General features: G+C 38.5%; 2 protein-coding genes across 2 annotated transcripts in view; both read left to right on the top strand.

Annotated features, from left to right (window-relative positions):
• Window positions 1-6,445: 6,445 nt before the first annotated feature.
• Window positions 6,446-89,049, top strand: LOC130075785 (1-phosphatidylinositol 4,5-bisphosphate phosphodiesterase beta-1). Its single transcript, XM_056240552.1, has 32 exons — window positions 6,446-6,857; window positions 9,545-9,622; window positions 23,443-23,511; window positions 41,780-41,920; window positions 42,852-42,931; window positions 44,072-44,125; window positions 44,206-44,281; window positions 45,047-45,147; window positions 46,090-46,256; window positions 55,443-55,589; window positions 58,376-58,533; window positions 59,776-59,858; window positions 60,195-60,279; window positions 60,357-60,543; window positions 66,084-66,160; window positions 67,316-67,412; window positions 67,485-67,569; window positions 69,257-69,381; window positions 70,237-70,391; window positions 72,701-72,865; window positions 72,942-73,041; window positions 74,706-74,810; window positions 75,871-75,986; window positions 77,087-77,222; window positions 77,336-77,389; window positions 78,649-78,868; window positions 78,961-79,141; window positions 81,606-81,682; window positions 81,770-81,859; window positions 84,815-84,872; window positions 84,953-85,039; window positions 88,816-89,049. The coding sequence occupies exons 1-32, from the start codon at window positions 6,759-6,761 to the stop codon at window positions 89,017-89,019; spliced, it is 3,657 nt and encodes a 1,218-aa protein (XP_056096527.1). The 5' UTR covers window positions 6,446-6,758; the 3' UTR covers window positions 89,020-89,049.
• A 7,134-nt stretch (window positions 89,050-96,183) lies between these two features.
• LOC130075784 (1-phosphatidylinositol 4,5-bisphosphate phosphodiesterase beta-4) overlaps window positions 96,184-140,781 on the top strand; it is an 82,384-nt gene continuing 37,786 nt past the window's right edge. Inside the window, exons 1-20 of the mRNA XM_056240551.1 lie at window positions 96,184-96,208; window positions 98,538-98,626; window positions 100,815-100,895; window positions 103,855-103,914; window positions 104,193-104,336; window positions 114,028-114,107; window positions 115,436-115,489; window positions 119,186-119,267; window positions 122,866-122,966; window positions 125,019-125,076; window positions 125,338-125,446; window positions 126,206-126,416; window positions 127,594-127,687; window positions 127,798-127,877; window positions 127,989-128,073; window positions 128,169-128,259; window positions 129,571-129,666; window positions 132,243-132,340; window positions 137,162-137,306; window positions 139,583-139,667. Of these exons, the coding sequence (XP_056096526.1) occupies window positions 98,543-98,626; window positions 100,815-100,895; window positions 103,855-103,914; window positions 104,193-104,336; window positions 114,028-114,107; window positions 115,436-115,489; window positions 119,186-119,267; window positions 122,866-122,966; window positions 125,019-125,076; window positions 125,338-125,446; window positions 126,206-126,416; window positions 127,594-127,687; window positions 127,798-127,877; window positions 127,989-128,073; window positions 128,169-128,259; window positions 129,571-129,666; window positions 132,243-132,340; window positions 137,162-137,306; window positions 139,583-139,667 (1,838 nt within the window). The 5' untranslated portion in view covers window positions 96,184-96,208; window positions 98,538-98,542. The remainder of the gene's footprint in view (window positions 96,209-98,537; window positions 98,627-100,814; window positions 100,896-103,854; window positions 103,915-104,192; window positions 104,337-114,027; window positions 114,108-115,435; window positions 115,490-119,185; window positions 119,268-122,865; window positions 122,967-125,018; window positions 125,077-125,337; window positions 125,447-126,205; window positions 126,417-127,593; window positions 127,688-127,797; window positions 127,878-127,988; window positions 128,074-128,168; window positions 128,260-129,570; window positions 129,667-132,242; window positions 132,341-137,161; window positions 137,307-139,582; window positions 139,668-140,781) is intronic.

Raw genomic sequence — 140,781 nt, forward strand, 5'->3', positions numbered from 1 at the left:
ATAGGATTTTATAAAACTATGTTGGGTGGAACTCTATCCCTCTAGGGGGGTTCGGGGGCATGCTCCCCCGCAAGAAAATTTTGTACATTTTAAGGTTAAATGCATCAATCTGGTGCACTTTGAGAGCTCACAATTAAGAGCTTCAACCGGCTTTAACCCATGAACTGTGCACATTGAACAAAGAAAAAGCATTGACTTGTACCTGGACATTAAAGAGGGCTCAAACATCTTTTTAGTTATGATATAGAGTCTCAGTCTGCATTACATTATCACTGGTGTTTTAAGATGCCAAACAATTATTATAATAATGATTTATATAATTATTCCTATGACGTAAAATCATATACCTCCAATGTAGCCTAAAAGTATTTTGCATTACATTACACAGTATAGGAAAAGTACAATACTTTTGTCCTAATTTCTTTAATTGCCAGAAATAAACCCTTGAGCTTTCATTTTGGAGAAAACTCCAGATCACCATGCTGATCGCGTGAGCAAAGTGCGCACTTCTATTTAAATCACGCAGCACAAACAGAATGCCTATAGGCTACTTAAAGTCTTTTGCTGTTTTATAACGGCACGAAGCAATATCACAGTTTCAATTTGACTTCGTTGCCAAAATATAACGCTAAACAGTCGAGACCTTTATGTTAGGCAACCGTAGGCAACTGCTTCTCCATCACTTCAAATTTCAGAGCGTCAAGTCACGCGACGTGAATTGACATGACAGCTCGCTCTCGCTCACTGCGCAGGAATACAGACGCTGTTTTTGACGCAATTTAACATTATATTTTGATCGAATGGGTTGCAAAAATATGCATATAATTAGGAAAGTGAGGACTGCGTTTATAACGTGATTTAACATAATATTTGACGGTGCGCAGGGCCCCTTAGATGTCATGTGCCCCTGGGCAAGTGACCAGTTGCCCTAATGGTTAATCCGGCCCTGCCGAGAGCTAGTGTCCGCGACAAACTTCGACTTGACAGAGACGCCGCTCTTGCATGTACTTTATTAGACAGGTGAGAAAATGTTCATAAAACTAATCAATGTTATATTTATCTCAACATGATGAAATGTTAGAATATGATCAGTAGCCTATGTTATTCTGAAGTTGATCTCGCGTGTGGCGCTGATATCTGTCTCTCATTATCTGCTTCATATCACAGTCATGTTAAAAACATGAATGTTTACACTCATCCATAAACATTATTAGATCCATCAGCATGACAGCAAATCCCATCATTCCGCTTATCACTGCGTCATCAGCCTACGCCTTTGTTATTGTAAGAGGTTAGCGACCCCTAGCGGCGACAAAAAATACATATTGTAGCTTTAATATATATATAAACAAATAGATAGCCTATATACATATATATATATATTTATATATATATATATATATATAGCCTATATGACAATTATTATTTTTATTCATGTAATATAATATAAAAAAAATACTCTCTGTTAACCAGGAGCTCTTAAAGGTTTTAATTTGATGGCTGATACATTTTGGTGATTTATTTGAGTGTTTGTTAATGTGGCAAGAAACCATTCTGTGTCTACAGTATATATAACTATGGGCTATATACAGTAGTGTCCTCAAAGAAACCTATTTCCAGGTGTGTTATCTAATCTAACCCACACACTAATTAGGGGTGGACTTTACGAAGTTACGTTATTTCCTGTGAGCAGTGTTCAGGAACTGCCTTACATAACACACACAACGCGGTATGTAACTTGCAAAAACCTGTTTGCTTAAGAAATGATAAAAAACAAAAATGCTAAGATGCCGTTTTGGCCTAATAATTGTCATATATTTTGCTCCAGTGAGAATTTTAAACTACTCTGTTAAATCATATAGCATATACACTCAAGGATTATTAGGAACACCATACTAATACTGTGTTTGACCCCCTTTCGCCTTCAGAACTGCCTTAATTCTACGTGGCATTGATTCAACAAGGTGCTGAAAGCATTCTTTAGAAATGTTGGCCCATATTGATAGGATAGCATCTTGCAGTTGATGGAGATTTGTGGGATGCACATCCAGGGCACGAAGCTCCTGTTCCACCACATCCCAAAGATGCTCTATTGGGTTGAGATCTGGTGACTGTGGGGGCCATTTTAGTACAGTGAACTCATTGTCATGTTCAAGAAACCAATTTGAAATGATTCGAGCTTTGTGACATGGTCCATTATCCTGCTGGAAGTAGCCATCAGAGGATGGGTACATGGTGGCCATAAAGGGATGGACATGGTCAGAAACAATGCTCAGGTCGGCCGTGGCATTTAAACGATGGCCAATTGGCACTAAGGGGCCTAAAGTGTGCCAAGAAAACATCCCCCACACCATTACACCACCACCACCAGCCTGCACAGTGGTAACAAGGCATGATGGATCCATGTTCTCATTCTGTTTACGCCAAATTCTGACTCTACCATCTGAATGTCTCAACAGAAATCGAGACTCATCAGACCAGGCAACATTTTTCCAGTCTTCAACTGTCCAATTTTGGTGAGCTCTTGCAAATTGTAGCCTCTTTTTCCTATTTGTAGTGGAGATGAGTGGTACCCGGTGGGGTCTTCTGCTGTTGTAGCCCATCCGCCTCAAGGTTGTGCGTGTTGTGGCTTCACAAATGCTTTGCTGCATACCTCGGTTGTAACGAGTGGTTATTTCAGTCAAAGTTGCTCTTCTATCAGCTTGAATCAGTCGGCCCATTCTCCTCTGACCTCTAGCATCAACAAGGCATTTTCGCCCACAGGACTGCCGCATACTGGATGTTTTTCCCTTTTCACACCATTCTTTGTAAACCCTAGAAATGGTTGTGCGTGAAAATCCCAGTAACTGAGCAGATTGTGAAATACTCAGACCGGCCCGTCTGGCACCAACAACCATGCCACGCTCAAAATTGCTTAAAGGGGTCATATAATGGTACATGCACTTTTTCAAGTTGATTGTACTGAAATGTGTGTTGGCAGTGCCTGTACACAACCATCATATAATGATAAAAATCCATCCAGTGTTTTTGTTTTAATCTCCTTATATGTTTTCCCCTGCCTCAAATCGAGCCGTTCGACCGTGTGACGTCACACGCTCGCACGCCCCTCCCGCGATTGTTGATTGATAGGCGCGTTTCAACACAGACCCGCCCTCGCTCGTGAGGGAGCTGTCAATCATAGTCCACGCGGACCGGCGCGGTCATTGTTGATATGCTGGAGCACTGTCTATGAGCAGAATGGCGTCTAAGCGATTGTGGTGTTCTGTTCTTGGGTGTAATAACGAACACAGTCATTTTAATGTTCCTAAATCCGAACCGCTGAAGACGCAGTGGCTGAGTTTGTTTTCGAAGGGAATATTCCCCACGAGCAATGTCAATGCTTTCATGTTTGCGCGAATCATTTCTCACCAGACTGCTTTATAAACGAGGATAAGTATAAAGCTGGGTTTGCTAAGCAGCTGCTCCTGAATAAAGAATCGGTACCAGATATTCGTGTTCCTGCTGAACCTCTAGAACAACTGAAGTGAGTGTAACGTTTTATTAAACTTTATATTAATATTTATATCTTTGCAAATCGCTTCACAATGAATGCGTCTAAGGTTTACACTCAGGGTACATTACGGCATGTTTTCTATGTACGACGTTCTCAATATAATTCATAATCCCACATCTATAATGAACAACGCGTTATGGTATTGTGTTACAAACGTGTACGCACAGAACAGAGGGGCGGAGTCAGCAAAGCTCATGATCATTTAAAGTCATATGCACTGAAACGGCGTGCTGAAAACAGAGCTGTTTTTGACCAGGTAAAATAAGTGTTTCTTACAATACTAATGAGAATTTTTAATTAAAGTATATTACAAACTTTTAATTTAGACCCTAAAGAATCATATTAGCTTGTACAAAAATGGCATTATATGACCCTTTTAAATCACCTTTCTTTCCCATTCTGACATTCAGTTTGGAGTTCAGGAGATTCAGGACCACACCCCTAAATGCATTGAAGCAACTGCCATGTGATTGGTTGATTAGATAATTGCATTAATGAGAAATTGAACAGGTGTTCCTAATAATCCTTTAGGTGAGTGTATATCATTATATAACAGCTAAATTCATCTTTATGTACTTTAGTCAATGCAAGCTGATATAAAACAATAACATAATTGCTGTTTTTCTTCCCAGACGTGGACCTGAAACAAGAAGCTTGAATGTGGCTTGTATAATTATAAACAGTAATGGTGTATCTGACAATATTAGTATATCATAGGCCTAATTATTATTGTTGGTCTGAATTAATATTGGTGCAGCCTAATTGTAACATTCATTAACTGAACATGAAGGACAAGGTAATTTTCTAGAAATTAATCCTGTTGTTTTGCATTAGATACATAAGCTTAGATTTGCTTATAAGTGATAAAAGAAGAGGAGATATTAATATACTGTATTCAGTGTTGAATTGTATAGATGTGGAGCAGGAAAAAAAAGACTTTGGGACAAATTTATGATTTAAATGTAATCACATTACAAGAGAAATGTATAATGTTGTCCATAACAAATAATTATTTGTTATTGCCCTAAATATGCTTATCGCATTAATGAGAATTATATTTCCAGGACACATGTATTTTTTCACAGCAAAAAATAAAACAAAAAAACAAATGCAATTCAGTAAAACAAATACCATGATGTACTGTATAAATACTTTACATTTTTATTACAATAGATTCTGAAAGTAAGTGTGTACAAGTGCTTAAATGTCATGAAAAATTGTCCCAAAAAAAGCCACAAAAAAAGTAACTGTTTGGATTTAAATATGCAAATACTTAAGAGTCTGTGATTGGATCAGTATTGCTCTGATTATTTTGTTTCTAGCATGTTATATGTTTGTGCTGGAGGAGACTGTACAGCGTGCTACTCTTGCATTGTCTAAGATCTTGATGGAAATAACATCACAACATTTATTTCGAGGTGCATCAATCTTGCTCAAGATCTTGTATTGCCAATGCAAGTGTCCAGCACTCTGTAAAGTCTCCTCCAGCACATCCCAAACACTTGCATTTAAGATCTGGACTCAGAGGAGCCGATTCATGTGTGAAAATGACTCTTCATGCTCCTCACAACCATTCTTACACAATCTGAGCCTGAAGAATCCTGACATTGTCATCTGGAATATGGCCATGATGTGTCTTTCATGGTTGTTTAAAGGTGCAAATCGCAAGTCTCTGAGTTTTTGCAGAACTACGCCCCCTCTGGTGACAAGCGAAACTGCAACCAGAGTTGTGTACGCTCATGGACCACACGCACCTTTTATTGGATACGTTTTATGTTTCATGTTGTACTATTCTTCCGAACACAATTCCTAGTTTATGAAACTGTCAATGGTAGTAAAACCAATTCTGATTGTACATGTATCTAGCTTACGCTAAAGCATTACACATTTTATGCATCGTCATTTGTTGTCATACATAGATTGGCCGTATCAAACATTAGAGACTGGGCTATATCTTACCGTTTTATCAAGAAAAACGCCAACTGAGGATCCCGCTTGAGACCAAGCGCAGACCGGAGATCTCTCTATTTGTTGAATGCCTTCCCGAGGTTGACTCCTGTCTTATTCCGACGCCTGTCTGACTCCAATTTGGCCCTTTTGGTGGCACTAGACAAAATGTTTCTTTTCTTTACTTTACGTGGAGTTTGCGTTGGGGTTAGGAATGGACTACAAGCCGGTCTCTTTGAATCCATCTTCTACCTTTGACGCACGAGTTGTCTTCGCTGATGCTAAGAATGGCGGCGCCGGCGAATACACAAACCTGCGAGACATAGCCTGGTGAGCGTGAACGCGCATGACGTCACGCCCAGTCTCAAATTCGAGCCCGAATCCCTCTTATATATTTTACTGTACAGGATTATAGAGGCAATCTCAGTGCGCAGAGAAGCGCTCATTCAGCCCATCAGGCAGTTCTTTAAGCATGTATAGGATAGAAAAACAGGTATTTTTAACATGAAAAGTTGCGCAATGCACCTTTAAGAACACACTCTATCAATTAGGGTGAGGAGAACTGTTGCCAAACATAACATGCTAGAAACAAAATAATCACTGCAATAATGATTCAATCGGAGACTCTTAAGTACCGTATCTGCCTATTTAAATCCAAACAGCGAGGCAGATTATACTATTCCTTCTATTACTGCAGCATGCTGTATTGTGCTTTCATTAATAAACTTTGATTTTTTTGCAATTGTTGTAATAAATAAACCTATGTCTTCCGTGCTGAATTATATAGGGCTAAAATAGCTAGAAAAAAAATCCCCCAATGTCCTGCCTGCATTCTCTTTGCAGAGGTGTTATGAAATGTTTAATTGTGAGGGTTTGTTGAGCAGGGGAGGGACGCGCTGCGCACTAGGAGGCGCTGGATCTCAGCGCGCGCATGAGTCAGTGTGCGGAGGACTCACACACACACACACACACACAATCGAGTCTCTCTCTCTCTCTCCATCATTTATGATCGCTGGTTCTCTCTGCTGCTCATTTGCTCCTTCCGTTCTGAAGCACAAATCTGCGGCGTTCAGTGAGGGAGACCGCAGGCATGTAATGTGTCCATATGCCAAGGGCATCCGCGTGCGTAAAGCGCTTCCATTCACCACTACTGTTCCGCTGTCCTCCTGTGCGCTCCGGTTTGGCTTCTTCCCGGAGAAGAAAAGAAGAGTGACTTGATTTTCCCCACGCTGTTTTGGGTGTAAATGTTGAAGCTTGAATGGCTGGAGCTCAACCTGGCGTTCATGCGCTTCAACTCAAGCCGGTGCGCGTGTCCGAGAGTCTGAAGCGAGGCAGTAGGTTTATGAAATGGGATGAGGTAAGTCACTATTAGCCTGTGTGTCTGCGGCTGTCAGAGGATGAATGCACATGATGATGATGATGATGATGATGATGCTTCTGCGGTGAACGCGCGTGGCGTTTGGTTGGTTTGTTTGTTTGTTTGTTTGATCGCTCGCGCGGATGTTGCATTGTATGTATACATGAACATGTCCAACATTAAACGCCGCAGACTCACTCAGTCAGCTCCTGATCGACCTTTATTGGCGTTAGAGGGGAGAGAAATGAGCCACTAAGATCAGTATCCAGTTCTCAAGTCCATCAGCATGTTTCACAGACTCCATCTGTCCGAGTCTCTGCAGAGGTTCATGAGAATGACATCAGGTTACTTTATGTGCAGTCATGTATCGCTGCATCTCAGCCCTGCTGTCACTTTACAGAAACCTAATGCACTAATGCAACAAGCTCAGATGATTCCTCACTGTGTATTGTAATATGAAAACCTTTACAAAGAAGCATGCATTTGGAGACTGAATGTCGCATTTTGTGAGAGTGCTGCATGAGCATTGATTGAGGATCAGCACTGGATGTTCACATTCACCTGTTGGATGAGAGTTTGTCAGCAGGAAAAACTCACTGCACTCTGAGAATTGAGACACGTTCATATAAGACAATTGCCAAATAATTGTTTTAAAGCATGCATTGACAAGATTTCAGTTTTTGCACACACTTTATTTTTTTTTACATGTTTTAAGAATGTCCTCCTCAATATTGCATTTCATGGTTGATCAAATATGTTTTTAATGACCAATTCTTGGACTTTTAACAGAGCTTGAACATTTGGTTCTACCGTCTTTTTAATCAAACATCACCTGTAACTCAATGTGGTTCGGCAAAATTATCCAAAACATTTGTTGATGTTGGTAACATCAGTACTTTTTTCTATTATGTAATGCTTTAAAGCGAAATATAAAAGTCATTCTTGGTTATTTTAATCATACAGGCAACATTCCTGTATTTGGTCCAAAAAAGCTAGTGCAACTCTTAGTGCATTTAAATCTGATACCATTTTCACCATTAAAACATTTTTTTTCATTGCAAATTGTCAGCAGACAAGAAACATTAGGAAGCATCTGTGAATGTGTTGTGTGTTTCTCTTCAGCACTGGAGATGCATGAACAAAACCTGAAGATCATGTTCTCCAGAGAATCTGACCGAGAGTCAATATCTCCACTTTAATTATTGACTAGAAATAGTGCAGGATCTGAAATATGTCTTACTATTCTTGGTTTTACTTTTTCCAGGTTTAAAAGTAGGCCTAACTAAAAAAAAAAATGTTTTTCAATGAGGTCTGATTTATGTTGTGGTCCTTTAGAAGCTTAAATCACTTTAAATGAATGCAGTATTCTGGAGGAGTCTGACTGCTATCAGCACAATAATGCCATACAGCTTTACATGAGCTTATGCTGAAAATGTTGACGTTTAAAAGCTTTTCACTGCAAATAAAACTGGAAATGTTGGCCTGTTGCTATGGCAACTTTCATGCTTTATATTCCCGTCTTCCTGGCCTGCCTTACATTAGCTAAGACATGCTGCGCCGCAGATGTGCAGTTAGAATGTGTGCAGACCCACGCAAGATCTAAAATAACACAATCAATTCCAGATCTCTTTCTGAAGGGACGCCTGACGTCTGCTCCTCGTTCCTCACAGCACAGCTGCGTGTCTGTTCAAATGATCCGCTTAAAAACGTCTCAAACAGGACCGACGTCTCGTTTCCTGCTTCTTGAAATTCTGTGACTTCCACCAGTGGGAAATTATCGCAAGCCAGCATGAATCATAGAGCACTTATGCAATGTCTGAGTCAAACCTCGAACCTCGAGAAACATGTTTTCAAGTGGATTGCCACAGAAATCCCATGTGTTTTTCTTGCGCGAGGCGAGATTAGTCTTTACCTCCCACAGAAACATGACGTCGGTTCACTGAAGACTTTGATTTTGCTGCGCTTTTTGTTCAGTGTGCTTAAAATAACTCCTCCTGCAGTCGACTTTACAGACCCTTGATATCGAAATCCTGGGTTATACTCCCATCTGTTAGCTCTTCTATATGCTGGAGTCAAAGGAAACTTTTAGCATTTGAAATGATATCTTTCTCCTCCAGCTGTACATCATTTTGCTTTCAGATCCATATATGCATGATGTGGATTGTCCAAATTTGTGCAAGCATGGTTCATGTAAACTAAAGGTTTAGAGTTCAACAGTGCCTGTCCACTTTTTCAGCATATTTTTTCCTTTTATTTGGGATTTCAAAAAAGTCTTGGTTAAAGCGTTATAAGCCAAAAACAACCAGCTACGAGGAGAATCACAACACTACAAACTTTGATTTGAAGTAAAAAAGTGTTTGAATAAAGACTGCATAACAGCTTTAATGAGGGAAAGAACTACAATCCCATGAAGCATTGAAAAAAATAGAGAAATATAAAACATTTAAAGATGCATATATTTAACGATTTTGAGAACGTAGGGAGATTACGTCATTTTTTTATATTTCGTCATGTCTTCCAGCGTCTTGAATTTCAACCCTGTTCCAATAGGAAATATGTCAATGCAGGGAAAAAAATGTGATCTTTTCGCGGGACCTTTAATGCATGCTCTGAATATCTTGTCCATAACCATGTTTATATTATATCTGCTGTGTATTTAGACTTAAAAATGTCATTTCTCTGCTCAGGATTCTTCTACTGTGACCCCAGTGACGTTGCGCGTCGATCCGCAGGGATACTTCCTGTACTGGACAGATCAGAATAAGGTAAGATTTCTCAAATCAGAAACCAGTGCATGTGATTGAAGCATGTGTGAGTATTACTATTATTATTTGTTTATTTACACAAGTGCTTCCCAGTTTTGTGTGCAATATTTGTTGATCAGGGGCCGTATTCACAAAGAATTTTATCTTACCACTAGGAGTACTAGTACTCCTAAATTGCACTAAAATATTTTAGCTAGGAGTTTTCTCTTAAAAGTTATTCACAACGCCTTTCAGACCTACTCTTAGTAAGGAAAAATGACGACTCCTAAACTAAGAGTGAGTCTTCGTTGCTGTAGATGACGTCACTTCTCATGCACAAGCTTCCTCGCAATGATCACGGTGATCGGTTGTTAGATTACAGGGCCATCATGCGGGACATAACACAGACGCAACAAATCATGGAATTACCACATCTAAATATGTCTGTGTCCTACACAAAATAATAATAGTAATGTCATTGAAATGCATATATAATGACATGTTTGTGCAGGCCCCAGTGAAGTGTAATTCTAAAAAGGCGAGAGAGAGAAAAGTCGTGAATCCAATTAAATAAAATCAAGGTAATACCCGAATGAAAACCGCCACTTGCCTAATAATGAAACGACACTTGCATTAACACTTGCTTGGTTAGTTGACATCCTATTAGCCTAAATAGACTAGGCCTACTTAAAGCAAGGAAATGTTGCTCCTATTGAAGTAATGTAATAGTTGAATGACGGTGGATGATGAACTCGCCAAAACGGAAAAGAAAGCCCAACTGGACGCAGGATCAGTTACTGCTGCTGGCCCAGCTGGTGCTGGAAAAAAAAAACATAATAAAAAGGAAATTTGGCACTGGGATATCAAGCAAAACTAAGCGTGAGAATGGGAGAGGATTTGTTTGCAGATCAATGCAGCATTCCCGCTTGTGTCGCGGACCCCGGACGACTGCAAGAGGCGGTGGTATGCGCTACGATCCTTTGTTAAAAGCTGGGTTTCAGTCACGTGATTATGATGACGCGCGAAATTCAGATGGAGGGCAGGAAGTGAAGAGCGCAATGGACGAGATGGAGGAAAGTCCATACTGTACTACTTTACACGCTATTACAAGAGAAAGATATAAACAAAAAATCAAACATATGTTGGACGTGATCCTTACGTTATGAAGAGATGAAGAGGAGCGATTTTTCAACTGAATTGAAAGATTTTCCTGCCATCGAGGCGGTAGATATCAGCATCTACCTCGTCATACATACTTTGACTTTACAAAGTTCGGAAACGTTACACGTTACACAAACACAGCCACTTAAGTTGTATTAACTCACCTTTGACGAAGTGATCACTGCACACACGGGCATTTTCCCATTCGGCTCCTCCCGACCGCAGACGTAGGCTTGCAAGCCCTTTTTCGGTCAATTTCTTGCATTTCCCCCCCTTATGAACAACAACTTTTGGTACTAGATAAAAACTCCTCGTGGTTTGATCGATTTAAGTAACCATAAACGACGCAAAACATAGGCATTTTGAGTTTGTTATAGAGCTTTCTAAATACAGCAAATCACTTCCTGCCCTCCATTTGCATTTCGCGCCATGGCAACGCAGTGGCGTGACGTCATATGAAAACAAGCTATAGGTCTTAGTGAGTTAGGAGTCCTCTCGACTTCTTTTAAGCTGTCCCAGACTTAGGTGCTACTTTTAAGGCTAAAATGCTTCGTGAATTACTCTTAGTGAACAAAATTAGGAGTCCTAAAGTCAGGAGTGACATGCCCATTATTTTTAGGCGTTGCTCCTAAATTCGCCAGTTAGGAGCTACTTTTAGCCTTAAAATTCTTTGTGAATACGGCCCCAGGTTGTCAGAGTTATTTTAGTATCATTACTATTATCTTATTATTTGTTAGTTTTAGATTCTTTAGTAATTTTGTTGTTTTGATTATTTTTTAATATGCCTATTTTATTTTTTTTAAAGTTTAGTTTTAGTAAAAAGAAATTGGCAAATTTTGTCTTTAGAACTAACTGAAAGTATTTTAATATTCCTATGTTATGTAATTTATTTAAATTAACATTTATTGATTGATTGATTTATTTCAGTTAACATTACATTTATTTATTTTTATTTATTTAACATTTTATTTCAATTAACATTACATTATTTATTTATTCATTTATTTAACATATTTATTTTAATTAACATTACATTTATTTATTTATATTTATTTAACATTTTATTTCAATTAAAGGGATCGTGAACTGCTTTTTTTTTTTTTTATAATGTTTCCTGGGGTGCACTTATAATGTTAGTATGATTTTTACATCAAAAATGGTCATAATTTAGAAATAAAAGGCATTTTCCTAGCCTGATTTTATCCTCTGATTTGAATGCTCTGTTTGAAGGGGCGTGTCTGTGTGAGACTTCAGTGTATACGCCCACTGCTGGGATTGGCTAACAGCTTTGCATATAAAATAGCTGAGTATTACATGTGGAACTCTCTCAAACACTTTTAGCACGTTTTTACTAATACAGGTCTCAAGGTTAACTAATCGTGGAAAGTGTGGTTATAGGATTATATATTACCATATTTACATTGTGGCATGAAAGGTTGCAGTGATGAGCATTGTAGCCGATCACAGATATGTTGGGCGCATGAATGCTGTGATCTCGTCTCTGCAACTCGATTTCTGCACACTGACGAATGCTTTCATCTAGGGCTGTCAGTTTAACGCGTTATTAACGGCGTCAATTTTTTTATCGCCGTTTTTAATTTTTATATTTTTTAACTTTTTGGCCTAGCAAACTTTGTAGTTTTTTTCACATGCTTTTGCAATGCGCTATGAAACCCATTCATTTCAATGGCTTGCGCCGCGCGAGGACGTTTTGTTGCTTCGTCGACCAAAGCGCAAGCGGATCTAGCTAGACCGGAAACAAAACAACAGGCACGCCGCACACACTCGTTTGGGCTTGCGAGCCGGCCAAATAGTAGGTTAACGTTACGTTTTGAGTGGATGACGAGCGAGAGACGCCGAAATGGATGCCAATAAGATTCTGAATGGAAAGTTTACTTTTAAAAAGTTGCCAAATGGTTCCATTGACGAGACCAAAGTGATCTGTGTGTTTTGTCATTGTGAACTGAGCTATCATCATCGCAGCGCGTCCAGTCTGAAACACCACTTGATGATGGCCAAGCACACACACACACACACACACACACACACACACAGCTGATGCGAATTCTCCGCCCCCTCGTCAATATCAGGACCTCGTCAGTATTTCTTTCACCCTTTTATTGATGGACAGTGTTACATTGTGTGAGAGATTATTTGCTCCAAGTGAGAATGTTAGTGTGAAATTGAACACAGTTTATGCCAATGTTGTTTTCAATAAAAACCATTTGCACAAATCAAGCCGATCCACTTTTCCATGTTGATAAGAGCATTAAAATGAGAAAAAATAATGGGACAAAAGTCACTGATGAAGTCGCGCTGTTTGATTGACAGCTCCGGCGATTGCAAAGGTAGCGTTATTTGGTCGCTTTTTATATGTAATTTAATCACAGTTTAAAAAACAGATTATTTTCATACTAAGTGAAACAATGTGAAGTTGACCATTTAGTCACTGGTTTGATTTACTGACACATAGACAAAGAACATCTGACTGTACATGAATCATTACATATCAGAAATCACTGGTCACAGATCAGGCATTACACGGTAACTTACATGTTGTCGCATTACCGTCGAGTCCATATCCAGTGAAATGTACAGAATACAAATAAATAATGCTCAACTGAGACATTCACATTGTTGAAAATAAATAACCACATTCCTAGCATTAGGATTTAGTAATGTTATTTGTAGTCCAGTGATCCTGTATTGCTCTTCTCTCCTCCTCATCCCACTAACACGCCAGTGGGCGGGGCTAAAGTTGCGATGATGAAGTATGATGAGGCGGACTTTCACATTCCACAACGAGTCGTTCTCTGGGCTTGGTTACAATAAAAGCTGTTTTTGGACTAACAAGGAAGTTTTCAGTTCTGAAACTTACAGGATATTCTTATAGTATGATGATCTCTTATATGTCAAAAGCTCAAGGACAATTTGGTTTCTCAGTTCACGACCCCTTTAACATTGCATTTATTTATTTATTCATTTAACATCTAATTTATTTACATTATATTTATTTATTTTAATTGATTTAAAGCTGCAGTTCGTAGCTTTTTTTGGGTTAAAAATGATCCAAAATACATATTTGAGAAAATGCATAACCAGCCAGTGTTCAGCACTCTCTGCTTGCCGTAGTTCGATTCAAAGCGGTAAGCTTGTAATAATGTTTGTAATTCCAGTGGTACTGGTGCATTTCAGCGGGAGATTCGAGCATGTCTTTGCGTCATTACGTCACATCTGCACACACACATCTGTACACACACATCTGTACACACACATCTGTACACACACATCTGTACACACACATCTGTACACACACATCTGCACACACACATCTGTACACACACATCTGCACACACACATCTGTACACACACATCTGTACACACACATCTGTACACATAAAGAAGAGTCTCGGCTAGTAGGCTGTGAGTGTGAGGATGTTGGAGGTGGAGATTTATAGCCTTTTCTCACAGCACTTGAAATAATTAAACTTATCAATTTGATGGCGGATCCAGAAAGGTTTAAACGACGATCACCAGTGAAAACTAGAGACTCACCCGCTGTAAAATGCAAAAGACTTCGTTCGGACTTCGGAGCGGCTACAGAAAAAAAAAGAGACTGCAACCGGCCCATGCGAAAACAAGGATAATATCGGAAGGACATTACATGTAGTCACGCAATGCCGACGTTGACATTAACAATTTGAGAACAAAGTATAATTTGCACGGTTTTGCGTGATGATAACCGATTTTTAGATTTAATCAGTGCGATTTACTGCAGTGTCAGAACCAGAACAAAAGTGGATGTTACTTAGTTGTTCAGACATTTTCCGGTGAAAATGATTATGTTGGTCATACTTCCAAAAAGAATAATCTGTGATTCTGAATGCCAGTATCCACACCGGCGGTGACTGACAGCCGCACACTCTCCTCAAACACTGTGTTCATCCGCGCTGTGCCGTGTCGAGGCACAACTCACGTAAACTTTATACACTCATTGGTTGGCCCTCATCACATCCGACGACAAAGACACTGGTTTTATTTTATTTATAAAATTATCTTAGGCAAAGGTCCTACCTACTTGAGAAACCTCATTTCGGTAGCTTCTTCCTCTCGTAATCTGCGATCAAGCAGGTTTATTTTATTAACTATTACCAATGTCCGCACTTCCTTTGGCCGTCTTTCCTTTCAGTTTTCTTCTGCCAATGACTGGAACGAACTCCAAAAATCCTTAAGGCTTGAAACACTTGTACCATTATCTGCTTTCAAACGACTGATATCTAATCTATTGGCACACCATTGCTTATGTTAGCATTACCATTTTCTCCTCTGTGCAAATTAGTGTAATTACTTATTGTCTTTTTTTCTGCATTGTCATTCGTCAATAACGTATATTGCACTTTACCTTTCACACAGTTCAATTACTTACAATGTTTTTATTATTGTCCCATTAGGAAAACTGTCTAGCTATTGTACTTCGACCTACTTTTGTACGATGCTCCATTTGACTGAATAACTGTTTGTGTAACCTGCATTACACTGTCTTGTCCTTTCTGTGTAACTTTATGTGTCTGCATCTTGACGCTTTATCTTGGCCAGGTCGCCGTTTTTAATGAGAATGAGTCCTCTATGTGCCAACCTGGTTAAATAAAGAAAAAAAGAAAAAAAAAGTTGATAATTCCGCGAATGACTGCAATTGCAGATTCCGAACAGAGATGGCGACAAAGAGGAAAAACTACGGACTGCAGCTTTAACATTTAATTTATTTCAATTAACATTACATTTATTAATTTATTCACTTTATCGTGTAATTTATGTTATCTAGCATTTAGTATTTTTAGTTTTAGTTAATGATAACAACACTGGTCTGTGGGTTGAGACCAGGGATGGAAATTAACTTTTTTGTCCACCGGCCACTGTGGCTGGTGGATTTCAAAATCTACCAGCCACTCAATGTTTTTACCAGCCACTTTCTTGTTTTTAACCGACAATGTGTAACTGCATGTGAAAATTAATACTACAAGAATACTTAAAGCAGTTTATTTAATCTCAAGTCTCAATGAAATACTGACATTTTCTCTTTCTCTCACCCTCGGCCTCATCCACCTAATCTGTCATTTATTTTTGTTTTGATGATAATTTGAGCCAGCCTCCAAAAGTAATTAACCTGTCCTGTGATTTTTTTTTTCTCTCACACAACACTCTCCAGACACGGATTTATGAGCTATAGTATGTTGGTTGCCTTTACATTAGAATAATATTTAATATAATCTAGATATGAAATGGAATAAATAGCATTCAATACAAAATGAATATGTCTCATATATTGAAATCAAGTTTTATGTGATAAAATATTTGCTTTGTTGTGCATTAGAACCACATCAGGCATTTAGTACAAAAATAATTTATTGAAGCATCCAGATACTTCACCACGTGACAGCAGCTAGGCTCCTGATTGGTTTACGCGGCGCGAATTGACGCCAAAGTTCAGATTTTTCAACTCGGGCGGCAGACGCGAATTCGCGTCAAACGCGTGAATGCACAAAAGCACTCAATAAAATCATGCGCGCAGAACGCGTCAGACGCTCGAACTTGCCGCGCGAATGAGGCGTATTCGCATCTACCACGGCGCGCTCTACACCTCTTTCGCGCCGTAGGAATTTTTTACGCGCGTAAGGCGTCTTTGCATTGACTTAACAATGAAATCACTCGCGCCAGACGCTCTATTCTCGTCTGGTGTGAACGCACCATGATGTTTTCTCTGCAGACCTCTACGCCTGCGATGTAACGCCACATTTTTGTTTGAAGGTGTGCCTCCTCTAAAAGTGTCCGTCGTCCGGGTGAAACAGTATGCTATATTTATTTACCCGCCACGGTGGCCGGTAGGTGAAGCGAGTTTACCCGCCACAACACAAAATCACCCGCATTTGGCTGGTGGCGGGTGCTAATTTCCATCCCTGGTTGAGACCCTTAAGTGTCCTGAGCAATAAAATAAGACATTATATGAATCAAAGGCACAATGCACATCTCATCAGAGCAAAACTGTTCATTTTATCTGGTGTGGTGTCACTTTCCAATGTCTGTCTGTAGGGAATGAGGTTGAGTCTATTGTCCAGATGGAGCACTGACAGCCAAATGCTCACATAGCCTCAGAGTTTGGCTAATAGAGGCGTCCCACTTTCAATGAAAGCTTTTCATCGAAGTATGGATGAATTTTTAATTTGAAGTGTTTCAGTCCGTCCGTCGCTTTCTGCCATTGTAAAAACACTATACACATTCATCCTTGATTTATGTACCCGGAGCTGCAGATTTGATAAACAGCATCTAATAGATTGTGCTCAATAGTAATTGCTCTGAAATGATCTGAATAGAGTTGCGTGTGGGTGAGGAGCAGAACGGGAAGTCACATTGTATTAAAAGGCAGAACTGCACAATGGGACGTCATACAATAACAACTCGAAATCACAAGCACGTTTGGAAAGATAACATCAGTACAGCAGCGTTGAAAGCGTCAGAAAACACAATCTTATCTTATAGTAAATTAAGAGCTGTTTAAATGTTTTCAGAAAATGAAGTGCTCACCCGCCACAACATTGATTTTGAACTGTAAAAGTACGGTATGTTAATTCACCTCTTTTGATGAGCCTAAACTGTCTTTTATGTTTTTTTTTTATTGTGTTCAAAACTGACCCTATCCACTTTCATAATGCATATTTCTGGTCTTGCATGTTATTTCAAGGGGAAAAAGTCTTGAGACCGAAAAGATGCATTATAATTACAGTGTAAATATATGCATAAGTTGATCTACAGCGGGACCTGAGGTCATGTAAGTTGAGCGTGGATTTGGCAGCATATTCTCTTTTTCTCCTCTTGCCCTTTTATATAAGAGAATCGATTATGATTCAGTCGAGTGTAAGTGTATTTCAGCAAACTCCATCATATCATTTGTCATGTGAGTCAAGTGCAGAATGTGTGAAAGCAGCAGTGAGTAATATCAGAATAATGTTCATATGAGTGACTCAATCTTCTGATACCAGATGGTATTGAATAAAACATCGCAAATTGTGACGGACTCTGAAGGACTCACAGGACACCAGCATTGTGTTCAATTATTGCCTGAAGCACAGTATCTGTGCTTATAGATATTGATGAAAACATAAAGTAGGGCCTTATGAACACAGAACCGCAGAATCCAGTAAAAAGCAGGTCCATAAATGCATGAACTTCATCCCCAGAGCTGCTTTGAGAGTCACTTCATTAACATATTTGCTGTTCGTTTGAGAAAAAACTATCATATCATACACACAGAAACTCAAGGTCTTCACGGCAACCCGTCAAAGTAAAAGTTCGGTTTAACTTGGAGAAATTATGACAGAAACATATTTGTTACGAAACTGCTCCGAGACACGAAGGTTGAGGATCCAAATGCAGTTTATTTAAGAGGGACAATCCAAACACATAATCCAAATACAGGCAATGTCAAACACACGCAGGCAGTCCAATCAAACGGGCAAGGAACAGGCAAAAGGGTAATCCAGAGACCAAAGAGAAATCCAAAACCAAGAGACATAAGACCAGGAAAACGCTCAGAGATGCAGTGTAAACTACTAACAAGACTTCGCAGAGACTAACAGAATGAACCAGGGCTTTAAAGTGTGAGCTAAACAGGATAATGAGACACAGGTGAATGTGATAATGGATGATGGTCTGGGCAAAGGATTATGGGGAATGGAGTATGTGGATGTGTGGTGATTGTCCGGGTTGGAGTTATCCCGGACACTCTCAATGGTGATCGTTACATAGCCGCCCACAAATTTTCTTACGCTGTTGCATAACAGTAAAGCTCAGTTGTGCAAAAACTAGTTTGTTTAATTTCATATTATTAAAAGATAAATTAAATGAATGTTTTTAGGCCTTTATTTGATTGATTGATTGACAGAAAAATAAAAATACACAACAAAAAAGAATAATAATAAAAATAATAAATTGTTGTTTTTATGAATTTAGTTAATTTGACATGCTTTTTGATTATTAACATTAACATAAACAGAAAAACTAAATTTAGTTAAAAAAAATTGAGGGGAAAAAATATTTACATTTCCTAAACATTTCATTTTTGTTAAACTTTTAATAAATTGTTGTTAAATTGTATACGTTTTCTTGATTTAAATGAATTAGACATGCTTTTTGATTACTAAAATTTAATTTAACCATTAAATCCAGAAACATTCAAACTGAAAAACGGAATTTGGAAAAAATAAATCAAACAGAATTTGCTAAAAAATAAATTGTTTGTCTAGGTCACACTTAAATTTAAATAAATATGAACTCATTCTTATTGTTCACCCTGATATCATGTGTATAATATACATGCACATGGACAGAGAAACCAGAGGTCACAGTTGTTTTTTTAGATAGCAATCTACTTGCAAATCAATGAAAGCAATGAAAACAAACCGACAGTTTTTCCTGTCCATAAAATACGTGAGGAATTCCAGAACAGCCGCCTCTGGCCAATAGTAATGTAAAAGCATCCAGGATTGTTATGCAAAGCAAGCTATTGAATCAATACATGCTTCTCTATATTTAGATGCACTGCAGGCCGGATTGTCGCCAGCGAGAGACGAGGAAATCATTATAGTCACTTACAACCGGCTTCATTATTGAACATTGTAGCACGTTTGTGAGTTTTCTGCGGATAGAGAGTCAATAGACTGCGGTTTGCTCTGCTGAACTATCAGATATTTGATCATGTAGTCTCAAAGGATTGTCAGCGAGCACAGAAGTGTCTGAGTTTGCTGGCGACGTCTTCTGCAAGCTGATTTCACGGTGCATGGTGCCTGTCTTCAGATTGCTTTAGCCCAACTCCCCGTCATAGACCACCTCCATCCCCTGTTGCCATGGCGCTGGTGAAGCGCTCGCCACCATACTCCAATTTTCATAGTTGAACCGGTTGACTGCAGAGATGCTTTCATTATTCAGATAGCCTTGGCAGTTACTTGCAATTATCATAAATATTATATAGTCATATTATGGGGAGCATTGCATGGCATTATAGTTGCATGTTTTACAGGCACCTTCACATGATCTGAAAATATAAAACTGTATAAAAATATCCTACAGGCATTGTTCGATTTCTCCTCAGTGTCGTTTGTGCATCATGTTTTCATTTCGAAGTTATCTGACGGTCTGAAATAAATGTGAGTTGAGTTGGGGATGACCCCGTGGCCTAGGGAATATTAAAGGAGACGTGTTTCTTGTGTAAGTGTTTTAGGTCAAAGCGCTGAACAAATGACATCCAGGTTGTCTTTATATAATCTCCTGGAGTCTGCTTGTCCTCAACCCTCGACTGTCACACACACAAAAGTGTGTCAGCGAGGGGTGGGGATTGCAGCCCATGCAAAATGCGTTTCAGGAATGAACAGAAATATAATGTAGAAATAAGGATAATGGACTGACTTTGAAATCATAATTGATTATTATGTCAGTTTATCTTTAGGAAAAGTTTCAATCAACTTTATGGATATTTTAAAAGGTGCATATAGGTCTATATTATGTGTAAAACATTTGTTATATCTGTGTTTTCTTCCAGACAGACTGTTTGTCAGTGTATTAGAGGTGGGGATTGCTCAGTGCGTGCAGTTGAGTTCTGATGACAACTATGCGTAGCTCAACATACGTCACTTACTGCTTTGCTCTGATTGGTTGTAGGTCTATCCAATTGAGTGCAGAGGTTTTTTTTTTCCTGGTTCGGTTAAGACACGCCTCATAATCAAAGCCCAATGGAGGAGTATCAGACTCATTCTGACTAGAATATGAGTATGACTAAGTCAGGCTACAGAGGCGCGCTTTCACCGGCTTTTTATGTACATATTGCGGAATACATAATTAGGCCCTCCCATCTCTTTATGTGACACTCCCACTTTCCCCTTGACCATCTCATGAATGCATATGGATGACACGGAAAGCGCATTTTGCCATTTTCAGTTCCCGCGACAGGCAGTCTGCGCTTTCATCTCGGTGCGTCCCGTTCGTACACACCTCGCCATGCTTTTATGCGCACTTTGCGAAACAAATACGCCTGAAGTGGGCGCAAAAGCGTCAGTACATCTGGCCCTCAGTCTTCCTATCAAGGACGCATATCGACTGCAGAGCACCCTTCTGAAAGCTAAAATTACAAATGGGACACCCTTTGGTCTCGTTGACTTCACGATCAGGCGGCGGCCATTGTAAGACCGTTAGTGCATATTAAGTGAGCCATTTGGTGCAGGGCCTTTTAGACATACTACAACTTCCTTGGGGGAATCTGCACCGCTGTTTTGAAGTGCGTTCAACTTCGTCAAGTGGGCAAAGAAAGTTTATTTAAACTTTGATTTTGACCGAGGGAGCGAGTCTACTCATAGACTACATAGACTACAATGCAACACGATTATGATGTCAGCAACCCGCAGTGCGCACACATAATTTACCCACAAGTGATCAAGGGATGTTTAATTTACTGTAAAACCCATAGCAAGAATGCCACCAGTAGTAGGCACTTGTGTATTTAAGCAATGGCGTTCATTCGAGTGAACGAGGCGGAGGGAAGTTAGCGAGATAGGTGTGAGAAATAACCGACTAAAACACTGGCTGAAATCGCATACTCTCTTGAATAGGTAATTATTTCAAATAAGCAATTACTTTGCGGCCGCTAAAAAAAGTATGTTCTATATAGTATGAATGTGTATGAAATTCATGGAAGTCTGGATTACATTCGTACTGTGAATGTAATCCACATGATCTACATCCGCCATGTTGTCATTGTCATGTGACCTTCCAGCATCAGTCATTCACAAGGCCTCATGGGATAGTAAAGTGTCCATCAGATGCACACTTCAGAATCTCACCGGAAGTAGCTGATCATCCGGGTACTTTTTGCCTACACTTTTATGAGTACTGTACATTCGAAAATACTTCTTTTGTCACATACTGTTTTTTGCTTAGTATATAGTAGAGAAGTATGCGATTTTGGATGCAAACGCAGCCTTAAACGCAACCCGATTCGTTAAAAAATACTGATTCATTCAGGAACGAAGTTCAACTGTGTTGAGTCATTGAATCTTTCACTCAATCGACTCGTCGGATCATCCCAGAACAAAACACCACAACACTGTGTTTGTTTGGAACAATTTTCGATATTGGAGGTAAAACAGATTGTATTTGGTGATATTGTGTCTAAAATGTAGGTGTCTCAATATTAACTTCTTGTTTAATGAAATGAGGCATATTGCAATCACAATATTTTTTATATTCATATTCGGAAACCGCACTCCCTGTGCTTAAATCATAGACTGTAAAAAAGATGGACGACACCCCTTCGCTCTCCTCCATTGGTCAGAAGTGAAGCCGCCAGTGTCCCGATATGGCGCTGACATCTTGGAACTTGAGTCTGCGCAGAAGCGATCTCGGGACCAGACGTGCGCAGTCGTGAGCCGGAAGTAAAGCCGCGAAATCGAGGCCCCGCCCTCACTCTCGCAGAATCAATCGCAAACACACGCTCCTGCACTTTTTTTTAAAATTAATTATAGAAATGTAGATATTACATTTAAAGCTCCAATCTCCTCAGTCCTCCGAAGATCCCGAAAAAAAGTCAGTTGGTGCTTCAGTGACTCAGAGAACCTGTCAATCACAGCTGTCAATCATGACGTCACTACCACCGAATCAAATAACTAACTCAAAACAAACTTATTTTAAAAACAAACACTTGAAATTACATCAGCGTGATAAAAACTACAGTAAATGACAGAAACCATCTTTGGAAAGAAGATATTTGAAGTGTAATTTAATTGTTTAGTTGGTCTCACATCCCGTTGAATAACACAGGGAGGCGGGGTTTATGACCTATACTAGGACCGGCCACCAGGGGGCGATCGAGACGCTTCGGCTTCACTTTTCAGGGCTTGTGCGGCACGCTTGGCTTAAATGCTTAAATATGGTTTGGCTGATTTAAGTATCTCTGTGGTGTGACATTATTTTTTTTTAAAGTAGACCTCGTTTACTATGAGATCATAAAAAGCATGCATAATTAAAATAAAGGAATTATAAAAATGCTTAGTTTTTGAAGTAGGGTGTCACTACAGGGCACGGTTACATTCAAATGTTGTTCCCAGGAGCATATGAGGACATTCAGGTTTTACCATCACACAAATGATGATGTTCTATTTTTATCCTCATTCATTGCTGTGTTGCATAAAGGAGTATAGAGAGCAAATGCCTCTTTGTTTTGTTCCTGCTCAGTTGTAGCTCAGCCATGCCAGCAGAATGCCGTCAGCCTTCGGTTCTGCTGCAGCTGTCAGAAAGCATATCTGTCAGCGTGCGCATTACACACTGCAGACGCAAATAATGCGGCGCTCTGGCCCTGCATCATTTCCTTAGGAATGTATTTTTAAGAGAGCCATTCGATTATTTCTTTGATCTGGATCTACGTGCGTAAATTAAACACTGTGTTTTACATTTGCTTAATTATTAATCCTTGATTTTCCATCAGTGTTTTCTCTGTCAACACTTTCCATGCTGTTGCCTTGTGTGACATTTGAATGGCTTTTGTAATATTTAACATAATATTGATTTGCTCCAACAGCATGAAATTGTTTTTGTGAGCTGTGACATAAAATCTGCCCTCCCTCCCTCCCTCCCTCTCTCAGGAAACAGACCTATTGGACATCAACTACATCAAAGATGCAAGAACAGGGAAATGCACCAAAACGCCAAAGGTAAGACCATATTCAATGCATCCTGCTATTATTAAACAAACAAACTATGTCAAACAACATTGCAATGATATTTCCAACGTGTAAGTGTCACCGGCCCACCGGTGGGCCCAAATCCATTACCTTTTTAAAACAGTAATATCCTATACTAAACCTAAACTAATCTTGACAAACTATATATCATTTGAAAGTTTATAATCTCTAGTTTCCATATTTGGTGATTGATTTTCAAAATAAATTACAGAGGAGCCGTAATTTATCAATTTGCAACAAGAATATTTTCAAACTCCTAAGGCGTGTTTAGACCTTTATTTTGAAATAGTGATGAACATGAAAAATCATGAAAGAAGGATAGAAACCTCAGTTTGTTTTCATGCCAAGAGTTCAAAAGATAGCATCCATTCAATTATTTTAGAAAAAAAGGTCTGACATTCTTTTAAATATAAAGAAAAAAATTATAGATTCACCATTTGTGAGGTGTAGACTGGCACATACTTGTTCTTTTTATGTTTTCTTTGAGGTTGAATTCATATCAAAATCTGCCAAACGTCTCATATTACTTCTGAATAGGATGTCTACTTCATAAATTGTATGAAAATTGTGGAAATAATGGTTCAGATCACTCAAAACACATATGGAAATGGAGGCACCCTTATAAAATGGAGTCTGGTTGTTCCCTAGTGGAAGCGTTCGGTACTGCGCCCAAACAAAATCTCACTGAAAGCTCATTTTTTGAGATATCAAGCTAAATTTTGAAACACAACTTGTTTAGATTTTTGGCTTTGATTTTTTCCTTTTCTGTTAATTTATTTCACTTCTACAAAAATCTGCCAAATGTCTTCTTTAAAACGAGACCAATCTTACGTCGATATTCCAAAGCATTCTTGAATTATAACCATTTAAGTTCGAAATGTGCATTTTCATGTCTATTCAAAAAAAGGGGGGTGACACTTAACAGGTTAAAACTAAAAAAGGAAAGTTCAGCAGTGACACATCAAGCAAATTCTAATTCAAGTCAACTTCTTATCCACCTTATATTAAAGTCAACATGAAATCAAAATGGACAGTTCTTGTTTTGTTTTTCTGATGACTTGTTTACTGTCGTGAGGGCGGGGCAACCTGTCAGTCACATGACATCGACCAATAGCAAACCACAACCATTCAATCAACTCCCAAATGGACAAAATCAAGACCCAACCTATACATTTGTTCTTGTTGGAGAAGCCGTTTCACTCAGATATACGTCACAACAAGGAAGAAGAAACTATTGCAACTTCTTTTTTATGCCAACTTTAAACGCAAGGGGAGCGGCCATTTGTAACTTGAATGTGCGACACTTTTAGTTATTTGTAGGTGTACAAAACAGCGTTATCCTGCTTGATACAACAAACTGGTATTTCTTATCATAATTTTAAATTATTATAAACACAGTGGTTTGTAGTGCAAATAGTCTTACAAGTTTCTGCACTTTGTTATGCTTCTAGTTATTTAATGGCTAATGAAACGTGTCGCACACTCACAGAAAATAGTAAAATATGGCGGATGTTTATTTTGATAATGTTGCGATGAACTTTAATTATATATATATTATAAATATAGTATTTATACATCAATCAATGTTTTATTTTGTGTGATTAGTTCATTCACTGTGCTTGAGCAGTGTTGTTCAACAAGAAAAGAAATGCACAGTCAAAACTAAACTATTTGAATGTTTTAATTCATCTCGGCACTGGATGGTTTGGCTTATAACTCATTGAACAGATTTTTGAGATGCCTGTGGAGTAAATAAATGAGAAAAATACTTGTGGGATGCTGGAAAAGATGGGTGTCACTGTTAGAGATGCAGGACTAGTAACTATCCATTCTCCTTCGTTCGCTTGCATCCGTTTATATGTCCTTGTAATGGAGGTTTAGCTGTTACTACGGCAGTGTGCTCTGTTTCCCAGGCCCTATATAGGTTAATAGCTCTTGTGGGTGATAAGCATCTCTCTATGAGGGTAATGGTCTGTGCAATCTGGTGTGGAATGGCCACAGGCAGACAGACATCTGCACCCACGCTATATCTGGATCTAAATATGGAGCCCGTGGGCCGCGGGTCTCCCAGGTGAACTCTTTCCTGACGCTCATGGACGTTATTTGTGTGTGTGTGTGTGTGTGTGTGTGTAAGATGAGAGAACAGGCACTGGTGCCAAACGAAACGCACAAATGCTATGAAGAGTCATTTCATGCGTAACGTCAACAGAAGGCCTGCTTTGGCTTGAGTTGATTCATTGATTTTGATGTGGATGGTCCATCAAAAGGATGTTGAGGAAATATGCAAGCGTTTGTGAAAGTGGTTGATCACGCAGCCAAAACCTACGAATATTTTAACGCTTGCAGAAAGAAGCTCTGGTGTAAGCTTTCCAGTTTCTCATATTTTAAAGGAGAATATCTCTTGTTTGTGTTTGGCATGGTAATTCAATTCAATTCACATTTATTTGTATAGCGCTTTTTACAATACACATCATTTCAAAGCAGCTTTGCAGAAAATGCACGAGTCCACATTACAATTTAGAGTGATCTGTTATCTGTCGAAGTTATGTATTTCAGAAATGTCCATATGCAAAATCACAGTTAGTTTAAACAATGTAATCATTTAATGCACAAACAATGAGCTCATTGAAGTAATGAATACTTGTTTGTTCACAGATGATTAACAAATGATTGGTATGAGTTGGGACGATACACACGATCTATACAGGTGGAGGCTTTCTGAAAGCACGCTGCAAAATGATACAGAAAATGCAGATTTGAAAGTTGAGCTGCAAGCTCATTGGCTACTGATACAGCAGGAACTCTATATTATTATTATTATTATTATTAATCATTTTATTTTTATAAAGAAAATAGAACCGGTTTGTCTCATTTCTTTAGAATTTTAACATTTATTTTCATGGTTTACTTTACCTGTTGTTTTCTTTTCAACACACAGTTTAGGTAGAAAAACTGAAATATCTGTAAAAAAATAAATAAATATATATATATTGGTTTGTTTGATTATCTGTCTACACTACCAATCAAAAATTAGGAATAATTAAATTTTCAAAACAGTTTGAAATAAGTATCTTATGCTCATCAAGGCTGCATTTATACAGTACAAGAAATACAGTAAAAACAGTAATTTTGTAAAATATTATTACCATTGCAAATAACTGTTTTTGCTACTTAGCATTTTTGTGGAAACCATAATACCTTTTTTCAAGATACTTTGACGGATAGAAAGTTCATTTATTTCAGATAGAAATCTTTTGTGACATTATAAATGTCAAATGTCTTAACTGTCAAATGTTTTCATCAATTTAATGCATCCTTGCTGAATAAAATAATTGATTCATTTATTTTTTCTTTCTTTTCTTTTTTAGCCCAAACTTCCGAATAGTCGTTTCCACAAAAATATGAAAAATAACTGTTTTCAACATCGATAATGTTCAGAAATGTTTCTTGAGCATCAGATCATCATATTAGAGTGATTTCTGAAGGATCATGTGACACTGAAGAGAAGACTGGAGTAATGATGCTGAAAATTCAGCTTAAATGGTAATAATATTTCACAATATAATGGTTTTACTACAGTAAAAAAATATTTACTTATTCCAACTTTTGACCAGTCGCGTATATGGGTTATTATTGGTTAATTTCTCTAAGTCTGCTTGTACTGAGGTGGAGATTAGCCCGGTCTCTCTCTCTCTCTCTCTCTCTCTCTCTCTCTCTCTCTCTCTCTCTCTCTCTCTCTCTCTCTCTCTCTCTCTCTCTCTCTCTCTCTCTCTCTCTCTCTCTCTCTCTCTCACTCACACACACACACACACACTCTCTCTCTCTCTCTCTCTCTCTCTCTCTCTCTCTCTCTCTCTCTCTCTCTCTCTCTCTCTCTCTCTCGATATAAAGCATCTTCTGCGAGCGAGTGCGACTGCATCTTCATGACTCGAGTGTCATGACTGAGAGTGATTCTGGGAAACGCAGTGTGCTGGTGTCAAAGCCAGATGAATAAATCTTGTAGCGGAGCGTTTATATGAAGGCGTTCACGAGCCACAACAGACCGTCCATCCACCCCTGGACGTAGAGGTCGAAGCCATTTACTCAGACTGAAAATGAGACGCTGTATCATCCTGAGAGACTGAGATGCTGTCTGAAGGAGCGATGCTCGAATGATCGATTGAGCCACTCAGCACCCAATAAGACATAATGCATGCTGGAGAAATGCTATTACAAACTAAACTTTAATTCTTTAACACTTCTTCAGGAATACAAGAAGCAAAATGCGGGAAATAGAACAACCACATTACTATAGACGAGATCTGAAAATGAGTTCTGTGTTCGAAATCGCCCCCCTATACCCTCACTCACTCTTCCCTACATTACTCCACCAATATAGTCCACTTGAGTCCTGAAAAATATGAAAATATCACAGAAATGTTTCTTGAGCATCAGATCATATTAGAGTGATTTCTGAAGGATCATGTGACACTGAAGACTGGAGTAATGATGCTGAAAATTCAGCTTTGATCACAGGAATAAATTACATTTTACTATATATATACTACAGAAAACTGTCATTTTAATTTGTAATAATATTTCACAATTTTTACCTTGTTTTTGATCAAATAAATGCAGCTTTGGTGAGCAGAAGACTACGGAGCCCCCCTAGTCCCACTTTGTCAAAAAAATGTATTATAACTATCTCGTGGCCTCAAGATAAGTATCTCGTGGCCTCAAGATACTATCTCGTGGCCTCAAGATAGAGATAGTATCTTGAGGCTACGAGATAGTATCTTGAGGCCACGAGATAGTATCTTGAGGCCACGAGATAGTATCTTGAGGCTACGAGATAGTATCTTGAGGCTACGAGATAGTATCTTGAGGCTACGAGATAGTATCTTGAGGCTACGAGATAGTATCTTGAGGCCACGAGATAGTATCTTGAGGCTACGAGATAGTATCTTGAGGCCACGAGATAGTATCTTGAGGCTACGAGATAGTATCTTGAGGCCACGAGATAGTATCTTGAGGCTACGAGATAGTATCTTGAGGCTACGAGATAGTATCTTGAGGCCACGAGATAGTATCATACAATATAGTATCTTGAGGCCACGATATAGTATCTTGAGGCCACGATATAGTATCTTGAGGCCACGAGATAGTTATAATAATTTTTTTTGACAAAGTGAGACTAGGGGGGCTCCGTAGTACACTTCTTTTAAAAACATTAAAAATCTTACCAACCTCAAACCTTTGAATTGAGGTGTATATATATATATATATTTTTTTTTTAAGCTTTCCCTCCTTTTCAAGTTTATTGTTACTCCTAAGTTCAAGCTGTTCACCTTTACTGCTTTATTGAGAAAGGGATTTGAATGAGATTTTAATCACTAGTACGCTGAGACCATGAAAAATATCCTGCTGCTTTTGTTTGGAATTGCTTGTTTATGTAAGTCATTAAAGATGTGTTGTTAATTGAAAAGAAGAAGGGTCGTATGGAGTTGCTGTGCGCTTGTGAAGCCGACAGCATGAATACAGAATAGACCGGAAGAACTGTTCATCTTTCCCTCGTTCACCAGATCTTTAGCGTCCGGGGTTCTTGGCTGCTTGTTAAAGCACACAGCGAGAACAATATCATCCTGATAATTATTCCATTGAAAAATGGAGAAGATAACGAGACGTTTATGTCATAAATGTATACGATACATCTTAAAACCAATCAGATCGTCTCAATAAGTAGTGGTTGTTTACATGCATCCGTCTGTTGAAAAGCAACCAGAGCTTTGCTAATGGCACTGCTGTTGTTAATGACCATATGTTTCATGGAAAGCGTTCTGCCATAAGAGTCTCACAAGTGCTCGAGTTTGTCCAAGTCTGCATATTATTGCCATATTTATCTCCAAATTTACCTCCAAAAGGGCAAATTAACTATATATATATATAGCCTATATATATTACTTTATATTTGTTGCGCCCCTTATGTGTGTGCGTTTGTGTATTTGTATATATATGTCAAGTCAAGTCAAGTCACCTTTATTTATATAGCGCTTTTTACAATACAGATTGTATCAAAGCGCTTCACAGTGATAACATGAAAACAATACAACAAAGTTTGTTTCTAAAAGAAAATTGCATCAACGTCCACCTTAAGTAAGGCAGATCAGGAACAATGTTATATATATATGAATATTTTATGTCATATACCGTACATTCGTGCTCAAATGTTTACATACACATTGTAGAATCTGCAAAATGTTAATTATTGTAACAAAATAAGAGGGATCATACAAAATGCATGTTATTTTTGATTTAGTACTGTCCTGAATAAGATATTTTACAGAAAAGAGGGTTACATATAGTCCACAAGACAAAAAAAAAAGCAGAATTTATCAAAATGACCGTTCAAAAGTCTATTCTTAATACTGTGTCGTTACCTGGATGATCCACGGCTGTTTCCATGTTTCCTGATGGTTATTCTTGAGTCCTATTTTGTCTTGATGTCCTTTTTTGTTCTCCTTTGTCTTCAATAACAAATGTACATTATTAGACAAAATAAAACTTAGCTATACTTTGTACAAAATATTATTGTATGCTATAATGTATTTTAAAAGTATACTTTCAATGCATTGTTACAGTGATCATTTCCAGTACACAGTTAAAATATACCTAAAATATATATATTTTTAAAAAATAAACTGAATTTTCACTTCAAGTATATTTTTTGAAAAAATATTTATAAAAAATATAGGCTACTAAAGTACAATTATTTTAAAGTGTGTTAAAAGTTGTATTGTGAAAATAGGAAAAAGCATGATGCTAATATACTTGTAATATATTTAAAGATAGTCAAATTTTTGCAATGTGGGAATATATTTCAAATACAATAAAGTATACTTTTTTCACTTGGGTATACTTATAATACTATATAATACTTGATATAAATATGAAATATTTGACATGTTTTAATATGAAATATTTAGTTCATTAACACAATCATGGTTGTTAAAGACGGATCTGTTGCTTCCTCCACAACCGGACGGGTGAGCTTGTGTTCAGTTGTGTTCAGCACTCATGTGTGTGAATGTGTGTGTGTGATGTGTTTCTCATGTGTGTTGGATTATATCGTCTGCATTGCAAATAACTGCGCTATCAGCCGGTGCAATTTGCTCTTATCCATGCAACTGCATATATTTTTAGTTCAAATAAAGGTACCACCCCTTTTTTTCTTTGGGTAATGAGCCGTTCAAGCATGAAGCAGACAGAGGGACTTCAGCCAGAACCAAGAGGATAGCCTTCGATTCTCGACCCGAAGAAGTGCCTGGAGGAGGATCAGCTCCACAACACAGAGCCATGAAACCAGACACACTTCTGATCTCAGCACAGCTTCAGGTCCAACACTTACACCCACTCGCTGGTTTACTTTACAATCCCTGCACACGGTGTGTGTGAAACTCAGGTGATAATGTGCTGTAATTAGTGCATTTCTGAGAAAAGTATCACTGTTGCTCATTCTTACACTCTTAAAAATGAAGTTTGGGGTTTTCACAGTGATGCCATAGAAGAACATCTTTTGGTACCCTGATGAACCTTTCAGTGAACAGTTTTAAAGAGCCCTTTTACAAAGTCTTAAAGGGTTAGTTCACCCAAAAATGAAAATGATGTCATTAATGACTCACCCTCATGTCGTCCCAAGCCCGTCAGACCTCCGTTCATCTTCAGAACACAGTTTAAGATATTTTAGATTTAGTCCGAGAGCTTTCTGTCCCTCCATTGAAAATGTATGTACGGTATACTGTCCTTGTCCAGAAAGGAAATAAAGACATCATCAAAGTAGTCCATGTGACATCAGTGGGTTAGTTAGAGTGTGTTGAAGCATCAAAAATACATTTTGGTCCAAAAATAACAAAAACTAGGACTTTATTCAGCATTGTATTGTCTTCCGGTTCTGTTGTGGATCTGCGTTCAGTGCCGCTGCTGACGTAAGACGCTGCTGACGTGTGTCTGGTGTACCAGATCTTTAATCTAGTTTCAGGCTCTACTAGAACAGGTTTTCCTGCTTGAATGTTGATTATTCTCCTCATATTCTCCATTGTTGCAGCTCCTCTCTTCCCAGTCTGTCAGTAACGCTCTGTTTAGTTCCTGTCTCTATGAAGCCCCTCCTTCTGAAAAGCACACTGTGCTCTGATTGGTCGGCTGGATCAGTGTGTTGTGATTGGTCGAGCGCAACGAGTGTGTTTGTGAAATGTCCCGCCCCTTACCATTACCGCCAGTTTAACACACTACTAACTAACTCAACCAGGCCCCGCCCCTTTATTCTGCGTATGAATTATTATAATGAGGAATATTGTGACGTGTTCGTTCCCGGAAGAAACTCAAGACTACAATGGAGGCGTTTCAGGAGTTCAGAAACACTGACACTGATATAGAGAAGAACTGGAGCGTTTTCATGCTCAAACAGCAACATTACACACTAAAGAGAGAGGAACATGTATTTTACTGTTTTTATTTATTCATGATTTATTTATAGTCACACTGACATAAATGACTTTCTGTGAAGCGCCATACAAATACATTTAACGTGACGTGATTAATAAAATGAATGAGATTTATTTACAAATACATAAATAACATCAATGTTCTTCAGAATGTAAAATCTAGTTCTTAGTTTGTGGTCAAATCTCTGTTTCCAGGAGGCTGTTCGTCTGTGTAATTATAAGGTGTCAAAACGGTACAATATTTGCCAACTGGTTTAATATGACACGTGATTATTTCTTGCTCATTTTACGGCAACTTTTGTTGCATTTTGGTACATTTTATATCCATTCAACATTTTCATTAGTTTGTAGGTTCACAAAATAACTCGTTTGAACTAACACATCACGCTTGGTTAAATTGCTTCTCCCAGCATGAAAGGGCTTGACTCGACGTCACGGTGAATCTCATTGTCCGTGAGGTCATTCCCGTGTCTCTGGGGGCTGAAAGAGATCCAGCGAGCTCAAAGCGGATGATTGTGGTCGGAGCAGATGCACCGTGGCTCTTTACTTTGATACGACGTGGTTTGGTTAAATCCGGCTCCCAAAGGCAGCGAGGCCTTGATGCATGTTGCCATAGAAACTCTTGTGGAAAGGCTCGCTGTATGTGACCAAAGCCAAAGGCAGCGGAGCTAATGAGGTTGAGAAAGGGCATCCAACATGGCGAGGAGCCTGGCGGAGGACAAGGTGACAGCAATGACACGGCTCTGGAGCGCAGATCAGCAACCAGCTCGCCTGCGGGCTCATCCGCGCTGACTCATCTCATTTACAACCTCCTCCTTCACAGCTCCGCCATCATTATAATGAATATGCATTTTTTTTTCAGAGCATTCTGTCCAGGTCTAAAGGTAGAAAGACTACAGGGGCGTCCTTGATCATCACAGGTGTAGGTGGACTGTGTGTTAATGGTGTTTGCTTGGGAAAAGCATCAATGTTACTATTCAGAACAAACCCACTAACCTTCAGTTGGGCAGATTTATGGGCTAATTATGATTTTTCCTGATAAATATTGTGATTTAAAATGCTTTTTGCCCCTAAAATTAAAGTAATAGTAGGTATTATTATATATTTTTTAAGTCCATCTTACATTTTTCTTTTATATGAGCATTTTTATGTTATTAATTTTACTCTTGTCTTGAGATTTTTGAAAATAAGGCATTATTAGTGAGTTACAGAAATGCCTTATTTTCAAAAATCTCAAGACAAGAGTAAAATTAATAACATAAAAATGCTCATATAAAAGAAAAATGTAAGATGGACTTAAAAATATATATAATAATTATCTACTATTATTTTAATTTTAGAGGCGAAAAGCACAATATTTATCAGGAAAATCATAATTAGCCCATAAATCTGCCCCATAAAGCTATATAGCCTTTATATAGCCCATAAAGCTCATTTTTTTGCATCTGAAGTCTTCAAATATTACTATTGTAAAATGTAACTGTAAAACAAGGATCATGCTGCTTACATGTAAATAAATTACTTTCCTGATAAAATTTTGTGATTTAAAATGCTTTTTTTGTTTTGTTATTGTAAACATTTGGCCCAAAATTTTGTGATAATAAATCAATATGACTAAATTAAAATAATAGTAATTATTATTATTATATTATTGTTATTAAATCAAGTTGTATATTATATACAATATTATACAATACAGATTGTTCAAAGCAACTTGACAATAATAAACAGGAAAATAACAGTATTAACTTTTTTGATAATTTTCACAATAATTTCATGGCCCCCAGAATATTTTGTTGTATGAATATCTGAACACGCAATATCAAAAGAAAGAACAGAGCCTCTGCTTTAATGAATTGTTAATTTTAATCATTTTATTCTAGCTTTTATCAACATTTAAATGTGGGTAAGTTTCATAAAAAGCAACATTTTAAACAAAAAGCTGAGAAAATCATGTTTATGTCAGACTAAATTTTGCATAAGCAATGCTTATATCGCTTGTTTCTGCTTCTTCGCCTGTGTTTTGATCAGGAGATTCTCTACTCTTTCAGAAGATGCGTAATAGCGCCCCCTACCAGAGAACAGTGAAAACTCAATTTTGAAAACTCAATCAATTGCAGGGAAAGAGTTAATGTTGTAAAGTTCACTGTTTCACGAGTTGCACATGTGTAAAAGGACACAATGCTGCGCTTCACTCTGAAAAACACAGCGCATATATTCATTTATTATATCCCAGCTTTTGTGATTTGGTAATGGTACTAAGCCATATCGCAATTTCAGTTTAATTGTGATTAATCATGCAGCCCTAATTAGCAGACAATAAAATCCCACTTGCACTGAACAGATGGGAAAACACTCTTTCGGATTTGGCTGGTAGTAAGTAACCACCTAACAACCACCCAGATCATCATAACAACACCTTAGCAACCATCCAAAAACTACTTAGCAACCATAACATCATGATAATGAGCTTAGCAGGGCCAAGCACCACTTATTTTCATATTATTCTTTTAAAGAGCATGTTTAAATGATCAAGGGTTGAGATTGTCAGTGGTTTTATGATTATGCTGCAGAAAACAATTACCTCGCTCTTGATTTTTCACTGCGATGATCAACGATGAATTGTTTTATTTCAGGCAGTGCTGGATTCCATCAGACAAATAGAAAATGTAGAGGTCTCTCATTACAAAAGAGCGTCTGTATCTGTCAGTGTGCTGGAGTGCTGTAATATATGCAGGTGTGCAGATAAATCTAAATCCAATTTATTTTCCTCTCAACAGGACCTTTCATTCTGCCCAGGCATCCTGCAGAGAATATAAAACGCAGATTTGCATGAAACATGCACACGTGAGAGAGTTCACAGAGATAATAATGCCTGTGTTCATGAGCTTGACGTGTTGAAATGCATGACAAGAACATGGCAGTGATGAGAATATTTTTGCGCATGCATGCACTAAACCAAAAATGTTCAAAATACTACACGCAAAATGCAAAAGAATACAGAAAAATAAAATGCAATGGAAATAATCATGCAACAAGTAGGCTACTTACAGGCTTGATCTTTTTTTAGAGCCAATCTCTCACACATCTGTCCAGTTCATACAAAACTCCCCTTTTAAAGAGTCAATTTAATATTCAATAACTGCATGTATTATTCATGTGCTATTCAGAGCCCATGTCTGCAGTACACACACAGAGTCTTTCACTAATGAACCTGTGTCGTCTGTCATGCTGTCGGAGGAAACTGCTTTAAATAAAAGTGTAACCGTAGTCTGGCTGTAAGGGCCCCGGGGCCCGAACCCAATCATGAGTCACGAGGGTTACAGGAAGATCCTGTCTGAAACAAAGCCAAGAGGTGTCTCTTCCCATAGACTGTAATAATGATGGACTTTTCCACTTCCTTCTGTTGTTGAAAAATGATGCCAAAATATCCTAGAAACGGTCATTGCCGATAAAATCATCAGTCTTTTATAGCATTCAATAATGTACTAAAACCAAACTTATTGGAAAAACGTCCTAAAGTGACAGAAACCATCTTTGTAAAAAGTGTAATTCGATTCGTTTAGTTTCTGGATGTGACGGACAGGGCGGGGTTTATGAGCTATACTGCTGCCAGCCACCAGGGGGCGATCCAAATGTTTTGGCTTCACTTTTCAGGATGTGTGTGGCACACTTGTTCTCCTCAAGGGGGTAATCCATCGACCGGAAGTTGAAGCCGGCCGGGTGCCGCCATGTTGTAGCAGAACTTCACTTGCGTTAGCATTTCCATTGACTCCCATTCATTTTGGCGTCACTTTGACAGCGAATAACTTTACGTCTGAGGCGTTTAAAGACTCTATTTGTCCATTATTTAATTCTAAAGAAACACGACAATGTATAAAGGGCTCCATTACCTTCTATGTTACATTATGGCCCCGCAGAAACAGATTTAGTAAAAATAGGCTAACGATTGCGTCATAACCACTCGACTCTCTGTCGCGCTGTACAGAAATGACCGTACAGACAGGAGGAGAAGCTCGCAGGCCATCGGGGGGGCGTCCCGTCAAGGGAGAAGCCCGTAGATAATGAGTCCATAAAAGCAACGGGATACTTACTCCTGCTCACTCACGCCAAAGAACTCTTTGCTCAAGTTCCCCGTCTCTGCAAGATTAACGTTGGCAATTTTCACGCACAGCTACTAGAAGATTAACGTCTGTCAGACAGGTTGCTCACGTCATCAAGCTTAGTTTGAGTCGGTTTGAGTCTGCGCATCAGGAACGGAAGTGCTCAAAAAATGCTACAAATGGGCTTCAACTGTCTCAACTGAGTTCCAATGAGATGGCTCTGTCCACTTCTTATACTGTCTATGGTTCTCCTCACTGCAGGCACATATGTGAAAGCTTTATTGGAACATGTAACATGCAAGGAACATGTACAGAAAAGTATTGTTTTAAAATTGTGCTATTATTAAAAAATATTGCTATTTTTTTCATGCGCAAAAGTCGGCACTACAATGATAGGTTGGTGTGGATGTTGCCAGTAGGGCTGCACGACTCATTGAAATAAAACTGTAACTGACCGTTCGCAGGCCCCTCCCACAAAACGGCCAATGTCCGATCACACATCATAGCAACCGTTACTATGTGAGCAGGTCCGTCAAACATTGACTCCAAGCAAGATGGTGAAGCGGTGCGCCCACGGCGTTTGTAAATCGGACACTAGATACCCCGAGAGATTAGAAATAACCTTAAATAATGTATGGTTATCTGCATCTTTCTGTCTCTTAAGTATAGTTAGCCTACTTTTTAAACACGAAAATCGCATTCAGCATTGACGCAAGCGGTTGCCGTGGTAATGAACAACCTGCTTGTTAAAGCGAACGTGTTAATCCTGTATCTGAGGCAAAATTACTAAATATGCAGCGCGAGTTATATATTTCTAACTCCAAACAATTAGCCACTGAACCAGCTTATAAAATCTTCTTCAAGGCTGTGCTGGTTGCATTTGAGGTACAGGTCATGGGGTTTCTCAGATTTAGCTTGAGACCGGTATAAGCTTTCGCCTCGATAGTAGTCGTGTTTCCTTCATTGCGTATTTTTATGTTTTGAATATATCCCTCCACTGCATACTGTAACCCCTTTTGCCTCGATCTGGAGGATATCGCTGAGGTATTGCTCCAAAAAAGGTCACTGACACGCACGGGTAACGTTAACTTATACCTCTTCCCGTCATGGGAATCTGTCGCGCTGGTCGTGTTTGACCATTTGTTTGACGGGCGTAGCAACAATAACTAGGGGGCGTGGCTTTTGCGAACGGTCAATTGCTTTATGGCTTAGTGTGATTATCGAATCGTATAGGCTGTGATAAAGAAATAAATGTGCGCTGCGTGTTTCAGCTTGAAGCGGGACTGTGTTCATTTACACGTAGACAGTTCATGAGCGTCTCAGAGCGGCTCGATTCAGTAAACGCTTCTCATTATGAGCTTCACCTGTTATTATTACCTTAAAGAGCTGTTTCTACTGATTGAACCCATAAAGATTTGGGTAGCACTTTACTGTATAATAATGCATTAACTAATGTTAATTAACTTATAGACTGGTTTATATAGGTTTGCTCAGGGATGTTAAATAATATTCTTGACTTGAATAAAATCAGTTATTATAGATGTTACTTTTGTGTGTTCTTGTAATAAGCAGCTCTAATCAACTAGAGAAGCTTTAAGAATAATAAATCAATTTAAAAATAAAAGTTTGATGGTTTAACCTTTGAAAATGAAGAAATTAAGACAGCCATACATTTCAGTATTGTAACTTTACAGTTAAATTAGTATTGTATTATTTTTCTTAAATACTTGATGGTTTTATTTTACTGTGACATTTTTATTTAATAATATTAATAATAATTGTATAGTCATATTGATATATAATCACAAAGGTCTGGCCAAATTGTACATCCCTACAAACAAGCTGAGCAAACCTGGATTTTTCTTTTAAAAACACATTCACAGTTTGTATCAGAAAAATCGCAATTACAGATTTCTTCCACAGATTGTGCAGCCCTGGGTGGGCTGCCTAAGTGTTGCCGAGAAAGTTGCTAGGTTGGTCTCATGAATTGATCTTCTGGCCCAGATATGACTCAATGTGTATCTGTGGGATTTTGTCCCACCTGTTTTATGGTCCAGCAGGTGAAAGTCATGTATTTCATAGTAAAGTACCTCTCTCCCACACTCTGAAGTTCAAGACTTAAATGGATTGTTCACCCAAAAATGAAAATATTGTCATCATTTACTCACCCTTATGTTGTTTCAAACCTGCATGAATTTCTTTCTTCCGTTGAACACAAAAGAAGATGTTTTGAAGAATGTTGGTAACCAGACAATTGTTGGACCCCATTGACTTCCATACAGGTGAAACTCGAAAAATTACAATATGGTGCAAAAGTTCATTTATTTCAGTAATTCAACTTAAAAGGTGAAACTAATATATTAGACTCATTACATGCAAAGTGAGATATTTCAAACCTTTGTTTGTTAAAATTTTGATGATTATGGCTTACAGCTTATGAAAACCCCAAATTCAAAATTAGAATATTGTGAAAAGGTTTTCATATCTGTAACCTATAATCATCAAAATTATAACAAATAAAGGCTTGAAATATCTCACTTTGCATGTAATGAGTCTATTAGTTTCAAGAGTAAGTCAATGTGTGCCGTCATCTGTCATTCTTCAGAATATCTTCTTTTGTGTTCAACAGAAGAAAGAAACTCTTACAGGTTTGAAACAACTTGAGAGTGTGTAAATTATGACAGAATTTCCATTTTTGGGGCGAACTATCCCTTTAAGTCCGATTCTTTGATATACTCTGTGTTGAGTGTGAAAGTCTATTCAGTGTTTGCACATCGTTTCGATTGAATGCGACTGACTAAAATGTTTACGAGGATCATTTAGCAATGCATCTAAATGCTAGTTTGGAGCGAGAGATTGGTGGCGCCATTCAATCATTCGCTCCCTCAAGTGGCAAGAAGACAATTCAAAATGTAATATTACTCATTGAACCATCTTTGAAATTACCAAAGCCCTCCGTGAGCACTGATGGGTTTAGACTCTTTAATGGCTTGGCTTTCCTCTGGGGTGTGTTATTGTAGGTTTATTGTTTTGTGTGAGTCACAGACGAAATTGATATAACATTAGGTTTTTCTTGATGGAAAACCGTTGGGTGTCTTTTTCCATTTGTTCTCGGGGAAGTGCTCCTGTGCTCATGGGATTTGCTGCCTGTGCACAGTTCCTCATCCTCGTCCTCGTTCAAACATCCACACACGTTTGGCAGTGAGTGTCTTTTATGCTGGATTATACTTGTTGAAGCATTGGTTCTGCTGTGGCACGGATGGCACTCGCTCATCAGCGCTTGATTGGAGAGTCACTGCTTTGGCTTGTAATTACTGACAGCTGAGAGGACACACACACACACACACACACACACACACCTGTTGCACAGCTGCATGTGCGCGCGCAGACACACACTTGTTGGACGGCGCTTCGGATGAGAGATCTGCTCTGAACTAGAGACAGGCTCCCTACCTGAGCAACACTCAAGGCATCAGAGCTACAGACGCAAAGGCTTTTCTGGCATAACATCAGGTCCACATTGCAGCTCGCTCTTGCCAACAAACGCCCACTTCGACAGGAACAGAGCATCTGATCTGCGTGCAAAGCCACCAGCCAGAGACGGCTTTATTTGTACATTTCAGATTTATAGGAAATAATTCCTGTGTGAGCATATGCATTTCATCACGTTTATTTGCATAACTCTTTCCACTATAGCCTACATATTGTTCCAATGCAGTTTACAGAGAATGCTTGTTTTTCAGTGGTACAATTTAGGAAGTATTCTGTGCACTTTTGCTTTCGCCACGGAATAAAAAAATAAAAAAAGGTAATTGCTAGCCTGGTTAAAACCAGAGCATTCTCAGTTGTAAAGTTATGGTCTGGCAAAGCGTCATAGACAAATCATTTCCAGAGGGGCGTCACCAACGGGCGTCGCGGATAGACCTAAACCCAATCAGAGCGATGAAGGAGATGACGTATGCAGAGCGGCGGAGAAACATCTCCGAGTGTTGTTCTTTGCTCGGTTTTTAACAAAAAGGAAACGTTCAAATGGCTTAAAACAGACGCGATAGCTGATTGGAACGAGTGATGTTGGACGGCGGCATCCATCTTTGTAATGTAGGCTACAAAATCTGCTTCAAAATCCCAGCGCTGTCGTCATCGTGTAAAGCCGCCCCAACGCTTCTGATTGGTGCCTCGATTTCGGCGGATTGGAAATGGGCTTGAATGAGCTCTTTGACTAACTTTCAGAGCAAATCTAAATTTGCCGGAAGTTGTCTGGGTTTTCCCAGGCTAGGTAATTGCACCTTTTTAGCTCGCAATTCTGACGTTTTTCTCTCAAAGCAGATTTTTTTCCTCACAATATCTTAGAAAAAAATTATTGCGAGAGATACAAGTCAGATTTATTTATAAAGCGCTTTTTACAATACAGATTGTTTCAAATCAGCTTTACAGTGATAACAGGGAAATAATGCAACAAAGTTTGTTTCGGCTGTAAGATCTAGAAGAAAAATGCGATATATAATGTTTTTTGCGAGTGTATATCTCGCAATTTTTTACTTTCCCAGAATTGCGAGTAAAAAAAGTACGATTTTGTGAGATTTAAACGAATAATTGTGAGTAAAATAAAATTCAGAGTTTATACTGTACCTCTCAATTTTGAGTTTATAACTCGCAATTTTGACTTTTGAGAATTGTGAGATAAAAAGTCACAATTACTTTTAAAATATATATATATATATTGCATGGCAACAAATAAAACCCCAAGAATTGTGAGATATAAAAGCAGAATAGCAAGAAAAAAAAAGAAAAAAATCTAAATTGTGAGATTAAAAGACTTAATTACATTTTACATTTTTTTTATTCCCTGGCAGAAACAAGCTTTCATAGTATTCTGTTATCAGCCAGAGATAAGTGTGTAAATGTAATGTCCAAATGGCAGTAATATACAGCTATAATACATATGTGGAAAGTTAAAGTCATGTATTCAGTTAAGCAGACACAATGTTCAAACCAAGAACGATAACTATAACTATATTAGTGTCCACACCAACAGATGATATGGTTCTGTTTATTATAAGTGTATGTCATCCGCCACTTTAAATGCTCGAGTTCTTTAAAGCAGGATGGATTCTGATTGGCTGTCAATATTTTTATCATTCATCAGCTGGAAAAAATCATTCTGAAAGTGATTCCAACGATACTCTGTGCTTTTATCTTTATAGTTGTGGTATGAACTCTGTTTTAATATCTTGAACTATAGTATAGTTATCGTCCTTGGTGTGAACAGGCCTTAAGTGCTCATAATGATTACAATATAAACATAATATTACAATATAAGGATAATTTTTCTATGTAGAGCCAGAGTTGGGATCGAAGTCTGTGCAGTTTTCGGCATCGCCTGAATTCATCACAAAGTCTAGATCCAAACTGAATAAAGCTTTAACTTATAAATGTCATTTTTCGGTTCCGGTTTTTAAATGTTAACGTGTTTGTATCCTGAAGTAAAACCAGCGGATATGTTGAGTGTCTTTCCCTCATCAGCTGGTGTTCAGCAGTTTTTATCGTAGGATAAAGCGCTCGTGGGAAACGGTTGTGGGCGAGATCAGCCGTAAAGAGGCTTACTGGCTTATTTGAGATGCTTTATGGCAGCGAGGCTTCATTATTGTTTTCCCTCAGGAAGCAAAGCTCCGGGAGCTCCTGGATGTGGGGAATCTGGTGGGACGGATAGAGAACCGGATGCTAACGGTGGTGACGGGACCCGACATGGTCAATATCCAGTACCTGAACTTCATGGCCTTCCAAGAAGACGTCGCCAAGGTGTTTGCATCAGCATCAGAACATTTGATCCAAAAAGTAGTGCAAGGGCTTGACATTAACACACGCAACGCCAATGTTTCAGCAGTGCTAACAGTGTGTCATACTAGACACTTTGGCGGGTTAAACGTTATGTAAAATACATATACATTTTTCAATTGCAGTCTTTTAAAAAAGCATCGGAAATGATAAACTAAGTGCAATGTAGTGTTGTCAAAATATAAATTTTTCTATACTTTTCGATGCTGAAACACTTCTGTTCTGCAGAACACACACACAATGCCAGCTGCTCTCTCTCTCTCATCTCTCCGATAGCGAGTCACACACACACACAAACCCGCCTCTTCTCACTCACTCGCTTCATTTGCTCCGGATAAATATTGTTGCTGTTACAGGGCGTACATTTCAGTATTGCACATCATTTGACTCATTCCTGCAGATTTTGTGCTCAAAACACCCAAAGTGCGGCACATAAAGCTGCTTCTCAGTAGCCTACTAAATTAAGTTATTTTTCTCTGCTCATTGCACTTAAACAGTCAAATACACACAACAAACACCAGTCTTGGCGAGTATTCAGGTAAACACAGTTATGTTTTAAGTGAAAAAAAAAAAACCGTTGAGAAAGTAAATGCATGTGTAACAGTGTAATGGATCGGTGTGTCAGGTCTTAAAGTGACAGCAGCCTCTAATAAACCTGCTGCCAAATTATGAGATAATATAAAAAATATCTATATGGCAGTTTCCCCCATTGTATCATTATCAAATTTGTGGCCACAGTGACTGCTGAGCAAAAAAGTTAATGTCAAGCCCTGATAGCATGATATATATTTCTGTCAGTGAGATATTTGTGCAGCATTTATTTCAGTCAGGATACTTGACCTGAATAGATTTTAATGAAAAGCCGTGTTTTGTTTCTGCTTTGTCATTGATAAAGGAGTGGGCAGATGAGCTGTTCAGTCTGGCGTCTAACCTCCTGGCCCAGAACATGGGCAGAGAGTCCTGTCTGGAGAAAGCGTGAGTACCTGCAGATCTTTCGTCATCGTGGACCTTCACCTGAAGAACATCATGTCTCTTTTAAACCCATCCCCTCCCTTCATCCATCCATCCATCCCCTCCCATCATCCATCTATCCATCCCCTCCCTTCATCCATCCATCCATCCCCTCCCTTCATCCATCCCCTTCCTTCATCCATCCCTCCCTCCATCCATCCATCTCCTCCCTTCATCCATCCCCTTCCTTCATCCATCCCTCCCTCCATCCATCCATCCCCTCCCTTCATCCATCCCCTTCCTTCATCCATCCCTCCCTCCATCCATCCATCCCCTCCCTTCATCCATCCCCTTCCTTCATCCATCCCCTTCCTTCATCCATCCCTCCCTCCATCCATCCATCCCCTCCCTTCATCCATCCATCCATCCCCTCCCTTCATCCATCCCCTCCCTTCATCCATCCCCTTCCTTCATCCATCCCTCCCTCCATCCATCCATCCCCTCCCTTCATCCATCCCCTTCCTTCATCCATCCCTCCCTCCATCCATCCACTCCCTCCCTTAATCCATCCATCCATCCCCTCCCTTCATCCATACATCCATCCCCTCCCTTCATCCATCCCTTCATCCATCCATCCATCCATCCCTCCCTCTATCCATCCATCTCTCCATCCATCCATCCCCTCCCTTCATCCATCCATCCATCCATCCATCCCCTCCCTTCATCCATCCATCCATCTATCCCTCTATCTATCCATCCATCTCTCCATCCCCTCCCTTCATCCATCCATCTATCCCTCCCTCTATCTATCCATCCATCTCTCCATTCATCCATCCATCCATCCCTCCCTCCATCCATCTCTCCATCCCCTCCCTTCATCCATCCATCTATCCCTCCCTCTATCTATCCATCCATCTCTCCATTCATCCATCCATCCATTCATCCCCTCCCTTCATCCATCCCTCCATCCATCCAATGAAAATGTACAAGTGATGAATGGGATCTTTAAATTATCTGACATTCTGGTGAAAAAAGTTTACATTGCATGAGTTAAGTACCCTGTTCATCAGTAGTAAGTTATGGAGACACAAGTCCAAACAATGGCGTCGTTCCCACAGAATGACTGATGTAACTTTTCTATGAAACTGTTTTGTTTATCACCAGCTTCACGAGACTCAAGCTGCAGCCCAATCAAGAGGGTCGTGTCCCAGTGAAGAAGTAAGACACCACCCGTTTCACCTGATAAACCAGAGCATGAACAGATCGAATGATCCTAACGTTTCCCTCTCGTTCTGCAGCATATTCCGCATCTTCTCCGCTGACCGGAAGCGTGTGGAAACAGCACTGGAGAGCTGTAATCTTCCGTCCGGCCGGGTGAGCATATGTTGGGTTAATCGCTCCAGAAACCCACTGGCAGAGAGGAAGCCTGTGAGGGCTTTACCAAAAACCCTGCGCTTTCAGCTTGAAGCACGTCGCCTTTCTAAACGCCTGACAAATGACATCTTACCTTTTCATTCCCTGCAACAAGAGGAGTCTATTTGTTTGCCTTATCGTTTTACGGCAAATATAAAGGTTGAGCGGCGGACACAGGGAGATTTTCAAAATCCATAATGTTGAAAGGCCTCGGGAGACTCGCGAGGGGAAAAGTGTACAGCTAATGAGAAATCACCATGGGTTTACTCTCGCTGCCCTCCTCCTCTGACTCACTCGCATTCGCATCCTTTCATGGCTTTCTCTTTTTTGTTTGCTGCTTTATATTTTGACCAACAAAGCATTCATCAGCCTCGGGCGCTGGCGTGGCCTTCCAGACTCAGTGTTTCCAATGTTTCCTGCGGGAGATGAATGTCTAACAGCGCGTGGATGACATTGACTGATGTCCGTTATTGGGTTTGTCGTAACAACCAATTGATTCGGACTTGATGCTTCTCTTAGGATGGAATGAACTAATTAATATGGAGGCCAGCTTAAGTAGGCTATATTTGTTTTTATTAATATGAGAGCACGTTATTAAAAGCAGGTTTGGCTCCTCTATTTTTGGTGATTAAATGTTCCGACTCATGGTTAAAGACTGTCGGGACTAAATGGATGTTGTGTAATGAATATATGAATATGTATTTCATTGTTTGATTGTCTCTGCAGAATGACTCCATCCCGTTGGAGGATTTGACCCCTGACATTTACAAAGTGTTCATCAATCATCTCTGCCCGCGATCTGAGATCAACCAGATATTTGCTGATCTGTAAGTCTTTATGAAGCTGATTTCAGCTGAAGCTTTAGCCAATATGCCTTCAATAAAATACAAAAATATTTATTTGTTTATTCATTCATACATTTGTTTTTATTTGTCGTCTTTTCTGTTTTTATCTATTTAATCTATGTTTCTTATTTATTTATTTGTTTATTTATCTGTTTTTCTAATTAATTTTATTTATTTGTTTATGCGTTTATTTTTATGCATTGTTTTTATTTAGCCATTTTATCAATTTATCTGTCTTTCCATTTTTATCAGTTTATTTATTTATTATTATGTTTTATCTTTTCATTTATTTATTAAACTGTTTTTATTTATTTATACATTTATTTTATATACATTGTTTTTATTTACCGTTTTTTGTTTTTATCTATTAATTTGATTTACCTTTTTTCTATTTGTTTATTTATTTTTATTTATTTGTTTAGTTATTTTTATACACTGTTTTTATGTATTATTTTTCGGTTTTTAACAATTTATTTATTTGTTTGTTTGTTTATTTATTTTTGTTTTATCGATCTTTTTCTAATTTTATCTATATTTCTTACGTTTAAGTCTTTTTTGCATGTATTTTATCAGTTTTTTATATACATTTATTTTTTATACATTCTTTTTATTTATCATTTTTATCTTTATTTTTTATTTATTATGTATGTCTAATGATGCCTTCAAGTCATGTTGGAATGATTTGAGACGAGCGCATGAGCGCATGAGTGCATGTTACAATTAAAAAAAATCATAATGAAAGATAATTGGCATTGATCATAACTGAGACGTTAATAACAAAAACAACCTTCCTGAAAGTCATTGTGTAATTTACACACTGGGATGTTTCTGCTCATCTTATTGTTATGATTATCACTGTAAACCATACACTCTTTTTCTGTGTCTCACGCTCTCTCACACACATCTCTCACCGTCTCTGTCCAGTGGTGCGAAGAGCAGAAACTTCCTCACCATGGATGAGCTGACTGAATTCATAAACAACAAACAGCGAGACCCTCGTCTGAACGAGATCTTGTACCCGCCGCTGAAGCCGGAGCAAACCCAGATGCTCATGGAGAAGTTTGAGCCCAACCCAGGAATGATTCAAAAAGGTCTGTGTGAGACGAATGCCATCCTGCAATCGCCGTCACCTCGTTCCAAACTCTAACGGAGAACACTGATGAAGTTTTTACATTATGGCTGAACGATTTGGGGAAAAAAACACTTTATTTTAAGGTGATGTAGTTACACATTATTACATGTACTTACTATAGTAATAACAGTAAATGATGCATAATTACAAGCAACTAACCCTAACCGTAACTCTATAGTAAGTACATGTCGTCAATTAATATATTCTACAGTAGTACAATGTAACGAACCTTAAAATAAAGTGTCACCAAAAAAATTAATTGTTATCTATAAATCTAATCAAATTGTCTTTTCTGATATTTTCTATTTTGATTTAAAATGTGATTATATATAAAGAGCTCCACGTAAGTTTGCAAAGCTTGTATGTAGGGATGCACAATTTGGCCTGCTCCTAATCTTTTTTTTTATTAAATAAAATATTTGTAATTGTGCATTCTATTATTAAATAAAAAATAATAATAAGGAAAATATTACTATTGTTATAATTTATCATTTCAGTGTAAAATAAAAAACAAGAATTTAATAATTATTATTATTTTACAAAGCAACTGTAAAATTACAAAATTAAAAAAATTATTTATAAAAAATACATATATAAAGTGCTCCAAGTTTGCTGTAATTGTATGTTGGGTTGCACAATTTGGAAAATAAATATATAAATACATAAATCATATTGTGATTATATATCAATATGACTAAAACCAACAACAAAAATAATAATAATAATAATAATTATTACTATTAATAATAACAAAATAAGGAATAAATTAATATTGTTCTAATAATATTTCACTGTAAAACAAAAGTTTTTATAGTAATAACAATTTTATTTTAAAATTCACATTTCACCTAGCGCTTTTCATAATACATATTGTTGCAGCAGAAAAAAAAAAATACAACTGTAAAATTACAATACTAATATTTCTGTCTTCATATTTTCTCCTTTGTTGGCTACAGGTATCAACACATTCTCATTACAAATGTAGTAAATGTTCCATCATCCATCCAAAAAAACAAAAAAACAAAAAAAACACAGTGCCGCTCCACTCCAAACCCGATATATTTATTCAATTAAATCGCACTAAGGCGCATCTCTGTATTGATTTCATTTAGATGCATCGTTTATAGTGACTATAATAAGAAGTTCATATGACTCATTCACTATATCCCAAATCTCCTGAAGTCACATGATGCTTTGTGTGAGAAAAAGACCCAAATGTAGTCATTATTCACTGAAAATCTTCAGCTCTTAAATGAAATATGGCTCTGATGTTGAACTTTTCTGTCAGTAAATGTTTTAATCCAGCAGCTCAGACCATTGCTTGTCTTGTCAGGATCAGGTTTTCTCCGTATCCCATCATCCCCGGCGATCAGTGTAACCGCAGACGAGAATTAGCTGAGTTTGCAGCTGTTTATTTATCGATCGCCGATAGACAGCTGGAGTGTAATTGATTATCTCTGATAACTCTGTGGGTGGTTTTGGCCCTGCGTTCCCATGAGGTTTGATGAGGTCTTTTTAACAGAACGCCGTCAGTTCCTGTCATCATATACTAATATGAAATATAATCCCTCATTAGTTTTTCCACCCAACTTCTGATTGACAGCCGCATTAAAACTGTCTGTCGCTTCAAACAGCAAATACGTCGGGATTTAACCTGGAGCGCATGTCCCGAAAAGAGACACATTATAAATCCCATCAGTTTTAAATGCCTGGATGGATACACTCATATCAGAAACCGTTGGGAGGCTTAAAAAATGTAACTTTGCAGAAACACGTTTGAGAATTTTTGTCATTAAAATGTTTAAATCAGGCCTGAAACATTATAGCAACAACCAAATATAAAAATATTCTCAGTCATTCATCTCTTGTTTACGTCTTTTCCCTCCTCTGGAGATTTGCTTTTTGTCAGCGAATCAGCTCACAGGCTCATGAATATTAATTAAAAAATCTCTCATTTTTAATGATCTGTTTCAGTCGAGTTATTGCCTGTATAAGGCAACTGTAAATTCACTGATTTAATATGCTAATTATTTAATGAGTGTATTATCGGTTTTAGTATATTATGTATGTAATTAGTATATAAATATACTAATTAATATACTTAAACTAATGTACTAATTCATGCTAAACTCAAAAGAATAGCTAGTTATTAAAAATTTTGTATTTTTTGTATGCTTTTATGTTGTAAATCTCTCATATATAAGGATCTGTTTCAGTTGGGATGTTGCCTTAGAAGTAAATTCACTAATTTAATATGCTAATCAATATGTATATTATTTGCACATTTCATTATATTATTTATATTACAGTTTTTTACAGTCGCTAGGACACATTTCTCAATACTTAGGTCCCTTTTTCAAAACTCTTCACACAGTTCTCCTAACCAGCTATCAGCTCGGCACAGCAGTTCATTTCACTTTCAAAATGCACTGAAACTACAAAATCAATGTCTCAAATCAACACATTCTTCCATAACACTAGCAAAGGTTGACAGCCAACAACACACTTTGTCACCCACAAAACAATGACCTAAAACACACTAACAACAGGTAGCATTGTACAATGTTTTCTTCTGTAAAACAAGAACACCTCTCTACTGTTTAGATTCACTGGAGTGATGTTACTGAAATGAATCAGACATGATAGTCTTTTTTTTTTTTTTTTGCACTGAGTAATTCCAAAATACAAGAATTTGTATACACACCATCCACCGATACAGAAACAATAGGAATGCTAATCTACTCGGTCTTCTGCATTTGGCCACAGATTCTCATCCACATCAGATCTTATGTCATCTAGGGCAATACACCTAGGAAAGAATCTTCTGGCATGCCGGATCCATCCCTGGCAATCTTCTGCTGATATGTCCAGGCATCCAGCATTCATTGCGTCCAGGAGGGACATTTGATCATGTGGATGGTGGTCATAAACCTTCCACCTCCATGAGGAAAATAATTCCTCTATGGGGTTGAGGAATGGAGAGTAAGGTGGGAGGAAAAGTGACACCATTCTGGGATGGGCTGCAAACCACTCGGTGACTGCACAGGAGTGGTGAAATACAATTATAAATGTTGGCTGATTTCTTGTCTCTGCATCCCTTTCCTCACCTAGCACAACCCTTCCATATATATCATGCAGGAACGCAAGGATACGCTCAGTGTTGTATGACCCAATTAGTGGTTTGTGTAACAGCAGTCCATCAGTGGATATTGCTGCGCACATTGTGATGTGGGACATCCACTGTGGCTCTCTTCCCAATCACATTCCTTCCTCGTTGCCCGCCTCATCCACAAAGATGAAAATGTGGGCTGTTTGCCTGCCTTCAATCTCCATGACTCTCTAAAATAAATCCACAAGGTAACATATGAGTTAGGCTATTACAGTAGTATACATTACCTAAAAAATTGTCTTTGTGTGTGTTTGGTTTTGTTCAAAAACAGTTCTGTATTTTATTGTGGTCTTACCTGGACATATTGGTTCCGGAGTTGCTTGACATGTCTCAAAAGGCACAGTGTACAGTTGCTTCATTCTGACCTGATGTATTTTCAGGGCTCTAAAAATAGTTGCTTACACTGTGAATATTTGCAATAGTAACGCTGTCTGCCAAGACTCTGTCTCGAATCTCAGTGAGTTTTATGCTATTGTTTCTGATGACCAATCAATCAGCCAAATCTGCAATGCTCAACAGTCAACGCTCAACAGTTTCCTGCACATCAGTGAACATCCTACCTCTCCCACCTGTGTGAGGTAACCGTTGAGTCCTAAGCAGAAATGCAAAAGCAATTACACACAAGTGGGTTTGCTCTATTTACTTCTGTAATATGCAGCTCAGTCAGATGCCCTTGCAGAAAACAAGTTACCTGTTGGTTTGCCGGAAAACTCTAACAATAGATGCCACTGTTGAGCGTTGCAGATTTGGCTGGCCGTGGAGCGTGGGCGGGCCTGGCAGTGCAGGAAGCCTGGGCGGAGCCAGCCGGCCTCCATGGCCTTAATCAGGTACCTACTCTCGGGAAGAGACTCTGCCGTGGCGGCCCTCTCGGGACGAGACTCTGCCGTGGCGGCCCTCTCGGGACGAGACTCTGCCGTGGCGGCCCTCTCGGGACGAGACTCTGGCGTGGCGGCCCTCTCGGGACGAGACTCTGGCGTGGCGGCCCTCTCGGGACGAGACTCTGGCGTGGCGGCCCTCTCGGGACGAGAATCTGACGTGGCGGCCCTCTCGGGACGAGACTCTGGCGTGGCGGCCCTCTCGGGACGAGACTCTGACGTGGCGGCCCTTTCGGGACGAGACTCTGCCGTGGCGGCCCTCTCGGGACGAGACTCTGCCGTGGCGGCCCTCTCGGGACGAGACTCTGGCGTGGCGGCCCTCTCGGGACGAGACTCTGGCGTGGCGGCCCTCTCGGGACGAGACTCTGGCGTGGCGGCCCTCTCGGGACGAGACTCTGCCGTGGCGGCCCTCTCGGGACGAGACTCTGCCGTGGCGGCCCTCTTCGGGACGAGACTCTGGCGTGGCGGCCCTCTCGGGACGAGACTCTGCCGTGGCGGCCCTCTCGGGACGAGACTCTGGCGTGGCGGCCCTCTCGGGACGAGACTCTGGCGTGGCGGCCCTCTCGGGACGAGACTCTGCCGTGGCGGCCCTTTCAGGACGAGAATCTGACGTGGCGGCCCTCTCGGGACGAGACTCTGCCGTGGCGGCCCTCTCGGGACGAGACTCTGCCGTGGCGGCCCTCTCGGGACGAGACTCTGGCGTGGCGGCCCTCTCGGGACGAGACTCTGGCGTGGCGGCCCTCTCGGGACGAGACTCTGCCGTGGCGGCCCTCTCGGGACGAGACTCTGGCGTGGCGGCCCTCTCGGGACGAGACTCTGCCGTGGCGGCCCTTTCGGGACGAGAATCTGACGTGGCGGCCCTCTCGGGACGAGACTCTGCCGTGGCGGCCCTCTCGGGACGAGACTCTGGCGTGGCGGCCCTCTCGGGACGAGACTCTGGCGTGGCGGCCCTCTCGGGACGAGACTCTGGCGTGGCGGCCCTCTCGGGACGAGACTCTGCCGTGGCAGCCCTCTCGGGACGAGACTCTGCCGTGGCGGCCCTCTCGGGACGAGACTCTGGCGTGGCGGCCCTCTCGGGACGAGACTCTGACGTGGCGGCCCTCTCGGGACGAGACTCTGGCGTGGCGGCCCTCTCGGGACAAAACTCTGACGTGGCGGCCCTCTCGGGACGAGACTCTGGCGTGGCGGCCCTCTCGGGACAGAGGATTTTAATGGCCAGAGTCTCGTCCCGAGAGGGCCGCCACGCCAGAGTCTCATCCCGAGATGGCCGCCACGCCAGAGTCTCGTCTCTGGCGTGACCTTTCGGGACGAGACTCTGGCGTGGCGGCCATCTCGGGATGAGACTCTGGCGTGGCGGCCCTCTCGGGACGAGACTCTGGCGTGGCGGCCCTCTCGGGATGAGACTCTGGCGTGGCGGCCCTCTCGGGACGAGACTCTGCCGTGGCGGCCCTCTTCTGCCGTGGCGGCCCTCTCGGGATGAGACTCTGGTGTGGCGGCCATCTCGGGATGAGACTCTGGCGTGGCGGCCATCATGGGCGAGGGCTCACGGGCTGGAGCCGATGTGTGTGCTGCCCACACACAAAATAGCTGTCGACTATCATAAGTGCTGAATCATCCGGAGCTGACTCAGGCGCAGCGGCCATCTTGTCCGAAGACACAGGCACGGCTGGCATGATGTGAACAGTCTCAGGCTTGGCAGGCAGGACGTGAGCTGGCTCTGGCTGAGAGGATACTGTGGGCTTGTGGGCTCCTCATCCGCAAATCCCACAGTAAATGATGAGCCGCTCAACAAAAGGGCAAAGTCAATATATTCAGCCAAAGTTATTCAGTGGGACATTGCTCTCAGGCATTAAGTAATTCCAATGGTAATTAAGTCCATTGCGAACGATGCCCTTGAGGACAGCATCATTAAAATCCAGTTTTAATGGAATAAAACTGGAAAACATAGTCCTGAATGGACTGGTCACCTTGACGCAGATTTAGGAGGTCAACTGCTGGGTTCATGGTAGGTCAAGTTTTCTGTAATGAAGTCCACTGGAGGCAAGACAGGGGACACCTTTGAACAATGAACCAATGACAACATGACACATCAGACAAGGGAACACATGGCAGGATCACATGACTTGAACAGAGGAACACATGACAGACATGAAACAGGAACATGAAACATATCCAAATCGTGACAATATTATATATATAATATACATTATATTACATAAACACAAACTTTTATTTTAGATGTGATTAATCGCGATTAATTGATTTGACAGCCCCAATAAGTATATTAATACACTAATTAATTTACTGATAAAAATAATTAATACTGAAAAGTATAATTAATACAATTACCAAACTTTTTTGTGCAGTATGTATTTATGTAATTCATAAGGATCTGTATGTCAGTCTGGATGTTGCCTAAGAAGGCCGTTGCCAATGTAGGTGTTTTTTGAGCAGAGCCTTTGAGTTTTCTTATATTTATTCTATGGAAAGAAAACAAAACCTCCATACCGTTCTCTACTTTTCATTACCATAGCAACAATAACTCCCGAGATGCAGTCGCGCCGGTTTATTTATATCTGTGCGAGCACAAGGCTCCACGGGCGAACTGGAGATCAGGGCAGTGTATGACAGGAGATTGATCAGCCAGGGACGGCGATAGATGAGGATGATCATGAGGCTCTTTAGCTCGCGGTTCTGGCACGACACACCGCTGTCATACAGATTACGACTCTATGTTCTCTGTGTAATCTCAAAGACAGGCGGTGGACAGTCGAACGCCCACGCCAGACACACGAGACGCTGATATTTGCATAGTATTGATTGTAGATTTGGAAGAACAACTGGGTTGTAAAGGCGGGAATGGTCTGCGGTGGCAGGATTACATTGTGTCCGAGAGACATTCGTTGTTCGATTGCCAGTAAACGCTGGAGACATTGTTCTTATTTTTATATTTGAAAAAAAGTTTCTTTTCAAGGTTTGCTGGTATTAGTTGTTTTATCTGGGACCAGTGGCATAAACTATTATCTATACATATGAAATAATGATCAGATAAATATAGTGTTTTTAAATGGAGCAGTTTAAAAGACAAAAAGAAAATCTTTAAAAAAGTTTGCATATGTGTTTTTTGTTGAGTATCATATTTGATACATCATGCTTTTATGGCTCATATAGTATAATATAGTGAGAATATGGAGGGGAAAACAGCTCAAATTTAGACTCAAACAGAGCAAAAATATGAATGCTGATCTTTATATTACCAAAAGTGAGATGAAATTCTGATGCTTGTAATGTAAATCGATGAGATCTTTATTACAGTGTAACATATACTAACATAAAATGTATATAAATATCAGTAATCACTCTATATCTTCCAATAATGTCTAAGTAAGATGATATTTAAATGCTTAGTTTTATAATCAAAGCTCTGTAGTTTATAATGCAATGCAATACAATGATGATTGAGAGATGAACAAATAAACCTTCCTCACATTTGAACATGATTTTACTATAAAATGATGTATGAATAATCATGCAAACCGAAATTTCTTCAGTCCAGTAAGTGTTGATCTTAAAATATTACTAATGATATAAAAGTTAATCTTATATTTACTTAATAAAAATCAGATTTTTTTTTTTCACAATAAAAAGACTTGGTAGCATGCACTAGCTGAAGGGATTTGTACAATTACACTAAAAGATTTTTACTTTGCTAAAAAAGCATAATCTCGAGTCAGTCAACCAGACAGTTGCATAAAATCTTCTTTTGGCCAAATTGGAGAATGAAAAGTTTGACTGATTTTCCACTAGCTGACTGATTTTTGCTCAACTCTTAACATAATAGCTAGTCTAGCCTGAGCAATCCAGTGTAAAAACCCTCTAAAATCGTGCAACTATCCTGTCTGAACATCTCGGTGACCAGAAAAGCACCTTAGGATGCAGGACTGTGACAACAGATGCAATCTACATTCTTATCTCGTTCCTGTTCTTTCATTCTCCGTTTAACTCGACAAGACAATTGCAGAATTTCAGCAGTGTGCGGTAATTGTAGTCTTTAAAAACCGTTCGACTCCCCTTTGGAGACAGCGAGGTGGTTTGTGTTATTTCGGTGTGCAAATCAAAGGCTGTTTGCTCCGGAGTGACAGAGACGTGGCGATCCCGATCCCGAGCAGTGTCTTCCAGCCGGAACAAGGGCCACGGTTAATTACCTTTGGAGCTCTGCAAAGAATGAGCTTAATGAATGTAAACCGCTGATGAGAATTAGTCTCGGAGGACGCTCGTCCCCCGGTGTCTTCTCTTCAAGCGCGAGTGCCGTTCAGGGAACACTGATCTTCCAGCTCCAGTTTAATTTGAAGTCTGTTTGCAGTTGCAGTGCTAATTTACTCGACGAGACAAGTTGTTAGTTTAGGTGAGAACGAGAGAGATAATTTTCTGAGGTGAAAGAACCTCTGTTGCTCGCAGATGAAGGTGAATTGAACACAATGCCGTCTTTATTTTGTCACTTTGGTGCCGTAGTGATCCTGCCGTAAAACTACTCTAGCCTACCGTTCAGAAGCTCTTTTCTTTATTTAATTGTTTAAAAGTGACAGAAAGAAATTGTGTCCATAAGAATTCCGTCATATAAATGTTATTTTTAATGTTTTATCCATCAAAGAATGGATAATGTTTTCAAAATTGATAATAATCTTAGATGTTTCTTGAACATCATATTAGAGTGATTTCTGAAGGATCATGTGATGCTAAAGACGGGAGTAATGATGCTGAAAATTCATCTTTGATTACAAGAATAAATTACAGAAAACACGTATTTTAAATTGCATATCACAAATAGGTTACACTTTATTTTAAGGTGTCATTGTCACAGTGTAATTATATATTTAAGTACTGAGTAATATTAATAGAGAACATGTACTTACTATAGAGTTAGGGTTTGGTTTAAGGGTTAGTTGCATGTAATTATGCATAATTTACTGTTATTGCTATGGTGAGTACATGTAACATGTGTAAGGACACTGTCAAATATAGTGTTATCCACAAATATGATTTAAATTGCATGCAAGCAATGCTCCTCTTGTTGTGATGTGTTGTGATATTTGTGTAACAGGGCAGATCTCAGTGGAGGGCTTCTCCAGATATCTGATCAGTCAAGAGAACAGTGTCATTCCTGCCGAAAAACTGGACCAGAGTGAAGACATGACCTTCCCACTCTCTCAGTACTTCATCAACTCCTCCCACAACACTTACCTCACAGGTACCGCAATACTCATATCAAACATATCACATGCATGCGCAATATGCAAATAGATCCAAAAAATGATACCGAACTCAATTCATTAAAGGGTTAGTTCACCCAAAAATGAAAATGATGTCATTAATGACTCTCCCTCATGTCGTCCCAAGCCCGTCAGACCTCCGTTCATCTTCAGAACACAGTTTAAGATATTTTAGATTTAGTCCGAGAGCTTTCTGTCCCTCCATTGTAAATGTGTGTACGGTATACTGTCCTTGTCCAGAAAGGAAATAAAACACACGTCAGCGGCGGCACTGAACACGGATCCACAACAGAACCCGTATACACACACACACACACACCAGACACACGTCAGCAGCGTCTTACGTCAGCAGCGGCACTGAACGCGGATCCACAACAGAACCAGAATACACACACACACACACACCAGACACACGTCAGCAGCGTCTTACGTCAGCAGCGGCACTGAACGCGGATCCACAACAGAACCAGAATACACACACACACACACACACACACACCAGACACACGTCAGCAGCGTCTTACGTCAGCGGCGGCACTGAACGCGGATCCACAACAGAACCAGAATACACACACACACACACACACACACACACACACACGTCAGCAGCGTCTTACCTCAGCGGCGTCACTGAACGCAGATCCACAACAGAACCAGAATACACACACACACACACACACACACACACACCAGACACACGTCAGCAGCGTCTTACGTCAGCGGCGGCACTGAACGCGGATCCACAACAGAACCGGAATACACACACACACACACACACACACACACACCAGACACACGTCAGCAGCGTCTTACGTCAGCGGCGGCACTGAACGCGGATCCACAACAGAACCAGAATACACACACACACACACACACACACACACACAAGACACACGTCAGCAGCGTCTTACCTCAGCGGCGGCACTGAACGCGGATCCACAACAGAACCAGAATACACACACACACACACACACACACCAGACACACGTCAGCAGCGTCTTACCTCAGCGGCGGCACTGAACGCGGATCCACAACAGAACCGGAAGACAATACAATGCTGAATAAAGTCCTAGTTTTTGTTATTTTTGGACCAAAATGTATTTTCGATGCTTCAACACACTCTAACTAACCCACTGATGTCACATGGACTACTTTGATGATGTCTTTATCTCCTTTCTGGACAAGGACAGTATACCGTACACACATTTACAATGGAGGGACAGAAAGCTCTCGGACTAAATCTAAAATATCTTAAACTGTGTTCCGAAGATGAACGGAGGTCTTACGGGCGACGACATGAGGGAGAGTCATTAATGACATCATTTTCATTTTTGGGTGAACTAACTCTTTAATGCATAAAGTTGCAAAATTTCATAATAGACTGCACACTTAAGACTGACTGATCGAAACATTCTATGAATAATATAAATTGCACAGAAGCAGAGCTGCCTTGAAAACTCCATAATAATATTTCCTCATTTGGCACTGTTTTAGATGAATTAGTACATTTACATTTAAGCCTACTTACGGTAAAGTGCATTACATCACGTAAGAGCCAATTATCAGGAGGGAGTTGAGAATACAGCGCATGCTCAGCTAGACCTCAAAAACCAAGCAGAAATGAATTATAAATGCAATTACAGTGAATGTCCTGCTAATGTATCAATCTAAACCTCAGCCGGAGCAGGAGTGCAGATCTCCGGAAGAACACACTCAACTACAGGACAACCGCTGGTCTTAAAGGAACAGCTCTTTATGTTGTTCCAAGCTGATATAGCTGATATACTGTTTTTTTATTCCATCAAAAGCATGAGGAGTCAAGTTCAAAAAAGACCAAAAAAAGCCCATGAAAATATCATAACGCAGTTCATACGAGAGTGAGAGTGTGTGTGTGTGTGTGTGTGTGTGTGAGAGAGAGAGATGGGCAGGTTTAGTGGTAGGGTTAGTGTTAGTGTTAGTGAGTGAGTGAGTGAGTGAGTGAGTGAGTGAGTGAGTGAGTGAGTGAGTGAGTGAGTGAGTGAGTGAGTGAGTGAGTGAGTGAGTGAGTGAGTGAGTGAGTGAGTGAGTGAGTGAGTGAGTGAGTGAGTGAGTGAGTGAGGGAGGTGGGGTTAGTGTGTGTGTGTGTGTGTGACATGTAGGTTTAGGGGTCGGGTTGGTGTGTGTGTATGTGACATGCAGGTTTAGGGGTCGGGTTGGTGTGTGTGTGTGTGTGTGTGAGAGAGAGAGATGGGTAGGTTTAGTGGTAGGGTTAGTGTTAGGTGAGAGGATATACAGTTTGACAGTTTGTACAGAATAAAAACCATTATGTCTATGGAAAGTCTACGTAAAGATATAAAAACAAGTGTGTGTGTGTATGTGATGGGTAGGTTTAGTGTGTGTGTGTGTGTGTGTGTGTGTGTGTGCGTGTGTGCGTGAGTGTGTGTGTGTGTGTGTGTGACATGTAGGTTTAGGGGTCAGGTTGGTGTGTGTGTGTGTGTGTGTGTGTGAGAGAGAGATGGGCAGGTTTAGGGGATGGGTTGGTGTGTGTGTGTGTGTGTGTGTGTGAGAGAGAGAGAGATGGGCAGGTTTAGGGGATGGGTTGGTGTGTGTGTGTGTGTGTGTGTGTGTGTGTGTGTGTGTGTGTGTGAGAGAGAGAGATGGGCAGGTTTAGGGGTAGGGTTAGTGTTAGGGGAGAGAATATACAGTTTGTTCAGTATAAAACCATTATGTCTATGGAAAGTCTACGTAAAGATATAAAAACAAGTGTGTGTGTGTGTGTGGTCAGCGGGTCAGCTCGCTGGGAACTCCTCAGTGGAGATGTATCGTCAGACTCTTCTGTCTGGTTGTCGGTGTGTGGAGCTCGACTGCTGGAAGGGCCGAACAGCGGAGGAGGAGCCCGTCATCACACACGGATTCACCATGACCTCAGAAATCTGCTTCAAGGTGACCGCAGCCCAACACGCGCACACACACACACACACACACACGAGAGCCTGGGGTCAGTCTTGAGTTTTCACACTGCTTTTCATCAGGGCCTGCAGTTAAGTGGTGCTTACCTTGGTTTCTGTAAAAAATAACCAATAATTCAAAAGGTGTACTGAGTAATTTTTTCACTGACTGATACGCAATCAAATGCAAAGTCTGTCTGCAGAAGTTAGTGCTTGTTTAATTTTATTAAAGCTAATTGATTTAAATAATTAATAATACATTATTTATTTAGTTTTTATTTAAATGTATTACTCTATATTTTATATATATATATTTTTTCTTCTATATTTTATATGAATTAATTTTATATAGTAATTGATTAATTGAATAATTTTAATATGTATTATTTATTTATTTAAGCTTTATTATTTACTTAATTTTAGTTTTCTTTTTAATCGTTTATATTTTATTCTACATTTCATTTTATATATACACTACCGTTCAAAAGTTTGGGGTCAGTGAGAATTTTTTTTTTTTTTTTTGGAGGAAAGAAATCAATACTTAATTTGATCGAAAGTGACAGTAAAGACATTTATAATGTTACAAAAGATTCTATTTCAAACAAATGCTGTTCTTTTGAACTTCCTATTCATCAAAGAAACTGACAGACCAACAACTGTTTCAACATTGATAATAATAATAAATGTTTCTTGAGCATCAAATCCTCATATTATACTGATTTGTGAAGGATCATTTGACACTGAAGACACTGACACTGGTGATGCTGAAAATTCAGCTTTGATCACAGGAATAAATTACACTTTACTATATATTCACACAGAAAACAGCTGATTTACACTGGAATAATATTTAATACTATAACTGATTTTTGTTGTATTTTTAATCAAATAAGCGCAGCCATGGTTAGCAGAAGAGAATCTTTTAAAAGTATTTAAAATCGTACCGACCCCAAACTTTTGAACGGTAGTGTAAATCATTTTATTATTTTATTTTCTATAGCTAAGAGTGAAGTACATTTTATTAATTGCCTAATTTAAATTATTTTGTTCAGCAGAATTCCACAAAATGTATAATAACAAGTGATATAGAAAGTACAATAATAAAAAGTCAGTTTGCATAGCATTCACTGTTATAACTGCAATAAAATATTAGAAATAATCACTATAAATAAAGCTATTGCACTACATCTAAATATTTACACATTTAAATCCAGTTCAATCTGTTGTTGTTTTGCAGGAAGTGATCGAAGCCATAGCGGAGTGCGCTTTTAAAACGTCTCCTTTCCCTGTCATCCTGTCCTTTGAGAATCATGTGGACTCGTAAGTGAAGACACACACACACACACACACACACACGTTCCTCTGATACTCTCGTCCCGTAGCGCCTGAAACTATGGCAACACGGAGGACAGCGATTATAACCGTCTCTGAAACGCATAATTTGTTTTCTGTCATCATTGTTCTCTTGTGAGATGTGGCGGCTTTATTTTCTGCATGAAATCAAAGATGACATGATGTGTTTCTCGGTCTGGGAATTTCATATCAGTCGCAGGAGGACTCGTAGTTTCCCAGGAATGAGGAATGAGAAACCAATTTAGTTCGGTGTTGTGATAGTTGTTTTATGACAGCTCTAATTTTGTTGATATTGAATCGCAGCCCCAAACAGCAAGCCAAAATGGCAGAATATTGCAGATCGATATTCGGGGACGCTCTTTTGACCGAGCCGCTTGAGAAATATCCTGTAAGTTTGTCACTCCCACATCCACTGGTGCTCTTTCTGCAGTCGAGGCGATGTTCTCATGAGAAGTTCTGTTTCAGCTGGAATCAGGAGTTCCTCTGCCAAGCCCTCACGAGCTCATGGGAAAGATCCTCATCAAGAACAAGAAATCTCACCTGAAACCGTCCGACGGGAGCACGAAGAAGAAGCTGTCCGAGCAAGTGTCCAACACCAACAGCGACTCGTCCAGCGTCTTTGAGCCGTCGTCACCCAGTGCTGGACCTGCAGGTATTGCTCATGTTACACACCGTTTCACCTTCAAATCTGCATGTCCATAAAACTCAATGGGCCCTATTTAAGGATCTAAGCTGATCCTTTTGGTTTTGGTTCAATATGTCAGGTTTTGGTTCAAAATATGTGCCAAACATATATTTTTATTCAAAGATCAACAGTCTGTCATTAGTCTTTAGTCTGCCACAAAAAAAAAAAAAAAAAAAAAAACATTAAAATCATGAACTCAAATGTCATTGTGGAAAAAAAAATGTGTTACTGTTGTAACAGTGCACAGGCTAAATCAGACCTTTCAGGCTATAGCCTAACGCTAATAAGCCTTATGCCAAAATTATTATTACAACTAAATTGTGGTCATTAAATAGGAAAACTAAATAATTGTGTAGATGATTTGCTTCAAGTGTAACCCGACATCAGACATTAAGGCCCGGCCGAAGTATTTTTTTGCACACAGTGACGCGACCAATCAATCACTCCTTCAATGCTGCGTTCACACCAGACGCGAATAGCGTGTCAAATTCGCGCCTACCGCGTATAGTTATACGAATCCATTCGCGCGTCAAGAGCGTTTAGACTGGCTGCCTGCACATTCACTGTCCTCGCGGCTGCTGCAATTGGAAGGGGCTGCTGCAGGACGACTCAACTTCCACGGACAGTTTTTAATGTTTTATCAAGATTTTGCTTTAGTAGCCTATAATTTTCGGGACAATTAATGCCGGTTTCGGGATTCGGGACAACAGCTTAGATTTCGGGACTGTCCCGAATTTTTCGGAACTTCTGGTCACCCTAGTCTAACTAGACGCGATAGACGCGTATTTGACGCTCTATTCGCGTTCGGTGTGAACACACCATAAAGCTCACGGCGCACGTGTGCACTTGGGTCGTGTCCGAATCCACTTTTGCTAGTTTAACGACGGGAAAAATGGTCGGCGCTCCCGGCGCTGGTCTAAAAGGGTTGTCCCTATTCTCTTAATGAGTCATGGGTGTGTTTTGGGGCGTAACGTGAAATAAACCAATCAGGATCTCATCTCTCATTTAATTTCCTTTATAGAGCTGGTAAGTCCCGCCCCTTCCGCTTACCCCGCTGGACCTCTAGGTTGAAAAATCGTCAATGCAAGTGAATGAGAGAAAATAATTATTTTCTAATCCCGTTTGAATTTTGCAATGAATGTGAACATATGTTGTCTATGAATTTTTTATATAATTTTTCGAGTAAAGAATGCTACAATTTAGCGGGTAGAATTTTCATACGGTTAAGGTGATGATACACAGGCAGGGCCGGATTATCCATAGACGGGATTGGGCGAGTGCCCTGGGGCACCAGCCAATAGGGGGGCACCAAATGATTAAGAGAATGACTAAACCTTTAAAATAGTTTTCATGTTTTGTATATATATTATTTTGCTGGAAGAGATGCAGATATAAAAGGAACAGTTAATGATAACATGTATACAGAGAGACTATAAAATATGCAAATAAAGAATCGCGATTGGGTCAGGTCACAGTGTAGCCTATTTCTTCGAAATGAAGAAAAGACAGAGACATCGATCGGCATCACCAGCAGAAGCCACTAGCAGCGAAAAATGCCTCAACCGATACCCAAGCAGCAGCTAATGTTGTGAGCAAAGGCGGTAGCCTAACACAAAGTCTAGAAAAAGTTGTTCTGCTAAAGGTAAGGCTTATTTACCATTATTTCTGGGCAAATAGGCTACTGTATGTGACGCTGTTGTCGATTTGAAATTTGGAACGGTTTTCTCTTTTAGCTGGTTGCTTAGTTAACGTTAGAGATGCTTATTAGATGCATAACTTTTGTTTCAATCGGACTGAATTCATTCCGATCGATGAATCTGAATGTTATGTTTACATGAACGCTAAACGTGATCGGGTTGATGTGCGCGTTAATACGCAAGCTTAAAATCGGAAGAGGTAACGTTAGTAGGCTATACTGTGCATATACCCATCTCCTACATTGGTTCTTTATTTGTTTTAAACAGCAGGCTTAATATTTATCCATATCTGGTCATAATTTGTGGACAATGAGCACATGAACCGTTGTTGTACCGTGTTGCTTATATTTATCAGTAAAATGCCCCTCCCTTCTCGCGCCCAAAACCAGTCGTCTCTGGGTGATAATCCGAAAAATGACTGGTGGGACATTGTCCTGCTCCACTTCACAGACGCTGAGTGAAAGGAGAATTTTAAAATGACGGGACACTTGATTATATGACACTTTATTCAACAGGAAGAACATTTCGAGCGTCATACGTCATTACGCTATTTCAAAGTCATTGCACATACGCAGTCCTTTCAGTTTCGCTTTTTAATCCGAATAAAAAAAAGGAATAACCCACCCCTTTCAATCCGATCGAAATTTGATTCCGATCGAGCTCAATCGGATCAATAAAGGTTGAATAAAAGCTTTTCAGTTCGATTGAGCCGTCAATCCGATTACTAATGGATTTGGTTGCATTGTTTTGCTGCTGTGCGTCTCTGTGGTGCTGAATTTATCTGATTCTTGGGCTTGCTTATTTGGTATATGTTTTTTTTAGACATAAGGTTTTGCAAGTAGTCCTCATACATGCCATTTATGATGGAAATGAAGATATTTAGTATGACATGTTCATGTTGCACTAACATGTGAGTTGTATGGGGTGGGGGGCACTTAAAATGTGGTCACCCTAGGGCACTACACTGTGTTAATCCGGGCCTGTACACAGTGCAACTTTTTGAGCAATTTTGCTAGGCAATCTTGCCGAGCGATTGTTGCTTGGGCACTTTCCCATTGAAAATGGGCAATACATTTCTATCTGGATAATTTAGATCGGCCGTGGGCCCTGTGTCTCATCTGGTTACCCATTGACAGCAACATTGCCCAGCAACGTTGCTCAAAACGTTGCCCTGTGTATCATCACCTTTAGACTTTGTGTGAGAGCACTTTGTGGACTACAACTCTTCACTGCTTTCGACGCGTTTGATATACGTCACCACCACTAGCACACGGATCCCGCTAAACATGCCTTTGTTTGAATGGTGACATTTGGGTACAAAACACACAGGCATCTCGATCTAATTCCTTAGATTATCGCACCGTGATTTGTGGAGGGGAAATGTGTTATGCGGTGACGTCACATATGCGACGTGTAGTCTTTCTCGTTATGTCTATTCCACAACTGCGAGCCAAAGAATCATACAATATACTGTCAAACTCGTTACATGAGAAGTTATATAAAAAATTCACGGACAACATATGTTCACATTCATGGCACAATTCAAACGGGATTAGAAAATAATTATTTTCTCTCATTCACTTGCATTGACGCTTTTTCAACCTAGAGGTCCACTTGGAGTTTTACGGATGGGCGGGACTTACCAGCTCTATAAGCCAGTTGCGCTCGTGCCATGGCGGATTCGCTATTTACATGGAGGAATTTGCAAGTGGAAAAACTGAACGCTTCTCTAGCGAGGAAACAGATCTGCTCGTGCACGAGCTGTGTGTGTGTGTGTGAGGTTAAAGACCATCCATGTGACAAGCCGGATTCCACCATATCTTTACGTACACAATAAAATCTTTTACATTGTAATCCTTTTATTTTGAATATTTGGCTTGTTTGTGTGCTGCTGCACGTCCCTGTGTGTGTAATAAGCAGAGTGTGTGTGTGCGTAATAAGCAGAGTGTACGCGTGTTGTGGACCCACTTATAGGCACATACTATAGACCAGGTGTCAGTTGGTCAACGGCTCAGTCTATTTCAGTTCCTCAAAATATCAACGCGCCAACAATGCTCCTGAACACACACCTGGTTGTCAGACCAGCAGCCCATGGGCGCACAGATGGGCGCAAATGCATTTGCTATTTACAGCACGTGAAGATGAAAACACTCGCGTCGCGCCTGCGCATTGGGCCGGGTGTGTGATAGGACCCAATACCTGTGTTATTGATATGGAATAAGGCGAGAAGCGTTGATGTTGACTGGTACTATACTTTATTATATATGTACTATAGTACTATATTACTATATGTCCCTGGTCTATTCAACCTTCTTATTTGAAACTTCTCTTAAGTGAAATGAAAACCCTTGATATGTCACATCTATCTTGAGTGAAAAGAAAGAAAGCCCAGTAAACACCAGTAACTCGTCATCAGCTCGATTAGCTCCACCGTGAGCCGGTCTCTGTGTTCAGCCTCATGTGGAGAGTCAAGCGTCTGACATTTCAGACTCTCCGCAGGTCCGAGACGTGTGTGTTCATGTCTGACAGACCCTCTGCAGGTCCGAGACGTGTGTGTTCATGTCTGACAGAGAGCCGCTGATGGATGCCAGAGGTTTGTAAAGGTTGAATCCGGACAGCATTGATGCAGAAAGCAGATGTTGAACAGCTGGGTGTGTATTCCTCCAGACCTCCACCTGCAGAAGCACAGAGACCTGAACCTGAGCATGCTGAGCTCGACTCCTTCATCACACACTGCCTTTCAGAACCAAATAAAGCTTAGAAACTCCTCTGTAGAGGAGCACACCTGTCAAAAGACAGTTCTTTAAAAAGAAGTCTCTTCTGCTCACCACAGCTGCATTTATTTAATCACAAATACAGTAAAACTGTCATATAGTAAAATATTTTTTTAATTCAAATTTGCTGTTTTCTATGTGAATATATAGTAAACTATAATTTATTCCTGTGATCAAAGCTGAATTTTCAGCATCATTACTCCAGTCTTCAGTGTCACATGATCCTTCAGAAATCACTCTAATATGATGATTTGCTGCTCAATTATTAATAATGGTTCTAAAATGTTTTTTTTTTAAATGCTTACATTGTTGTGGAAACTGTGATGCATTTTTCTTTCAGGATTCTTTAATGAATTGAAAGTTCAAAAGAACAGCATTTATTTAAAAAATAATCTTTTGTAACATTATAAATGTCTTTACTGTCACTTTTGATCAATTGAATGCATCTTTGCTGAATAAAAGTGTTCATTTCTGTTTTTATTTTTATATTAATTTTAATATGGTAGTGTATCACATTTTGGAAACCAATATGAAGCAGCTCAACTGTTTTCAACATTGATAATAATAATAAATGTTTCTTGAGCATCAAATCATCATATTAGAGTGATTTCTGAAGGATCATGTGACACTGAAGACTGGAGTAATGATGCTGAAAATTCAGCTTTGATCACAGGAATAAATTATAGTTTAATATATATTTACATAGAAAATTGCTATTTTGAATTCTAAAAATATTTGAATGATGAGTGCATTTTGACTTGAGCATGAACTATCCCTTTAAAGCAGCAGGTCGTGAAGGTCTGGTGTGTCTCAGACCCACATCTGAACGCCACACACACACACACACACACACACCTGCCGTCTTCATCATGAGCTGAACAGGTCTTCCTGTCTCTGAGCTCGATCTGATCTCAGACCAGCTCTGCTTATATTGAGCGGATCGAGACGAGGACAGAACTGACTCCGCCGTCCGCTTTAGATGCGCATGTTTGCTTTGGGATTTGATTTGAAGTATAATGTTATGTTTGTCGTTTAGCGCCGGCAGAGGTGGAGGCTGAGGATGACGAGGATGAAGATGATGACGATGACGACTGTAAGAAGTCCATGGACGAGGTCAGTAAGAGTTTGTTTCTATTATCAGTTGTGTATCCATAAATAAGTGTTATTTATCTACAATGATAGGATTTATTTATGATATAATTGCTTTTGTTTTTATATTTTCTGTTTTCATTTTAGTTTAGAAGTTTTAGCTTTAATTTGTTTTTATTGCAGTTTTAGTAATTGTAGGACTTCAACCTAAACTTATTTCAGTTAGTTGGAAAGGCAACATTTCTCATTTCTATTTTTTGTTGGTTTCTTTTAATATATTTTTATATAGCTTCAATGCATTTTTATTAATTTAATAAAAACATGGCATTTTAGTAATTAAGTAGAGAAATAAACGAGTACTTAAACTTATTTCAATTAGTTGCCATGGCAATGCTTCTAATTTCTATTATTTATTTATTTATTTTAGTTTGTTGCAAAGGCAACATTTCTATTTTTTGTTGGTTTCTTTTAAAATATTTTTACATAGCTTCTTTTATATATATTTTTAAATTTTATAGCAATTAAACTTTTTTCAGTTAGTTGCCATGGCAATGTTTCTAATTTCTATTTTTTATTTATTTTTTATTTTATTTCAGTTTGTTGCAAAGGCAATATATCTCATTTCTATTTTTTTTTTTTTTTGTTGGTTTCTTTTAAAATATTTATATAAAGCTTCAATGTATTTATTGATTTGAGAATCTTTTTATTTTGGTAATTTTGGTATTTAGACTTATTTCAAATAGTTGCCAAGGCAATGTTTTCAATTTCTATTTTTAATATTCCATTTTTATATTGATTTTCCCTCTATGTTTCTGTATGGCTTTATTTTTATTTCACTTTTAGTTTTTAGTTTAAGTTTGAGGAATTTATTATGTGCTTTTGTCGTCTTCTTATTATTTTAGTATTTCTATGTAGCTTTCATTTCTGCATGGTTTTCTTATTTAAATTAATTAATTAAAATAAAATTTAATTTATTTATTTATTTATTTTATTTTATTTCAGTCAGTTTCCAAGGCAAAATTTTCAATTCATTTCTAATTTAAGTTTGTCCTCTTATATTTACATTTTATTTCAGCTTTATTAAAAAGTACAAATGTTCTCAGCAGATTGTCAAATGATGAGCTTAACCTTGATAAAAGTATGAGGCGTGTGTGTGTGTGTGTGTGTGTGTTTTCTCAGGGTACAGCAGGATCTGAAGCCTTCGCCACTGAAGAAATGTCCACTCTGGTCAATTACATCCAGCCCACAAAGTTCCACTCGTTCGAGGTTTCCAAGAGTGAGTACGACTGCATGCGATAACACGCGCTGATTTGAAGATCTCGCTCAAACTCGACGTGTCTGCTTTCAGAAACCAAACGCAGTTATCAGATGTCATCGTTTGTGGAGACCAAAGCCCTGGAGCAGCTGACCAAGACCCCGGTGGAGTTCGTGGAGCATCCTTTACCCCGTAACCTCCAGGAGGAGTGTGTTTGACTTCTGTAGCGACGTCACACACAACCCACATAACACATCAGACACATGACAGGAAACCAGGACAAGTGCATCTATTATTTATGCCATAACTTATGACCCAAATAATCACATCTGTCATATTTCAGAACTCTAGTCCATACGACTCTTCTGAAGCTGTTTAATAGGTTTGTGTGAAGATTGCTCACATATTCAGACTTTACAATATCAGATCATCAACGACACGGTGCTTCGTTACGGATCACGAGTCACGACAGGTTTGAATTTGTGGAAGAGTGAATTAGATTTCTTTTATGAAAGGATATTGTTTTCATTTCATGCCATTTTTTCGGGGTGCGTCTCACAAAACCTGCCAATACATGTCTGGGTCACATTTCACCACAAATACAAATTAAAGAAATGAATAAGAAATTTACATTTGGATTAAACAAAACAAAGCCTATTTTTAGGGCCTTTTATTGACAATTAAGTACATTTTCACCCTCACTATATTGTGAAAAACAATGATATGTTATTTAAATTGCAAAGTATTTATATATATATATATAATATTTAATATTATAATATTTTTATATATATATTATTCCACATTTATTGTTTTACTTTTTCATTTATTTTATTTAGAACGTTTTTTTATTTGAAATAGAAACCTTTTTTTGATTTTTAAAATTATTTTTAATTATATTGTTTTATATTTCTACAAAGCTTTAATTTATTTCAGTTTCAGTTTTTCGTAATTTCAGGACTTCAACCTAAACTTATTCCAGTTTGTTGCAAAGTCAACATTTGAAAAAGAAATTTGGGGTTGCTTTTTTATATATTTCTATATAGTTCAATGTATTTTTTATTCATTTTATTTTTATGTCAGTGATTTTAGAACTTAAACTTAGTTCAGTTAGTTGCCAAAGCAATGTTGCTAATTTATATTTTTTAGTTGTTTTTTACTTGCTGACTAAAAGTGTTAATTTATATATATATATATATATATATATATATATATTATATATCCCAAACTAAATATGTAATATAATTTTGGGTCAGTAAATGTATCTTTATATGTATATATGTACTGTATATGTATACAGGTGAAACTTGAAAAATTTGAATATCGTGATTATGCCATAATCATCAATATCATTGATGATTATGGCTTACAGCTTATGAAAACCCCAAATTCAAAATTAGAATATTGTGAAAAGGTTTTCATAGCTGTAATTCATAATCATCACAATTATAACAAATAAAGGCTTGAAATATCTCACTTTGCATGTAATGAGTCTATATAATATATTAGTTTCACCTTTTAAGGTGAATTACTGAAATAAATGAACTTTTGCACGATATTTAAATTTTTCGAGTTTCACCTGTATGTATATGTAAATATGTATGTACATTTACTTACCCAAACTTTCTCTATATATACACACATCCAGAAGAATATGATTATTTCTCATGCCAATAGAAAAATGTCACATAGCAAAAAAGTCTTTATGACAAATATCATTTCTTTAATATTTCACATTTTTTTATAATATTACACAGACATGTTTAGTCAGATTCGGGGATGTATGTGCTAGTTGTGATGATGGTCAATGATTTCTTGATTTCAATGCCATTCATTACGTCAGTCCCTTAACTGTGGTCATGTAGATATAACAAATTTCAGCTGAGCAGAATCTATCCTAAAGGGACTCGAGTGGATTCCTCCAACTACATGCCTCAGGTGTTCTGGAACGCCGGCTGTCAGCTCGTCGCATTGAACTTCCAGACCATCGGTGAGCAGATCCATAACAACACTTATTCAGATAGGACTTAAAGGGATAGTTCACCCCACAATGAAAACTCTGTCAGTAATTACTCTCCCTCGTGTTGTTCAACCCCGTAAGACTTTCGTTCATCTACAGAACACAAATTAAGATATTTTTGATTAAATCTGAGAGCTGGATCACTCCTCCATAGGCTTCTTAAGGGATCGAAACTGGCCGGCCCAGAAAAGTTATGAAAGACATCGTTAAAATAGTCCGAATGACTACAGTGGCTCAACCTTAAGTTTATCAAGCGACGAGAATACTTTTTGTGCGCAAAAACAAACAAAAATAACGACTTTATTCAACTATTCATTTCCTTCTCTGTGGGCCTCGAGATTTCACGTACTGAAATTACGCAAAGCTTCTGGGTTGTACGTCACACGCAGGCTCACTATTGGCCGTGCAACATAGAAGCTTTGCGTAATTTCAGTGCGTGAAATCTCGAGGCCCACAGAGAAGGAAATGAATAGTTGAATAAAGTCGTTATTTTTGTTTGTTTTTGCGCACAAAAAGTATTCTCTTCGCTTGATAAACTTAAGGTTGAGCCACTGTAGTCACTCGGACTATTTTAACGATGTCTTTCATTACTTTTCTGGGCCGGACAGTTTCGATCCCTTAGAAGCCTATGGAGGAGTGATCCAGCTCTCAGATTTAATCAAAAATATCTTAATTTGTGTTCCGAAGATGAACGAAAGTCTAACGGGGTTGAACAACATGAGGGAGAGTAATACTGACAGAGTTTTCCTTTTTGGGGGTGAACTATCCCTTTAACTGTGATATGAAATGTCAAGTGTAATGGTGTGTCTTACTCTGCTCTCTCAGATCTGTCCATGCAGCTGAACCTCGGCATGTACGAGTACAACGGGAAAAGTGGCTACCGACTCAAGCCAGAGTTCATGAGGCGACCGGACAAGCATTTTGACCCCTTCACAGAAAGCACAGTGGATGGGATCGTAGCCAACACCTTATCAGTGAAGGTCAGGTTTATTACACTTACTAGATTTATGACTATAAAGCTGCAGTCCGTAGCTTTTTTTGGGTTAAAAATGATCCAAAATACATATTTGAGAAAATGCATAACCAGCCAGTGTTCAAAACTCTCTGCTTGCCGTAGCTCGATTCAAAGCGGTAAGCTTGTAATAATGTTTGTAATTCCAGTGGTACTGGTGCATTTCAGCGGGAGATTTGAGCATGTCTTTGCGTCATTACGTCACATCTGCACACACACATCTGTACACACACATCTGTACACACAGGGCCGGCCCTAGCCCTTTGGTTGCCCTAGGCGAGATTGATTTTTGCGCCCCCCCCCCCCACCCCCCCCCCCCTCCTACCCCCCCCCCCTCCTTTAAAAATAATGAGTATTTATTTAACTAAACAAAAATGCTCTTATAGTCACTCCAAAACTTTAACAAGCAAATTATGACTTGAACTGTAATAAATTGTTTATACAAATGCTAAAAAAGAAAGTTCAAGGATATTTCAATCATCCTACATAGTTGCATTGTTTAAATACATATTATCTGACCATGTAACTTGTAGTAGATAAATTACAATTACTACCACCACTAATATTATTACTAATCCATTAGGCTGCTACAAGGCTAGGGGGGTACGGGGGCATGATCCCCCGTAAGAAAATTTTGTGCATTTTAATGTTAAATTCATCAATCTGGTGCACTTTGAGAGTTCAAAATTAAAAGCTCCAACCCATATTCAGTGTTCAAATTACCGTAAACAAAGAAAAATTCAAACCTCTTTTAGTTAGTGTCTGTCTACATTACATTACATAATAATAGTTATAATATTAATCCCATGATAATACTCATTGTAAAACAATGCACTGAAAAATAAAGGAAACTTTCATAAGTTTTGTACTAATTTCTATACTAATAGAAAGAGTATTTTTCTGTACTTCACATTAAAGATGTGATTGGGCCAGCCCAGTGTCAATCAAGAAAACAACCAATGGGCCGCTGATCTACGCGTTTCATGTGGTGTCAGAATAAAGCTTTTTTTTTTACCAATGCATTACACCAGCACTAACCCAGCGCCGCCGATTAAGCAAAACAAAACGAATGGGCTATTTCTATTTTAGCCCCCGGCCGCTTTTTTGCTTTATTTATCTTTTTCGACGACAACTCACTACTCGTGCCTGTTCGCTCAGCGCTCACGGCGCCCGCTCGCGATATTATTGGAGGGGGGTCCCCTGTCAAAATTCTATGATGAAATCTTATGAGGGCGCCTACTCCGCTACACATACCGGTATACCCACTTTTTGCGCCACTGGCAGGCTTATGTAATTGCTCCACTCGTTGCAGTGTTAATGAAGTACAATAAAAGCGGAAAGTTCCTTATGCGGCTCTGGCGCCCCCCTAGGGTTTAAGGCGCTTGCGCCCTTAGCATTTTATGCCACGGGCCGGCCCTGTGTACACACACATCTGTACACACACATCTGTACACATAAAGAAGAGTCTCGGCTAGTAGGCTATGAGTGTGAGGATGCTGGAGGTGGAGATTTATAGCCTTTTCTCACTGCACTTGATATAATTAAACTTATTAATTTGATGGCGGATCCAGAAAGGTTCAAACGACAATCACCAGAGACAACTAGAGACTCACAACTCACCCGCTGTAAAATACAAAAGACTTCGTTCGGAGCGGCTACAGAAAAAAGAGACTGCAACCGGCCCATGCAAAAACAAGGATAATATCGGAAGGACATTACATGTAGTCACGCAATGCTGATGTTGACATTAACAATTTGAGAATAAAGTATAATTTGCACAGTTTTGCGTGATAAGCGTTCGTTAGATTTAATCAGCGCGATTTACTGCAGTGTCAGAACCAGAACAAAAGTGGATGTTACTCACTTGTTCAGACATTTTCCGGTGAAAATTATTATGTTGGTCATACTTCCAAAAAGAATAATCTGTGATTGTGAATGCCAGTATCCACACCGGCGGCGACTGACAGCCGCACACTCTCCTCAAACATTGTGTTCATCCGCGCTGTGCCGTGCCGAGGCACAACCCACGTAAAGTTGATAATTCCGCGAATGACTGCAATTGCAGGTTTCGAACAGAGATGGCGACAAAGAGGAAAAACTGCGGACTGCAGCTTTAAGCTGGAACATGAGACTGTTGCCAAAACTCATTTGCAATGCACTTCGATGCAATTTATAATTTGACTTGCATGTTTTTTTAATTTGATGCATTAAGTGTTTATATATATGTTGCATTTTGATGTTTTTGTGCAAGAAAAATGTCATCGCCTCTTCCATTAGATCATATCAGGACAGTTCCTGACTGACAAGAAGGTGGGCGTTTATGTGGAGATTGACATGTTTGGACTTCCAGTTGACACAAGACGAAAAGCTTTCAAGACAAAGACGTCCCAAAGCAACGCCATCAACCCTGTGTGGGACGAGGAGCCCATCGTCTTCAAAAAAGTATGATGTTTTTGCTGTTCTAATCAACAGATGGCTGGAGAGCATGAGATATAGACTTGTGTTGTTTGTTGGTCAGGTTGTGTTGCCCACCCTCGCTTCCCTGAGGATAGCCGTGTTTGAGGAGGGAGGAAAGTTCATTGGTCATCGGATCATTCCCGTCTCAGCCATTCGTCCCGGTGAGAGTCTCTGTCATGTTTATTAAAGTGCTCCTATTATTCTATTTTAAAAGTCCCTATTGTTTTGGAGTCTCCTGCGATAGTTTTACATGCATTTCTCTCAGTGTCTGAAACGGTTCGTTTAAGGATTCAGTCTCTCTAAGCTCCGCCTCTCTGAGAGCTGCTCTGCTCTGATTGGTTAGATGACCCAGTCTGGTGTGATTGGTCAGAAACCAAATGCTCATTATCATATCTGAATCTGACCTCTTGACACACAGTGATACGAACAGTAACGATGGCGTGTGTTTTACCGTATCGATCTCATCACAGTGGATTTGCTTCTCGACATGAACAACACGAATCAAACTCGTCCAGTCTCAGATAAACTTGTGTTTGAGGGCGGGGCAAAGAGACGCTGTTCAGCCGGCAGCCAATGGGGTGACATTATGCAAATTAGTTACAAACCTACGTAGGTTCAGCCATAGATATCCATAATAAAGGCTAGATGTCTCGTCCGCGCTGCTGGCCAATGGAGGTCGACGACTGCACCTGGCGGCCATCTTGTCACAGGCTCACTCGTAACATTGTGTTTTAATGGTGCATGTACTTTTTAAATAACCATAACTTGCTCAATTTTCTACCGATTTTCAAACGGTTTGGTTTGTTATAAACGTCAGAGATGTAGTTATGACACTGCACACTTATGAATAATAAGTGTATCAATAAATAATCATCCAGAATTATAGCAACGTTAATAACGTTTGTAAGAAACCAAACCATTTGTAAATCCATCAAGATTTCAAGGAGATAAGAGTATTTGTGTTCGTGCTGATCACTCATCTTACATCAGGCACCACAGAGACCGCCAGAAAGCTTGCCTGTGACAAGATGGCCGCCGGTGATGACGATAGAGACTCCGCCGTAAGAAATCTAGCCTTTATTATGGATATCTATGGGTTCAGCAGGAAGTGAGACTGAATTACTGACGACTCGTTTTAGGCGGTTCAGAATCACTTCTTTCTTTTAGGACACAAAAACTCCATTTATCTTTGCAGAGGTTTTACATTCACAAACAGCTCTATTACACACCACATGAAAGGAAATATTTTAAAAAGCATAATAGGGCACATTAAATTAGCCTGAACACTTTACTTCTAGACTAATTCCAGTTTGAGATGTTCTGTCATTTTTGTTCTTTATAAACCGTGATCTCATCATAGTATTTACATACTGATATGTGATTGGTCTGTTTTTCTTGCATTTATTTAGTCGCCTTTACATTGCAAAATGGTGTTGCGTTGTGTCATCACGACATCAAATGGCATTTATGATGTGACATTTCCTTTATACAGATTAAACTAGCGGTTCTCAACTTTTTTGACTTGAAGGTCAAACACAATATTCAATATATAGGCTATATTTAACCCATGCTGAGTTTTGATTTAATTAACTACAATTCATTTTGTGATTACAGACATTATAAGAACTGTATGTTTTTCATTAAATAATAGTTGTTAAAGGAAAAATAGAAATATGATTTCATCTTATTTTTTTGTTTTAAAAAAACAAATTTATTTGAATTTACGAAGAGTTACAATATTGTAATATAGATACATTTAAGGCTGCAACATGGAAATGCAGAGGGGTTTATTGTATTAAACGATAATTTTCTCATATTCTCACAGGTTATCGCTACATCGGTTTGAGAAATGAAAAGAATCAAGCTCTAACTCTTCCTGCTATATTCGTGTATATCGAGGTCAAAGACTACGTACCGGATACATTCGCTGGTAAGAAGTTCATTACTATAATCTCCGCCATCTTTAGCATCTGATAAAAGTACCATAGTACTACTGTGGTGTCCATATGAATACCATGGTAAATATGAGTGAATCTCACAAGCTGGATCATAATCAAGAAATGATATTTTGCATCAAGCTGCTTTGCATTATTTGCAACATATGCGACAGAAATATTCAGTGTGAATTATGACTCACCAGTACCGTGGTATAAATCAGAGTACCGTGGTATTCGTCACTGTACAGCCACTGTGAGGAGCTTTTCAATCTTCATCCCAGCGGTGGTTTAATGCTCATTTGCATATAACTATGAGATGGGGGATTTTGGGACAGATTCACGTCTCGAGTACCCAGAATGCTCCTGTTTGTGTTAAAAAGTGTTACAGCGGCGAGGAACAACAACACTGACCTTCTCAGCAGCGTTTCACACGTGTGTGTCTACTCGTCTGTTCTCCTGTCAGACGCAAATACTGATGGGACGATCTTAAGAGACGACTTTTTTTTCCCTTTGTTTAATTTAAATAGAAGCTTTGCCTTATTAAAGCCACATACAAACAAAGTGACCTCATCTATTTAAAGCTAAAATGGGGCATCACTTGTAAATATGCAAATATACAAAGTGATATAGACACCACAGAAGATGTCACAACTTTAATTTCATGTTAACTAATGCCAACTAATTATCAGAGACTTTTTTTTTTTTTAGAAAATATTGAATCTAACACTCTGTTATTGTAAATGAAGGCCTTTTAAAAAGATGAAATGACCCATAAAATGCCAAGGAAAAAAACATTTTCAAAAATGTCTTTTAATTAAGAGTTTCTAGCTGTAATTAAAGTTCAGAAATATGAGTGAAATGTCACTGCAAGAAGAAGATCAATTCTAATTTCTTTGGATATTATTTTGGATATATTTAAAAGGTTTTATTGTGAAAGCATTACAGTTGTTAACTAACTAAAGTGCCTTCAGCTCATAGTCTCTAAAGCAGAGACTGGTTTGAAGGCAGATGTGTGTGTTTGACGTGACTGACGTGTGTTTCTGTGTTGAACAGATGTCATTGAAGCGCTGTCCAACCCCATCAGATACGTCAACTTAATGGAGCAGAGATCCAAACAGCTGGCGGCGCTCACTTTAGAGGAAGGAGAAGAGGAGAAGGACACTAAAGAGGTTCGGTTCTGTCTCGCTTCAAATCTTCAGACCTGGAAGTTGGAGAGGGAAATATAAACCATCAAAATATGAAGAAAATTCATTATATATATATATTTTTTTTTTTTTAAATGAGGGAAGATTTAAAAACTAAACTTGGGTAAGGTATTTATCTGACAAAATTATTTAGCAAAAAACAAAAAAATTGCATAGAAAAACAAAAAGCTCACTGGAAAAAGCATACATTGACTACAACATAATCTGTTATTAATATTTCATTGATTCTCTTTTGTTTTTGCATTTGTTCATAATTTTTTTTTAATGAAAGCCTGACCAAAGATTATGTCGGCTCAATTTGGCATGTTATCATAAATAAAAAATGATCAACTCCAAGCTCAAGGTCAAGGTCAAAGTTTATTTCTATAGCACCTTTTAACAACACGAATGTTGACCAAAGTGCTTCACAGATACACATACAGTTAAGTAGAGCATATAAAAACTTAAACTAAAAACTAAATAAATAGAATCTTTTTAATAAGCACAAATTTTAAACCTAGCGACCTCACAAGAACTGCAACCCCGTAGTATTTCATAGATGCAAAAAGCATTTTTAAGCGAATTTTTCAATTTAATAACCTTGAGAAAAAGGTAGGTTTTAATTGATGCTTAAAAAACATTTAAAGTAGGAGAAGCTCTGATCAATAAACTACGCAATATGTTTGAAAACCCTTAGCAGTTTTTTTAATAATATTTGAATAAAGGCCAGACATGTCCTAGGCCAGACATCTGTGTGTGTGTGTGTGCGCGCGTGTGTGTGTATTTATTTATTCAATTGAAAAGAGCCTTAAAAATGTATAAGAAAAAGCCCTTTAAAAGGGGCAAACCAATGCTAATGTCATATATTAAAATGAATTTCTCTGATGCGATATACATGAGCATCAGTTAGTGCTAGATTTATAATGGGATCACTTCACTAATTACTCTGTCTAAACTCTAATCACATTCCCGTTCGTTTACTTATGAATTAGGCCATTTCTCCTTCATTTCAGAAAGCGCTCTGTTGCTGTTGAACTGTGTGTGTTTGACAGAGAATGGTATTTGCTGGTGTTCTTGTTGTTCAGGCGGATCCAGGTGTTGAAAACCCCTCGGAGGTTAAAAGCGAACCCAAACCCGCCCCGGTAGAGAACGGATTGAGTCACGCTCCCAGTGCGGCTCCTAAACCAGCGTCCCAGATCAGCACACAGCCACAGTCCTCAGGTCAGACCTTCACACACCTTCTCTTCTGCTACACATCATTACTGTCGTCAAACAAGACCGGATAGAAGAATGATGAATGTTATTAGATATGCATAAATCTTGATATGTTTCAGGCTCAACGAAACCAGCGGCAAAGACTGAAGATCTCATTCATAGCGTCCTCACTGGTCAGTGCTAAACACATCTAATGGCTTTTATCACCTGTGTAAAAGATTTGAAAGAGACCCGATTCAGTGAAATAAAAATCTGAATAACTGCATGGTTTAAATGAATATATTATCATATATAATATAATTTTATATGATGAACTTATGTTTTTTTCATATTACACTTATAGTGTAATAATAGTAGAATAAACAGAATAAACAATCCATGGAAATACTATGTAAATAATATTCCATACACACACACACACACACAATATTTAAATGTATTAAATATATATTAAACAAATATGTAACAAAGTTAAAGGATCACAGTTATATCATTATCAATTGCCACGGCTCTCGGCAAGTGTGTGTGTGTGTGTGTGTGTGTGTGTGTGTGTGTGTGTGTGTGTGTGTGTGTGTGTGTGTGTGTGTGTGTGTGTGTGTGTGTGTGTGTGTGTGTGTGTGTGTGTGTGTGTTTTGTAAACATAAATTATAGAATAAACAATATTTAAAAAATAATTAAAATATATGAACATAAAATAATATAAGAAATGTAATACATATGATTTTGTTTTTGTAAACATAAATAATAGAATAAACAATAGGAGGTTATTTAAAAAATAATTAAAATATATTAACAAAATAATACACAAAATGTAATATATATATATATATATATATATATATATATATAATTTTGTGTTACATATATGTCAATTTACATATATATATATATATATATATAACATGAAAGAATAAACAATAGCAGGTTATTTAATATATATATATATATATATATATATATATATATATATTAACATGTAAAATAATACACGAAAATAAATAATACAAATAATTCAGTCAAGTGTGCAATATACATGTTCATGTGTTACATATATGTCAATTTACATATAATGTTTATATATATAAAACATGAAAGAATAAACAATAGCAGGTTATTCAATATATATATATATATATATAAACATGTAAAATAATACACAAACATAAATAATACAAATAACTGTGCAATACATGTTTCTCTATCTAAAAAGAAGCCATATTTTGCTTATGTTATATGAGACATCAAATAAAATTCTGTTTTATTAGGTAGCTGTTGAGTCTAAATCATTTCGAAGGTTCTCTATAACTTATTTAAACACTGTTCAGATTTAGAAAATCCAATGACACGAGCTTCAGAAAAGGATAATAAAATATGGAGGAATATAAAGGAGTAATTTCCCAGTCCATGAAACCTCTGACTGTTTCTGCCTCAGAGATGGAGGCGCAGGCCGTGGAGGAGCTCAAGCAGCAGAAGGGCTTCGTTCGAGAGCAGAGGCGACACTATAAAGAGATGAAGGACCTGGTGAAGAAACACCACAAGAAAACCACTGAGATGATCAAGGAGCACACGGCCAAATACAACGAGATCCAGCACGACTACCTCCGCAAGCGGGCCGTCCTGCTGAAATCTGCAAAACGAGACGGTAAGAAGAGGTAGGTAGACGTCCTCTGATCGATCGCTGTGGGAGTGTGTGTCCAAACATCCGCTGAACACACTGGGTCTCACACACTGGGTCTGCCGTCAGGTGCCTGTCCTCCAGTCCTGAACACGGACCCTCGTTCTTCGAGCAGGAACTGAACACTCTGGACCAGGACAGCGGACAGAAACTGTCGGACCTCAAAGAGCAGCAGCAACAACAGCTTCTGAATCTCCGGCAGGAACAGTATTACAGCGAGAAATACCTGAAGAAAGAACACATTAAACAGGTGAGGCGGGAATCCACAACTGAAACTAAATTACATGCAAATGACTCTTTTCTCAAGTGTCACCGGCCCACCGGTGGGCCCAAATCCATTACATGTTTAAAACAGTAATATCCTATACTAAACCTAAACTAATCTTGACAAGCTTACAATCTCTAGTTTCCATATTTGGTGACTGATTTTCAAAATAAATTACAGAGGAGCCGTAATTTTTCAATTTGCAACAAGAATATTTTCAAACTCCTAAGGCGTGTTTAGACCTTTATTTTGAAATAGTGATGAACATGAAAAATCATGAAAGAAGGATAGAAACCTCAGTTTGTTTTCATGCCAAGAGTTCAAAAGATAGGTTCCATTCAATTATTTTAGAAAAAAAGGTCTGACATTTTTTTTAAATATAAAGAAAAAAATGATAGATTCACCATTTGTGAGGTGTATACTTGCACATACTTGTTCTTTTTATGTTTTCTTAGAGGTTGAATTCATATCAAAATCTGCCAAACTTCTCATATTACTTCTGAATAGGATGTCTACTTCATAAATTGTATTAAAATTGTGGAAATAATGGTTCAGATCACTCAAAACACATATGGAAATGGAGGCACCCTTATATGGGCAGTAATGGAGTCTGGTTGTGTCCTAGTGGAAGCGTTCGGTACTGCGCCCAAACAAAATCTCACTGAAAGCTCATTTTTTGAGATATCAACCTAAAATTTGAAACACAACTTGTTCAGATTTTTGGCTTTGATTTTTTTTAATTTTTTTTTAGTTTTAGAGTCACCCAGGTTTTGAAAATATATATTTTATATAAAATATGAATAATTAATTTTTTTAAATTGTACATTTTCATAAACTCAAACTTCTATAACTTTTTTTTCTGTTTCTGTTAATTTATTTCACTTCTACAAAAATCTGCCAGATGTCTTCTTTAAAACGAGACCAATCTTACGTCGATATTCCAAAGCATTCTTGAATTACAACCATTTAAGTTCGAAATGTGCATTTTCATGTTTATTCAAAAAAAGGGTGGTGACAGTTAACAGGTTAAAACCGAAAAGTCTCTTTAAAGACTCTCAAGTAAGTCATTGCAACTTATGTTTTTAAATTTGCAACTTTTAAGTAATTTTAACCTTTTTTTTTTAAATAAATTATACAAGATTCAACACAATTTTTTTTAAGTCAGTTTAGTATAATTTAAGTTGAAACGAATTTGATTTGATTGTACTTAAAATTTTAAAGCAAACTTACATTTTACATCAGAAATATTACATATATACTAAAAATAATTGCCAATAAGGCCCAAACATTAAGAAATTATTTCAAATAAATTTGAAACAAAAACAAGTGTTAATTAACTTGCAAATTACACTTTTATTGATTTTTTTATTGATTATTGACTCTTTTATTCATTTGCAAATTACTCTTTTATGACTTTCATATATATATATATATATATATATATATATATATATATATATATATATATATATATATATATATAATTTTTATATAAATATATATATATATATATAAAAGTGTATTATTTTATGTTAATAAATTGTAATTATTTTTTAATTAACATGCTATTGTTTATTCTATTATTTATGTTTACAAAATCATATGAATTTAAATATAATATATTTGAATTATTTTTGAAATATTGTTTATTCTATCATTTATGTTGTACAAAACACACACACACACACACACATGAGACATAGAGCCGTGAGAGAACGTTGATAATGAGCGTCACCTGTGCGCCGCACCGATCCTTTAACTTTGTTACATAATAATGATAATAATATAAATTAATAATGCAAAATATATAAATATATCCCGGTATACCCCTATATATATAAATATGTCCCTGAGCAAGACACTTAAAGGAGAACTCCGGGCAATTTTTAAGTGAATCTTGATCGTTAGACCTTTGTGAGTACTGACTATAGGAAAAAAAACGAACCGGATTGGTGCTTGCTACGCGGAGCTGCGACCGCGAATGCCCAGAGCTCCCACCCAGCTAAAACGGCAGCTATGGGGGCATCGACATAAAGAGCGTTTTTAAGCCTCTTAACAGACACAAAATGCAATTAAAATGTCTGTCCAACATGAACAGGGACCCTACATGTGAACAAGATGCGTTTAGCAACTTAGCCATTGTTTCAACTCACCTAAATAGTCTTTTAGACGGCAAGCTGTAGTCTCGCGCTGCAGTCCCGTGCTGTAGCCGGAAAAGGTAAACAATGTCCAGGTGGGAGGAGCGTTGATCATGTGCGACGAGTTATGATCAGAGTTGCTTACAAGTGAAGAAGAAATGGCTCCTCCCACCTGGACATTGTTTTTTGCTTACTTTGTGTGAGAAATCAAGAATAAACGATTTAAACATTTCTGATGTACAACTTTAGAAAACCTCTTCTTCTTAATGAATGGGTCAGGAAGACTGATGGTGTGTTCTCTGTGTTCGCAGGTTATCGAGAAGCTGACCGGCATCGCTGAGGAAAGCCAAAGCAACCAAATGAAGAAAATCAAGGACCTGTGTGAGAAGTGAGTCCATTACCAATATCACAAGCGTCTTTTAATAATTCATAAGGTCATGTAGCGTCAACCTCGCTGTTCCGTCTGTGTTTACAGAGAAAAGAAAGAACTGAAAAAGAAGATGGACAAGAAGAGACAAGAGAAGATTAATGAAGCCAAATCAAAGGAGAAGCACTTGACAGAAGAGTAAGAGTTCATCTGTTCATCATTTCCTGGATAAAATGTGTTTTGGTTGAAATAATTCTTCGAGCATCCACACTAATCCAGATACATGTGAAAACAGATATTTTTCGCCACGGTTTGGCCTTCTGTCCGCACTTGAGGCGGCGTTTTGTCTTTCGAAAACTGAGATTTTTTAAGAATATATATCGATTTGAAAACATCGTTTCCTCACTGTAGTGTAGACTGTGAAAACAGAGGTTTTGAAAACATTGACGCGTGTTTAGTCATGTGACACACATTGTACCAATAGATATATATTTAGGGCCTAAAACTAACTTTTTGCCACACCTGCCAATGGCCGGTTACTTAAGAAAATGTACCGGTCATAAATATTTTTAGGCCATTAAACTGTTTTTGCAAAAACAGCCAGTTATGACACTAGAATTTTAGATAGCAGTAAAGATTCACAGTTCTCTATTTCAATTTCAATACCACAGATAAAATTACTAGCCTGGATGCCAGCCGAGCTTAGCCCCGCCCACAACATGTGAGGTCGGGAGGTTCGGTCTGGACTCTGGACTCGATCCGTTGTGAAGCAAGTATGCCCGAACCAAAGCTGTTCGGACCAATCAAATTGTGAGGGCGGGCTTTATAGAGCGCTTGGGTTGAATTCGTTTACAACAAAGATGGCCGCCGCTGGAGAACTGAGATGTGTGGATTCAGCCGCCGCGTCTGTTATAGAAGATGTAGACAGCGCATTCATTTTAAAGGAGGAACAGAGAACCCCGATCAAGGCATTTGTCGATCGGAAAGATGAATGAAGAACATGCGTCACTTACTCCGTTGCTCTGATTGGTTGTAGGTCTATCCAATTGAATGCAGAGGCATTTTTTTTTCCTGGTTGGGTTGAAACACGGCCCATAATCACAGCCCAATGGAGCCGTATCAGACTCACATTCTGACTAGAGTCTGAGTATGACGACGTCAGGCTAAAAATTACTAGCTTTAACATTATTAAAGACGAGTTACAGTAGTTTTCAGGTAGAGACATTAAATAAATTGATTGATTGATTGATTGATTGATTGATTGATTGATATTAATCCTGATAGGGAAACTGGTTTGCCACCAACCATACAGCCATCAAACACAATACACAACTAACAGACAGATAAATAAACAATTCTGCATTAGGAGACTAATAAACCCTGATTAGGAGACACAATTTGAAAAAAGATTCAATTTCAGAGTTCAAAAATATAAAAAATAAACACTATAGTATTTAAACACAAGAATAATATTCAACAATTAACTGTTCATTGAAATATCTGACCGCTGCGGGAACAAAAGACCTTCTCATGCGCTCACTAGAGGTGGCCTTCAAAAAGCAGGACAATTTTTAATTTCGAACTTATCCTCTTCTCCACAGTAACCTCCAATACATCTGGGTTAAGACCAATAACTGAACCAGCTCTCTTGATCAGCTTATTTATCCTATTTTTGTCCTCAACAGATATACTGCCCCCCCAGCAACATTTACATTTGATTAAATAATCAAATGTAAAATTACACTGGATATAGTCTTCACTGTATAAATTAAACAGATTATTCCTTATTAACATTTCAAAAGTTATTCAGTCAAGAGCTGTGAGTGATTTTTTCTTTGTCCTTTTGTTGTTTGATTAACATTAAAAACACAGACAGCTGCAGGAATATTAGGCTCTGTCACTTTAAGAGTGAATGCACTGATCCAATATACTGATGCACACGTGTTGTCTTTCTCAACTGTTACGTTCACTCAAGCCATAACTAGTTGTGCTTACTAGGATACTAGCCGAGACAGGCATTTTTTGACAATTTTGTGTCTGTTCAAGTGGGAAAAGATGTGAAACAGCTCAATTCAGCATCCGAATCTGCGACGCGGCTCACACACAACTTCCCACACAGAGCGAGAGTTCACTTTTGTGTATTCTTGCGCTTGAATATATAAATTACCAAGGCTTAAACTCTTGCGATGTCAGGAGTGTCGTTGATGTTTGATTACGTTCATGTTCTCACAACATTGCATTGTTAAAATTCATAAAAATGTTACCTGCCAACTGGTGATTAATACTATTTCATATACTCACCAACACCGATTTGTTTTTCTCGCATTTGGAGCTTGACGAGTGATAACTTTAGGCCCTGTATATTATATCCTATATTTATACTGGTGTGTGCCTGCTATGTGTTATTCACGTTTAACAAACGTAGACGCAGCCGAAACATGTTGAACAGTGTGTTCAGATGCAGTGAAAGATTTTACACAGAAATACACACTTCAGCACATCAGAGAGATTTAAAATTGGTGTGTTTTACAAAATAAGAAATGCAATGCAAGTCACTCTAGATAAAAGCATCTGCCAAATGCATTCATGAAAATGCACAAATTTGACACAAAAATATCTGGATTCATATCAGTAGAGAGATGAACTTATAAGAAATAATGCAGTCTCAAAAGTGAAGTGCTTATATAAAATCTGTGTCAAATGAGTAAAGTGGGCAACTGACGTTTCATTCAGGCGATTCTGTGAGGGGAATTGTAAGCATAATTGATATTAAAATACTTTAAGCTACAAAGATGCTTACATCATAAACTCTTGAGATATTCACTTACTCCAAACTAATCATTAATCGATTTGGAGACAAAAAAAAGAAGATTAATTTCAGGTTATTTTCATTAATGTTCTGGGAGGCAATTAAAGGAATGGAAAGAATTTTATTATTCTTTATAAAACTGGCCTCTAGATGGCAATAAAACAAAATAAATGCATCACTTGAACCATAACACACTCTCTCTCTCTCTCTCTCTCTCTCTCTCTCTCTCTCTCTCTCTCTCTCTCTCTCTCTCTCTCTCTCTCTCTCTCTCTCTCTCCCTCTCCCTCTCCCTCCCTCTCTCTCTCTCCCTCTCCCTCTCCCTCCCTCTCTCTCTCTGATTTTAGGGAGAAACTGGAAATCAACCGGTCTTATGTGAACGACGTGGTCCAGCACATTAAGAGGGTAAAGAGTTTCCCCATCTCTCAAGATCATAAATGAGAATAAAAATGATTCTTTACACTTTTTGTCTTTTTCGTCTCTAGCTGGAAGACGCTCAGACTAAAAGACACGAGAAGCTTGTTGAAACCCATAAAAGCATTCTGCAACAGATATTAGATGAGAAACCCAAGGTAAGAGTTAACAAATGATATGGTACCAGAGTAATACCTTGTTTTGGATACATACCATACCACGCTTTTATCTCTCATCTCATTTGGAGATTAACGTCACATAAATGAACACTGCAGAATTAAAGATATTATTATTACTAGCGCTGTTACTGTTATTGCTATGAAAGTGAGTGCTGTTGCATTCTGGGAAGTTTGACAGATGAGTGTTGGATGAAACATTACAGTAGTTGCATCAATACATATTTCACAAACGTCATTGATTTTCTATGTCATTCACTATCAGGCCTTTATGCTCAACAATACTTTTTCGTCAGCATCATTAACCCTGTAGTGTAAAGCCTGGCAAGCCTTTTTTTTTCTTCTTTTTTTAATGGAACAGTTTATTAAACCTTCAGACAAAAAAAAAACGTACATAAAGGTTTTTATGTGTTTTGGTTGAGTATCATATTTACTCCATCAGGTTTTTATGTCTCATATAGTGAGAATATGAAGGAAATAAAACACCTCAGTTTTATTCAGAGACTCAAAATGAGCAAAAATATGCAATTTGATGCAGATTCTGATATTTATATGGACAAAAAGTCCTGTTGAAATGAAATTCTGATGATTGTAATGTAAATCAATGAGATCTTAATAACAGTATGGTGGAGACTAACATAAAATACACATTAATATCAGTCATCACTATATCTGCCAATAATGTCTAAGTAAGATGATATTTAATGCTTAGTTTTATAAATCTCTGCAGTTTTAAAACATATAATGCAATGCAATACAATGATGATTGAGAGATGAACAAATAAACCTTCCTCAAAATCTGATGATCATTTTTGAGACTCGCATTTGAATATGATTTTACTCAAATATGATGCATAGATAATCATGTAAACCGAAGATGCTCCAGTCCAGTAAGTGTTGATCTTGAAATATTACTAATGACTAAAAATCAGTGCAGATTTTATGAGGTGGACGTTTGTACAATTGCACTTAAAAGGCTTTTTCTTGCTAATAAAGTAAAGCTGTCAATCAGGCGACAGAAGGCAGATTGTGTAAAAGGTTTTTCAGATCATGCTGATCATTTAGAGGCCTTAAAAAGGTGCATATCAAATATGATAACAGTAGGCTTAATGAAGTTGAGAAATTGTTCTCTCAAATGAAAATTCACTCATCTTTGAGAGTCCATTAAGTCCTGTTAAGACTTTCTGCAGGTTTGTACTGCGATGAGGGCGAGCAAATGATGCCAGTTTCAATTCAGCCCTTTAAATATTTCATGAACTGTCAGGATTATATGATTTGGAGAATTGCAGTGTGATCCGGCACATTTTTAGATGCAGAAACAGAACAAATGTGCCTTTTAATGCTCAACATAGAGATCCGACCGGATTCAGATGTGTGGAAACTGCCTGGATTGCAGCTCTTTGATTGGCTCATGAACTGTCACTCACTTCAGACCTGACCAATCATTTTACATGGAGTCAAGACTCCCTCCCCCAAGCATATCACTCTCCAAATTCAGTGTTTACAGTTTTTTACAATCACTTTTCTTCTATTTTCAGAACCTTGATGTACACAAAACTTAAAGCGGTTATCACTTGTTGTAACACAGGCTGTCTAATGTTCAAAACATTGCATTGTGCATTCAAATCTTTAAAGAAATCTTGCACTTGCACAATCATTGGTTCAAAAAACAAATTTACTGTGAAATACCATTGAAACATAACTATAGATCGCCCACACACAAGCAACCGATAGCTTCACTGTGTCATTGTTCGTACAATCATTAAATATTGTAGAACAAAATAGGTGATCCAGGTTTCATTATGGTACTACATGTACAGTAAACACATCTCTGTGAAAGCACTGCAGTCGTAGAGAGAATACACACATAGTGGAATCACTGAACAAAGTTTGTAATTTATTGATGCAAAACACTACAATAGGTTTATTGGAATCAAAGCAAAAATATAAAATATTAGGCTACATCCATGGATATTGTAGTCTAATTGGTGACAATGAATCTCGTTATCTTGAAACTGTCATGATTTACTGTAAACATGGAAGATTGTGTGTGTTTCCATACAACTATGCATTAAGAGTAACGCAACAGTTACTTATCATTTTGAGCGGTTGTCTCAATTGATAGTTAGATCATTGTGAGGAAATGAATAGACACTCATTTGAAATGTAATTGCTTTTGAAATAGTAGTACTGTGATGTGTCATATTGAACAGGTGATTTTTGTTGAATGAACAAATGGTCTAAGTTTTATGTGTATGTATCCAAGCAATTGAGAAAAGGGTTAGAGTTTTGAAAAATGTGCATTTTGATCATTGGTTGTGAGTTTTGTGTCTAGAGTTGTGAAAAATGACATCAAGGCTCTGAAAATAGTAACAAAGTGACTGTAAAAAAACTGTAATGTGTATAACGAAATTGCTATGAGTGCATTCTTATCTATAAAGGAATCTGGTGAAATATCTCCATGCATCTGTTGATTTGGCCCGGATCTGCTGCAGCATTAGTGAATATTGATCCGGATCTGTCAATACCGTCACATGTCACATTACTGACCCGTTCATGCCACGACTCCTGCGCTCACAGCACACACACCTTCACTCACTGAACCGCGGCACGTTTGCAGTTTAGGATATTAGTATTGCTGCATGACCATATTATTATTGCATGTTTACAGGGATATCCTTATTTTTTGCTCTTTCAATTTAATTTTTAGTCCTCTAATAATGTTTATTTTTTTGCACCAAATGTATTTTACATTTATCGTTACATTTATTTTAAATTTAAAATACATTTAAGATTATTATTAAATGATATTTAAATATGTTAAAATATTTTTTCAGGATCATTTTCCACTCTCTCTCTCTGACTCTTACAGTTAAACATGCGGTTATTTGCTTTTTTATTGGACTTTTCCCACATTTTATTGTTTTTAATAATAAATAATTTATTTTAAATTTATCATTAGATTTATTTCAAATTTAAAATAAATTACCATTTAAGTTATATTTAAATTTATCTGATTTATTTTTTTCAGGTTCATTTTCCGCACCCTTTCTCTGACTCTTACGATTAAACATGCTATTGCTTATATATATATATATACACTCTTTATTATGTATTTGTTTCTTTTTCCCCCTTGGATTCCTATTATAATGTTATTCAATGTTTGTTTGTTTTTTGCAACAAAAACAGGCAAATTAATTTTTTTTCATATTAATTTTTCTCTCTCTCTCTCTCTGACTCTTGCAATTAAAAATGCTGCTATTTGATTCTTTCATAGACATTTCCACATTTTGATTATTTATTTGTGTCTTATTGTTGGTTAACCAGTTTGGTTTTTGAGAACCAAATAATAACGTTCCAAGAACATTCTTTATGGTTTTTTTTTTTTTTTTTGCAACCATAAAATAACGTTACCAGAACTTTGCAGGAAGGTTATTTGTAAATAACTCGTACAGAACGTTCCCTAATGGTTATTTTTAGTTTTAAAACCATGTGAACTAACCTTCCAATTACAACGTTGCAGATGTTTTTGTATGAGCTTGTATACAGAGCTCTGAAATGAGTTTAATAGAGCGTTTAATAAAATGTAGAAATTAGATCAATCAAAATGCATACAATTTCCGTTAAGAAGTCTTTCCTGACTAACCAAAAACAAACCATAAAGAACGTTCTGGGAACCAAAAACTAACATTTTGGGAGCGTTCTGGGAACGTTTTTTTTTTTTTTCTGTAGACTAATATTTTGACCCGTGTTCACAGCTTCAGAACGACCTGGATCAGGAATACCAGGATAAATTCCGGCGGCTTCCATTGGAGATCCAGGAGTTTGTGCAGGAAAGCACCAAGAGAAAGACTGAGGATGTAGAGCAAGAAGTTCTTCCTTCTTCCTCTTCCACGCTGGAGAAACTCATGCAGAAGAGCGCACAGTCTGAAGACGACACAGAAGAGGAGAAGAAAGACTGATCCGACCCTGTCAGAAACCTTCCGGATCTCTTCCCACTTTACCGTTCTTTCCGTTTCGCTCCGAGAGATTTGGACAGCTGATGGAGGAGGCTTGATGTCACGCTGGGAGGTTTTTTATTTCAGTTGGTGTATTCTACTTGGCTGGCTACACACTAAAGTTTCAATATGAATTATTTCTAATGTTCTGTTGATGTGCTTCTCATAATAATGAGTGAAAACAAAATGGAAGAGAATGCAGGTCATGATACTGTATAGAGATACTGTAGCGACCAATTATCTTTAATAGATGAATCTCACAAAAACATCATGATCAAAACAATCCGAGTCATATTTTGTGTTCGTGTTCGAAATCGCTCCCTGTTCAATATTCCCTGCATGAATCCACTGATATAGCCCTCTTGAAGGAGTGAATGAAAACGAGTGAGTGAATTCGGACACTACTGCTGTTTAATAATCATTTGAAACTTAACAAACTTGCAGTTTCAGTAGTAATGAAAAGATTTATCTTGAACTCTGTCATGTATAAACCTTGATTAAACTATTTAATAATCAATTAACAGCCTGTGTGATATTACGCTGTAGCCACATTGGACCAGCGGTTTGGAAAATGGATGGATGGATGATTGATTAATTCAGCGCGCGACTCTCACAGTGCATTATGGGTATTCTCTAGCCTTTGAGTGCGGCTGAATGTTGTATACTCGTTAAAGGATTAGTTCACTTTAAAAAAAACTTTTGCTGATAATTTACTCACCCCCATGTCATCCAAGATGTCCATGTCTTTCTTTCTTCAGTCGAAAAGAAATTAATGTTTTTGATGAAAACATTCCAGGATTTTTCTCCATATAATGCACTTTGCTGGGCACCAAACGGTTCAAGGTCTAAATGACCGTTTCAGTTCAGCTTCAAAGGGCTTTAAACGATACCAGACGATGAATAAGGGTCTTATCTAGCGAAACGATCGGTCATTTCAAAAATAAATAAAAAAGTTAAAGTGTTATAGGCACAAATGCTCGCCTTGCGAACTCTCCTGTTCGAACTCGTTCATCAAAATGAACAAATCTTTTTTTCGAGTCAATGACTCGAAAAAAGATTCGTTCATTTTGATGAACGAGTCAATGACTCGAAAAAAGATTCGTTCATTTTGATGAACGAGTCAATGACTCGAAAAAAGATTAGTTCATTTTGATGAACGAGTCAATGACTCGAAAAAAGATTCGTTCATTTTGATGAACGAGTTCGAACAGGAGAGTTCGCAAGGCGAGCATTTGTGCCTATAAAACTAACTTTTTTATTTATTTTTGAAATGACAGATCGTTTCTCTAGATAAGACCCTTATTCATCGTCTGGTATCGTTTAAAGCCATTTGAAGCTGCACTGAAACGGTCATTTAGACCTTGAACCGTTTGGCTACCATTGAAGTCCATTATATGGAGAAAAATCCTGGAATGTTTTCATCAAAAACATTTATTTCTTTTCGACTGAAGAAAGAAAGACATGGACATCTTGGATGACATGGGGGTGAGTAAATTATCAGCAAAAGTTTTTTAAAAAGTGAACTAATCCTTTAATGCGGTGCATTGTGGGATTGATTGAGTGCACTCGATAACGTCCACTATGGTTTCAGACACAAATAATGCCCTATTAAGGGGAATAAGGGGCGATTTCAGACACAGCCTTGGAGTTTTTGGGATGAACTATGACCCGGATGTGTTCTCGACAGGCTTTGTGAGATTCACTCTTAAGGCCCGTTCACATCAAGGACGATAGCTGTAACGATAAAGATATAAGATGTGTCCCAATGCACTATAAACTATGTACTTTACTGTTTTGAATGAACTTTAAAAGGTTATTTTGTCATTCAACATTTGAGTCTGAAGCCCCTCCCCCTCCTCTACTACATTCGCCATGATGTCATTATCATGTGACCATCCGGCATCAGTTGCGTCGCTCATGGGATAGAAAAAGTGTCCAGCGTATGCACTAGGGATGCACCGATATGAACATTTTGGCCGATAACCGATAATTCATTATATTTGAAAGCCGATAACCGATATATTGGCCGATAAATCTAAATCCAAATTTTTATATAATTTTGGAGAGCCTGATTACAAAAATAGTAGTCTCACCATTAAAAGCCATGTCCCAAACACACAATTATAATGTTCTCGTTATAATGTAGCCGTGCTGTAAAACTGTATTTTCCTTTTTGAAATTATTCCCATCATATTTCAAGCAAATCAAAACCATCATGTTGAACAGTGCGCATCTGAAGTGTCTCAGCTGAAGGAAATAATACATTATTTATCGGCTTTAAAATTTCAGCCAAATTTTTCTTATCGGGCCGATAACGATAACATTAAAAATGGTGTCTGATATATCGTGCATCCCTAGTATGCACACTTCAGAATCTCGTCATCTGATTACTTTTCGCCTACTCTTTTATGAGTACTGTGAATTCAGACATACTTATTTTGTCACATACTGTTATACTATACTATACTATACTAAACTATACTATACTATACTACACTCACCTAAAGGATTATTAGGAACACCATACTAATACTGTGTTTGACCCCCTTTCGCCTTCAGAACTGCCTTAATTCTACGTGGCATTGATTCAACAAGGTGCTGAAAGCATTCTTTAGAAATGTTGGCCCATATTGATAGGACAGCATCTTGCAGTTGATGGAGATTTGTGGGATGCACATCCAGGGCACGAAGCTCCCGTTCCACCACATCCCAAAGATGCTCTATTGGGTTGAGATCTGGTGACTGTGGGGGCCATTTTAGTACAGTGAACTCATTGTCATGTTCAAGTAACCAATTTGAAATGATTCGAGCTTTGTGACATGGTGCATTATCCTGCTGGAAGTAGCCATCAGAGGATGGGTACATGGTGGCCATAAAGGGATGGACATGGTCAGAAACAATGCTCAGGTAGGCCGTGGCATTTAAACGATGCCCAATTGGCACTAAGGGGCCTAAAGTGTGCCAAGAAAACATCCCCCACACCATTACACCACCACCACCAGCCTGCACAGTGGTAACAAGGCATGATGGATCCATGTTCTCATTCTGTTTACGCCAAATTCTGACTCTACCATCTGAATGTCTCAACAGAAATCGAGACTCATCAGACCAGGCAACATTTTTCCAGTCTTCAACTGTCCAATTTTGGTGAGCTCTGGCAAATTGTAGCCTCTTTTTCCTATTTGTAGTGGAGATGAGTGGTACCCGGTGGGGTCTTCTGCTGTTGTAGCCCATCCGCCTCAAGGTTGTGCGTGTTGTGGCTTCACAGATGCTTTGCTGCATACCTTGCAGATTGAGAAATTGAACAGGTGTTCCTAATAATCCTTTAGGTGAGTGTATAGTAGTGAAGTACGTGATTCCAGATGCAGCCATTGTATTTTCGGTTAATTAAGTGCATCATACGGGTATTTAAAGTGCACTTTTTCCTTTTGGAATTTTCCGTGTTATCTCAATACACTATTTATCCTACGAAATGGCTTTGGGATATTGCATTTGTATGTGAATCGGGACGCATCTTTAGTTCTAAAAATCATCCTAAATATAAAAGAATAGCAGAGTTCACACCACAACGATAACGCCTCACAGAAACAACATCGCTGGAGTCACTTTCAGAATGATTTTTCCCAGCTGATGAAGGATAAACATATTTACAGTCAATCATAATCCATCTGTCTTTCAGAGCTAGAGCACTTAAAGCTGTAGACGACAAAACTGCTTAGAATAAACAGAACGTGCGTGTGTGTGTGTGTGTGTGGACGATATCGCCATCTTTATAGTTCTCGTTCTTGGTTTGAACGGGCCTTTAACAGACATGAGAGTTTCTGAAAGCTTCATGGTTTATTTGCACTGAAACGGATGATGATTATTCGATTGCTGCTGTTGGTTTGGTTTGACTGTGCTTGCTGTATATATCACAGGATTGATTTTCCACCTGTACTAATGAAACACACTGGTCTGAGGTGCTGAGAGCCTGTCCAACACTGACCTGGAACAGTTTCAGGGATGCATGCTTACAGTCAGCCCAGCGCTCGTGCTTCTACACATTTGTAAATGTCAGCAATATAGCTTGTGTTGTAATGTGATGAACTATTATCAATTTGTGAAGATGTGTTTCAAGTTATAAGCTCTCTTTCTTTTCGAACCCATAGGTCGTTTTAAAAATATATAAATGCATAGAGTGTTTTATTTGCTGTATTAAGGGACCATTTCATTTCTTCCAGTTTCTACAGGAAACTGTTTTAATTCTCTCTTTTGTTATTACAGTTTGTCGTACGGGCAGAATTTCCCGGTTAGCATCAATATCACTTTAATCACTGCGTGAATTTCTTTGAAACATGACACTTTTCACCCCAAAATCAGTGACAGATTGAAATGACCAGAATAGGCATTGCACTTGTCTCTTTTTTCAGCATAAAAGGCACTATAATTATATATTCAAAAATGATGCATACATTATTTTTATGGTTATTTTTTTGCATTACAGTAATGATATTCCTGGCAGGGGACGATGTGCTTTAATGTCATGAAAATGTTACAAAATATTTTTATAGTCATTATTTATTACTGGTTTTGGGGTAAAATGTGACCTGGATTTCTTGAGATTCACCTTAATTATAAATAAAATTAGTAATGCAGATGAAGGCAAAAAAATAAATAAATGGATATGCACTTTGGATGTCCCGAGGTATTATGCAATCTTTCTACATAAGTCAGAAAGCATGTAATATTTCCTTTTTATTATATTCAGTTTTGGATGTATGTTTAAGTGATATTTGATTGTTAATTTTTTTCTACTTTATGCCATTCATCTATAATTAGTTATTTCATTAAGCACTTTGATTATCTGTTATTTCTACTTGCTACTTCTAGATTTTCATTTAACTAAGAATTTTTACTTTTTTTTTAATTATATCTTTTTAATCTGATCCAATTGGGTTAGTTATGTATTTCAAGTTTATTGACACCAATTAAGTAATGGGTTTAAGTTTGACATTTCGTTTTCTGTATATTTGCAAGGTTTCGATATTTATTATGCTCAATCGGGTCTATGTGAAATACTTAAAAAGGGCCAAAATGTGTTTCCTTTCACTTTCTTTTCAGAGCCGGTGACAGATTGCTTTGAGGAAACCTTCTTCACACACAAATGTTGAAGCCTTGCATAATATCAATTTGCTTTGAAAAGAGGATGATTTCAGTGAGGTCATTGAAGCAGCTTTATCGTTTACTCAATGACTTAATTTCCCCATAATCACAGTTTACATGTAACATGAATCTTGTATATTCACTTCCAGTAGTGTTATTGAATTTTTACTACACGATTCTGTGCCATCGGTTCCTTTCCACCAAAATCTTTTTTGCAATGTAAGATTACTTGAATTACTTTTATGACTCAAGAATATTTTCGATCGTTTTGAAGTGAAGTCCCGTGCCTTTGAATGTTGAATCTATGTTAGATGTGGAATGTAAAAAGTGTTGATGAATAGAGCTCATTTTTTGTATAAACCTTACCGTAAGCGCACTTTTAAGATATTTATACCACTACAGACTTAGATAGGCTAGATATGACGTGTCAGACTATTGGTCATGGATGCAACTGAATGCCACTTTATTATTTCCAACGTCTGTTGACAGAAAAAAATCCCTATTTAACATTGAATGACATTTGATTTTGTCCACTTCTGTTATTAGTTTGACAAATATCAAGATCTTTGGAAGACAAATATTGTTGAATGTAAGTTGTGCTCGTGTTGTGCATTGGTTTTAATAAAATTGTTCTTGTGAACTTTGGGCTTTGAACAATATTGCTCATTTTGGTCGCAACTTTAATGTGTTATGGGTGTGAAATAAAGGTTTTATGACCTTTCAGACCTATTTAACAGACTATCACTCGTCTCACTGATGATAATATTAAAGCTTTAATGTGCATACTCGAATGTTTTAAACACTTTAAAAATGTTTTATGATTAATAAGTTATGACAAAATGTTATTACATTGCTTTAACAAAATGTTATAAGTTATAGAATTAACTTATTTTTAAGTCAGTTTAATGTAGCTTAAAAATGTAAGTTGATTTGATGTACTTACAAGCAATTTTTTTTACAGTATAAGCCTACTAAATTTAATTATTTAAATGTTCTGTTGAGATTTCCTTTGATACTTATTTCCTATAATTTTCCCTTTATAACCATGGTTTCTTGGAGCTTATTGCTTTTATAAAATAGTCCATAAAATATATGTATTTTAATATGTATTGCAGTGGCCAAAGTTCACTCCTGTAGTCCTATTACTAATGAGAAACTGTAACGCGCAATATGGCGGAATAAAAGAGCCAATCGCTGATTTGTAAAGTAATTGCGTCACTGACTCGCGCTAACGACTGCACATGTGCTTTGGCTAGTCTAGCCTGAAAAATAGCTTCTTTTTTTTTGCATAAGAAACATGTATGGGACAGTTCATGTCAGATTTTGTTGCTGATTTGAAATGTGAAAGGTACTTTGGTAATACTGATGTAATGAGGTCACAGAGTAGCCTAATTTACAATGGCTTCGAACACGTCTGGTCTCAACAGACAGATATTATTGAAGGTCAACCCCTATTATATAAAAACCATCGGGTAAGCATCAGAAATAGATGATTTTAACATTGCTTCTGTTTGCGGTTAATTTGACCCAGAAAAAAAGAACAAAAAAAAAAAAATGACAACAGGCTATATGGATGGATGTTCTGCTACGGTGTGTATCAGAGCATGAGAAATGTAATTAATCACATATTTAATATCTGATACAGTAAATCAAGTAAGCAATTTTATGGAGGACAAGCGAAGAATCAAACTGCATTCTTGTTAAGGATCATTTCTCATAAGATTAGGAAAAGTCAGCAGTCTGATGCAGTTTGTTTTGACCTTTTAAGACACTTATATGATGGTTCATGTTTTTTAACCATAATTGGTTATTATAAAGTGTTATTAATGATATTTAATGAACATAAAAGCCTGGTTTGACAGACAGGGCTTAGATGAAACCAGGATTATGATTTGTACAGTGTGTGTGTGTGTGTGATGCAGAATGCGGCCTGTGGGTGTCGCTGTTCAGTCACATGAACGGGTTTAACATCATTCCATCAAAATCAATCACTGGAGCAGCAGTACAGCGGGTGAGTGAACTCAAACTCAACTTTAAACAAATACAATTATGTAAACTCTAACAATGACACATCATCTGTTAAATATCCGATGAATTACCCGATTAGTTCGGATTATTGAGATTAAATCAACTCGACAACAATCATCTGAATTGAGACAAACTGATTCAGTCAGTGTGTTTGGTTCACGCGTTTCTTGTGTATCTGTCGTTTGTTTGTTTTATGTTGTAAAGCGATTTAATTCAGAACATTATGAGTTATAGTAAATGTATCAGTAATTGTTTAAAGTCTTGCATGTTTACATACATGTAAACATCAGATCACACACTGTAGGGTAAACCGGGGCTAGTTGTCACACTTTTACTTTAGTGAGAGTTTACTTTTTTTAAAGCCATTTTTGTATATGCACACAGAAAACCCCCCCCATTTTTTTACATTTCCATTTATATTGCCCTTTAATTAATTAATAAATAAATAAAAATATGTAACCGAACAGTGTAACTAGTTGTATCAAGGAATCTAACTTTAAACAGTGTAGCCTATTATAGGATTTTCAGCTAAATTTAGGAAGAAAAGCAAATATGTAACAACAAGTGTAAAAAGTAACATCTGTGAACAAATATTGTCATTAACAAAATGTATAACTTAAGTGTACAACATTTAAAATGCTGAGTTCAAAGTTCAGCATTTCAATTGACTCTGCGTTCCTTAATGACTCTTGTCTGAATGTGCGAGTGTGGATTGATTTATTTATTCAGTTCACTGTCATTTAAAGAGCTCAATAATACTCCATGTGTATTATACTAAAGCATACAAATGTTTGAGATTATAATAGTTTTAGAACTGAATGAATTATTCCATGTGATCTACCCAAATACAGATAATTTTATCAACATAACATTTTACTGCCAAACTTACAAATCTTGTGCTTTAATACAGATCTGAACAAGAGTAAAGATACTCGTGTAAGTTTGTCCATGTGTTTTCTGAAGTTATGACATATTTTGGTATTTGGTTTTTCATTCTCTCTCTCTCTCTCTCTCTCTCTCTCTCTCTCTCTCTCTCTCTCTCTCTCTCTCTCTCTCTCTCTCTCTCTCTCTCTCTCTCTCTCTCTCTCTCTCTCTCTCTCTCTCTCTCTCTCTCTCTCTCTCTCTCTCTCTCTCTCATTCCTCTAATCTCTATCTCTACTAATTTGTTACTTTTATGAGAATTTATGAGTTTTTGAGTGGGTATATGTGTAGCTACTTATGTACATTTGAGAAAATAGATGTTTATGAGGAATGTCTAAACAGTGTGTAATTATAAATAAAGGTGTGTTAAAGGTCTCTCTCTCTCTCTCTCTCTCTCTCTCTCTCTCTCTCTCTCTCTCTCTCTCTCTCTCTCTCTCTCTCTCTCTCTCTCTCTCTCTCTCTCTCTTGTGTTGTTTGTGATGTAGAGGTTGTTTTATGAACTGTTATGAACACTGCATTTATATATAGAGCTACAGTGAACATGTTTTATATCAGTATGATCTGGATTTCCTATATGCATTTATGAAATCACCTTGCTTTCCCAGATTTCATTAACCATGAGAACCAACCTGAGTGTCAGAGTGTTTTCAGGAGAACAGTGTTATTTTTCTTCTTTAAAAAAACAAAACAAAACAAAAAAATATTAAACCTGAGAATTTTGCATAACCTGAGAAATATGCATAATTCCCTTAAAATGATATTGTTTTTGCGGATCCGTGTGAACGGATGACAACGTTGTCGTCTGTACGCAAAACTTTTCAAAAACGCAAAGGAAAAACGTTTCCATTCTAGTACATCATTTTTATGTAAATGTACCCTAGACCATTAAATATCATAATGAATTTTAACAATATTGTTTGCATTTTTAGGGCCCGATGGTGTGAAGACCCCATTGGAATTGCTCTGTTAATTTTATATTGTATTTAGGAGAATATTATATCATTTTTACGAGAATTAAACCCATTTGCCATAAAAATAAAGTATTCTCATTATCCTAATGTGTAAAACGGTGAGAACAGAGTGAGATTTTTGCATGTCATGGATCATTTGTTAGGCTGTTTTTATTCAGGAAGATCTTAAGATGAAATGATTTAAATCTCCTTAAAGTTGAAGATATTTCTGATCCGTGGAATAGCAAAAAAAAAAGTAGAATATGTGAACGTGCAAAACTCTTGCAATGAGCAATAATAAAAATAGTGATAGTTTCATCTTTTGGGCTGGTCTTTTGAGATGTAGTCAGGCCTGATTTATATGAACCTCCCATACAGGACTGAGAGATCTACTCTCCTCTGTAAGCGCTGAATCCTGTTGTCTTATATCCCATCCTGTAGGTCAAATGGCGAAACCGTACAAGTTCAACTGGCAAAGGTCCGTTCCTCATTTCATGCAGGAAGGGGCATATTTTGACAGATTTGATGAGGTATGAATATTTCTCAGATTCATTGTCTTTGTTGTTGCTGAAAAATGTATTTGTGTTAAATCATGAAATCTAGTTTTAGAAGAGGAAGGAACTAAATCCAAGAATATATAATCATGCATTTATATATATATATTGCATGTATTATATATGATATATATATGCATGATATATAATTTTCTTTAAAATTGTAAAAAAAAAAAAATCAAATTTTTAGACCATTAGGGACCATAATGATTGTAAGCAGCAATGTGTCATTTATTTCAAGTTCTTATGGTTTTAGTATAACTATAATAACCCTGTGTTTTACTGCCTTATTGTTTTGCTGATTGGAAAAAAAGGTCATTATATTTCATTGTTTTAATGGTAATGCACTAAAAAGTTTTAAAAACTACAATTTTAAATCTCCTCGATGCATTTCAGTAATGAGAATTTGTTCGGGAAAGTGTGCTTAATAATTAAACCGCTCTTCATTTGTCTGGTACCCGGATTCATTTAAAGGGGTCATATAATGCCATTTTTGTACACGCTAATGTGATTCTTTAGAGTCTAAATTAAAACTTTGTAATATACTTTAATTAAAAATTCTCATTAGTATTGTAAGAAAACACTTATTTTACCTGGTCAAAAACAGCTCTGTTTTCAGCACGCCGTTTCAGTGCATATGACTTTAAATGATCATGAGCTTTGCTCACCCCGCCTCTCTGTTCTGTGCATACACGTTTGTAACACAATACCATAACGCGTTGTTCAGTATAAACGTGGGATTATGAATTATATTGAGAACGTCGTACATAGAAAACATGCCGTAATGTACCCTGAGTGTAAACCTTAGACGCATTCATTGTGAAGCGTGCAGCTAGCGATTTGCAAAGATTAATATAAATATTAAAGATTAATAAAACGATACACTCACTTCAGTTATTTTGGAGGTTCAGCAGGAACACGAATAGTTGGTACTTCTTAGCAAAACCAGCTTTATACTGACCCTCCTCGTTTATAAGCAGTCTGGTGTGTGAAATGATTCGCGCAAATATGAGAGCATTGACGTTGCTCGTGGGGAATATTCCCTTCGAAAACAAACTCAGCCACTGCGTCTTCAGCGGTTCGGATTTAGGAACATTAAAATGACTGTGTTCGTTATTACACCCAAGAACAGAACACCACAATCGCTTAGACACCATTCTGCTCATAGACAGTGCTCCAGCATATCAACAATGACCGCGCCGGTCCGGTCCGCGCCGCACAGACTATGATTGACAGCTCTCACGAGCGAGGGCGGGTCTGTGTTGAAACCCGGCTGTCAATCAACAATCGTGGGAGGGGCGTCCGTTTTATTGACGTCACAAAAACGAACGGCTCAATTTGAGGCAGGGGAAAACATATAAGGAGATTAAAACAAAAACACTGGATGGATTTGTATCATGTTATGATGGTTGTGTACAGGCACTGCCAACACACATTTCAGTACAATCAACTTGAAAAAGTGCATGCACCATTATATGACCCCTTTAAGATGCTAAACAAAACAGAAAAGCTGCTCTAAATATACCATGTTTTATGTAATGTTTGAAGTAATGTCGTCATTGATGCTTATGGACGCTGGTGACTTTAATCGCAGAGGATATTGTGAACATCTGTGTTCTCAAAGACATGCGTCCCCTGGGAACATCCGCTCGGGCTGGAGAAGTTTATCTTGGAATAAATGTTTTCTGGAAGGATGTATTCTCATGAACGACGTGTCAGAGACGGGATCTGAGCTGTGAAACCAGCGCACAGATTTCCCATGAGGCTTTCAGAGCACTTGGAGGTCTCTCCCTCTCTATTGATATGAGATGAAATTCAGCTTTATTTGTTTGTTATCATTATATCTTTGCCATTATCTCTTGAATACTTAAATTTATTCTGTTGATATTATGAAGGTGGTTTATTTTACTATGTTTATTTCTTCCCAAGAAGCAACAAGGAGTTTCTTTCTATCTTTCTAATGTGCAGTTTCTCATAGAGTGATCCTTAATATGAGCTTGTTTATACATTTATAAAACAAGATCATAAAGTGCTATAAATATTAGTTGCATGCGCATCAGGGTCTATTAAACTAGTAAAATGATAACAAACGTGCTTGAAATGAAGCTCAATCTCAGCTGACCCAGAACAGTGTTTATGCTTCTGCTTTATTTCTGTTTTGCAGGATCCGTTTGTCTTTGAATCAAACTGTTTTTTCAAAGCGGATGCTTTCGGATTCTTCCTGACGTGGAAAAGTGAAGGAAAGGTACAACTTGTGTGAGAACGTAATGCATACTATACTATATATAGTTTGTGGTCGTCTATGGCTGCGTTCCAATTCATGTGCTATACTTTAAAAGTATGTACTTCACTGGTGATGTGAAAGCGTCATATAGTGTTGAGAGAAAAAAACACACGGATAAGTCACATTTTACTATTACTGTACATTCAGAAATCATGTAAAATATGTTTACAAACATTATAAACTAGGGCTGTCAAATGATTAATCGTGATTAATCACATCCAAAATAAAAGTTTTTTTTACATAATATATGTGGGTGCACTGTGTATAATTATTTTATATATATAAATACACACACATGCTTGTATATATTTAAGAAATATTTTCATGTATATACTGTATATAGATTTATATATAATTTGTATTATATATAAATATAAATATTTTATATATAAATAATATTTTTTTCTTAAATATACATGCATGTGTGTATATTTATATATATACAAAATAATTATACACAGTGCACCCACATATATTATGTAAAAAAAACTTTTATTTTGGATGTGATTAATCACGATTAATCATTTGACAGCCCTATTATAAACATGTGTTTTAGTTCACCTCACTTCACAACAAATAATTTCAGTTGAGCAGTATTCAGAACAGAACAGGAATAAAAAATATAAAAAGTATAAAACAAACACAAATTATAGTGCCATTCATTATAAACAGGGTTTGAAATTAACTTTTTCACTCACCGGCCAATTTGGCTTCTACATTTTTAAGTTCTAGCTTTTACTACTTTTTAACTTTTACTAGCCAGAAAAAAGAAATGAACCAGATTAACTGGGTCACAGCTTATACTGTATATATATATATATATATATAAAATAAAATTGGGATTTCATCCATTCATTTCTTATTCAATAAAATCCTGTCATCCAGCATCTCCTCCTTTCATCTTCATCCTCCTCCTTTTCACCAAAACTGTGTTTTAGGAGGACAGATCAATACAGTACACAGAACATGTAGGATGTTGGAAAATAGCAATGTCTTTTCTGTTAACCAAACGCTTTTTAATCTTCGCTATTGCTTCAATGCATATGAACAAGCGTGCCGTTATTTGTTGCGTAGTGACGTGTGTGTTCAAGTAAGCCAGATATGAGCAGATTCTGCGCAATATGCTGTATTTAATATATCATGATAAATCATGGGTTGAGTATTTGCTCTAAATCTGCACAGATTTGGCTTACACGAACTTTTCCAGCAAAGTGAGTAAACATAATAAGTAACACACCAAATTGGCTCGTGATTTGACACGTTTCCCGATACAGTTGATTCTTACCCGCATTTGGCGGCTGTTCATTCATCAAACCCGGTTTACATTAATAATTATTACTAGTGAATAATTTAACAGTTGATTCTTACCTGCATTTGGCGGCTGTTCATTTCAAACCCTAATTATAAACATTTATTATAAACATACACACGTTTGAGTATATAGTATGACACTATAATTTCATGTCAACAATAATTTTAGAATTTTTGATCATCAAAATGTTATTTTTTCCCGTAAATATAATTTCTCTATACCTTCAAATAGCTTGAATTTAACTCTGCGCCCTTGCTTCATGTAGTATAAGCGGACATGAATATGCAAATTAGCCCCGCCTCCCACACATCGGATTATCTGATCCACTCGGTCATGTGACCGCCACGACACATGCGTGTGATGCTGACGCAGGAGCTGGCCAATAGAGAGGCTGCGTTCTGACGAAGAACCTGGAAAAGCTGCGCTGTGTTTACTACGTCAACAGCGTCGGAGACTGACGTGGAAGAGAAGAAATTGTTGAATAAAGTCGTTTTTTTTTTCACAAAAAGTATTCTCGTCGCTTCATAACATTAAGGTTGAGCCACTGGAGTCATATGGACTATTTTAACGATGTCTTTACTACCTTTCTGGGCCTTCAAAGTTGCAATGACGTAGCTGTCAATGGGTTCTAGCTGTCAGAAAGCTCTCAGATCTCATCAAAAATATCTCAATTTGTGCTCTGAACGAAGGTCTGACGGGTTTGGAACGAAATGAGGGCGAGTGATTACTGACAGAATTTTCATTTTTGGGTGAACTATCCCTTTAAGCCAAAAGCGCTGGCGAACGGACCGAGGGGAACCCACTCCAAGACATCCCCAGCCCCCCTCCACCCCGAACGGACTGACCTACGAGTGTTTAATCCGTCTCTTTTCTCCACTTTCAACCACTTCTGTCCTGATTTCTTCAAGGGAGGGTCCAATGGACGGGTAAATGTATGGCTTTTTTTAGATCTTTCGATCTAAAGGACAAAATAAGCTTCAGCAATTTACATATAAGACGTAAAAACACACGGAGAGCATCAGCTTTCATTTCTTCTCTGACGCCGCAAGACCAGCCGAACGCTGAGTGTGTGTTAGAAATCAGGAATGAACATTGAGCTTTATGTTTTTCATCGTCAAAACAAACTTGGGTCTTCAGCTGATAGTTTAAATCCCGTCTGGCTAGCGCGCTTCCCATCATGATGTTTAAGCATTAGGTCAGTAGACGGAGAGTAGACGGTCTTTTGTGGCTAAAAACGTGCTTTTGACCTCTGGAAGTGTTTGAAAGTGGACAAGCTCAAAACATTTTAGACCCCGTTTACACCTGTATTTAGAGTCATCCACTTGTGATCCGATTGACCAAACCGCATCTTAACACCAGGTGTAAACGGGGCCTGACCTCCAGTTTTAAGGAGAAAATACTCTGCAATAGTGTTGACTCATGAATCTGCACATGGTTTGTCTTAAAGCACATTAAAAACACCACACACATAATCAACATTAAAAACATGAATTTCACCACAGGTTTTTTTTTATGCATTAATTTTTAGGCTCGTAACTCTTCATCTGTGGTGCAAAAAAATACATGCCTTATCATAATTTTGATTTGTTTCATGTCTTTTTCATATAGGAGGGTCAAGTATTAGAGTTTTCCCTGATCAACAGCATACGTGATATCAGTGTACCAAAGGTAAAACCAATAAATTCAACATGAAACCCTATTTGCTTTCTTAAATCTCTTTGGCATTAATACAATTAAGTGCTACTCTGTTTTTTTCCCATTAAAAATCTTGTTTCATTCATCAAGCAGATGTTCTTAAATAAATTCATTTTTCAACAAAACTGACAGCTCTTTAATGACCATTATAAATGTACATTTTGATGTGGTTTGAGTCGTTATGATGATGGACTGCTGTGTTGGTGTTCTAGTGCTCTGTTTCACACACTCGTCTCCCGAACTCTCCGCAGGACCCAAAGATTGTCTCTGCGCTGGAGGCCACGGGGAAGAGCGAACCTAACCTGGAGGGCAGGATCATCTGCATATGCAGCGGCACAGACCTGGTGAACCTGAGCTTCATGTACATGGTCACGCAAAACACCAGCGCTGCCAAGGTAACGCTCGCTGTGAGCGGGCCAGGGTTATTACAGGTTACGAAAACTACAGGTCACACTTTATTTAAAGGTGTTGTAGTCACACGTTACTAACATGTACTTACTATAGTATTAACAGGAAATGCATACTTACAAGTAACTAATCCTTAACCAACCCCTAACCATAACTCTATAGTAAGTACATGTAAGTACACTTATTTGAGTAAGTTCAGTGTAATTACGTCACCTTAAAATAAAGGGCTTATTTTATTTCAGCTAGTTTTTTAAGGCAACATCTCTAATTGTCATTTAGTTTAACTTGATGTACTAAAATAACTAAAACTAAAGAAATCATAAAAACTACATGATTTATAAAAAAAAAATTACAATTAAAGTGAAAATATAAAATATTTATAAAAAAATCTTCTTTTTTTAAATATTTAAAAATTATTAATAAAAACTATAATAGGTTCTCAATGATACTAAAAAACACTGGGTACAAAGAGTAATGTGGGAAAACATATATATGCACAGTAATAAAAGATTATGGACTAAAAAGTTATTTTGAATTGATCTGTTAAAGAGGTTTTCATGCACTGATTTTTACATTTGATCACATAATGTGTTTTCCTTGACTTCCACTCACTGCGTCAACACCTTCAGATATCAAAATAATGTGAAACATTTTTATTATAAATATTAACAAATCTAGCATGAACTATGATAATTTGAATTTACATTTACTCATTTAGTCGACACTTTTATGTAAAGCGACTTTAAAATACAAGATTGTTGCAAACTATTTGCTAACAGTCTTACACGCACATATATATGAAATATTATGGATTAACCGTCTAAACAGTCTTACACACACACACACACACACATATATATATATATATATATATATATTAGGGCTGTCAAACGATTAATCGCGATTAATCACATCCAAAATAAAAGTTTGTGTTTACATAATATATGTGTGTGTACTGTGTATAATTATTTTTAATACATAAATACCCACATATGCATGTGTATTTAAGAAATATTTGCATGTATATACTGTATATAGACTGAATGTAGCCTATATATAATGTATATTTTATATAAATATAAACATTTTATATATATAAATAACATATTTTTCTTAAATATATACATGTGTGCATTTATATACAAAATAATTATACACAGTACACACACATATATTATGTAAACACAAACTTTTATTTTGGATGCGATTAATCGTTTGACAGCCCTAATATATATATATATTAGGGCTGTCAGTTAAACGCGTTATTAACGGCGTTAATTTTTTTATCGCGCGATTAACGGTCTTTTTGGCCTAGAAAACTACTTAACTACTATTTTTTTTCACATGCTTTTGCAACAGGACACGGCATGCACTATGAAACCCATTCATTTCAATGGCTTGCGCCGCGCGAGGACGTTTTGTTGCTTCGTCGACCAAAGCGCAAGCGGATCTAGCTAGACCGGAAACAACAACAGGCACGCCGCACACACTCGTTTGGGCTTGCGAGCCGGCCAAATAGTAGGTTAACGTTACGTTTTGAGTGGATGACGAGCGCGAGACGCCGAAATGGATGCCAATAAGATTCTTAATGGAAAGTTTACTTTTAAAAAGTTGCCAAATGGTTCCATTGACAAGACCAAAGTGATCTGTGTGTTTTGTCGTTGTGAACTGAGCTATCATCATCGCAGCACGTCCAGTCTGAAATACCACTTGATGATGTCCAAGCACACACACACACACACACACACAGCTGATGCGAATTCTCCGCCCCCTCGTCAATATCAGGACCTCGTCAGTATTTCTTTCACCCTTTTATTGATGGACAGTGTTACATTGTGTGAGAGATTATTTGCTCCAAGTGAGAATCTTAGTGTGAAATTGAACACAGTTTATGTTGCTTTCAATAAAAAAAAACATTTGCACAAAGCAAGCCGATCCACTTTTCCATGTTGATAAGAACATTAAAATATGAAAAAAAATAATGGGACAAAAAGAAATCAAGAGACATTTAGAATAGATAAAAATGTGCGATTAATCGCGAGTTAACTGTGACATTAATGCGATTAAATATTTTAATCGTTTGACAGCACTAATATATATATATATATGAATGTTTTACATTATATTTCTACATATAAAAATCTGTTAAATGATATATAGAAAATGTGACCAAAGATTGAACCTGTCCCTAAAGGATTTGATCTGAAGGAAGGTCATCAAACTCACATCTAATTCCATCTCCTGACATCTGCCCGTCACTGCCGCCACCACTGCTGGTCTATCGACTCCTCTCGAGGGTCCGCTCGTGACCCCAGGGATGTGTGCACTTGTGTTGAACTAGCAGCTGCTGTTTCGGGACTCAGTTGGTCTCGGCTTCATGTTTTGTCTGAAACATGTGCTTGATTCATTATTAGATTTCAAGAGTGTTTGCATTAGGAGAGCATTAGAAAGTGACATCCTTTATCTCCTGGAATCTGGTGTAAAAATAGCACACTCATAAAACGCTAAGAGAGAAAAACATGTTTACTAAACATAATCTTCCATTCATTCATTCATTCATGCAACCTTTTAGGCTTAATAATTGTATGTGTTTTCCCCAGTGCATTATTAAAGGGTTAGTTTACCCAAAAATCAACAATTCTTCCATTGCTTACTCATTTACCCTAATATCACTCTATCTTTTTCCAATACAATCAAAGCAGCATGCAGGATCTGTCAAGCTCTAAAAAGCAACAAAGCATGGAAACTAAACAAAATAGCATCATAAAAACATAATGACACTTAAGCATATGAATGAGAAGAATATACAACAGGGGTCATGGGTTTGATTCCCAGGAAATGTATTATCTGATCAAATATATACTTAGCAATGCAAGTCGTAAATGCATAAATTGAAATGTAATGCATTCCACAGAATGAAGGAAGAAATATGGGTTTGAGAGATCATGAAATTTGATCAGTTTTTGTGGTGACACTTTACAATAAGGTTCCATTAGTTAATGCATTAGTTAACATGAACTAACCATGAACAACATCTCTGTTCAGCATTAGTTAATAACGTCTCCGGTTACTTTCGTAACCTCGGTTCCCTGAAAGGCAAGGAACGAGACATTACGGATGTCGTATATGGAACTCCTCTCCTCCTTCACTTCCGCTGAAATCTTATAGGCTAACGCCAGCAGAGCTGGCCAATTGACGCAAATATGCAAATACTGAACATGCAGTATAAATACAAATGCAGCGTCAATCCTTCTTTAGAATCGAACGAACGCTAAATCAATAGCGAACACGGCGGCGAGCGTAATGTCTCGTTCCTTGCCTTTCAGGGAACCGAGGTTACGAAAGTAACCGGAGACGTTCCCTATCAAGGCTACGGAACTTCGACATTACGGATGTCGTATATGGGAACTGTATAAAATCCCGCCGTGGCAGCATAAACAAACCACAGGCAACAGACCCAACATAAGACCGCCCCCCAGTATACAAGCCTCCGATAGGCTGAGATTGGCCAATAGCGAACCTCTAACCTCTGATAGGCCCAAAGGGACCACTCACAAGCTCGCAAAACACTGCCAGAATTTGCATATCCCGAGCAGTATAACCGGGGAAGTTTGCACTAACTATCAGTCAGGGCAACGACAACAGTAAGAAGGCCAACGCAAGCGGTGACACAGTAAAACACAACCCACAGAGCAGCTCATGAGCGCAGCGCAGAGAAGCTCTCATATACTGTGCAAAAAAATCAACTCACCGAAAGTACACGAGACGCTACAGAGGGCAAGTCCAGCTTATAAAATCTGGCAAACATGTTCTGAAAAGACCAGCCAGCCGCAAGACATAAATCCTGAATGGACATACCCTTAGTCCAAGCCCACGAAGAAGCCACCGCCCTAGTCGAATGAGCTTTGACATTAAGGGGGCATTCCTGCCCCTGGCAAACATAAGCCAAAACAATAGCGTCCACGATCCAGTGAGCAAGCCTCTGCTTAGAGACCCCCCGTCCCTTGTTGCACCCACCAAAGCACACAAACAGCTGGTCCGATTGTCGAAAAGCGGCCGAGCGAGAAATGTATTCCCGGAGCGCTCTGACTGGGCAAATAGCACTCTGAGCATCCGAACCCAGGGAGGACGATGGCTCAGCAGACAGTGCAGGCAGAGAAACGATCTGCGCTCTGAACGGGGTATTGAGCGACTTAGGGACATAGCCCGGCCTCGGCCTGAGAGTTACATTACAGTTTCCCGGTCCAAAGCGAATACAGTCATCACTCACAGAGAAAGCCTGTAAATCCCCAACTCGCTTCGCCGAAGCAAGAGCGAGAAGCAGTGCCGTTTTGACCGAAAGCTCCTTAATAGCGATAGAAGCTAAAGGCTCAAAGGGCGGGCGCGACAGAGCCTCCAAGACCAATGCTAAATCCCACGGCGGCACCGAAGGCGGACGCGCAGGGCATAATCTCCTTGCCCCTTTGAGGAACCGTGTCACCGACACATGTCTACCGATAGACTGTCCGTCAACAGGGGGGTGGAACGCCGCAATAGCAGCCACATACACCTTCAGAGTGGATGGCAGGCTCCCTTCATCCATCTTGTGCTGCAGGAAGCGTAAAATAACCGACACAGAGCAGTTCGCTGGGTCTGTACCGCCATCCTGGCACCATTTAGAGAAAACACCCCACTTCAGAGCGTATAGGCGCCTGGTGGACGGGGCTCGCGCTTCCTCGACGGTATCCAAAGCACGCGAGAGAAGCGCATCTCGCCCGCTCAGCGACCCTGCAGCGGCCACACATAAAGATTCCACAGTCCGGGGCTGTGATGCCAGATCGTTCCGCTCGCCTGAGATAACAGATCCTTCCTGAGCGGAATCTCCCATGGCTGCCCCGCCAGTAACTCCACCAGATCCGCGAACCATGGCTCATTCGGCCAGTTCGGGGCTATTAGAGTCACCGCCGCCCTCTCCTCCCTGATTTTGCACAACACCATAGGCAAAATCTTCACCGGAGGAAAAGCATAGAGACGGGCTTTCGGCCAACGCGCAGCTAGCGCGTCCACCTCCTGAGAGGAACGGGACAGCGAGAAGAACGTCCGACAGTGCGTGTTCTCGCTCGTCGCAAAGAGGTCGACCTCCGCCCTGCCGAAACGATTCCATACCAGCTGAACCGTCCCAGGGTGAAGCCTCCATTCCCCTTGAGGAATTCCGCTCCTCGAGAGCATGTCCGCCCCGCGATTTAGAACACCGGGGATGTGAGCCGCTCTCACCGAGAGGAAAAACTGGTCCGCCCACAGCAGAAGGGATTCCGCCTGCTTGAAAAGAGCTTTGGAATGTACACCACCTTGACGATTTATGTACGAGACCACTGAAGTGTTGTCGGTTCGAATCAACACATGTTTCTGCTCCAGCCGCGACCGGAAGGTTTTTAGGGCTAGAGAGACCGCTCTCAGTTCCAGGCGATTTATGTGCCATCCCATCTGCTTCTCTAACCACTGACCCGAGGCGGGCTTCCCCAAGCAGACCGCTCCCCATCCCTCCGTTCTTCCACGGGGCCAGGGCGCGGGCGCATCCGCGGGTGACCATAATGCGCTCGTGGCCGGAATACCACGCACTCGGGGGGACGCGTGCTTTCAGCCAGAGCTGAAGCGGTCTCAAATGCAGCAGCCCCAGATGACACACTGATGAAGCCACTGCCATTCGACCCAGTAGCCTCTGAAATTCTTTCAGTGGGACGAGCCTGCCAGGTCTGAAGAGACCGAGAGAAGAGCTCAGGGCCTCCGCCCGCTCGGGGGAGAGGCGCGCTCTCATCCTCACCGAGTCTAAGCATACTCCTAAGAATGAGGACGTCTGACTCGGTGTGAGCACACTTTTTCTGGGCGTTCACCTTCAAACCGAGCACCTCCAGGTGCCGAAGGAGGGTATCCACCTGGCTGACCAGCGCTTCTTTCGACTGCGCGAGAACCAGCCAGTCGTCCAGATAGTTCAAGACACGCATCCCGCTCGATCTGAGGGGTGAGAGTGCCGCGTCCACGCATTTCGAAAAAGTACGGGGGGCGAGGGCTAGTCCGAACGGGAGTACCGTATACTGGAACACTGAATTCTCGAATGCGAATCTCAGGAATCGTCTGTGACGCTTTACAATCTGAATATGAAAGTACGCGTCCTTTAAATCCACCGAAGCGAACCAATCTCCGGGGCGAATTTGCGCCAGGATTTGTTTCAGTGTAGTCATCCTGAATGCGCGCTTGTGAAGCGCTCTGTTGACGGGTCTCAGATCCAGACTGGGGCGGAGACCCCCTCCCTTCTTCGGCACTACGAAATAGCGGCTGTAGAACCCGCTTTCCCACTCGCTGGGGGGAACCGGCTCTATCGCTTTTTTTCTCGAGCAGGCTGCACACTTCCTGCCTCAGGACATGAGCGTTTTGGGGCAAAGTTAACGACTGAATTACGCCGCGGAAGCGGGGTGGTCTGCGTTTGAACTGAAGTGTGTACCCGTGCCGAATTATATTTAGGACCCACGGTGAAATGTCCGGAATAGCCTCCCACGCTGCCTGAAAGTGACTCAGTGTGGGCTGATCTAAACCTGCGGTCATCGCCGCTGTGTGTGGGCTGTGAATGAACACCTCGCGGCCGCGAGGTGCCCTTATAGTTAACAACCGTGACTCTGCGCTGCTCGTTGGCAGGGCGGGTAACACGGTGTGTGGTGCAGGACGGGAAAAAAACTCTGTTTGTGAACAAGTATTTTGTTTTATTGAACACACACATGCAACAGCATTTACAAAACAATCGCACACGTCGCTCGTGAAACGCCGAGGGACTAGGTGCTGAAGAGCGCGGCGCTTTGGAGCAGGGCCGGCCTGGCGCTCTCTTCCCCTCTTGCCCGGGCGGTCAGGACGACTTCTTGGGTCTCGCTGGAGACGCAACGACCTTCCTGCGCGGGCTTCTCTGGGCCGTCCGCTTCTTCCCCGCACCCTGCCACTGGTTGCTCCGCCCTCTGTGAGCATCCGGCTCCTGGCGAGGTGCTGACTGCCGTCTCGCCGCCGCTTGAGGTTGGCGGCCCGAGGCGGATGACGAGCGAGAGCGAAGCTGCGGTGGAGGCGGCGGCGCCCTCCGAGGGATGACGTGACTCATCGCCTTTGCCTTCTTCTGGGTCTCAGAGTAGCTCTCGGTGACCTTTTCGACGGCATCTCCGAACAGGCCTGCTGGGGAGATCTGTGCGTTCAGCAGCGTCTTTCTGTCCGCCTCCTGAACGTCGGAAAGGGTGAGCCACAGGTGTCTGTGGAGGACCACCATGAACCCCATCGAACGGCCTACCGCCTGGGCGAAGCGCTTCGTGGCCAAGAGCGCGAGGTCCGTGGCTGAACGAAGGTCCCGGATGGCGTCAGCGTCGACCGAGGCGGCGCCATCCAGAGACTTCAACAGCTTCGCCTGCATCACCTGGAGCACGGCCATGGCGTGCAGTGCAGACACCGCCTCCCCCGCCGCTCTATAGGCCTTGTTCGCCTGGTGGGCCGTGAATCTGCAGGCTCTGGACGGCAGGCTGCGGTCCGAGCCTAGGGCGGGAGCCGATGGGCAGAGATGCGCGGCTACGGTCTCCTCGACGGGGGGGATTCGGAGGTAGCCGTGGTCCCCCGCCTCGTCCACGGGGGCAAACATGGCCTGGGTGGAAGTGAGGGTGCGCGCCGATTGCGGGGCCGCCCACGACTTCACGACGTGCTCATGAACGTCAGGAAAGAACGGGGTTCCTCTCCTCGAAGCGGCCTGGCGGTGGCTCGACTGAAGGAACCACGTGTCTAGCTTGCTCTTGGACGGTTCATCCGGGGCCTTCCAAGAGAGGTCCAGCTCCTCGACGGCCTTGGAGAGGATGCGAAAAAGCTCGTCCTGCAGGTCCGCCGGGGTGTCCTGTTCCGAAGCCGTTAAGTCCGGGGCGGTCTGTTCCGCGCCCCAGTCGGTCTCGGAGGCAGACAGAGACATGGAGTCTTCCTCCTCGCTAACCCCGAAAGACACGAAGTCCGCGACCTCGCGAGGGGGGCGAAAGGTGGCATCGGGGAAACTCACCGGAGGCCGTATCTCGACTCCGCGGTTGCGCGAGCCTCATCCCGCCTGGCCTTGAGAGCTCGAAGGGACATGTCCGCGCAGTGCTCGCACGACCCGCCATCCTTGAGGGCCGACTCAGCATGGGCCAGCCCCATGCACGCGATACAGAACAGGTGCGTGTCCGGGGGCACGATGGGGCCCGAGCACAAGTTGCAGATAGTCGCCATCGGATGCAGAAGACAGTAAACGTATCTTCGGCGCACCTTCGACGACGGCGTGAAAAATCCTTAAGTTTTGTTGTAGTATCAGCTATCTAGCACACGATTTGAGCGTGAAGAGAGAGATTCTAAAGAAGGATTGACGCTGCATTTGTATTTATACTGCATGTTCAGTATTTGCATATTTGCGTCAATTGGCCAGCTCTGCTGGCGTTAGCCTATAAGATTTCAGCGGAAGTGAAGGAGGAGAGGAGTTCCATATACGACATCCGTAATGTCGAAGTTCCGTAGCCTTGATAGGGAACTAATATTTGTTAACGTTAACTCACACATGAATCAATTCACATTAACAGCACGGTTAGTTAACATGAAATGAGTGTATAGAAGTGCCAATAATTGTGGGACACATGATTTCAAGTTTTTTTTTTACGACCAAAGTAATATACTTGAATAAAAGGTTGGATTTTTCTCTTTTTTTGCATTTGGGTTCTATGTTGTTTTAAAAAAAAAAGGAGAATTTTTAGAAGTCCTCGACCACATCTTAAACGGGTGCCAATAATTGTGGAGGGCACTGTATATATATATATATATAAGGCATTGATTTGTTGGTAAACATAACATTAATAAATGCTTTATTATTGGTAATTAATGTTAATAAAGAGTCTACAAATGTTATTAACACATCAGTTAATGTTGAAATAGTGTACAATTTTCACTCAATCCATTAATAAATACTTAATTGAATGCAAGTAATGATAGTAAAGTGCGTATAATCATGAACAACAATTGTTTTCCGCTGTAGAATTATGTTTACCAACAAATCAATGCCTTATATATATGAAAGTGTGTTGATAAGGTACACAACAGTATTTTTACATTTAGGATAACATGGTGAGTTAGAAATGTTCATACTTGGTGTGTGTCAACTGCTACGTAAATTAATGTAAATATGTACAGTAAGTTAACCTTACAAAACAGTAAAGCTATTTACAGGCACTGTTCATGGTTAGTTCATGTTAATTAATGCATAATGTTAACTAACCGTGCTGTTAATGTGAATTGATTCATGTGTGAGTTAACGTTAACAAATATTAACTAATGCTGAACAGAGATGTTGTTCATGGTTAGTTCATGTTAACTAATGCATTAACTAATGGAACCTTATTGTAAAGTGTTACCGTTTTGGCTTTCCTTTTGAATCGAAGCCATGACCTTAATGTTGCTAGTGTCATGCTCTACTGTTTGAGCAATACATCTGATGTGTCCTTCTGAGAAACTAAAATCTGAATCGATAAATCTATCGTCATGTTAGCTCAGTTGAACCGTGCATTTGTTTGGTTTCATATTTTTGTTTGTCTCAATCATTTTGGCCATGAATAGACTGTAAACTCAGTGACATTTGAAGTTTTCCCCTTGTTTGCTTGCGCATGTTTGCAGAAATGGACAGACGGCTTGCGGTCACTGATTCAGAACTCTCGAGCGAATAACGTGTGTCCGATGACCTGCCTGAGAAAGCAGTGAGTGCCACCAGCTAATACATCACAGCTAACACAAGCCGCTCGAGCAGTTTCAGCTAATGCACTGTGTCAAGTCATTTTAAAGATTTTATGAAGTATTCAAGGAAGCGTCCAGCATCCATATTTCAGTCTAATTACTTATATAAGCTAATTACCCAGAAAAACATTATTTGAAGAAAAACTTATTTAAAGGTGCATTGCGCAACTTTTCATGTTAAAAATACCTGTTTTTCTATCCTATACATGCTTAAAGAACTGCCTGATGGGCTGAATGAGCCCTTCTCTGCGCACTGAGATTGCCTCTATAATCCTGTACAGTAAAATATATAAGAGGGATTCGGGCTCGAATTTGAGACTGGGCGTGACGTCATGCGCGTTCACGCTCACCAGGCTATGTCTCGCAGGTTTGTGTATTCGCCGGCGCCGCCATTCTCCGCATCAGCGAAGACAACTCGTGCGTCAAAGGTAAAAGATGGATTCAAAGAGACCGGCTTGTAGTCCATTCCTAACCCCAACGCAAACTCCACGTAAAGTAAAGAAAATAAAAATTTTGTCTAGTGCCACCAAAAGGGCCAAATTGGAGTCAGACAGGCGTCGGAGTAAGACGAGAGTCAACCTCGGGAAGGCATTCAACAAATGGAGAGATCTCCGGTCTGCTCTTGGTCTCAAACGGGATCCTCAGTTGGCTTTTTTTCTTGATAAAACGGTAAGATATAGCCCAGTCTCTAATGTTTGATACGGCCAATCTATGTATGACAACAAATGACGATGCGTAAAATGTGTAATGCTTTAGCGTAAGCTAGATACATGTACAATCAGAATTGGTTTTACTACCATTGACAGTTTCATAAACTAGGAATTGTGTTCGGAAGAATAGTACAACATGAAACATAAAACATATCCAATAAAAGATGAGCGTGCACAACTCTGGTTGCAGTTTCGCTTGTCGCCAGAGGGGGCGTAGTTCTGCAAAAACTCAGAGACTTGCGTTTTGCACCTTTAAAGTATATTCTTGGTTGAAGTCAATGTGCTGAGAAATACCACTGATAAATAATTTTCTCTGATCCCTCAGTTTGTATTAACAAGCAGAAGTCGTGTTTACAGTAATGCACTTAAAATGAAAGTCTATGAGGCAAGACGTTAAAGATGGTTTCAAAGCAGAAATATGAAGCATCCATTAATTCCACAGGAAAATACCAAATACATGTTATTTACGGCGTTATTTTAGGTGCGAATACTGTTGTGACGATCTAGAAGATTTTTATAATGTCTTGTCACTTTCATGTTCATGTTTGTCCTTTGTCTGTGTTTGGATTTATGTTCTGCAGTTGGATGCGGTTGTCATTTTTGAGCAACGTGAATGGAAAAATCCCTGTCAGGAGGTACTTCCAGCATTCTCATTAATGTGACGAGGTTTTTACATGCTTTGGGGGATATTTGGTAATGCCTGCTGCACAGTGAGAGATCACATCTGTATATTTTACAGTGATTATTGTTCATACAGTGAATAATAGACTTCAGTTCCACTTAAAAATCTCAGAACATTTGAATTTGATAACAAAATATCACATTTCTGGTAACACTTTAGTTTAGGGTTCAATTCTCACTATTAACTAGTTGCATATTAGCATCCATATTACTAGGATATTGGCTGTTTATTAGTACAAAAGCACATATTAATGCCATATTCTGGATGACAATATACTATATTCCTTAATCCTAAACTTAACCACTACCTTACTAACTATTAATAAGCAGTGATTAGGAGTTTGTTGAGGCAAAAGTTGTAGTTAATAGTGAGAATTGGACCCTAAACTAAAATAAGAGCACATTTCAATATCTCTGTGTGTTTAGAAGATACAGTATACACTACATAAAGATGCACACGCACCTCAAGCAAACAGAAGTTTTTTCAGTTTGAAATAAAACAATAGATCTGTTAAAGAGGAACAATCCTGCTGTGTTTTAAAGGGTTAGTTCACCCGAAAATGAAAATGATGTCATTAATGATCATGTCGCTCCAAGCCCGTCAGACCTCCGTTCATCTTCAGAACACAGTTTAAGATATTTTAGATTTAGTCCGAGAGCTTTCTGTCCCTCCATTGTAAATGTGTGTACGGTATACTGTCCTTGTCCAGAAAGGAAATAAAGACATCATCAAAGTAGTCCATGTGACATCAGTGGGTTAGTTAGAGTGTGTTGAAGCATCGAAAATACATTTTGGTCCAAAAATAACAAAAACTAGGACTTTATTCAGCATTGTATTGTCTTCCGGTTCTGTTGTGGATCCACGTTCAGTGCCGCTGCTGACGTGTGTCTGGTGTGTGTGTGTGTGTGTATTCTGGTTCTGTTGTGGATCCACGTTCAGTGCCCCTGCTGACGTGTGTCTGGTGTGTGTGTGTGTGTGTATTCTGGTTCTGTTGTGGATCCGCGTTCAGTGCCGCCGCTGACGTAAGACACTGCTGACGTGTGTCTGGTGTGTGTCTGTGTGTGTGTGTGTGTGTGTGTGTATTCTGGTTCTGTTGTGGATCCGCGTTCAGTGCCGCTGCTGACGTGTGTCTGGTGTGTGTGTGTGTATTCTGGTTCTGTTGTGGATCCGCGTTCAGTGCCGCTGCTGACGTGTGTCTGGTGTGTGTGTGTGTGTGTGTGTGTGTGTGTGACGTAAGACGCTGATGACGTGTGTCTGGTGTGTGTGTGTGTGTGTGTGTATTCTGGTTCTGTTGTGGATCCGCGTTCAGTGCCGCCGCTGACGTAAGACGCTGCTGACGTGTGTCTGGTGTGTGTCTGTGTGTGTGTGTGTGTGTGTGTGTGTGTATTCTGGTTCTGTTGTGGATCCGCGTTCAGTGCCGCTGCTGACGTGTGTCTGGTGTGTGTGTGTGTGTATTCTGGTTCTGTTGTGGATCCGCGTTCAGTGCCGCTGCTGACGTGTGTCTGGTGTGTGTGTGTGTGTGTGTGTGTGTGACGTAAGACGCTGATGACGTGTGTCTGGTGTGTGTGTGTGTGTGTGTGTGTGTATTCTGGTTCTGTTGTGGATCCGCGTTCAGTGCCGCCGCTGACGTAAGACACTGCTGACGTGTGTCTGGTGTGTGTGTGTGTCTGGTGTGTGTGTGTGTGTGTGTATTCTGGTTCTGTTGTGGATCCGCGTTCAGTGCCGCCGCTGACGTAAGACGCTGCTGACGTGTGTCTGGTGTGTGTGTGTGTGTGTGTATTCGGGTTCTGTTGTGGATCCGCGTTCAGTGCCGCTGCTGACGTGTGTCTGGTGTGTGTGTGTGTGTGTGTGTGTGTGTGTGTGTATTCGGGTTCTGTTGTGGATCCGCGTTCAGTGCCGCTGCTGACGTGTGTCTGGTGTGTGTGTGTGTGTGTGTGTGTGTGTGTGTGTGTGTGTGTGTGTGTATTCTGGTTCTGTTGTGGATTCGCGTTCAGTGCCGCCGCTGACGTAAGACGCTGCTGACGTGTGTGTGTGTGTGTGTGTGTGTGTGTGTGTATTCTGGTTCTGTTGTGGATTCGCGTTCAGTGCCGCTGCTGACGTAAGACGCTGCTGACGTGTGTCTGGTGTGTGTGTGTGTGTGTGTGTGTGTGTATTCGGGTTCTGTTGTGGATCCGCGTTCAGTGCCGCTGCTGACGTGTGTCTGGTGTGTGTGTGTGTGTGTGTGTGTGTATTCTGGTTCTGTTGTGGATCCGCGTTCAGTGCCGCTGCTGACGTAAGACGCTGCTGACGTGTGTCTGGTGTGTGTGTGTGTGTGTGTGTGTGTGACGTAAGACGCTGCTGACGTGTGTCTGGTGTGTGTGTGTGTGTGTGTGTGTGTGTGTGACGTAAGACGCTGCTGACGTGTGTCTGGTGCGCCCGAGCTTCGTCTACAGTCTGAGGGAGACGCACGCTGGAAACAAAACAATCTTCGCAAACATGTCTAAGGATTTCCACACAGAGGAAGACTTGCATTTTTTTGCCCAGCCATATTTATTTGAACCCGAATACACACACACACACACACACACGCACCAGACACACGTCAGCAGCGTCTTACGTCAGCGGTGGCACTGAACGCGGATCCACAACAGAACCCGAATACACACACACACACACACACACACACCAGACACACGTCAGCAGCGTCTTACGTCACACACACACACACACACACACACACCAGACACACGTCAGCAGCGGCACTGAACGCGGATCCACAACAGAACCTGAATACACACACACACACACACACACACACACACACACACACACACCAGACACACGTCAGCAGCGGCACTGAACGCGGATCCACAACAGAACCGGAACACAATACAATGCTGAATAAAGTCCTAGTTTTTGTTATTTTTGGAGCAAAATGTATTTTCGATGCTTCAACACACTCTAACTAACCCACTGATGTCACATGGACTACTTTGATGATGTCTTTATTTCCTTTCTGGACAAGGACAGTATACCGTACACACATTTACAATGGAGGGACAGAAAGCTCTCGGACTAAATCTAAAATATCTTAAACTGTGTTCTGAAGATGAACGGAGGTCTGACGGGCTTGGAGCGACATGAGGGAGAGGCATTAATGACATCATTTTTGGGTGAACTAACCCTTTAAGACACTGATACAGACACGTGATCTTGTGGTGGCAAACAATTTTACATCACTGAATAATAGACAAACATGATAATTGTCTCTACAATCATACAAGGTGCCAACGAGTTGGGTCTTTATAGTTGTTCCTCCCCCAAGGTTGTTTCTCGAGGCTAAATGAAGATATGTCTTAGCCATAACTAACACATTGTTTAGATTTGTCCATCATGTTATATCCTTGAATGGAGACCCTCTGTCTCGGTCATACACTTACTCACACATTAACTTTAGTCAGGTCATATACAAGGACATACACGTACATATATTCATAAGGATATGTATCGACACTACATTAATCGAATTACCATCATATTTCTAAGATTCTATAAATATAATTTAATGCAAATGTATTAAATTACTTCCACAATCTATTGAAGGACATTCGCATATTTAAAAGAGTGAAGTCTATCTTTATAAGTGTTGAATGTGTCTGATTTTGTTCAGTATCACAAGAACCTTTGCCTCGGGCAAAACGGAGAAGGGTATTTTCCAGGCACTGAAGGATCTTGGTTTACCCAGTGGAAAGGTAATTTTTAACAGCACTTACTTTCTCTCAGATATCATCACATTTATGTAGATCCAGGATAGAGATGTTAGCCATGATATAACTGTACAGATGTTGATGTGAGCCACATGATGTTTTTACAGGTTTCCTGTGGGTGCTTAAAAAGTCTTTAAAAGTCTCAAGTTTAGTTTTATTACATAGACCGTAGACCCGCAGTTTCACTGACAAGGCTAAAATACCAAGTCCCAGACTAAAATACATGTTTGAGCTGTTTTAACTAAAAGCAACTTGCACTGACAGATCTTTAAATATATCAGTGGCACTGTTTTGTCTCAAGATGCACACCAGTCATTTTTCTAAGGCACGTTTATAAAAGCTTCTTAAATATCCTAGTTGAACTAATCCTGGCTTAATCTAAACCCTGTCTGTGAAACCAGGCGTTACGGTCATAATAAAACAGGCTTTTACAGGCTCGAACTTTCAGTTCACAATAGATTGCTTATTGATCTACTGTTGATGAATTATGACAATGTTTACCTTATGGTGTTAATCAGTGCTTTAAGTGGCCCAAAAGAGGTGGCGGTACTCTATTTTTTTTTTTTTCTGACTCCCCTCCTCCCCTGAGGTAACAACAACTATATTGAAGGGGTTTTATATAAACAGCAGTCAACAGACGACCTTATAAAAAAATAATAAATCCTTTTATTAGTTTGTAGATTTGCTTTAGCTAGAAAGAGCTACTGAACATAAATAAAATGTACAAAATGTGGAAATGAATCCAAATGGAAAAACTTGTGAAAAGATATATTTTGATTAGTCAAATAGCAAATATAGTGAAGCTCTATAGCCATCTAGTGGTTAAAGTAATTTTTATTGTATTTTAAAACGGCATTTTCAAAAAAATGACCAAAAATCTTACATTAAACCATGTAAAATTATCCATGTTATCTCCATGAATGAAAGTTAGAAATCTGGGTCTTTTATAAAGTGAATTTGACATAAAATGCTATTATTTTTTTTGTAAAAAGCCTATTTAAAGAAATATTTATTTATTTATAGAAATTTAAAATATATCATAAATCCTCCCAAAAATGCACAAATGTTGAGTAAAATCATTAATAAACAGTAAAATTACATTTGTAAAAAAAAAAAAAAAAAAAACTTTTATTCTTTTTCAAAATTAAATGTTATTGTCTGGGGTATAGAGCTTCACAGTCCCGCCCATAGCCCGAGAGAGCTTCAGTGCCGGAAGTAAATTTCCCATTCATTTCTCCCATTGACGTTTTGGAAAAACCGTATCTAAAGAGTTTTAGAGGATGTCTGAGGATAACCAGCTACAGCTGAACTCATAAGCATACAACATATCATTTCGAGTGAAAAAACGAAGAGAAAATCCAAATAAAATCAAAGGTACAAGACTGTGTACATATTTTCATTTCCGAGCGAAGGAACTACTCATCCCTTAAACCACCGCGCCTCACTGAAGACGACTGAAGCCACAACCGCGAAAGAGCCTTTTGAGCGACTTCCAAATCTGACGACGGCCATGCGAACTTTTTCCTCCAGTGAATTTTATATAGTGAATGTGCAGGGAAACACCTTTTCTGATTTAATGAAGCTTATATGTAAAACACATTGAGCATCTGGCTCGCTCATAGGCTGTACTGCGGCAACTGCACATCCAATGGCGCGGGCGCCTCTGACGTGCGACCAATGAGCTAGCCCTACGTCATTACACGATCTTCAGTCTTCACGGACCTTCGCGGGGTTTAACCAGGACACGGCACGCACTATTTGTATTTGTATTTTAACCGAGCAGCTAACACTGACAGCGGCAAAATCGACGCATGCGCTTTTCACTTGTAAAACTCAAGGGTGTATGGGTAATGTAGTCTCTGCTCTCGGTGGGATGAATCAGGAGGCGGGCATTGTGAAGGGAGCTCTGAAAAGCGGCAGCGCAGCCAAAGGATTAAAACAAATGTGCAAATGAGCGTACCGGTACGCTAAAAGCACGTTCTGGGCGCAAGGAGAGGTGGCGGTACGCTCAAGAGCTACATTTGGAAGTGGCGGTACTGAGTACCGGTGCGTGCCGGCCCACTTAAAGCACTGGTGTTAATGTCATACCTGCAAACACCACGTCACATTTCTAAGGGTAAAACCGCTATATTTCTGCTGTTTCTTAAGCGCCACCTGCTGTCAGAAAGTAGAATTGCATTTTCATTCAGCCGGTGGAGTGAAAAGATAATGTGCATTCTTAACTTCCAAACAATTATGACAATAATATATATAATCATATTTTAAATGAATATAAATATAATAATTTATAATTTTGACTTTCTTAAAAAAAAAATGGCTGAAATGTGAGGTTTATCATTTTATAAGTTTTTGTTTTTGTAAAAACCTGTTATTTGAGCTGTAAAATTGTTTTAAAGGGATAGTTCACTTTGAAATTAATTTTTTATATGTTTTAGCTTACCTCAAGGGCATCCAAGATGTAGGTGTCTTTGTTTCCGCAGTAGTTTCAATTTTGATATTTTTAGGTCAAACCGTTCTTGTCTGTCAGTCATATAATGCAGGTCTATGGTCACCACCTCAAAGAGCATGCACAGAGAAGTCCAAATTAAACATGATTTAATGACTCGTAAATGTAAGTACACATTGATGGCCTAAGACACGAAACGAGCGGTTTGTGTGAGAAAACAAACAGTATTTATATCGTTTTTACCTCTTGTAAACACAGCCACGTCCAAGTGATCTGAGGGCGCCGGCGCTTCGGTCTTTTCCGGAAAGCACCGGAAGTGATCTCTCGCGCGTGTACGTCACTCATTGTTTTCACAGAGATTTCGGACGTTTTACCTTTCACTGTGAAGATCTAAACATATTTAGATATACAGGAAATCGCAATGGAAGACGATTTCGGTATATCAACAGACAACGTAGAATTTATTTCAAAACCATATTTATTTGAACCCGAATTCACCGGGGCTTTCCGGCACTTGCACAGACCGAAGCGCCCGCGCCATCAGAGTACTTGGACGTGGCTGTGTTTACAAGAGGTAAAAACGATATAAATACTGTTGGTTTTCTCACACAAACCGCTCGTTTCGTGTCTTAGGCCATCAATGTGTACTTACATTTACGAGTCATTAAATCATGTTTAATTTGGACTTCTCTGTGCATGCTCTTTGAGGTGGTGACCATAGACCTGCATTATATGACTGACAGACAAGAACGGTTTGACCTAAAAATATCAAAATTGAAACTACTGCGGAAACAAAGACACCAACATCTTGGATGCTCTTGAGGTAAGCTAACACATACCAAAAATTAATTTCAAAGTGAACTATCCCTTTTAACCCTGTATAAACCCTGTTTTAGCATGACAACGATGAACTGAATATTAATGTTTTCTGCATACTGCACAGCATGCAATATTATATTCTACATTCGTCGTCACATGAACTCTTTATGCTGCATGTTCTCTTTTTGGTAACATGCATACATGCAGCAATAGTAGGCTATTATGGTTACTAATATCTGGTTCTAATGAATTGTAACCCATCCAGCTGGTTTGTTTCTGATTGGAGGACATATGATTCATATTCATGTCTTTTACCAGAACGATGAAATTGAGCATGAGATCTTCACGTTTGACAAGTTCTACAGCCTGACGCAGAAGATTTGTCCCAGAACTGATATTGAAGAACTCTTCAGGAAATTGTAAGTATGCAACCTGCACTTTAGCTCTTTATTATTTTAAATATACAGTATATTAAATGAAAAATGAGCAACAAATATAAAGCTTTATTATTCAAAACGTGTGAAATCATACAAGGTGTTGTGAGCTTATTACTCGTTTATTTCTTTTAGTGTTTTGATAAATGATTTGTAAATAGTAAAATATGTATTTGTATCTGTTATTAATATCTATTATAGTCATTATAAAGTTAAATTGACCCTCTTTTTCTTTACACGTGGGATTTTATTCCTAAGAAAAGTCGAATGTGATTTAAAAATTTTCTTTTTTCCCTCAGTATTTTTTCCCTCAATTTTTCTTCTTTTCATTTCCTTTTTTTGTGTTAATAATACCCACCACCAAAAATAAAAACAATAGATTAAAAATAAATAGATTTTTCATCTCCAAACATATTTATATCATGCATTTGTAACCACACCTGTAATACATAAAACTTAAATAATAATAATTTATCATTATATCAAATATCTCTATAATCTTTGTATCGAAATGTATGACTTACACCTGCAAAAGGACTGTTTTCTTTGTAAATATGTCACATTATGTAAGTGAAATGGCTTGTGAATGCAGTTTCATGCTGATTTTTAAGAGATTCCTGATCAAATCTCTTCAGTGTCCTCCAATAGTTTTGTGTCGTGTTCGGTCGAGAGCTTTTCCCACGAGCTGCACAACACTAAACTAAACAGTGTTATATTTAAACATGCACTGCCTGAGGAGCTGTAATATTAAACTAGGGATGGCCCGATACCATTTTTTTTCAAACCGATACGAGTAGGAGTATTTACATTTGTGTACTTGCCGATACCGAGTACCGATATTTCTACCGCAAAAGTAATAGGCTCCCAGAAAAGAAGACGACTATTTTAGAACACAGGTTAGAAGACTGTTTTTATTTTCTTCTCTGCTTGTTTTAACAAGTCTAAAAATAAATAAAAATTAGTAAAATAATAAATGTATTAACACACAAACCACTGTTAATTTAACATAAAAGCAAGCAGACTACTGCGTGCATGGTCTGGCATGACTGAATGCGCGCAAAGTGCGCTCCCTTAATAAATCCTAAAAGCTGACAGTTCATCGCGATCTCACACATCTCTGTTATTATCAATGAAGCTGACTGCACAATCAATCTTTCATAATATCCACACTTTGTTTGTTATAATTAGAGGATTTGCAAGCATACAGAATTCAGCACTGAACAAAAAAGTCCGTTTTGAGCGGTGAGGGGAGTCTATCTTAAATGCTTCTGATTGGCCATTGCGTTCAAGAAATCAACACATATGTCTGTGATTGGCTACATCGCTCAACGCTGTAACCATGTTATGAATAGAAACTCTGTCCTGTAAATCGTTTCTATTTTGTTGTAGTTGTTCTTGTTGCTTTTCTGCAAGAGATGAATAAAAATCTATTAGTTTTTATGTTTTATTCATAGATATTTCTAGTTTGCGGGAGTCCCGCGAATCGTTTTATTCTCCCGTAACCCGCACACACAGAGTGAGTGCATTACCGCCCGCGCGCGCGCTCGGCCATCAGATCTATGATGCGTCTTCAGATGTTTAATTAGATTGCTGGTGTTAAACGATGTACTTTCTTTCCCTCCTCTCGACACCTTAGCTGAACATAACTCACAGTCTGCCTTGCTGTTGTCATCACCCCTTATCTTGAAATGAGCCCAAACCGCCGACATTATAGGCTACTTTCCTATGCCTCAGTTCACCTCGACAAAGCTCTCGCGGCGGCCAGTTTCGTTTTGCAAAATGTACGTGGTATCGGTGCGTGGTATCGGCGAATTTTTATGAGTACGAGTATATGAGGACAGTATCGGCCCGATCCCCGATGCCAGTATCGGTATCGGGCCATCCCTATATTAAACCATTAATCTCACTGGACTGAATGAGAAACATGTAGTAGAGTGAGCTGTGAAACCTATGTGAATGGAGTGACTCATTCACTGGAACAACGGAAACACTTCTGAAGGTTTGCTGTTGCCTTTCATGTGTTGCTTTTCTTTTCAGCAATGGAGACAAAAGCGAGTATTTAAGCGTCGACCAGCTAGTCCACTTTTTGAACGAAGTAAGCAATGTTTTCTTTCATTAACTTTTAATATCCTGCATGTCATTAGAGTTTATGCATCCTGAAGGAACAATAAACATTAGATCATATATGATTTTAACTTTTGCTCTGTTATGTGTCTTTTCTTCTCTTCTTCAAAGCAGCAGCTTGTTCCTTTCGCTTAACTTTGTGCATGTGTATATTAGTGAAATATGCTTTTAACACATTTCTTGGGACCCTTGATGTAGTTAATGTAACCTGCAGGGTTTTTCTCTTGGGTAGAATCAGAGAGATCCACGTCTGAATGAAATCCTCTTCCCGTTCTTTGACTGCAAATGCGCTTTCCAAATCATAGAGCGATATGAACCTGATGAAACACTGAAGATGAAAGGTGTGTATATCGGACTATATGTAACTAATGTATTTTTTGTGCAACATGTCTTATATTATTGCTATTTATTATATGGCTCTCTTGAATACTTGATTGTGATTGGTCAGGGCTGGCATTGTACAGTCAATACATAATATGTACAGGTGAAACTCGAAAAATTAGAATATCATGAAAAAGTTCATTTATTTCAGTAATTCAACTTAAAAGGTGAAACTAATATATTATATAGAGACTCATTACATGCAAAGTGAGATATTTCAAGCCTTTATTGGTTATAATTTTGATGATTATGGCTTACAGCTTATGAAAACCCCAAATTCAAAATTAGAATATTGTGAAAAGGTTTTCATATCTGTAATCCATAATCATCCAAATTATAACAAATAAAGGCTTGAAATATCTCACTTTGCATGTAATGAGTCTCTATAATATATTAGTTTCAGCTTTAAGTTGAATTACTGAAATAAATGAACTTTTTCATGATATTCAAATTTTTTGAGTTTCACCTGTAAATGTAATTGACAGTTGTTCAAGGCTAATACTTTTTTTTTTTAAACAAAATAAAATAATTTAGGCTTAGTTTATTTATTTATTTGACAAGTAGCTGTTTAAGAATATAAAATATACTGTCATGTTCTCATCGTTCATTTCTGATTATGTAAATCCAGTTTTGTAATCTTGCAGCACCCTCTAGTGTCCAAGTACAGTAACTTACAGATATTAAAGGACCGTCTCTTTTGTACATTTGTGTTTGTGCAGGTCTGATGTCATGTGACGGATTCTGTCGGTATCTGATGTCTGATGAGAACGCTCCTGTGTTTCTGGACCGGTTGGAGGTTTATCAGGAGATGGATCATCCGCTGTCTCATTACTTCATCAACTCGTCTCACAACACTTACCTGAGCGGCAGACAGTTTGGAGGAAGATCTTCAGTGGAGATGTACAGACAGGTGCTGCTGACCGGCTGCAGGTACACATGTCCTTCACATCACTGCACGCTGCATTTCCCATTATTTAGGTAACACTTTACAATAAGGTTCATTTATTAAACATGTATTAACTAACATGAACTAACCATGAGCAATACATTTGTCACTGTTTTTGTTCATCTTTGTTAACGTTAGTTAATACAAATCCAGCTGTTCATGTTAGTTCACAGTGCATTAACTAATGTTAACAAGATTTTAATAAAGTATTAGTAAATGTTGAAATTAACATTATCAAAGATTAACAAATGCTGAAGATGTATTGTTCATTCTTAGTTAATGTTAACTAATGTAGTTAACTAATGAACCTTATTGTAAAGTGTTACCATTAGTTATTTATGTGGGTGCTTTTACATGTGTAACAATGAACTTTTTGTTAATAACAATAACATCAACAGTAATAACAAATATTATTTCATCATTGTGAGATCATTTGTCAGAGCTTTTTAAATGACAAAAAATACCACTCATCAACTTTTATTCATATATTTTAGATTCCTAATAATATATTATTTGAAAATACCATTTGATAAAATACAGATTCTAACAAAAATGAGAATGCTAATGTAGAAATGTTAGTCTGTTTATGTTGCATTTACAATATCATTTGTTTGTTTAGTTATTTGGGTATTTTTAAATGGGTAACGCTTACAACTTTCTTTAAAAACAAACATTATTGCATTATTATGAGATCATTTGTTAAAAAACAACAACTTTGATTCATATATTTTTAAGCATTTGCTACATCTGTTATTCTCTAAAGCATTAGATATTGTTTGAAAAAATGCCTTATCAGTTAGAGTTATTGCAAAGTATTATCAAATATTATACAACCTACCATTTGACAGAATATACATTCTAACAAAAATTAGAAAGTAAACAAGGATATTTTATTGCAAGTACATTTTGAATAATGGCTACATGAAAATAAGAAATATTGTAAAGTGGATGTTTAGTAATAATTCTTTCAATAGACCATGAACAAATATTTAGCAATTTTGCATTTTACTCTAGGTACTTCAAAACAAGACAATATTGATAAAGAATGTGATTTTTGCAGCATATATTATAAAGCCATACTTAAAATTGATGCTAAGTAGCACTGTCATTTTGAGTTATTGTTGACTGTATCTGAAACATGGCGTATTGTTGTGTGTGCAGGTGTGTGGAGCTGGACTGCTGGGATGGAAAAGGTGAAGATCAGGAACCCATAATCACTCACGGCAAGGCCATGTGCACAGACGTCCTGTTCAAGGTGAACACACACACCTCTTGTGTTGTTTCTTCCGTGAATGTTCCAGAACAATCTTATGTCATATCATCCATTATTTAGACTGAAGAACATTTACAGTATGTTATATGCAGGACGTCATTCAGGGAATTAAAGAGACGGCCTTCATGACATCGGAGTATCCTGTGATTCTGTCCTTCGAAAACCACTGCACGTACGTATGTGCTTTATCAATCGGAACAATTTATCCAGGTCGTCTTTAATATCTCACAAACTATTCAAAGAAATGCTCAATAAACACACTGTAATTTCTCCTTTCTGTCAGGAAACATCAGCAGTATAAACTAGCGCGCTACTGTGAGGACATCTTTGGAGATTTTCTCCTTAAACAGCCGTTAGAGGATTTCCCAGTAAGTGTGTGTGTGTGTGTGTGTGTGTGTGTTTATTCAAGAGCTCATAACACAGTTACCTGCTAATGTTTTTTCTTTCATCCTCTCTCTCTCAGATGGAGACCGGATGTCCTCTGCCGTCTCCAAACGAGCTCCGAGGAAAAATCCTCATCAAGAACAGAAGATTAAAACCTGACGTTGAAAAAAGTAGCGATATTCATTTCTACCAAACACCATAGTTACTACGTGTAATTAGTATGGCATCTTTTTCTTTGAACTTTGAAAAAAGTTGAGTGTAGCCACTATATTTTAATATTTTCTGAAGAAAACATAAGTGTTTTTTCCCCATGCAAAAGTCTCTGAAATTCTGGTCTTCATAACTAAAAGTGTGTTGACACCATGTTGGAATTACCGTAATTATGAGATTCCGACTTAGAACTCGTAATTACAACTTGTAAACTCAGAATTGACCCTTTGCTAAGCCCCGCCCCCCTACGCCTGTCAAGCTTTCGTGGCTGCCACGTCTATTACAGTGTGAATGCACCGGTGTCAGACATTCTCAAGGAGATAATTAGTCATTTTTGGCGAACAGGTGAAATATCTGAGAGAGCGAGACAAAAGGGACAGCAGTATGCATTCGAGGGATATATCCACGACATAATATGCAACCGATTAGAGAATAATTTCATCAAAATTGAAGCTAAAGCCTATAACGTTAGGTCCCAGCGCAAGCAGCCGCCGCCTCCTTAGCAGACCATTCACATGGGAAACACACAAATTGAACAGCTATGTTCATGCACAGCAGAGTAAGTGAAATGTGAAAATAATCTAATAATTACAAATCAAACAGTTTATCCATCAATCTAACACCGGGAGAGCCGCGATCGGATTGGGGTAAAGTTACAGGGGTAACGTTAGTAGGCTGTCGATTAACAAAATGCTGAAACATATTTTAAAGTATGTCAGTGAGCCTCCGTGTTGCCTTTAATCGTCTTATTTTACGTTCAAATATATGCATTATGAACAAAGAACCGCCATTATTTCCAAGCAATAGGCGTTTTTTTGTTTTGTTAATCCTGTCGACATTTAGTTGTGAATGGGTCTCCACACTGCTTGATCACGCCCGGGATTTCTCCCCTTTGGCTTTTAGGTTTCGGGAAGAGAAAAAATCCCACCCCACCGTCCAAACTTTTAGAATACCGGGTATCAGATTTGCACAATCCATACGCACAACGCGTCGGCATGTTTCCCTCGCCCGAAAGCTTGACAGACCTCCCGCGCCTAGTTACGGTTGCTAAGCCACGATTGGCCAGTGGCGGTTTTCGGGCGTGGCTTAGCGAAGGGTCAATTCTCTGAGAGCTCTGTCACGGGTTGTCCATGTTAACCATGTTAAATTGTATTTTTGTTTGGGAAGAAGTAGTTACATTGCCAGTATGTCAACAACCTTAATTCTCAAGGTCCTCATAAAAAACTGACGTGTATTTAATGAGTTTTGACAAACATGGTTTTAATCCACAGAACAGCTGGAGCACTTCAGGAAGCACATGGAGGCCGGAGAGCCCAGCATCTCCACAAACATGTCTGAAGATGAGAACGAGGAGGAGACGTCCACCGGTGAGGAAGAGCCATTAAACGGGACCTATTATGACCCCTTTTTACAAGATGTAATATAACTCTCTCAGGTGTCTCCACAGTGTGTCTTTGTGAAGTTTCAGATCAAAATACCCTTACAAATCATTTCTTATAGCATTTTGTTAATGCTCCTTTTTGGCTGAAAGCAAAAACACACTGTTCCCGTGTGTATCTTTAAATGCAAATGAGCTGCTGCTCCCCGCCCCCTTTCCAGAAGAGGGCGGAGCCTTGTGCGACTCAGGGGAGGAGCTAAGCTAACTGGGCAGATTACGTCAGCAGTCGTGGGCGGGGCCTGTTACATTGTGACTTCACGATGTATACAAACCGTGAATTTTGAGACACTGTTTATGATTTATGGGAATATAAAAAAGGTGTGGGTGGATTTGTACCATTATAGGGTGGTTGTGTAACACTACCCACACGCATTTATGTTCAAACACCATGTAAAAGTGAATTTTGCATAAATATGCATAGCACATACACTCATTTCAGTCTGTACCTGGCATACAATGAGATCATATGCTTTTATTTATGATGATATATTGAAATTATTACTTTTAAACTAGAGGTAGTCTATAATTTCCTTGCATACTAATAACAAATAACTACATTTATCCAAAGTGTCTTAAATTACATTCAGGCTATTCAGTATTTTAATTAATGAATTCCCTGTCAATCGACCCCAATGCCCTGTTTACATATATAATACTTTGCAGTTTAAACTATTATAAAAGCTTCTAGTTACAGGGTGTAACAGGGTCATATATTTCTGCATATTCTACTACATTTAATTTAGATGTTCATGACTATTTTTCACTCTCTCTAATTAACATGCTGTTATCGGTAACTAAAACTATTACAAATAATGCTTGTTAATTGAAATAAAGCAGAAATAAAGTATGAATATTAGATTAAAAACTTGTTGCCTTGGCAATTAACTGAAATAAAATAAGTTTCATTACTAAAATTACTAAAGCTTAAACTAAATAAAAAAATAAATGAATGCTAAATAGAAATATAAGGAAAACTAATAAAAATTACAAAGAGCACATAACAAATTTACCAAAACTTAAAGCTCCAGTCCGTAACTTTTTTAAGTTAAAAATAATCCAAAATAATTATATTAAAAAAAAAACGTATTCTGCCAGTGGTCAAAACTATCTGCTTGCCATAGCTAGATTCAAAACGGTTAGCTTGTAATAATGATTTTAATTCCAGTGGTACTGGTGGGTTTCTGCGGGAAATTCGAGCATGTCTTTGTGTCATTACGTCACACCCGTACACATAAAGAAGGAGTTTCGGCTAGCCGGCTATACTGCGCGTGAGGAGATGTTTAGATGTATAGGCTTTTCTCACAGCACTTTACATAATTAAACTTATGGCATCCAGAAAGATCCAAACAACAATCATCAGTGTCAACTGGACATTCAGCAGTTATAAAACCCAAAAGACTTCGTACTTCGGATTTAAGGTGGCTAGAGAAAGAGAAAGAAACCGTCTCATGCGAACACAAGGATTTAAACATCGGCGGGGCTTTTGAAAAGTGCTTGAACTCCGTGTTTTGAAGGGGTTCGAAACGGAAGAAGAGACGGCTTTTTTCTGCTGAACAAGTAAGACATTTCAATAGTTCAATCGTGTAACAGTACGTTTTCTTAATTCACACAGTTATGGAGTTTCCTTTGTTGTGCCTTTCTCGTTTTGCTATTATGGAGAATATTAATTCTGAACTACACAGGTAACCATAAAACACATTAAATTTAACATTAGTCACGCAATGCTGATGTTGTTAACATGAACAATTTAAAAACAAAGTAGGCTATAATTTGCACGGTTGCTGTAAATCTCGTTGATTAAATCTAACGAAGCTTATCATGACGAATGCTTTTTCCCCCTTAGTTGGTCAGAACAAAAATGGATTTTACTTACTTGTTCAGAAGACATTTTCTTATGAAAATTCTTATGTTGGTCAAACTTTCAAAAAGTGAATCTGTGATTCTGTATGACAGTATATCCACACAGCGCGGTGACTGACAGCAGCACTCGCCTTAAAGCACTGTGTTCATCCGCGCTGTTTCATGCCGATTTACAACCCACGTAAAGATGATAATTCAGCCAATCACTGCAGTTACAGATTTCGAACAGAGAGATGGCGACAAAGAGGAAAAGTTCCGGACTGCAGCTTTAAATTAGAATGACAACTGAAAATATAAAAATACTGAGAAAAAAGAAATCGGAAAATATATACTCAGCATTTTATTATATAAAAATGTAAAGGAAAATGTAAAAATAAAGCTAATTCAAAATATTAATAAATACTGTAATAGCATGTAAATAATATTACAATGTTTAAACGGTGTTAAATACATGTTTAACTGGAGTATTTCTACTGTATGCAAATCATTTCCATCATGACTGACTATCCTTTGCATAATTTTGAATATTATTTTCATCATGTCACCGTAAAGTACTCTTGTTTTTTGCTTGTAGTCTGTATTTTGAAGTATTGCATTGATTTCACATTCCGTTTTTTTTTAGTAATGTATTTTCTCCATCTTTAGCGGAGCTGTTAAACGAAGCTCATCCCGAGCGGATTCGCGGATGTCTGATCACTGAGGAAGAGAATCGGGAGGAAGAGGTTCTGCTCAGACCCAGAAAGGTTCTTACAGCATTCTTACATAATGACCATTACAGGGATAATTCACACACAAATCAACATTTACTCACACTCGTATCGTTCCGGTTCCCTGTTATTTGCTTTGATGGGGAAAAAAAGGCATTTTCCAAAAAGAGTCTTAGTGCGTCTACAACCAGGGTTTGAAATCAGGGTTTCAACCAGGGTTTTTCACTCGCCGGCCAATTTGGCTACTCAATTTTAAGTATTATTTTTAGTTACCGGCCATTCAGAACTTCTTCCAGCCAAAACAAAGAAAAGAAAAGAACCAGATTAACTACATCAAAGCTCATATATATATATATATATATATATATATATGATAACATTTGGATTTCATGCATTCATTTCTTATTCAAACAAAATCCTGTCATCCAGCATCTTCTCCCTTCACCTTCATCTTCATCCTCCTCCTTTTCACCAAAACTGATGATCTAATGTCTTTTCTGTTAACCAAATACTTTTTAATCTTCGCCATTGCTTCAATGCATATGAACAAGCGTGCCGTTATTTGTTGCGTAGTGACGTGTGTGTGTTCAAGTAAGCCAGATATGCTGTATTTAAAGGGATAGTTCACCCAAAAATGAAAATTAGCCTATGATTTACCTGCCATCCTAGGTGTATGTGACTGACTTCTTTCAGACGAATACAATCGGGAGTTATATTAAAAAAAATGTCCTGGCTCTTCCAAGCTTTAAATTGGGAGTCAATGGCTGTATATTTTTTTAAGTCCATCAAAGCGCATCCATTCATGATTAAAGTGCTCCTCACGGCTCTGGGGGTCTCCGATTGTACGGGTCTGCCGGAAGATAGTTATTTTGGTCTATAAAGTTTTAAATATGGATATTTTTCTTACACGAACGCATGGCTTCACTTCAGAAGGCCTTTATTAAAGCTGCTGTAGGTAACTTTTGTAAAAAATATTTTTTACATATTTGCTAAAACTGTCATTATGTCCTGACAGTAGAATATGAGACAGATAATCTGTGTAAAAATCAAGCTCCTCTGGCTCCTCCCAGTGGGCCTATTGCCATTTGCAGAAATACACGCTCCCGGTCAGAAACAACCAATCAGAGCCAGGAGGAGTGTCTTACCAGTGTCAATCACGCTCGTGTCCGCGCTGATCACACCCCTCTCTTGCACAGCGCGAGCGCCGGAGCGCGAGCCGTCGTTCAAACTCAAGATTGCCGGCGTGCTGCAGCTGTGCTTATGACGGAGAAACAACCTAAACTGCCAATTCTCGAGTGACACCTGCTCATAAAACAAAGAGGTAAAAGGAAGAAGACTGATGACGATAACCAAGCGAAAAAGAAAGAATTACACAGAGCCCATTGACTCGGTGTCAAAACTCTAGCCGGATAACATGTAGATAAAATGTCACGCACTCTGCTAAGCAACAATTGAAACCTGCTAATTCACTGGCTTGTCATGTTGCTGAAATAATGTACTAGCACACCTTATCTAGCATTATATATCGCTAGAATAATTACTTACACACTGTAACGTTAGTTACCGTTATATTAACGTTATCTTACTAGCTATTTATAACTTATAGAAAGAGTGCAACGTTATAAAGTTACATGTAGGCTATTGCAAAATACATAATGATTTGAGGACCAAGTTTGTAGTCAAAGTATGGGCAGGCCATAGTCAATGTAAAGCAATGTTGTTTTCGTCAACGATGACGATAACGAAATGATTTCGTTGACGCACTTTTTTTTATGACGATAACGCGACGATGACTAGCTAAAAATGGCTCTAAGGTGACTAAAACATGACGAGACGTTTTCGAGTTTTCGTTGACAAGACGAGACGGAACGAAAATGATTATAAGTCTGACGTTCGCAATGCATGTCATTTCTGCCTATTTTGCGTGAAATCTGTCTGTTTTGAGCTAAAAAAAAGTATCAGCAATGCTGCCACTTCCTATCATTGTTTTGGGGACCCATGCATGCCACGCGCGCACCAGATTCCACACAACAACACACCTGCGGCTGCGGCTAGTCACTCACCACACATCTTCAAAGGACCATGGCGGCGAAGCCAATAAACGGGCTTGGTGGTCGGAAACGACGAGGTGATTTATGGACATACTTTCAGTTTCAGTATAATCCAGCGGTTCTCAAGGTGTGGGCCGCGCCCCACTGGCGTGACAGGTCTCCTCCAAAACGGGAGGAAATTTTCCGTTTTCCGGCATTATCTTTATTCGTTCATGCCGAGTCCGCATCGTCAAATTCATCTTTGCAGCGACACCGAAAACACCAGTTTTGTAATAAACAATTAAATGTCTCCTTGCTATTTTTTTACACATTCATAATCATAATCGTTCTTTGTGGCAAGCTTTATGCGTGCGGTCGTGCGCTTGAGTGCGGCTATAACGCTCAATATCCCGTATAGCCTATTTAAGTAGGCTAATTAAATTAATATAAAGGGGCGATTTGTCCACTAATGGCTTAAATGAACAACTACTAGTCGACTAGAATAAAAACTTTAGTCGGAGGCAGTTCTTATTCCACATATTCTCGAACCAGCAGGCCATTCTGTGTTGAGCGCGCGACCCTGAGCGGAATGAGCGAGCGGAGGGATATTCAGAAATGCGCTCTCCGCTCACATGCTCTGATCGGAACAAAGGAATATTAAAGTAATTAATCATTAGTTTATATCTTATACACTGCCCATACACTACCTATCATTTTAATCCCATATCAAACACAGTATGTTATGTCTATTTTATCTATTTAAAAAAATATATATATCACGTTTTTAAGTAGGCGAAAGGCAGATAGCTGTGTGTATTCTTCTTCCCTTTGCCACATCATATCTCTGTGAGATGGGCTTTTCAGCTGTTTCACTTTCACTGAAAACAAAGTACAGATCTCAGCTGAACATTGAGCATGACTTTTGAGAAATTGTGCAATTCAAAACAGGCTCATTGCAGCCACTAATGCAGGGATAAATAGACCTGTCTTGCCAAATGGATTTCTATTCTTTTCTCTTTTTAACAGATTGCAAAGTGGCACTTTTATTTCTTTTCTATTTTTGAACTTGATACCAATTTTGACACAGCCGCATTTTATTTTCTCTATTTTTTAAAGAATTTTTTTTTTTTTTTTTTTTTTTTACTAAAACTTGACTAAAACCTTTTTTTGTTTTCGTCGACTAAAACTTGACTAAAACTATTACGTTTTTAAGTGACTAAAATGTGACTAAAACTAAAAAGCATTTTCGTCCAAAAGACTAAGACTAAGACTAAAACTAAAAGGGCTGCCAAAAACAACACTGATGTAAAGCATATTATTGACGTTTAGTCCCTATTAGTGAATGTGCCATATAACTTTTTATCCGCTGTTATCGGTGGCCCTGTTTACTAGCCTGCGCGTTCACGACGGGCTCCGCTGTGGAGGACGAGCTGTGGAGGGAGGGCTGTAGCGCAGCAGAGAGCAAGGGGGCGGGACCTGTAAGTTGTGCTTGTTCAAATTTTCAGGCTAAGTCAACGTTTTCTCAAAACTCCCTACTGCAGCTTTAACCCCGCAGAGCCTGTGGAGCACTTTTATCATGAATGGATGCGCTTCCAAAAAAAATACCCATCGACTCCCAATTTAAAGTTTGGAAGAGCCAGGACATTTTTTTTATATAACTCCGATTGTATTCGTCGTCACATACACCTAGGATGGCTTTAGGGTGAGTAAATCATGGGCTAATTTTAATTTTTGGGTGAACTATCCCTTTTATATATCATGATGACTCGTGATTTGAGTATTTGCGCTAAAACATAATAAGTAACACACCAAATTGTCTAATGATTTTACAGGGTTACCCGATACAGTTGGTATTTACCCGCATTTGGCGGCTGTTAATTTAAATAAAAATAAATAAATAAAATTACAAAAAATAAAACCAAACTAAAATCATTAATGCCAAATAGAAATATAAAGAAAATTGATAAAAATTACAAAAAAGCACATTTACCAAAACTGACATTAATATAAATTAAGACTAAGCATAATTAAAGTATCTGCTTATTATAATATCAATGATGCTAAAATAACACTGATACGCACTATAAAAGCATATGGTGCTTATCAGTGTTATTTTAGCATCATTGATATTCAATATTAATAATTGTTTTATTAATATTGAGTTAGTTTTCATTTTTATTTCAGTTTGTTTCAGTAATTTACTTTAATATATTTATATTGTTTTTAGTATTTTTTTTTTTTTTAGTTCAAGTTAAACTACAATGATTTCAGTTTTCATTTGTGTTAAAAAAAAGAAAAATCCTGTTAAACATCTTTCTTTTCCACAGAAGAAATAATCATATTTGTGAGTGAACTATTGCTTTTAAAGAAGTTATTATTTCTATATGGTTTAAATACATTTTTAAAACTGGCACCTTAATGAACTTTACATCAAAGCTTCTGGCAGTTCTTCTCTTCTTCAGTGAGTGTGTGTCATCAGAACTGGAAATGGAGACAGTGTGTGTTTTCTGTGATTTGGTGAGTGTTGTGAATGTGACGCAGAGTTCAGAACTAACACACAATTCACTTCAAGCCTCTTCTCATGATAATGGACTGGAGAAGCGTTTATATTTCTGCCAGATTTACCCATTACTGTCTTTTCTACTTCTGATGATGGGAATCTCGCAGACACACTCTCATCTACATGCATAAAGACAGAAAATGAGTCTGTAGAAATGTAACTTAGTCTTCCAGATTTGAACCACCACTTCTGAGCGGGTGAGATTTGCCTGGACGGACACAGCATCCGTATTGTTGTCATGCATTCACTGGTGTTTATGTTTTGCAGGCGGACGAGACGAATGTGGCCGATGAACTCGCATTGATTCAGTCGTACACGTATGTGGCGGCCACTACTAACATCCACCCGTATCTGTCCAGTATAGTCAACTACGCTCAGGCCGTGAAGTTCATAGGCTTTGATGAAGCCGAGGGCAAGTACATTTTGCACTAAAAAAAAACATCATCCATGTTTCCATCCAAAGTTTTGAATTTAACTGGAATATCGCATAAAACATTTGGGTAACACTTTACTTGAAGGGGTGTGCATTACATTACATTAAACTGTCATGTGGTTGGTTTTGACATTGGCTGTCATGAGGCATTATAACTGTGTCATGAATATTTTTCTTGACCTCAACTACAGTGGTACACATTGAATTTGTCATTAAAATGTTATAATGCCTCATGACAGCCAATGTCAAAACCAACCACCTGACAGTTTAATGTAATGTTAACCCATAAAGATAAGTGCTTTCTTAAGTTTGATAATTAATCTGCTATGTCATGTTTATGACATATTTATGAGAATTTATGTTGTCTTGGTAATGTCAAGTTGTCATGGCAAAGACAGGTTATAATGTATTGGTTTATGTCAAGTTGTCATGGCAAAGACATCTCAAACAATGTCATATTTGCATTAAAAATGTGAGCAAATGACACTTAATGACAGTTGTCATAAACATGCATAAAACCTCCTTCATATTCATGACGTGTGTCATGTCATGATTATGAAGGTGTCATGTCAGTCTTATGCACACCCCTTCAATTTAAGTGTTACCAATATTTGTGAATAAAGCACGTTTCCATCTCATCCGTTCAAACTAAATCATCACTTCCTGGGAAATTGGTGCAACATATCTGTAATAAAAATGTACATTCCTGCAATTGGGCTCTTTTTCCCTCCAATGAGTCAAACATGAAATAACAATACATTACATTGTTCATGTTAGTTCTCCGAGCGTCAGACGAAACACAATAAACGCTGTCATGTCCTCTTGCGTTCGTATGCTCACACTCGTGTGAGACGCTTCTGGAGGGAATTAAACCAAATCATTCTGATCACACACTTTGACTCGGCCGTTTCAGAGCCAACAAACCAACATTAGAGATGCTGCGACGCCATTGGTCCGCTGGTTAGTCCAGTTATCCAATCACAGCCTCCGCTGAGGCAGTGTCACCTGAAGTTTCAGGCATTTATTCAGTAAATGTGTTTCCATCGTAGTTTATGCGCATGACTTCTTATCAGATAAAACCAAATTATCCACCTTAATTAAGATTTATTTATCCACATCTTGGCTTTTCCATCCAGCGCTTTTTAAAATAGAATATCCCAAAATTTGCATAAAAATAGGTGGATGGAAATATATTGATAGAAACATATTCTACACAAGTGTTATTTTAGTATTATTTATGTACTATTATAACTTATATATGAATAAAATATTGAGGTAACATCATAGATTTTTATTTCATTTATTAAATGTAATCGGTTTTATTTAATAACAAATTGAATCATATCATTAAAATGTAAAATGTAGTTTCTCTTTATTTTTTATTTGTGAATTTATAGAGGAAATATCATAGTTTTGTTTATTTTGTTTGTGAATTTTATTTTTAATTATTACATATTTAGTAGCAAGTTAAATCACGTCATTAAAATAAAATGTCAGTTTATTTTTTATTTCATGATTTTTTTTTTACTTTTTTTTTTGTAAATTTATTTCCATTTCCATTTATTTTATTACATTTTCATCATTTCTTTTTTTTATTAGTGAATTCATTTTATTACATTTAATTATTTTAGTTGTTAGAAAATTAAATATTAGAAATGTAATACTAACCCCTAAAGATTTAATGCCTTTTATTCACCTATAGATTTTAAAGGGTAAATAAAATATAGAGGTAATATCAGTTTTGTTTATTTATTAGCAAATTAAATCATATCTTAAAATAAAATATCATAGTTTCTCTCTCTTTTTTTTAGTTGTGAATCCATTTTTTATTATTAAATGTTCATTTAAAAAAAATTTTAATTAGGGAATTTTTTTAAAATTTATTTTTCATTTGAAATTGTTTAATTTCTTTAGTAATTATGTAATGTGCTTCTGTCATTAACATTTAGGGTGTTTCAGTTTTAGCTTTTGTTCAGTTTTAGGTTTTATTTAGTTCCAGTTAGTAATTTTTAGTGCTTCAACAAACTTATTTCAGGCTACATTTCTATTATTTGTTTAAAGTTTTGATTTTGCTTTCTTTTATTTCACCTTGATTTCAAATAGTGTTCTAGAATTCCATATTAAATGAATATTTTTAGTTGAGGATAATATCTGTCTATCTAGATATAGTTTGTATAGATTGAGTGTTTGTGTCGCACAGGTCGTCTGCGTCAGGACTGTTAGATCACCTCCACATCTTCTCTGTATGTCCACAGAAAACAATATTCATCACAACATGTCTTCCTTCAACGAGTCTGTGGGTTTGGGATATTTAAGGACAAACGCCATCGAGTTCGTGAAGTATCCTTTCTTTTGCATGCTAAGCCATGTCTCATGCTCTCATCTGCCCCGAAAAACATCTAATGTCCATCTTATGGGTCTCGTTTAAAGGTGCACAGAGTATTGTCTAATAACAGACGCTTTATCTGCTTATCTGTCACTTATAAATAATATATTCTGCATTAAAGCGTCTCATATAAGAGTTAAAGTGGGTATTTAGCTGACTATAAAACAGGTGTCTCATTTTAAAATGTTTGTTAGGTATCATTCATGTCTTTACAAGTTAAACATTTTTACAGTGGAAAATATTACATGGTGCAACTTTAACTTTTGTTATATTTAGTTTTCTTCCATGAGGTTTTGCTGTTGAGGTTGTAGTTCACTTCTCTGTTCCCAGGGGGCGTGTGAGTGCTGGAAATGAGATGGATGGTTGGAAACAGTTTGTAGTATTTTTTTGTTTTTTTTTTATGCAAGTACAGTTTTAATGCCTTTTATTCACCTCTAAATTTTAGATTTGATTTTCATTAAAAAAAATACATGGCAATATCAGTTTTCATAAGTGAATTTATTTTTATTTATTACATTTATTTTGTTACATTATTTAAATATTTTAGTTGTTAGCTGATTAAATATCAGTAATGTAAAATGTTCTAGATTTTAGAGGGGGGTAAAATAAAGAGGTAATATCATAGTTTAATTTATTTTATTCATGAACTTGAATTTTGTTTTACATTTATTACATCTAGGAAGGAGGAAGGAAATTATTTTATTTGAAACAGGGACAATGCACAATAAACATTAAACTTGTTAAACAAGAGAATATGTCTTGGGCCAGGTTGTAGCAACATTTGCTAATTTGCACCTGTATTCTATTTGTCTATTTGTCATTTATTAGCAAATTAAATCATATCATTAAAATAAAAATATCATAGTTTTTCTTTTTTCTTCTTTTTTCTTTGTGAATTTATATAGAGGCAATGTCTTAGATTTGTTTATTTCGTTTGTAAATTAAGTTTATTTATAAAAAAATTATTAGCAATTTAAATTGTGATTTAAATTAAAATATCAAAGTTTATCATTTTATTTTTATTTCATTATAATATAATATAATATGTTTTACTTTTTTATTTCTGAA

This window comes from Rhinichthys klamathensis, unplaced genomic scaffold, assembly GCF_029890125.1.
Source record: "Rhinichthys klamathensis goyatoka isolate OS25496 unplaced genomic scaffold, OSU_Roscu_1.1 h1tg000603l_1, whole genome shotgun sequence".
Taxonomy (NCBI): domain Eukaryota; kingdom Metazoa; phylum Chordata; class Actinopteri; order Cypriniformes; family Leuciscidae; genus Rhinichthys; species Rhinichthys klamathensis.

What these genes read in the sequence shown, in the direction of transcription:
- LOC130075785 (XM_056240552.1), top strand. Translation starts at nt 6,759, where the DNA reads ATGGCTGGAGCTCAACCTGGCGTTCATGCGCTTCAACTCAAGCCGGTG. An exon ending in AACCAGATATTTGCTGATCT is followed by an intron (nt 45,148 to 46,089) that starts GTAAGTCTTTAT and finishes GTCTCTGTCCAG; the next exon opens with TGGTGCGAAGAGCAGAAACT. An exon ending in TTTGAGAATCATGTGGACTC is followed by an intron (nt 59,859 to 60,194) that starts GTAAGTGAAGAC and finishes ATTGAATCGCAG; the next exon opens with CCCCAAACAGCAAGCCAAAA.